Genomic DNA, 144179 nt, shown 5'->3' on the forward strand with positions numbered 1-144179 from the left:
TTTTTCTTATGACTTCTTTTATAAACAACGACATTTCCCAATACATTTCTGAAAGCTGAAAAATTATCAGATTTTTCTCTGAACTGTACTTTTTCACCTATCAATGCGCAAACATCTATTGTCTGATAAACTTTTTTTTCTCTCAAGGTTTGTAACAAATACTACTACCCTCATGTATTAGACAGCTGGAAATTTATTTTTTCCTAATTTGTAACCTTTCTTTACATTCAGTTCATGTTTATTAGCATGAGCAAAGAGTACAGTGGAAGAGTATTAATAAGAGAACAACCAATATTTTGCAATCTTAGGTGGTAAAAGTTGTTTATTACAGGGCTGAAGAAATGAAGCAATCGATTCACTAAGTATTATGACCGTATGTAGGGGTGGTTTATTTATGACATGAATTGAATGGGCACCATATGAGGAGCCTATACCTCCTGGCTTCACTGCCCTCCGCTGCTGACGGTGGTCCTGAGGACCATGCTCAGCACTGCGTAACTCAGCTTTTGCATGGCTGCCCTCCTAGATCTATTATGGTGCTAATGGAGTTTTATTTAGTGTGGAAATGATGCATCATTTTTTATGTGTTTCACAACTCCAAAGCCATTTGGCCAAATGACCGTCATGCACAGCAACAGCTATTACTTCACAGCCTTACAAAACTGGGAGTGCATTGGGTGTGTGCGGGGTGTAACAAACCTGCAATGTGCAGAACACATTTAGGACACACTGCATGAAATGCAACTCCTTGGAAAAGCAGAAATATCAAGACAAGCTTTGGGAAAAGGAGGTTCAAAAATACAAACTCTACTTTTCCTTCCAGAAATATGCATATCCTTTTTCTTTGCAGATGCAGCTACCTTTTTTCCCCTCATACTTTTTCTTTCTGTTTTGTGAACAGCTGGGTTCCTACAGACACATGAGGCAAATCAGACAGGACTGGGTGGGTGCTGTTTTTCCACCTTCACCACACAGTTCTGGAGGGAACCAAATAACAGTTGGTCCTCCATCATCTATGGAGCTCCCCGGTGTGCTCCCCCACCTTCAAAGCCACAGCTGCAGGCAGGGCATGGGGCTGCTCTTCTTGTGGTGTTAGAGCCTCGTGTTCCTCAAGCAGCCCTGGGTCTTGTAGCATTTCTAAAATAGTGGTGTCAGTACATTAAGTGTCTGATCCTACTTCCATTGAGGTCCATGTTGGTCTTTTGCATTCATTTCAATTAACCTCAGATCAGGCCTTAATGTAGCAACATTCCTATGTGGGATCTCTGAGGAGAGATCTGAAAATGAAAAAACGCTAGTTCTACTGTGATCATTTATCATTTTTTTGCATTATTAAGTCTATGAGCAAGCTCTTCACTGAAGGCTCTTAATCTTCCATGTAGGTACAAAATAGCAGTATATATCTATAAACATAGACAACTTGGTAAATTAAAATATCTGCCTTCTCAGGACTCTCTAATTAGCAATCTACTTTGAAAAATACAGTAAAATATTTCCAAACTGTATTAAAATAGATTTCATAAACTTTACTACAAAATGGAAAGCACTGTCACTTAAAAACTTGCCCCAAGAACCTTGTTCTCCCTCTGTCATTTCTTTCCCAAACATAGTACTGCCTACAAGTGTATGTCAGAGCTCATAAGAATACTAGGGAAAACTAAACATCCTCCTAAAACCTACCCCCACAATTCTTAGCACCACCTGCATCTTGATTAAGTTCCTTTCCTGCACTGTTAATTCAGGCACTATCCTGGATAGCTGTCTGCTCTGCTAAAAAATATTAAGAGATATAAAAAGTACAGTATTGCATTGTTGACTGCGTAGCTGTGGAATTATGCTATGCCTATATCCAAAATATGCCTGGTGTACTAAGAAGACACTCCTTGACTTGGGTCTGAAAATTTATACAGAATATTTCAGTATAAGTGTTCATTTGGGAAAAATACCAACTATAGCATTTCAGCAAGGAGTGAACAAAGTCACCAGTGTTCACTATGAAATTAATAAAAATCTTCTGTAGTCACAGGTAAAGGGGACATCTAAACTTTGGCAGAGGATTGAGATGCAAGACTTCGTCACTCTCATAAATAAATACTATCCCCACAGTGAAACAGTTAGTCATGCTGCACCAGCTTAATAAAGTTGCCTGAGAAACAGTATGAATAAAAAGTTGACGCTGCTTCACTGAAATCACTGATGATAACTATGGTGAGTTCACATGAGCCAGAGCAGATTCTCGGTGAGAAGTAGATTTCTGTGTAAAATCTCTTCCCAGGGCCACAGGTAAAAGATACAAATGAAATCGATCTAGCTGGTGCATGAAATGCCTTTTCAGTGTTTGTTTTTAGAGAATAAAGCCAAGATCTTCATAGTGGGACTCCTCCACAGAACACTGTAGGACCTTTCAGATCTAAGAGGGAAGTAGTGGTTTCTTAAAACATGCTCCTGAAACATGAAGACCCTGTATAAGAATTATGAGTTTTCAGCAATTAGTTTTCCCAAATTTCTGAATTTTGAACAAAACTGTCACAGAGCATCTTGCAGCTAAATGGTTATGCTATTCTTCTAGGAGACCAACCCCACATCCAGGAGTGCCTGAGCCAGCTGGATGTTCTGGCTGCACACTGCAGATGAGAAATGGATGCCATGCTGCTGCCCAAACACAGCACCCTGCCCGTTTTTTGTAAGCACTAATCTGGCGTTGTCACTTCATATCAGGAATTTTTTTATGACTGAGAGGCTCAGATGAACAAAAATGTATCCCTTAGACTGCAGTTTGGTGCCTAAATAGCTTCATTAAGGTTAAACACTTGCAACTATCACCATACACTGATACTTCCTTTGGCTTAGGAGACGTACCTTATTGTCTGATGGGTGACTTTATGAATCTCATTTTTAGGTGCCTAATTGTTCCCAGCCTTGTAATATTCATCCTGACATAAGGCAGCACTGCAGGTTGAGTTTGCAATCCCCCTCATATACCTAGTCTAAGCACTTGCAACCTTATTTAAAAAAATAGGTTATTAAAGCCAAAGTACAAATATATCTGGCAACATTTGAAACAGACTGTTGCATGTGAAACTCAGAAACTTACCTGAGAAACGGAAGTCCATGGAGAATTTTTTTTTGGAAATATCAAATAGAAAAATGTAACAAAAAGCTATTTTTAGAATACATTACAGAATACTGGCATGTTATACAAATGTAATTAACCCATTGAAATTGAACTAGTTGTAAGTTATGTTCAAGGCACATTTTTATAAATAATTTTTTTAACGTTCATTCTACATTCACACTAGTTTAACCATGTAAACAAGTCTGTGAAAGCTCAGATTAAGGCCACTTTAAGATCTGTGTGCCAAATACTTCAGAAAAATACCATATTACATGGAAAACTCAATAAAGTAAGATAGATCCATCTGCTGCTCAAACAGTTCGATAGATGCTATGGGGTAAATTATTAACAAGATGAAGCCTAAAAGAGGTTTTCAAAAATTAGTTTAAAAATAAGTAACATGCAATGCATTAACATTTGTGTTTATCATTTGAAAGTGTACATAAATGCTGAAAAAATTCAAGTCACTATTACTAGTGCTGTCCTATTTTTAAAGGGCAAATCTTTGGAAACAGTATTATTTGAAGTTTAAAAACATTCTCCATCTTTTTTTCCCCACACTTAATCTTACAATATGTTAGTACATATTTTCTTCACAAGGAAAATGTATAAAATTAATCTTACAATATAAACACTATAAACAACTCCCTTGAGACATCTTCTGGATACAGAATTTCTGTAAAGACTTAAGTATAACAATTCTAGGATAACTACGTAAAAATATGTACATTCATTCCAGTGTCATAGACCCAAGAAGAAACCCAAGTAAGCTCTACAAAAGTTGCCCATCAGTCTTGTCCAGTTAATATTATGTCCAGCTTTGGTACTCTTGCTGTGTTTCAACATAAGCAATAGAAGTTCTACTTGCTTTTGTGTAGGAAGTTCCCAAACTTTTGCATAAATCCTCTCAGCTTATTTTCATTAGGCTGCAATGGATGGTAAGCAGTTGAGTTGTAGCTGACCATGTGATTACTCCTGCCGTAATTATTCCCTAAGGTCTTGCATTTGATATCTGAGAGATGTGAACTGCTGTTGCGTGCATTTCCTGCAGGTTGGCTAGCATTTTCCATCTTGCAGAATGGCTCAAAGCGGCTATAAACACGCCTTTCACTCAAGCGAGATCTTAGCTCCTCTTGCCGTTTTGAACTTGCCAGCTGTGGTGTCACTGAACTTGATCTTTGAAGAGCAGAAACAGAGGTACTTTCAGGAGTAGTATTTGTGGTGACTTCCTTTACATCCTGATACTGAATCTGTTCTGTATTAAATCTTGGGGTAGATGCATCTCCTGCAGTTTCTATGAACTTACTTTCAAGGGGACACAAGAGAGGACACTTTTTATTGCTTTCATCAGATGGAGGTTTTTGAGGTTTTGGTGACTTCGGAGACTTTGTTGGGCTCCCAGTGACATCTTCTTTACTTCTGTTCAAGCTACCTTGAGAATTTGATGATGTGTTTCTCTTTCTCCTTGGGGAAGAATCTGTCTTATTCTCAGAAATCTTTGGTTTTTGATTCTCTTCTTCAGAAACCAAAGTGTCAGAACTACTACACATTCTGTAAAAGGAAGGACCTTTGTTTTTTGACAAATTTTCCTTCTTGTCTGGTGTGAGATTAAGAAGTGACCGCAATTTCTGGGATCCTTTCTTTAGAAAACTTGGGGAATTCTTACTTTCTTTCTTTGATGTGCAATCCTTACAAGACTCCTCTTTGCTAGCTTCAGCGAGAGCAGCCATAGAGATTGCCTTGCTAGCAGTTGGGCTCTTCAGCTCTCCTTTGAGGCTCTTTTCCTCCTGTGGCAAGTGGTTGGTCATACTGTGCAAACTTTTAGAGCTCTTCAGCGTGTCTTCTGGAAGTTTTGGACTAACTGGCTCTTTAAGTCTATGTCTAGTCAATGTGCTGTAAACATAACTGGATGCATGTTTGTTAGCACCAGGGTCTAATATGGACTTTGAATTAAACATGGGGAAACTTCTCCTCTTAAGCATATTTTCATTTTGAAGGTTCTTTAAATTTTCTGCATGTTTGTCTCCACACAGTGTTGTGTACAAGTAGATAGATGAGTTGCCCGTCGTAGTTGAATTTACACTAGGTTTTGTACTGTCTGCAATATGAATTCTGTGGTTTTTTGGTGCATCTGATTTAAGTGGGATGGTTGTGCTAAGCTCTTCTAAAATATTATCTGTTCCATTTTCCACACTTGGAGCATGATTAGATGTCCCCTTAGGTGTTGCACTTCCCTCTGATCCAATTATAGTTGAATTTGAAGAACTTGCACAGCTGCTTACTTCCTGCTGCTCAGGTAAAGTTGGCTGAAACACCAATGATGATCGTAAGCGAGAATGAGAATACAGTGCATGAGCTTTAATATTTTCAGCTGTGTCATAGCTATCATATCTATCACCCAAGGCCGACCCATTAGACTCTACTGGATAATCTGATTGATCATTCAAATATGACTTAATTCGCCAGTTACGTAGGAATGACTTTGTTGTGTGTTCAAGGGTCGGCATCCTTTGCTGCAGATGGCGGATATGATTATCTGTCCCATTGAAAGACCTCCGTACAATTGAGTTTCTTTCTGCAAGATTTACCTTTGGTCGTGAAAACTGATCAGCAAAACTTTGCTGTGGTGTATTGTAGTTATTTGCGTAACCTCCTCGTAATGAAGAAACAATACTAAGGCTATCAGATGGCATTTTCCAAGTATTTGATGGATTGTTGGCTCTATTAATAGCTCTGTTGAGCAATAGATAAGGTGTCCTTTCTGGCTTCTCCCCAGCATAACTATGTCTCTTCCAGTGCTCATTTTTTTCACTAGGTTGATACTGCTGGATTGGATTTTGCATATTAAAACCTGGATGAAAAGGTTGTTTATTATATGCTTGATTTCTCAAGACATATTTATCTATTTCATTTACTGCGTATCTTCCATGAGTTTTCCAACAAACAGGATCTATCTTGTGAACCTTGTCTTGCCTACCAAAAAGGTTTCTTTGGCTAGAAACTGAAGCTAAGGAAGACACTGAGTGTTGGTATGTATCATTATCCCAGAGTATCCTGCGACTGTTTACCCGCACTAATTCTGGGGCAAATGAACTAGGAACAGAAGAACGGGCATACAGTGTCCTGAACTCTTCATCAAAGGATTCAACCAGCTGTCCTGTGATAACTTGAACCATACTAAGGTTGGTTTTTTCAAATGACCACATAAAGCTGAAAGAAGAACAAATGACCATTAGAAACAGTTCTTTTGAAATAAAGTATCACACTGGTGCTTCCCACAAACCAGGGTTTTGAACAAATACTTTCTAACTAAATAAACTGTAAGCATGATTCATGTAATTTGGATTTGGAAGGTCTAATCTAATACCAGTCGAACTCAGCTGGATACTTCCCACTGCTTTTAGTGGGAGCAGGAGCTAGTCTATAACTACTTAATTACCCTTATAAAAAGTGGATATTGCAAGAAAGTATTCACAAATGTAGAACAGTGAAGTACAAATACCTAACAGAGCAAAATTACCTCTACAAAGACTATGCCAGGATTGACTAGACCCACTGTATATACTCCTGAGTCAGAGGATGTTAAAGCATAGTTATGTTGTGAAAAAAATACATTTGAAATAATATGCAGAACTAGACTTCAACAGTTTTGAATGTACTTCACTCTAAAAACATTTTCAAAAGGAAGCACTGCAGAATTGTTAAAAAGTTTACATTTTCTACCATGCATACCAGATTGGATATGAACATTTCTTTTAATTGCAGTGATGATATTTGGATGAAGGAAATTTTCCTCTTTTCTGTTTTACTTAGAAATGCTGAACATGCTAAAAGCTAAGTAGCTATTGCTACTTTACAGCTACACAATTAGATAAAATACATTAACATGTACATTAAGGATGTCTCAACAAGCCCAATATAATGTCGAAAGCATGCAATTTGTAGACTACAACAAAGAAAAAAATCAATTTTGCAATCTTATTTTCATGAAAAAAATAGTGAAAAAATAAAATCAATTAACTTGTTTTATCTGCATTTTTCTTCTGCGTGTTAGAAAATAGGTGTGTTGTATTCATGTAAATAGCTGATTTCATTTTACTTGTTTTATTAGTTTTGTATTTTTCAGGAAATAGTGCGCTGAGATTAATCAAATCATGCTGCCTATGTTTCTTCTATTAATTTAAACAATTAAGAATAATATGTTTTGTAATATTTGAAAAAACGCTAAACTTTAAATTGAGTTCAGAGAGCAAGAATTGAGAAAGACTCATCTTGCCTCTTATAAATCACCAGATTCTTTTCTAAAGGAAGTTTAATTTCTTCAGGAATTGATGATTCCAGCCCCTGTGGTTCTAGGTGTTAAAGCAGTATTATTTTTCAAAATGAAATGAGAAAAACTATCACATTCTCACAGACTCTAACACTGTGTGTAGATGTTAAAGCAGAATTAGTCTCCCTGAAATCTGTTACACTGATTCATTTATGAACTTGTCACTCGCCTAACTACCATTTCATAATTCAAACTGAATTTGGGGCTGGCTGAGACTGAGAGGAAATAAAAAGCCAGATTTCTGAAAGCTTACAATGGTGGAAATCTAAGAAAATCAGTGGCTGTGGATCTGACACCCAGGCACTATGCTGGCAGAAATGAATTCAGTAGGCTGAAGGAGAGAAGTGTAGTATGAGAAGAAGGAAAATATTTAATTATGTGTAAAATGAAACTGTCCCTGCTTTAACTTAGTTTTTTTGTAGCTCTGCAAAGCTATACATTCTTCCAGCCTATGCTTTGCACACATATACTGGAAATGAAATGGAAAGTAGATTAAAGAAACTTAGCTAAATGTAAAGAGAGACTATGTCAACTTAACTTGAGCCGTTCTGAATTTGACCATGATATACTACAGAGTGCCATAGAATAGGTCTATAATGTTAGCTTTAGAAGATTATTATGAAAATGAACTATCCAAGAATGCTTATGAAATAATTTTGGCAGCTTCTTCTGGAGTGAATGTTAAACAAGAATAAATCAGACAATATAAGACAAATCAGGATTTTTCTCTCTTTTTAGCAAGTGTTCAGCTGTAGCAAAAGCTATATCCTTTATTTCTTATTTGTGAAAAACTAACAGAGAATCTCAAAATTTGGCTCTGTGTTAAGCTAGTTAGTAATAAGTATCTACAATAACTTGTTAAATTATAGAAGAGATAATAAAATTTGCCCATGAAGTTCCCTGGAAGATTTTTCAAAACTAGAAAAAAAAACCAAACCAAACCTGCAATAAGAGAGGTATTAAGATGACAAGTTTTCTATGGACAACTCAGTGACTGATCTTACCTGTAAGAACCATATATGACTTTCTTACAGTCAACAAGAATAAATTTTTGTTCCATTTTTCCGTGGAATTTTGCTCCTGTTTTAGAATAGTAATCTTGTCCTTTTACTGTCCGCACCCTCATGTTCTGAAAAAGACAATTGAAATATTTCAGTTGTTATACTATATTCCATATTTAGCATCCAGGGGTTTAAAAGTCAGAGGTATAGTGGGAGAAGAGTTATATTACTGCATGTTAATAAACCCTGCAGTGAAGTAAACTCTGATCAAACTAGTCCCCTAGGGATCCAAAATGGCAAGTTATTGCTTTGTCTTGAAGACTGATGAGTTTCTCTAGGCCACAGAAAACAAAATTCTGCTTCTCCATAGCCATCACTCCCAGAAATGAGATTCTGGCACAAGAAGTCTTTGACAAGAAGAAGAGGTTTTGTACTGTAAAAAAAATACCTGATGTGCAATATTTAGAAGATTTCCAGGCATCTCCGATAATCAGAGACAACATCTAAAGAGCCAGGATCACTTTTCTTTTAACTGAACAAGGCTGCTATATCTACAAACACAGATACCCCACTCTGAAATGATCCATTGAATGATACCACCTGGCATCAGAATCCCTTTCAGTTTTGCCACTGGTAAGATTTTTCAGTCAGCTTTGCACCATGGGCTCAATCACATTTCTAAAATCAGAGATGCTATCACATCTGCACAGGTAGCACAAACTCTATGCAGCAGTTAAGTTTGAAGTCTATTAAGATGTTTTATGTTTTACTCATGTGAACTCAGTAAATTGCACTTGGGAAATTTTCCATGTTGGATCTCAAAAATGTGGTAAAATTTTCTCCCAGACTGTGGATGAAATTGTTTAATTGTTTCATCTAAGCCAGTGTTTGGTTTTGGTTTTTTTTTTTTTTTTTGGTTGGTTGGTTGGTTGGTTGTTTTTTTTCCTCTGTACTGTAACTTACTTTTTTAAGCTCCTACAAATAAAAAATTCAAAAAAAGTGTTACAACACCTTCTGGACTGTACTACTAATAATTTTCAAAAAGTTCTTACATGGATGTGGAAAGAAAAAAGCAATTATCAGAAATTGTTACAGAAAGGTGTTTATTTATAGAAAAAATAAAATTTATATTCAATGCAAACCAACCTACAGTATCTACTTCATGTGGCTGTGAGATACAAAATGTTTCACGAGACATAAAAATAGCTTGGGATATAGCTGTGAATGATCACAGCATTTACTGTAGTTTCTAGCCTTGCCATATTTGTTCTAGCAACACTAATTTGTGGTAATTTACAAGTACTCCAGTGAGAGTGAAATCCGTAGTTTAGCACTGGCAGTAAGAAAACAGAATCCATATGATTATTACATAGACTGTATATACGGAAATAGTGGAATATGAGACTTGTGAATACAGAATAATGTCTTGCTTCATGGGACTGCTGCAAGGACCGGTTGAAAATCACAGCAGATGTGTGCTCTATAAAGGCCAAGTACAGATGGATTACAGCTGTTCATGAAGCAAAATGGATAAGATTGTATCCAGGGTAAATTCAGCAAAATCTGTGGGAGAATAGAATAGAATAGAATAGAATAGAATAGAATAGAATAGAATAGAATAGAATAGAATAGAATAGAATAGAATAGAATAGAATAGAATAGAATAGAATAGAATAGAATAGAATAGAATAGAATAGAATAGAATAGAATAGAATAGAATAGAATAGAATAGAATAGAATATTTCAGTTGGAAGGGACCTACAATGATCATCTAGTCCAACTGCCTGACCACTTCAGGGCTGACCAAAAGTTAAAGCAAATTATTAAGAACATGGTCCAAATGCCTCTTAAATACTGTCAGGCTTGGGGCTTCAACCACCTCTCTAGGAAGCCTGTTCCAGTGTCTGACCACCTTCTTGGTAAATAAATGCTTCCTAATGTCCAGTCTGAACCTCCCCAGCACATCTTTGAACCATTCCCACTTGCCCTGTCACTGGAGGAGAGATCAGCACCTCCCTCTCCATGTTTCCTCCTCAGGAAGCTGTGGAGATATTTAAACTTACAAAAGTATTTAAGATTACAGTCTATAAAGTTTGTAAAGTATGACTGAATTCGCAATGCAGTTACATAAACCTTTATTTTCTATGGGAGCACTTACACATTTACCTAAAACATATGAAGATCTAATAGATAGAGGTTGTAGGAGTTCTAATGATAGTGTCTGCTACAATCCAATGAACTTTTTATATGAGCTAACAGAAAATTCGGAGAAAATCTCCATGAAATGAAAGCACATTTCCAAATAACACATGATTTCTAAATAAGTATGTATTTCACCATCAGTATCTTAAAACTTTTATCAAAAGAAAATCAAATCAGTGAATGAGGAGTTACACGTAAAAGCTGCCATGTTTGCAAATTATGGTTTAACTCAAGCTATCCAAGTTCTTTACATTTTATTTATTTATTAGGTGAGTTTTTACTAAGCGTATTTGTCAAGCTGTGTTTGAACAAAAATGCAACTCAGTTAAAATGTACAAAGACAGCATTTAGAAGTTACTTTTGTTTGTGACCTAAGTGTCTTGTAAATCTGCTGGAAACATAAAACATAAAGGTTATCTCTTAATTAGATAAATAAAAGAAGTATTATCTAGAAATGCTGTAAAATTCTAAAAGGTAAAAATTTTAAATGAAAATACAGGTGGATGATTAGGTTTATTTTCAGAAACTGCTAAAAAAAGAATCAATAACAACCCAATTTGCATTACTGAATGGGAAGTTAACATAATTTTGCATCTCTACCTGCTAATCACTTTTGACAATCTGGCATTGTGTCTTTCAAATTTTCTGCACTCCAATTAGAAGTTTTCTTATTAATGAAAGTCAATTTTCCTGTTTTTCTAGCGTGGTTTTTGTTGAACTTTGAACAAGCCAATCCCACTGAAGAAAATTATTCTTTCTCCAGGAGCTACTCAAGCTTTAGGTAAAAGTAATTAAATAAAAAGCTTTTATCTAAAAGTAAAATAGTGTGGAAAAAGTAATTCCTGAAAAAATAAAAAAAGAAAATATTGGATTTTACCCATTCTAAGGTTTATCACAATAGTAAACCCTTATTTACTATAAAATAAAATTTTCTGAATTAGTCATGAAATTGGCATTTACTTCAATGACTGTTTTACTCAATTCTATATACAACGTAATTATATTTGTATGTGAGATTTATATTTAACAATATTAAATTATATTTATGTCATTATAATTTGAAAAGATAACTTGAGAGGCAGTTTATGCATTTTCAAATAACCATAACAAGTAATGCTGGCCTAAAGACATGCCAGTTGAACACATCAAATCTTACTGAGATAAGGCCTGATCAGTATTGGACAGGATATCACTTGGCAATCCGGAACACTGGAGGCACAAGCAAGGCTGATGGCTTGCAAATTAACATAGTACATAAAAATAAAAAGCTTTGCCTTAGGTACTCATAAGTTGAAATATAACTTCAAGTAGGCATATCTAAAAAAGGAATAATATTTACATTAAATTGCTGGTTTTTTATAAAAAAATCATAGTCACTGCTTCCTGTTCTACTTTTTCTTTTCCTTCTGTTCAGTATTATTGCGCCTACAGCTTTTCTTTCCTGCTTCCTTAATCCTGCCAACTCCTTCCCTGTCTCGGTAGTCATCCACTCAAAGACGGGAGCACGGCAGCATTAAAAAGGCATGTGCCAGAGATCACGCTCACCTTTCTCACATAACACTTCCTTTTCCTCTGCAGTTCATCTGGCATTCTTCTCCTACTTCAAACCCTCTAATTAGGTGTCAGGGATTCATACTTTGAATAATTGCCCAAATACAGACAATATTTGAGGACATATAATAACAATGCGTTCCACTTAGGATTAGAAGCAGTAAATATAAACATACTGAATTGCAAGCCCCATTTCGTATGAAATGCTGGACTCCACCTTCCTACTTGGTTTCATCCGCAAGCTACATGAGTGCCCTGCTAACAGCACTAACAGTAGCATGTCACTGATCACTGCAGAAGTGCTATGCATCATTGTAGGTAAAGCAATAATTCCTTTATGAATCCTGAGAGGAAAATCATGGGCAAATCGTAAATCACACATTATGAAGGATCTGAGCTAGCCTGACAGGACACACCAAAGTATGTAAGTCTGGCCATAGTGAGTCAAATGGAAAGTCTGCCTGGTCCTGTAACCTGTTTTTGTCAGTGACTGCTGGTGGATGCATATGGAAAAATAATTTAATCAAGGACTTGGTGATTTAAGAGGTTTTTGAAGCCAGACACAGTATCTTCTCCCTCCGCCAAGAGCAGGGTGTCGGACACTCAGGGACAGGCTGCAGTTTAAGGATGGCCATCAGGGCTATCCAGTTAAGTGACACCCAAATGATGAAGAGCAAACAAGGTCTAACCTCTTTTTATGGACAACTGCACCACTACCTTCCCAGAGAAAGACACATAAGCATGATTTAAAATTTTGAAGTATAATTCAACGTTATACATTTATTCTCACCAGTAAAAACTCTCCAATGTGATAGATAAGTACAGTAAATATACTGGTCTCAAACATTTAATTTCAGCACTTTTTATTTGTAGAGTCTGTTTTTATCAGTGTTCAATTACTCACCCTGTACTTGCTGTCAAGAAAATGCACAAAGAAGAAAATGGATGTCTTCCTAATACTTAGCCTAACAGTTTTGAAGGAAAAAAAGTCACATTTCTCATATTGTTCATCATTACCAATATTATTTATTATCTTCTTACTAAGAGATAATAGTTGGTGTACAAATGCTAAGTAGTTTTCAAATTCACTTCTATTCTGACCTCAAATCTGATTCAGTGACCACTGAAGACAAAATCTCAATGACTTCACTGGAGTCTGAAGTCCCTTAGCACAGACGTTTGCTCACAGATACAACATCACGCTATGCATGTCTATTTAATAACCAAATTTGACTCAGACTTGGAAGAGCTGGAAAAGTTTTGATGATTTTGATAATGCTATGAGAAATAATAGGCTGCAATCAGGTCTCAAGAGCAGTTACTACTATGCATTTAAGCATGCATATCTGGGAGTAGATTTCACAAATGGAAAGTAAAATACATTCATTAGTGGTTCTGTTTTCTCATTCCTGCAATTCATTAAAAATACTGAGAGGAGTATTGGGTGATAAACAGTTCCTGCCAGATTGCTTTCAATGTCCTCCTTTAGCAAAAGATTCTTCATTATTTCCAGAGAAGTAAAAATAGGTTTCTGGAGATTATGGAGCCTCTGCCACATGCCTCATCTCATATCAAATAAAACATGAAGAGAGGGCATCAGCTGAGGAGCTTGGTTGACTTCTTAGTCATTAAACAACATTGCCTACACTGGTTTGTTGTTTCTAATCCAAAATTAAGTATCTGCATTGAGCAGAAATCAATGTGGTTCTGGGGATTGTCTCAGTGCTGCGTTTTGCAGTGCAAATCTATTTCATAGTTTGATTCAGCACCTGTCAGTAGCAGGAAAAAAAAAAAAAGTCTCTCTAAAAATTTAGCTATTAGTATCTGAAAAATCACCTGAAAAAAGTCAGAATCTGTAATGACTCTGCATGTTTCTATGCAAAGGAATTGCTGACCGAACAAGTCAAACTAGAGAAAAAGTTAATCAAAAGAAGCTTAGATAGAGATGAGAAAAAAATAGAAACACATTAATTAATGAGGAAAAATGTAGGACAATCATGAAACAGATAAATGAAAGCGGGGAAAGAGAAATGGGAAAGTATAAAAAAGGAATTGTTTATTTGAGTTCCACTGGTAATGTTAAAGTGAACAGTAAGTAAAAACCAGCCCACGAGAAGAAATGCTGTAGAAAAGACTGAAAAAGCTCCTAGTAAACCCCTGATTTCATATTCTTCTATACAGAATCCACTTATCACAGAATATACAGTCACACATTTTTTTCAGTTATATCTTTAAATAAAGCGGGAAACATGTCCTGATATGCAGACTTCAGATGAGAAAAACTGTCTGCACAGACATTTAAGGTAGATTTATGAATAAAACTCCTTTTTTTTTTCCATACAAACTACTGAATTGTAAATCTGAATTCAAAAATACAGTCTTGCTCAACCCTGCATCTCATTTTTTACTGATCCAAAGAAAGAGAAAAAGAGCCAGAGAAGGCATTGAGTGAGAAAAGCTTTACAGAAACTCCTCATCTCATGGCATGAGGAGTGTCTGCCATACTCCTGCAAGACTGAACCAAATCATGCCAGAGAATAACAAGACCAATGCTGCTGGTGCTACATCCTGAGAAAAAGAAACAGATCCATACATCTGTCTCCTCTTCCTGCTTTCACTGAACAGAGGGGGAGGACCAAAAGCCAAGAGCACAAAAAGTTAAAGATGGTTTGGTTTTTGTGAACCTTGAGCCAACGGGAACAAGAGAAAGGGAGAAAACTTCTCTGAAGTACTGACTGTTCTTTCATAGTCACCAGCAGTTTCTCTTCATCCTCAAGAAAGGCACAGGAGAATTACTCTGGGACTAGTAAGCTTCTATTCCCAGAGCAACAGTCACTGGGAGTAGCACTTGGATGAGAAGACCATTAATTTAAACAGCTTTATTACAAGCCAGCACACAAGTCTCTTTGGTGTATATTTTTCATATTCTGATAAACCTTGAGGTATTCTAAGTAAACCTTGCAGAGTAAAGATGTATTTTATCCCTCCTGTTGTTACAAAACAGAAACATAGAATACATAATATCACTAAAGAGGCCAAGTCTGAACCTCTTCAATCTACAGCAATCCATACAAAATACACTCTAATGTATGTACATTCTTTCAACCACAGTATAAATGTTCTATAAAACCATATTAAAAAGACAACTCCAAACCCACCCAAAAGAAATTAAGCTTTCAAAACAGCTGTACACATTGAAGAGAATTAATTTCAAAACACATACTGTGTCATTTTTGGGGGGTATCACTTGAAATGCATGCTATTTTATTTTATTTTGGGAGGATAAAACTCATGCTATAAAAAAACATACCCCATTTTTGGCAATCTCTGTGGCACACTTAACTCAAGTAATCAGCAGATGGTGGTATCTCAGGTTCCAGAGTATGGAAATATTGCCAAATACTGACTTCATAAGAGCAATCAGAACTAGTGTTTATAGACCCACAACTAATTTTTAATGTTTTCTTTCCAAAAGCTCCTATAGCTCCGTGTATTAGGCCACCAGAGGGCAATCCCACACACTCATACACAAGAAACAAGCATGGAAATTGGTGTGGGAATACATATAAGGACCTAAATCAATATTCCAGAGCAAAAACTGGAATAAAACACAGGTTTGATCCAAAATTTTAACAAAAAGCCTTCTTTATCCTCGCAAATACACCACACCTCCTTCTGGGTTTTGGGCAGTGTTTTTAAAATGCATGCTGCTTAAGAACAGCTTTCATAATATTTTTACCAGGAACAAACACAGCCTAACTAGTTACAGAAACAAGGAGTTGCAAATGGAACTGTACGGAAGTTCAGTCAAGGCAGCGCTTGCAGCTTTGCAAACAAACTCTGGCAATGTCCTTGCAACTTCTTCAGTTCTATCTACAGTACAGTAAATCTAGAAGTATTTATGAAGCATTTATGTCAGGTCAGTGCAGCTCAGTTTGTATTCTAATCTCTGTTAAATATGAGGGTGGCACGGGACATCTTGCGAAAAATGTAAACTTTAGTCTTCCTGTTATCTTTCTCTGAAGATAAAATTAAACATGAAATTTCATGTATAAAAGTAAGACTCTCTAAGACATGATGCAGACAGATATGATAATATAGACTTCAATAAAAAAGTAATAAAATAGAATCTTGAGGCTTTTAAAGTATTTTGATAGATAATAACTTTAAAGAAAAAGATTGTAAAATGAAGTATGCAATTTATTAATTTACATAAGCTTTATGACTCTCTCTGCAGGCTACTTTAAGAGAAAGCAAAATGAAACTAAGTTATTCAAGCATGTAGTATTCCTAGACACATAATAACAGAAAATTGTTTTACAAATAATATATGAAAAATTACATAATTCTATCAGATACTCTTGTTTTGACACATGAAAAAGATAATAAACTTTCTAAAGAGAAAAACATTTGTAGAGAAGGTCCAGCTGAGAGCTTACCTATTTATACCTCTTAGCGAATTTGAAAAAGCTGTATTCAATAATAACTTTTTGAATAATAGTCCCTTTTCAGTAGTTTGTGGAGGAATGAGTAGTGAACGTTCATGTACAGGAACACAGAAAGCCTTACCCTGAGCCTCTGAACTTGACAGCCTTGTTTCTCCGTCATTTTCAGAAAGTGACCAAAGTTTGACTCATCAAGCAGGATATACACTGCAATCCCTCTAGCAGATGCCTCCACAATTTCTCTAAAGATATCCACATCTGTAAACATATCCATAACAATGGCAATGACCTGAATAAAACAGAAAAGACACAAATTATTGTATTGTATAAACATATAGATAAAACTCTTCACTGAAGCTTGTACTGGGCAGCTAACACACTAACATTTTTTACACATCAAAAAGTTCTAATATTTTCCATGTTAACCTGGAATGCTTTTCAAGACCACTGGATCTTCTTTGTGAGAAGTCAGATGATTGCTTGTGTGACATTTGTCACAAGTACCAAAGTTTGGCAAAAAGTTGTTTTGTGGGTGTGTGTAGCAATTGGTTATAGGAGGGAAAGGAAATCCAGTGGAAGAGAAGGGAAGGGGAAACAGCAATACGAATACAGTGGAAAAAATTAATCCATCAAAATATATCTGGAGTGTGCATAAAAAAAAATTCAGATAATGTTTTTTGTACAATGGGTTTTCATCTTTCATCATCTTCTCTAAAGCTCAAGAGCTTGAAGGAGTCAATAATCAGACATCGAAGAGCTGGAGGAGTTGAGGATTTCAGGATCCATAGCGATTCAGCACTCTTACTAGGATGAAACTTCCTCAGCTGGTGAGAGCTTGGGTCAAGATTAGTGTTGAACACCAGCTACTGATGCCCTTCAACCTATGGGGATAAAGTACTTCTGACTGGGAAAAGCAGTATCCTGCTTATGGTATTTTTGAGTTGATATACTATTGACATATCATCAGCCATTTGGGAAGAACTAGTACTGAAGTGTTAGAGGAAATAACAGAGGAAGAAGAGGTATCTGCGTAGCTTTTAAAGATCATACTCTTATCCACTAGTCTTCATGAAAAGTTCCAATGAGATGTCTCAGCTGCAAATTCAGATCAAATAAACCCTTTCTCAGGTATCAGAGAAGATTTGATAGTGATCATGCTTTACCATTTTCACCAATCTTTAAACTATCTGTAGCTCAACTTTAATGGTGTAACTGCTGAGTCACAATCACTCATCTTATTCCAGAACTGAAACATTTACCTCACAAAATTTGGTAAATGCTGTCGCACACACCCAGGAAAAAGTTATGTCTCCAGTCAATCACCTAACTTACCTTTTTGAATCCTACCTTCTTAGAACTAAAAGACTCACTTATGCCAACCATACTTAAAACACTAGAAATATTAATGAAAGCTGATCTACAAAAAAAAAAAAAAAAAAAAAAAAAAAAAAAAATCAAATAACCATGTAATTAGGAAAGGTAAAAAGACAGCTCCTGAAGTAGCATAAGTGAAAGGACTTGGTCTTCTCATATTATGTCACCTAGCAATAAAAAGACTCTTCACAAATCCACCAGTCAGAGAGGAACTGAATAGCATGAAATAATTCAATTCTTTCAAAAATCTTAGGAAATATGCCCATGTACTACCTCATTCATTTTATTGACTTTTTGAAAATAAAACCTAAATGTGATTTTTAACAGTACAAATCATATTTATCTAAATTTGAAAGGAAAGATTGAAAACCACAAAATTTTATCTTGACTCTAAGGACCTCATCGCTTTCAGACTGCACCTTCTGCTTGGTCTTGTTTCTCAGATACACAGCATTAACTGAACCTGGCACCCCTATTTATTCATGTGTCTTGTTTCACTCATGTCTGAGCAGAAATCTGCCAAGGCAGATCAAGTGCATTAGGTAAAAAGACCAAAGAAGAAAGTCTGTTCTCAAATAGTTCTGTTTCATTACCTGTGTTCCCCTCCCTCTGATCTCCCTAATTTCTTCTCAACCTTTAATTTTCTTCAGATCTTTTAGAAATAGGTGTTCATTACATTCAAGGATCTATTTAAATAAAAGAGAGAAATCCTGAATGGATTCATTAGCGTACATTGATGTGAAAACATGAAATATTCAAAATCAACAGTATAGCCTTCAAAAATCATTCTAACATTTTCCTATGGTAGATATCTAAGATGCTAATTTGTTTGCAGCATCTGTGGTTGCAAAGATTTATATATCAGAAATATACAGAAAAGAAAAAAATAGAATGAGTAATAAAAACTAAAAACCAACACTGACTAGAATGGCCATATCTATCCTTATGAAGAGGGAAGGAGAAAAATAAATACATAAGCAGGCAGGCCACTAAGATGGTGGCATGAGAGGGATGCACATGCACTACTATGCACATATTTTGTAACTTGGGAATTAACAACGAAACCCTCTTTGTCTTCACTAGTAGAATTGTTCTTAAATCATTTAGATAATTAATTTTGCAGTTAATTCTGCAAAGCATCAAAGTAGTCTTGCATGAAAAATTAGGTTTCACTTCCAGAGTTGGAATAGGGATTACATTTTGAAACCTAAAGTTTGTGCTAGCTGAAAAATCCTCACCACATTTCAGGACATGTATGCGAAGCCACAGTCATAATCTGACAACCAACTGGACATCCATTTTTGCATTCCCTGGAAACCAAAGATGACTCTTGTTGTATGCCCTCATTACCCTGCCCATTCACTCCTAGCAACACTCAATTAATCTAGTCAACACAAACATAATTAGGCTCAGTTGCTGGAGGAAGAAGAGTGCCAAATTTGAACAATGCATATGATACACATTCATAAGTAAAACGTAATTTACAGTGGTAAGGTCATTTCTCTATACTGATTTCTATAAATCAGACTAGTTGTTTGATCATAAACTACAGGTTTTGATGTAGAAAGAGTGGATCCCATAAATGTCATGGAATATTCTGCATTTTAAATGTATTAAACTTCCTTTATTTTTTTTTTGGGGGGGGGGGGCGGGTGGGAACGGGGTATATGCATTTCCCCATACATTTGCCAAGTTTGCAGCAGAAGGGAGTATTGCACTTGGGGAAAGAAAAAGCCAATACGATATTCAGGGTCCAAAGTTTTGATTAAGAGACCAAAACTAGGAAGTTACTGCAAAAAAGTTATTCTATAATGTATATTTAACTTCAATTAATGCTGTAACAACAGCTGCAGGATTAGTTACTTGCTGCATCATTTTGGAAGAAAAGATTTCACTAATATTTTTTTTACATTTGTATTTGTAATTGCAGAGCTAATTTCCACCATGATACTTGTAAGAAGCAGCCACTTGACAGTGAAATCCAGCAAGGAAATAAAACTGATAGAATTCAAATTGCAGAAAATAGGTCAGAAAATTGCCTTTTCAACAAATTGTGTTTCTTTTGGGCATAACAACACTATCTTGTGTCAAAAAAAATGCCCCTGAGGCAGAACACTCCAGTGTCACACAGTAGGCTTCCTTATAAACTGCCATTTTCTTTCCAAAGCATATTTGTTTTCCAAAATGCAGAGGTCTTTTCAAAAACAAGTACCAATGCTTTTATAAGAAATACAAAGGCCATCCAACTACGTAGGGGACACTGGATGGGTACAGGAATTTTCTGCTGAAAGCACCAGAATTCTGGGAGAACATTCCAAACCTTAAGAAACTGGTTATCACTCCGATCAAAAATGACCCTCAGTTGGGATTAATTAAGCATTTTACACTTTCAGGGAGGAGAAAATAGTTGGCAGAGCAGATACTTGCTGTGCACTATATTATGAACAGCAAGAGTGAAATACCACCACTTGATGCGGTATTAGATAGAAGAGAGATAGAAAAGCACATTTCAGTGATCAACTAAAAGTGAAGACAGTGCAGAAAACAGTTTTTGTACTAGTCTTCCTCCTCCCAAATTAAATTCAAATAATCTTAGATTGTCGCTACTAATCTTTTCATCTTATCTGCCAATTCTTTTTTTGAAGTGGCATTTCAACATGCTTTTGAAGTTTAAAATTTGGTTTCAATGGCATCCTTACAGATGAAGAAAATCTGCTGAAGTCAATAAGCACAAAATTACTCCTAATAAAGCCAATAGTTTTATCAATTTAAATGAAGGCACCAGCAGAGCCATATTCTATTATTCTTACTACTATCTTGACGCTATGATTATGGTTTGCAATAGAAAACTAAAGCTTCACACATTACTTTAACATTTTAGAAACATTTAAGTATAGGCAGAAAAGTATAATTTTGTTGAATAGCACTATTTTCATGCAAATATTTTAAAACACGTATTTTTCTGGTAAGCTGATGTGTTTTATTTAATTTGCATAGTATCGAGTAAAGTAACATTTTAAAATTCATTATCTCTAAACTATCAGATGACTTTAATACAAAGTTCTTTTCATTCTTTAAAAGTTTATAATAATCTACAAGTTCAAGAAATGTCTCCTACATAAAATACTAGTGCAAGATTCATGAAAGAGACACACATGTATTTTGAAGGTTAAAATATACAGCTATAGTTGAAATTTCCTGCAAAATTATAGACATTCTTGCAAAACAGGAGCTTAAGTACAGGGTAACATGACACGACACTGGATATTATGAGACTGTAAGTGGAAGCTGATGCTCAGTTCTGTTGATCTATCATGATACAGGGCCAGTTGTTGCTCCTAAGAGTCACTAGTTTGGGCCCATTCACGTGCATTATATTTGCTTAAATGTTTCTCACCTTCAGAAACCAACTCTATTCAAAGGCTTATATAGAAAGAAGTTGCCAATCCCAACAGTACAAATACATATATATCACTAAATATCTCCTGAGCATGTCCAGGGGAGGGACACCAAGATGTTCAGAGCTGGAACACTTGCCCTGCAAAGAGTACGTGAAGGCGCTTGGTTTGTTCAGCCCGGAGCGAAGGTGGCTTCAGGGAATCTTACAGAAGTCCCCAGTGCCTTACAGGGAAGGTCGCAAGGAGACAAAGCCAGATTCTTCACAGTGGTGGCAGGACATGAGACAATGGTCAAACTGAAACAAAAGCAGTTTTGACTGGATATAGGGAAACCCCCTTATTCCCACAAAAACGGCCTAGCAATAGAGCAGGTTGCCCAGATAAGTTGTCCAGTCACCATCCTTGGAGGTTTTCAAGACCTAACTGGATGAAGGAATCTCTGAGCAACCTGGTCAGATTCTATTGCTAGGAGGTTGGACTGGAGATGTCCTGAGGTTCCTTCCAAGTGACCAAGTCTGGAACATAATGATTCTGAGACCTCCATTCCCATCACTGACAAAATTGAAGCAAATTTTGCCATGCTTGGTAGTATTGGTAAACTGCTGTGAGGCTTAAAGAAAACAAACAGAGACTATAAATAAAGAATACTGACAAGTTAAGGAGTTTTTCTGCTTTACTTCTCCCATTTTTGTTAAGAATTTCAGTAAGAAAAATCAATGGATTTTAATCTTCATAGCTCAGATTTAGGACATCAAAATCAACCCTTTTAATGGGTGTGTACTGAAATTAAGACATAGATGTAATGAAAGGTCTTTACTGCTAGTGCTCTGTAAGTCTATTTTGTGAACTACTGAGTTTCATTATCCCAGTATTTTCACTCCTTTCACAAGCAGCAATTATAATTCTTTAAGGGATATCTTGTAGAGTGTGTCATTTAACACCTCCTTTGCCATAAACAGTAAAACAGACAAATCCTCTAATTCAACTGCTACCTTAGGTCAGGCTTTACTAAATAGACACCTACCATTATATCAATAACCTAGTAGTGATTGATGCTAAATACCTACCCTCCACTGCAAGAGTATTGATTTCTTGTAACCTACGTGAGGCTAACTTTGGGCATGCTATGACAAAAATCCATACTGCTGTGCAGTGCTTTTGAACACCACCACGCTTCCTCATCCCAAGACTGAAGAACACATTTCAGATAGAAATGTTAACTCTATTTTTGTTGACCTTTTCCCTGGTACTCCAGCCAAATTTCTTTTCACAGTTCACTATTTTGGAGAGAATCTTCTTGTGGCATGGGCTCAGTGCTATCTGAACCTGTCCCTTCTAAGAGACCAGGCAGGTCATGATGCTTGAAAGAGTGCAGAAGGAAGATATGGTACTTCATACCTTGCTGTTAGCAACAGGAGGCAAGCAGCAAATTGCCTGGGTGGATTTCAGGAACCATAAAAGAAAGGGAGACAAATTTTGTGCTCAGTGCAGACAGCCCTCCCACTAGTAAGCTATATAATATGTCCCATAACTTATTGTGGGTTTTTAAAATTATGATATGCTGTTATTTATGGTTGGGGTCTAGATCCAGTTTATGCTTGCTGCAATTTGTATTAGTAGTATCCTAATAAATCATCAGATATCTTTACTTTCTGGTACTCTTGCTAACACCAGAGTGCTCCTAAGATGATAGTTTATTATTTTCATATTAATTTTCAAAATTGAACACAGTCCTGAAATGCTTTGCACAACACACCCTTCTGTTGCAAAACATACTTTGAAATCATTGTGAGTTGCACCTGAATATCCCTGGTCAGCTTTGGGCTGGCTGGATTGCTAAGGTCTCACATAGTAAATGTAGCAGATCAGAAGTCTTGAAATAAAGTGCCAAAGGGCAGTATAATGGGAGGAGCCCTCCTCTGTAAACAGAACCTAGATACAATAATACAAATAGGAATCAAACATCTGAGTACAATCCATTCTCCTAAAAATTCTGTGGCAATGTAATGGAACAAATAGATGTTTTACACTTACACAACTTCCATGAAGTTCATGTCACTACTTGTAGTATATCACCAAAAGTGGCTCCCTGAGATCATATTTAATTTATTTAATTTGGCTGTGCATTCAGAGAGCAATAGACCATAACCATACAGTACACTTCAAAATGTTCTTCCATTATTGCATGCTTTAAAAGCAATTTAATTAACTACAGGGTGAAGCCTGGCACTTCACTATAACAGGCAGTTACACTATCTTAGAACCAGCTCTCCTAATCCTCCCTGTGCTTCCCTGGATCTAAAATGCTTCCACCATCAATTCAAAGGATACAAAAAGTGTGCACCTCAGAACCGAGCATGTCTTCTGTTCTGATCACTAAGCCTTTGTTTATCATATCACATACCACCTACAAAATGTAAGCATTTTAAAGTGAAAACTAAGTTTAAATGGAACAAAAATTAACTTCAACATGTACATTTGCAGTCTTCAATGACCTCAACAGCTTCTTTCTGTAACAGGATGTTAGATGTGCTCAATATCAATGAAAATTTGTAAGAAAAGAATTGCTGTCCTGAAAACAAAAGGTAAACTAAAATTCTAGAAATGTTCTGCATTACAATACGGAAAAACAATGCAAACTGTTCTCAGAAAATTATGAATGCAGGCAACCACATAAAGCACTATATAAATATTTTAACTGTGTTTAACTGTGTAGCCCACATTGCAAAGACTCATCTGTTCTGTCCACGAAACACATAACGAAGATGTGTGATAGGGGAACTTTCTAGCTATCAATAATGGGAAAAAAATGTTGTGATTTGGGCAGCAAAGAATGATACAGCGGTAAAAACAGGAGCTCTGAAGGATGTGATTTAACTTTGAAATACACTGGGAAGATCCATATTCTAACAACTACCTGATAATTCTGCCTTTTGCTCAATTTAGCAACTTTTGTGCAGCTTACCATGTCTCTAAAAAAGCTGATCAGATGACCAGGATTAGCTCTTCTACAAATGAAACTAAAATCAACACAAAACAAAAGTTCTTTGAAGTGCTGATAAGATTGCTTTCTCTGAAAAGTGAACATACAGTAGCCTTCTGAAGTACTTTTCAGACAGCTATTGCAGGCTGAGCCAGCAAGTCATACATGTACCATCTTGAAATGACACTTTCTATGTTACCTCTTCAAATTCACACAACTGGGAATTTTACAGGTGACTATCTTGTGGAGCATATGGGAGTGAGTTACATTAATTCTCTATGTGTGATCTGTATCTATGGAATTGATAGTTGTTATTCTGGCTGAAGGATTAGTAAAAATTCAGCTTGAGCTGACTGAGCTACATGTAGGAGATACCACCTTGCTGCAGCAAGAAGCAGAGGTGATAATTCCTCCGAAGCTTTACTTCCGCACATGCAGAATTGAGTTTCAGCAAGCCAAGGAGATGAGAGGAGGGAAGGGGGATATTCTGGGGATTCTTAATGGGGACTTTCCAAGAAGCATTTATAAACCTAATCCTTGGAAGAAAGGATCTGCAAAGAAACAGCTGCTGTGGTGCATCACAGACAAGAAAAGATTTACTTAAATCTGGAAAGAACCGTCATGCATGATTAAAGCAACAAGCATTCACAATTTCAATTTTAACACTTCACTTTCTGCTTGCAATGCTCCCATCAGTAATTAAATCACTTTTGGTATTTAACAAGCAAGCTGTGTTCTGTCACTGCAAACAGAAGTGGGCAGAGGTCCTACAGAGAAGCACATAAGGCAGCACACAAAATCCTTGGCATGATGGAGGGAACGTGTTTGGGAGCTTACTCTGCCCTTTCTTCTCTTGCCATTGATGTTCCTGCTCTAGTCTCACTGCCATGTGGGCTGCAGCTGGCTGGGTAGCAGGATTTTAATATTTGTATTTAGCTCTTCAGAATGTTCTTACTCAGTTGTTATTTTGGGAAGCTGCCAAGCTTTTCTTGAGGAAAGCAAACAGAAAGGAAATGCCAGGATTGCTGTCAGCCTACAACTCAGCTATACCAGAATGGAAATTCATGACAAAAATAAAAGGTACTTCTCTAGCCTACGGCTTTCTCTATGATGAATTTCAAAGACTTGCTGCTTCAGAAACATTTTTTTTATTTAAAAGAGTATTAACAGCTTTAATACGTGGGTTCTCACTGGATCCCTTAATATTTAGGGAACGTTCAGGATACTTGAATTAATATTATAATATTATACTTTTTATTTTAAATTTGTCTGTAAGTAGAAGTACTCATTTATTCACATATGCATTACTTAGTGACTGCCCAAAACCAAACTATGCATAACCATGTGATAAGTCATAATTATTTTCTTTTAAAAGTGCCAGTAGTAATTAGAACTAAACTCTTAATAAATTTGACTTTTTGATCTGTTGTGCAGGATTGAAAACCTCATACAACAACCTCAGAGATAAGTCTCAGTTTTGAGACTTCTGTCAAATAACTGGAGTACTAGTAAGAGCAGGGGATGCTCCTGGCTAGCTTCTACCTGGCCAGGGGAAGTAAGAGTTGACTACCGTACAGTTAAGAACTCGAAATTTCCATACTTGAAACCATGAATGGCTGACATAAATGTTCACACACACCTAAGAATATGGGAAAAGGCCATTTCAAACTTGGGGTGAGGGGAATGCAAAGGGACAAAAACATTTTTAAAAGTGCACTAAAATTGTCCATTCCAAATGCTCCTTCTTAAAAATATTCTTCATGCAAATACTTCTGAGGACTCTTTCTGAGGTTTCTTTCAAGAAATCATAAACTAATTTGCTGCTTATCAAAGAGTCAAAGTAAATGTCTGAGATTTCATTAATTTGGATAACAATTCTTGAAAATATTTTGGGTTTTTTTTGCTACCTTTAAGAGTACATTTTGGTGGGGTTTCTCAGACCAGGAATGGAATGAAATTCCACGTCAGTTTGCCTTCCCACCACTATAATCAGTTTCCTCAAGAAGCCTGTATAAACACATTGTTGACACTGAACCCCACTTCCTTAGAGTTTACATACTGAAAAACACTAGACAATGTATAGAAAACCACAATATTAATGAACACTTACAGGCTGTAGACTTTAAACTATAAAAACAAGCAACATTTCTTTAAAGTAGACAACTTTGTTGTCATTTGTTAATTAGACACTTGGAAACAATGAAAGATTCCCTTAGTCAAAGGCAGATTTATAGGAAGAGATGATTCAGACCCACTTTTCTAGACTGGGAAGAATAATTTTGCTTTTAAGTTTTCTTATGCAAGAGCTGTGCACTGTTTGTCATCTTTGAGACCTTAATAGTAAACACATGTTTCTGAAATGAAATTAAATGGGAAGAGCGGAATATCTAATATTAATATTTTATAAATAAACAACATATTTAAAATATCTTAGTTCAATGCTGCTGCTATTATATATACATATCTCAGACAAAAAAAAAATATAACTATATTGTTCAACTGTATAATACTGCCTGAAATCACTTGTTGGTCCTTACAGGAACGAATATGTACTACAGGTATATTGAGTGCATAAGAAAAGAATCAAAAAAGAAAGGTGGGGACTTAAGACAGAGGTAGAAACAGTGCTTCCATAGCAGACCCCAAAAAATAATGGAAGTAGATGAAAATAAGTGTTTCAAAAGCAGGAAACACTTATTTTCTATATTTCTAAGCACATGAAGATTTTGGTGGATCCAAGTCACCACCCAAACCTGATGTGTTTCAGAGTTGCATTTGATTCAGAAAGACAGACTTCCAAATGCCTATATGCAGTATGTTAACCACAGTCCATAAGGATGGCCTATCAAACATTTTATGTGGAAAAATAAAATCATACAGTTGCAGAGGACTTGTAAGTCATGTGCTGGTTGCAGAGGATTTGTAAGTCATGTACTGGTAAGTCCATCAGCTTTATACCAGGGTGATCTTGCAGCAAGTAACAGAACTTCATTAGAAGATTATTAATTTGTAACATAAAAGACATTGCATCCAAGAGAAAACAAATCTATTTTGGATGTCAGTGTGCAATTAAAAAAAAATATTCAATTGGCAGATTTCAAATAAGTGGAAGACTACAGACCAATGAGCACGACCTAATTATACTTAATACTGTGAAACAAGCCATAATTATATCATTAGTTGTTGGAGGTTAGTCCTCTATAGACATCAAAACTTCTTCTTCCAAAAGGTAGATTTCATAATCCTAAGGAATACTGCTAGTGAAAGTGTCTCAGATATAAATATAGAAGAAAAAGAGAAATAAAAATTGGAAGTCCTTGCAGAAGACATTGTTAGATGTCCACGGAACCCCAACTGAGACTAGAACGAAGTCTGGTTAAAAATCTCCCCTAGTTCATGTTATAGTGAAGGTAATACCACGATGGAGAAAGTCCTCAACAGAGGCTCCTGTTAGTCTTTGGAAAGAAGTGGGATAATCTCCTTGTTTTACAAGGTTAAAAAGTAACATTACAGTCCACTGCAATAGAGTAATATTTCTTACAACAACTGCTATTAGCAGACCTGGTAGTTTACACCTAAGACAGTGAAGGAATTCTTTGTTCTGCTGTTGGTCATTTTTAATTAAGCTTTTGAGTATCGGGGAAATAATGCTTATGCCCAATATGCAAAAAAACAGCTTGATGACCAAGTTGGTTGCTCAGCCCGATTTCTGAAAGGAAAACCGACACAGGAGTGAACACAGAAATAAAGGCTAATCGTATATTTAGGGAAGGGCAAGTGGGAAAAACCTCCTATTTTCAAATATTGTTTATCTCATCCTTCTACAAGGTTACAGCTTTTGTATTCAACTTCATACATGTGATTAAGAGTCATCAGTAGACACATGAGATACACACACTTAAGGACTGGTTAATGGCCAGATATTTAAAGCAGTTGTCCTGTGAAAACATTTTGATTGCATCTGAGTATTTCTAGCAGCTTACAGGACTCAATAAAGATTTTCATACTGCTGTCACGGAAATGCAAGCAAAACCACTACAATTTACAGATTATTATGGCTCACTTCTGTTATCTCCTCTCCCTCCTCTCACTGCCTTCCCCTTGTTTCTGACTTCCCCCTTTCCTTTCCTCTCTCCTCCCTCCTTGCCTTCTCCCCCTTCACTCCCTAATTCTTTCCTTCTACCTTCCTGTCCCTCCCTCCCTCTTTCAAAAACTTCAAACTCAGTTAAGTTTGAGATTGGGAAAAAATCTGATTTTGGATACTGAATGTGAGCTTAAAATGGGTTCCTACGCATTTTATGAAAACTTTAAAATATGTCAGTTTTTATTGCACACTTTACGACCATATCATTATGATATTCATGGTAAAGCTTTTGCTTCGTGCTATAGATGCTATTTACTTCACTGTCACTAATTTCAAACCCTATAGATGTACCTAATTCTGTTTAATGAGTTCAATTCAAGCAGTAATATGGTTAGGGTAAACCAGAAAAACACAGCATCCAGGCTGTTTAAAATTACTAGTCACGGGTCAGTGATGGGTCAAGTATGAAGGAAAGCCAACAATCCTCCTGTATAAATAGAAGAGGATGAATAATGAGAAGCTTTCTCAGGGTTTAACTCTGACAAATTCTCTGTTCACTGTTATATATATATATCTTCAAAATTTTTCCAGTTCAGCTACACGATATAGTAAAATGCATTTGTAAGTAAAAATACCATGTCTGGACAAATACATTTATGTATTTGTAACATTTATGCTGATAAAAAAAGCAACAGCAATGATGTCAGATCACTATTCTATAATAAATATTACAGACATAACGTATGTCCATATGGCACATAATTATGTCTGAACACCAGGTGAACAACCCAACCAAAGGATATTAACTGTTTATTTTTTTAAACATGGTTCCACTTGAGCAGCAACCTTCCCTGATACTCAGAAGTGGATTACAACACCTGCTTATAGAGCAGCTACAGTTAATAGTGCAATATGTTGCCAATGACTGTGTGCTAGCAGGCTGTGTTTCTATTTGACCTATTTTAAAGACAGGTTGTGAAACTAATTAATTATTGTCTGCAAATCATGTTGAGATCCTCAGGTGAAATCCATTACCCTGGCATGCTAGATTATTTATTACAGATTAGATGAAAAAGGAAAAAACAATTGTGGACTAGTCTGAAAGCATCAGCAGAATGTCCTAAAGATAAGAAAAAATAATCTAGTTAATAAGTAATTATGTTCAGCTTTTCAGGAAGAAAATAAATTCAAATTTTTATGCATACTACCATATGGAGCAAGATGCCTGAAATAGTAGGGAAGCAATTAATAAAACCCTGCTCAAAACTCCTGCGAAGCAAATTGAAATGAAGCAGATAAGTAATTCTACAATTCTTGTAGACCTCAGTGAATTGGAACTAAAAAAGGTAGTAAACAAAACTTAATTCCTGGATCAAGTGCAGCACTTAAAATAAAATAAAACAAGAGATGAATTACAAGTAAAATTATTACCAGTTGAGTTATAATTTCAGTAGCAATACTGTGCTTTAAAATATTGTATTTAAAAAAAAAATCAATTTTGAAACCCTCTAAAAACTTTTTAAGAGAAACCTGACAGTTCTTGTTCAAAGATGAATCTTCCAAGTCAATGGATAAGAAAGGAAATTAATAGAAACAAGTTTAAAAAATTAAAAGAAACATTTATTTCTTATTTCTTTCTGGCAGGTTTTCGTTAAACTGATCTTTTAGTCTCTATGTGACCTGAAATTTGAATAACCATCTTTGTCACACAACAACAAGCCACAGAGTTTAAGAATGATCTTGGTGACAATATATTTTTTTGTACAGGCAGTTAGCATCAGCTTTAACTGATCTGCATACAGGTCCTCAACAAGGCCACAGGAGAAGTACTAATTCATTATTTGCAATTTGATACTGCAATTATGCAAAATCACAGGCAAGATTATTTGGTCTTTGTGATGAAGTCAGATCAGATAATCATCATGCTCCATCTTTGATATCTACTAGTCTTTCCATTTAAATGTAAAAGTTTATTTTTAATGTTCAAAAGTTTATTCACTGTATTCATAATATTTTCTTAAGTCAGAGTCCTAGGCCACTTCCAGGGTGCATCTGAAGAGACTTAGACACGTGGCCGGGCTGCAGGACAGTTCTGCAATCCAGACACCATCACCTCAGCCACGGGCACGGTCATCCTACATTCATGGTCTGCTCCTCTCATTTTTCTCATCCTTGCAAGGATAATGTGAAGCACTCATTCATTAATAAAATGAACAGTTATTCAAATAAATGAGGTATCAGTATGCAAGTAACTGAAGTCTTTATATTCAATTGAGCTAGTGACCAACATGGCAAGATAACAGGGTTTTATCAACAGGTAGAAAAGAAACACGTTATCACAAGTCTTCCATTGTACAACTTCATGTATGTGAGATCATGCAGGTTCACGCACACACCCCCCACCCCCCCACACTTGAGTAATGATAATCAGAGATCTAATCATGAAATGCGCTGAACACCTAAAAGAAATGCACAGCTGTCGCTAGGACAAGGGGGTTTCTTCCAAAACCTGGCCTTCAGATTGGATGAAGAAAATCAGTCTTGGGCACCTGCTGCAGCTTTTCAGTAGCTTTCTTTGAGAGATTCATTGTCAGCGATGCCCTTGCAGGCACAAAACACTCCCGTGCTGAATAGATGTACACCTCAGGGGCATATATGCTAGCAAACATGAGGGGTAGAGAGGAAAATTCACTTGTTTTGCCATCAAAAACAGAACGTGCCTAATCGTAAAGAACAAAAGGCAGAAACATCACTGACCAAACTACCCATGGTCTTACATTAAGACACATTCTGTTGGAAAATTTGCTCTTGAAAAATGTGCCAAGCATGCTAATAGCTTAATATACTAGATGATTTGAGTTGCTTGAAGTAAGGATGGAGATGAGGACCTGCAATACCTCTGTGGAGGAGAAGTGAACATTTTATTCCAAGAACACTTTGGAAAATAACTGCTTTTTGATGCAAACTATTCCCTTTCAAATAAACATTTGTTCTTATGAAGTACCTCTCTGATCTCAGGAAAGAATTCCCTTGAGTAACCTGCCCACTCCAAATTCATGCCAACAAGGCTCTCTGTCACCAGACTGCTATGCATCCTGTGCATGCCTAGAAACCATGCTTTCTGTAGTACAGTGTGTACACGTGCATGTAGATGATTACACTCACATGTACACACACGGATTGAAAAAGAAACATTCTAGTATTTGCCTCTTTCCTTTAGATAAAAAATTTCAAACGAGCATTGTATTGAAAAAAGCATGGAAGAAACAGCACTTGTTTCAGATGTAGTAACAGGCCAGCTTTTATCTTTTTTTCTTTCTGACTTATAAATGCACATATCTTTTGCTGGTCTTCAGAGTGTTTCCTTGTAATTCTGAACCTGCTCTCAGATGTTGGTGCAGTCCGCACTCACTAGAGAGATGAGGTGTAGCTGTCAGGAAGGAATTTTTCAGGGACTTTGTCATTTTTGGCCAACTGTGACCAGTAGTTGGCAATTAAAAGACACTCCAGTCTCTTATAAATCATAAAAAATACAATATACATCATCCTAATTGACACAGGAACAATTTTTGCAATGAAACAAGGCTCAGGTATGCAAGAGGTAAGACTTCCATGACATTTACGTGGGTGATGGAACAATCGCTGAAATGCAGTCTAAATCAGAAACAGTACTTCAAGTGAACAACAAAAAAAGGTATTTTCTTGTTTCTCACAGCTGCATATAGGAATACTGTGAGAAAAAACTAACAGCAGAACACGGGTAGATAACACGGAAGCAAGCAACTCTCTGCTTTGCATTTGGATATGACTGAAATATTTCTGCTTGTACACTCTAAAGCAAACAAGCAATCTTATGGACAGGAGACAAATACATGAAAGGTTGATGCAAACTCTGAAGTTTTAAGCCATTAGAGGCACCTGAGAAGGTCAATTCCAGCTTAAGCTCTTGAAACTGTGTTCACTACCCCTAGTATGTGAATACCCCAAATGACATATATGTCTTCACAAACCACTCTGAGCTAATATTCACATTTATAGATGAGGATTCTGTGTTCTATGAGAAATTTGTATACAAGTCTTCCAAGTCCTAGATCAATGCTTTTAAGTACAAGACTTTTATATTCAACAAAAATAAAAGGATATAAAGCATAACATTTTTTTTAAAGGATGTAAAAGGTCTATGAATTGATACAAATGCATAGAACTAGAAAAGCATGTGAATCACTCCAAAAAAGCATTTTCTCTAGTTCAAGAAGATATTAGCATAGAAATATATTTGTAATAGACTAATGTTATTTATGACCTTAACTAAAAAAATTGAAACTTACTCAGGTCCGCTACTTCTCTGTCATAAAAGACTCTGAACAATTACCAGAAAAAATAAGCAGCTTTTTGAATTCCTCTTAAATTACTTACAATAACATTTAAGTGCATACAGAAAGCTTTTCATATGCAAAGCGCAAACCACTTCATAAATGCAGGAAAAACATTATTGCATTTATTTTTATCTGGGAAACTGAAAATATATAGGAGGTGTGTGTGAGTGTCACACTGCTGTCCTGTGCAGGGACACCTGAGTCAGCCCATTGCTAATTAGTTTTGTTACTGGAAACAGTCCAGTCACACTAAGGTGATGCTCTGGGAATGTGAAAACGCCTTGCTCCTTATGAATCTCCTCATTTCATTTTGCTGTGCCATGCGATCAGGTCCTGAGAGGCTAATGGCCTGCGCTTACAGAGACACTGAGCATCCCAAAGTCCCTCTGAAAGCAATCCCTGCAGCTACGCAGCAGCCCCAGCCTCACCTCATCCTCCAGTCCTGCATTTCAAATTCTCTGCACCTTCTCTTTTGGCTGGCTGTCATGTTGAGTGATGAGATGCACAAGCAGAAAGTTCAGGCAGGCTTGGTCTGGGCTTGCAAAATGGGTTTCTTCAAGCAAATTCCATCACTTAGAGAAAAGCGATAGTACAAAAAATATCTCATCTCAAGGGCAATTATGAATTAGTTACCCAGAAGTGCTGACTGTGACTAGCACCCAAGTGCTTTAAGGTCAGATTTATTCTTAGTATCAGCTCCTTGAAGATGCAACACTGTCAGGCTTGTGTTGTGCAGGGAGTCAAATTTCATTATCATAATGGTCCCTTCTGGCATCAAAATCTGTGAATCTCTCAGTTTTCACAACCTCTACTGATTTTGCAGTCTGGAAACAGCTTCAAAGCTTAATAGGGAGGGCCCCAAAAACTGGTAACACACAAAGAGCTTTTAAAGGACACAAACATTGATTACAGGTTCATGTTTACCCAGCTCTTTTTCAAAGCAATTTCCAATAAAATCAATTAGAAAATCTTATTTGAAAAGGAAAGCAATGACAGGGCCCATGGAGAGTACATGTGATCACAGTACAAGCAGCAGCATATCAAGAAGTAAACCCAAGTGATTTATACAAAAAATCATATTAATTAAAAAATATCAGTGTCACTAGTAGTCGTGGAGGGGGAGAGCGTGTCCCTGTGAATGAGCTCAAAACTAAAGCCTTGCTGCTGGGATTTTGAGGGGGATGAACCTGGAGCATAGGAAGTCTCTCTGAATGCAGTGGAGGAGACTTATTCCCTTCAAAATCCCAGGCATCGAGCACCCAAAAGCATGCCTGAAAACAACCAAGCAAGCAAAAACTGCAGATGAATGATGCTCTGAAACACTAAGGAATATTTGGCAACTTGAAAATAAATTAAACATTTAATTAGAGATTTTCTTGGGTTTGTGGTTTGAAGCAAACCTAAGAAAGGAAGGAAAAAGAGGGTACAGCTTATTAATATTAAAATCCTTCCCAGACAACCTGCTGACCTTCAAGAGCCAACCATGACTTTTGAAACAAATTAAAATGTCCTAAGTGAAATGCCATTCTCAATTTTCATAATGTATTAATATATCTAAATTTAATAATTACCATAAGAGATTTTTCACATACATCATATTCATAGGTGTTCTGCATTTCAGGCTGTGTGGTGCAGTATTTGCTGTGGCAGCTGCTGACAGCAAGCTTTACAATGAAATTCCAGAGTGTGTGTGCGCATATTTATTTATATAAATACTATGTAACCTGTTTCTACAGATTACTTTAAAATTATTTAACAGTATTTTTTTTCCATTTTTATAGGTAAAGAGATTTCCCTTGTTGGGTTTATATAGTTTATAGTCATCAGATTGACCAAGTAGAATGCTTTATGTTTTACTGTTTCAGGCTAAAATTCCATCCAGAGCCACAGATAAGCAACTTAAAACCAAAACCAGAACAGATCAACACATGTGTTACTTACACTGTAATTGCTATGGACTATATTCATAGCTGTTGAAAAATAGATATACTATGATGTGAAAATATAATTCAGTGTATTTTTACTGTAACTCAGTGGTACTAGATTTAAAGTCAATGGAAGACAGTAATTCAGAAAAAAAAAAAAAAGTACTGGATTATTTTTAATTTGTACATTACAATGCTTCCCATATTTCTTAAATTCTCCTTGCTAAGAAAGAACTTAAAGCCTGGTCAGAGAAATTTCTTGCATAATTTCCAAATTTCCAAACAGGAGAATATTTAGTCTAGTTACCAGTAATGTCTCCACTGTTAGGATAGCAATGTCTCCTCTAAAAGCATTGAAAATAAGTTTTTTGTACTTATGTGCCATATCAGGGATTTTTCTCCTAAACTTTGTGACACACATTCGGACAAGACTGATCAGTCTGCTCAAATTTGGATCTACTGCACAGGGAAACACTATGCTTCAACCTATGTCCATTTTAGCATGCATTATAGTATGGATCCCCATACAAACACAAAAACAAGCAGCTGAACTGAAACGCAGTCAACAATGTTATCGTTAGTTCTTTAAAACAAGACAGAGACGTTTCTGTATTTGGAATTAAAATACCACAACTTTTTGTTTCTCATTCAGCATAGTATTTTCACAACAGATAATGCTATATAACTGTGCTGCTAGAATGTTTCAGTCAATGTACTTTGCTGGAAATCCCCCAAAATATTTAAACACCTAACTTTTTGTGTTCTTAAACTCATTACATTCTGTGGAAAAAAGTCTGTCAAAGATCAACTGCTAATGCCTATTTCAGATACACTACTCAGCTTGGTAACTTCAATGCCTGTACTAAAGTACTATTAGTACACATTTCAGAAATTAGATCTTTTTTTCTAAATACCTGTAGTTTTGTTACACGTAGTCTATTTAAAAATAGACAGCTGGGTTATGACCTTCAGAGTAACATTAAACTGAAATGCTTTCTTTTACTTTGTATCTCAAGAGGGACTACTTTGTATAATTAAATGTAGCAAGTCACCTCCTCAGACAGTATAAGCAATGTCTCTCCATAGAATTCAGCAGATTATGAAATTCTGATCCCTAGTATTTTTAGAAATACCACTAACAAATTTCAAAAGAAGTATGTCTATCTGTGTACACACGATTTTGTATCAGCATAGAGTTGTAACTGTCCATGAAACTATTTCTCAATGCTATGGTTGATTTTTTTTTTTTTTTTAATTTAAGAATATACAGCATTTAAAAAACAAAATCCATAAACTATTTTGGACAGCTCTACCATAATAACTAAATTCCATCTGTCTACTTCTTACTGTTTTTTCGTTCATTTTGCTTGCTTGCATGCCAGAATGCATGAAAAAGTGCACGTGTGCTTTTAATGTACATTTTGCAATCATTTCAAGAGCCTTAGAATACAAATTGAGAAACTTCTCTATGGAATTTTCCTTGCACTGCATATGAGCTCCGTAAGGATGTTCAATGTGGCAGAAGATAATGAAGCCTCTATCCCAAGCACAAACTCTTAAGGTTTGCTATCAGAGGACTCAACCATTTCGGTTGAGGCCAATTATATGAAGTTACATAAAAAAAAAAAAAAAAAAAAAAAAAGTTCTTTGATAGACCTTCTATATTGGCAAAAATTATTCTTGTTCTTTATGCATCGACACGATAAATTAGTCTTGCTCTTGAATTTCTTTTTAAGGTACCAGCCTGTCTTCTGTAACATTCATATGTGCATCCATTCCTTTGGGTTAGACTTCTGCAGGACCTGGGCCTGCACATGCATGCTGGGATCAGTAAAGAAGAACTAACTGAGTGGTGGAATGGCATCTCGGGAAGAGAAAACCTTCACCAGCTTCAGTGACTTTCTTAGGTTTTAGGTATTCAGTTATTCAACACAGTTTTCATTTAGAATAAAAAAATTACAGCAGTCTGCTTGGACACTCATTCTTTTTTTAGTTGCTCACAGTGGACACAATCAACTAAAGATACATGCTCATTTTGTACAAGTAGTGTACTGTGGCACGATTTAAGAGAAAGAGATTAAATATTTAAAATCAAATTACTAATGATACATGGTCATATCCCTAAGCATCAATCCTGCAAATATATATGCATACTAAGTTAATGGAACCTCTTGTGTACACAAATTAAAGTATTTAAATTCTCTCAGGATTAGGTATCTAATTTTGTTTGAAGAAGAAAAAAAAGTGTCTTCTTTGAGAAGGTATTATATTTTTTTCTCTCTGCCCTTTACTAAATAACTAAAAAAAAGTTATTTTCAAGTTTTATTAGTTTGACAAAATGAGATTAAAATCAATTGTGTATACAAGTCATGTTTGTAATTACATAGCCTATTGTAATTTCTGATACACACATGCTCTATCTCTAAACTTCATCCTTGTTGCCAAAAACAATTCACCGCAAAATAAAGACAGTCCTACTCAGAAAATATGCCTCCCCTAATATTTAATCTATCTACATTTGATAATAAATACCAGAAACCTGCCAATAAAATTGAGTAATTTGATTAGCAATTCAAAAGCATTGCTGTATTTCTAACATCATGACAGTGTTTTACCACTTCTTACTGGGAGAGATGGAGGATTGGGAAAAGACTCCAACCCCCTACTGCAGGCACTTGCTTCAGGTGTGCTGACTGGCATCCTCCACGACACCCACATTTCTTTATTGACATTCCCAGATGTCACGCCTGGAACTGCACTCAAGAAAGGTGACAAAAGTTCCTAAAGCAGGCAGTAAACACTCACCTCTGGCTAAGATGCACAATGAAAAGAGAAAGAGGCAGAGGAGAGAGAGCTGTTCAAGGGGAAGAGCTGGAGTGGGGGGCGAAGAAGGAGGGGAAGGAAAGAGGAACTACAACTGAAAATGTACAGGTTTCATATCATACTGTAAGTATGGTCACTTCAGGGGGTGAGTGCAGAAATGCCTGCATACAACAGACACCATGCACAACTGTCATGCCTTACTTCCATCCATTTGATACCAACTCTCATGGGGGTTACTTCTGATGGACACATGACAGCACAGAGCAGAGCTCGACTGAATAGAACATTGGTCCATCCTGCGTTTGTCTTAAGATGTCCCTTTCCACATGATGCTGTAAGAGTTAAGTAATCCAGAGCTGCCAGTGTTTTCACCCTGGGTGCAGGCTCCAGAATGTTACAGTCCCTCAGGAGGTTTAAATAGCATTTAGTTGCTGCACTGGTTTCTAACAGGAAGCCTTCCAGCAACTGAAAGGACTAGAAGAGATCTCTGCTCCTCTGACATTTCTCCTTCCTGACTCCTGAGAACAGCATGTCTTCTCCTTCCTTTTTATTCCTCCAAAAAGCCATTGGAGCCCTGGCTTTGTAAGGCTCTGATGTTTACACAGAAGAGCTTCCTGGGCTCTCAAAAGAGAGACACCGTTTAACTCCTCTGAACTCCAAGTCGAAGTACCAAGCCTTTACTCAGGACAGAAATTCTATAACAGGAGATTACTATCACAGCACTTCAGATCTGGACTGCATTTCCATCATTAAATTTAATTTATGCATAAGAAATCAAATCATCTGACTAATTAGATTTCTTGCACAAGTGGCTTACTGTCATTCAATAAGCCTAGAATTCATAAACAAAATAGATTATGATATTACTACAGTCATATAGTGCATCATAAAATCTATCATAAAATATAGTATTACTGGTGAACATATAGTGCTAAAACATAAAGTGATAGCAATAAATAAACAGAAGAATCAGTCATAATTCTGTTTCATCTCTATGCTTAGTATTCTCACTTCAAAAGTATATTCTTTAAGCAAAAAAATGTATTTTTGTTACATTTTAAAGCAGCTTTCTGCAGACCATAACAGTATTTACTTTTGTAAGAGTTGGATCTGTTGATGGTTGATATTTTTTGGCCCATCCTCAGCAAAGACAGGTTACAGATCTCAATCAGATACTGTGCATTCACATATACCTGCCTACTATTTAAAAGAAACCCACACCCTTGACAGTGACTTTTCAGGCAATTATTGAGTGCCTGTACTAATCCACCATTGGGCAGTGACAAGAAATTATCAGAACAGCAGATAGCTTCAGATATTATTGTGCCCTGTCATACTGGATGGAGACCTGGCTGCTTTGACAAGCGGTATTGCCCTGGCATTTGAGGGAAGTCAGATTTTTTGGCTGACACTGTCACTTCTGTTTGCTGCCTCTGATGTCTCTGATCAGGAGGTACAGTTCACTAGCAGTGAATTCAGCACAGCTTAAAAAGGGCTGTCCCTTGGTGGGTATTTCTTGAGAAAGGTCCCACAGGGAATCAGCAGGCACTAGCTCTTCTTCTGTGCTGTTTTTTTCATCTCATCCTCATTATTATTTCTGGCTTATTGAGCATCAAAACCCTAGCAGGAAAACACTAACTGCAATACCTTCTGTGGATTGATGCCACTCAGATTCATCTGAATTCGAAGGTGATGCCTGGTGCTTTACTTAGTGCTTAAGCCATAAAGGGAGTTTATTGAGCTGAAGTGCACCCTGCTTGGCACAGAGTGCCTGCAGCTCCAGGAAACAGCATGAAAATAAGGCTGAGATGTTATATCTGCTGTTTGAACTGAAGGCACACCCATTTGGCTACCTGAACGCACAATCTTGTGCTACTGTTCGAGCCCGACTGCTAGTGGATGAAGCAGATATCAAAGTTTTCTTTTCATCTCTAAGAGATATGCTGCATAAATTCTCATATTATCCTATCGCCCAGCTTCATCTCTTACAGCAGGATCGCTGGCAGAAGTGAAAAGGCCTGCGGAGATCTGGTGCTGCAGTTAGCAGAAACCCCTGGATAAAAGACACACCACAGAAGTTTTCTAAGACAGCTTCGTGCCCACACACCTCGCTGGGGAGAGCAGGGGTCACCACAGACCCTGTTTTTGAGGAATCTGTTGTTTCCCTCACGTCTTACATCTTCTGGGCAGTCAGTGAAAGCACGTCAGACCAAGACACAGAACTGGTTAAGATAATCTGCTCTTAGCTAAGGTATGAGAACATCCTGTGTATGTCTTGAAGATACACCCTCTTTATCTGAAGATAAGAAAGGACTTTACACTTTTACAAATATTTTTGAAATGCAAGCACTAGAAAGCTACAGTTATATACCAATGCAAACTTTTTTTGAGAACTACTGATGTTCCTCAGAAATTAGTCTTTGTAACTATAACACTAAATGCACAACTATGATTTTTTTATCAACTAAAACCACAGAGACAGTAAGACAAAATCTTGTTATCTGGCCCTTACTTGCTCTGAGTACTGTTTGTTAACGTGTAATACTCTCTGGCTTTTGGTTTATAATTGTATCTCTTGAATTGTGATATGTATTAATTTAATGCTTTTGTGGCTCAGTATTCTCATCTATAAAACTGCATACACTTTGGTCACGCTCTTTAATGGCTAAGAATAAAGGAGAGCATATAAATTCTGAATCTACTGCTTATACTGCGGTAGTGATATGCCTGTACTGGCTGGCTCCACTCAGGAAGACTAAGACACCAGTAAACTGTATGATATACAGACATTCAGTGAAACATAATGATGTTTACAGCTTCAGAAAATAAGCATCCAAGATATGGAAAAAGATGTCAAACAAAAGCAGGGAAAGCGGAGATAGCTAGTTTGGCTGCTTCCAGTTCCGTATTTATAATGCAAAATAACACTATTGTAAATTCAACTGGCTTACTGATCAGTGGACTGTACAATGAAAAATTATTAACTTTGTTGATCAAGCAAGCCACAGCCAGATCTTGTAATTATTTATTTTGAACAGTTCTATTGAGGTCAGTCATTTAATGTCTGTCTGCAGATCCTACTATAACGTAGCAAGCTCAACACCAGTTACATCCCATTTTGGCTATGATGGTCACTGCTTCTTTCCTATGAATGGTAAATTACAGTAGGATTTTAAAGAGTAAAAGCCCTGTGAGGTCTCAGGCATGCTGACAGCATTTTTGAAAATGTGGACCATAACTTTTATTGTACAGAATAGCACCTCTTTATTAAAAAATGTTTATAGACCTACTTTATCAACAGGCTAAAAGGAAAGGTGTGATCGCACTGGTATCAATGGCAAGGTCTGCACTTCTTTTAGAGAGGTAAATACTGAAGTGTACTTTGACTCCTCTATCACCTGTGCTGGAATATCTGCAGTACTCCTCTGGGAAAAGCCACAGCGTTAAGCAAGTTGTTCTGAAATAATTACAAGTGAAGTATATACTTGTACACAGATCTGATATATGAAGAAACTTAATACATGTAACTCGGTGGCATTCAATCCTGCTCCTTCCAAACAGGAGAATGGGAAATTCTGAACTAACAGCTCTCCTTGGATTTTTGCGATTTTTGTTTTGCTCCATGTCAGCAGCTCTCCACTTTTCATGTATTTTCTATCATAGTGCATTACACAAATACTGCTGCAGTATTGCAGGTACCTGTATACCAAGATACGCTCATTTAAAATTCTATCACAGATAGTGATTAAAATATCATAGATATTTTAGTTTCCAAATTCTGATACATAACAAACAAATTTAAAGTTTTAAATCAACCAGAATGTATCCCACACCCCTCAGAGCGTCACTGGCTATGTTGGAAAGCTATTAGGAGATCAAAAGCTATGCTAAAACTGCAAGAGACAAAAAAAGGCCTATGGCAATATGCATGTGAAGTGATTAAGCCTATAGTTCTTCAGGCAAGATTGTTCCCTGACTGAAAAAAATTAGGAAAAGTCATATCTCTTGAGGATAGGAATTCAGAAGAACAAAAACAGCACTTCAATGTTATCAGGTTTTTTTGACAAACAAGAAAAGGAGAGGGACGAAACCCAAATACACTGGACTGGGCACTGAAAGAAGCATCCTGTCTGCACAAAATTATTTTAATCAATGAGTTTGTATTTATAGCATATTTTGACCTATAATTGCTTCAGCATATTGTAGTACAAAGTTATTGCTGAATATGATAAAGAACATTTTAATCTACTGAATGTGCAAAAAGCGTAAATGACTTTTTAATAGCACTTTTGTTTTGACTGACAAAGATTTAAGTCAGTGAGAGAAAAGGTCTTAATGAAAAAGCATGGCTACAAAGTATATGTGTATGCTTACTTCTTACATATATGTGAATGAGACAGACATTAACAAAGAAATACAGCTGCCTGTAAGACCTGGTCTTTAATTTTCCCTATTACTTTTTTGTATCTATCACAGTGGTGTGATATTTTGACAACATGTTAGCACAGCTGTGTCATAAAAATGGCAATACCTATAGATTAGTTAATTACATGTTTTAATATAAAATATGACTATCAAAGATGTTGAAATAGTCTTGCAAACCTTTGACCTGCTAGAAACTTATGAGTAAAAAAAACACTGCAACTGATTGCAAATTATTTTATCAGATTTCTACTCCCTAGGCTAGCCTGAGCTTCTGATTGCTCTTCAGTTTTGGATCCTTCCCACCTAACGGGAGGGCTACCAGGAATAATTTTTGGTTTCATGGTCAGAGCAACTGCATATAAGATATGCATTGCACAGAAGTCCCAGGCTTTCCAGATTATAAAAGTGCTTGCAGAAGTGTCCCATCGATGGCAGTCCTCTTCATCTGCATTACAAATGCACTGCTGTGACTGCTCTGGGACCATCCTTACATAGAGGAGTGGGAGGGCAGGGGAAGAAGGGGACAGGCAAATAAAATAGTGTGAAGACTCCAAAGGGGAATCCAAGCAGATGAAATACCTGAAATAATTACTCATTGTGAGCAGATGACAAAAAAAATGATACCGTGTCACAGAATAATAGCACCAAGCGTGTCACAGAATAATAGCACCAAGATCAAGACACATGTCCTCTTCATAAGCATGGCACATACCCTGTGTGATTAGACCTCAATCTCTCTAATAAATCTATCAAAAACTAAAAATCACATCTCACCTGGAAACCATACTCATGACTGCCATGCTGGTTTTCAACTAACAAGAAGTCATTTAACAGAAGGTGAGTGGAAGCAAATGATGAACGCATCCTTCAGCGTAGCAGCTGAACTAAAAAGCACCTGCTGAAATCCTTGTGGGGTAGAATATTCTGGCGGGGAAAATGTTGCCTATACGACTTCACTGACGTGTTACTCTCAGCTTAAAAAAGATATCCACTGTTTACCAGACACTACACATAATACAGAAAACTTCTGAGTAGAATGACTATTGCATTTATCTATTCTCTCTCCCTCAATTCAGCAGATTTCTCCAGCTTTTATGAACAAAAAAATGCAGCCCCTCTCTCTCATCTGCTTGGACTGCTGCAATTAATGAGCTAAGACAAGCACTGCCACAAGCACGGTTCACTATCATTGTTCCAGTCCGTGTCCAAATTATGTTTAAAATAGTTGGCAAAGAGAACTGCTGAGAGAGCAAAACAAGATTGCTCAACGCACCCAATATTCTACAGGTTTCCTTCATATAGAAACATCACTCTTCATATAGGCATGTAAAGAATTTTGTTTTCTTTCATACTAGACTGCAGGCCATACTAGGTTATTTTTACTCATGGCCAAACAAGATCAATAGTGAATAATCATTTTCTCTGTAATACACAACTTCTCACTCTTGCCTGAAACAAAACAAAATGAAAAAAACCCAAACAACTCTAAACTATAAGAAAGCATCTTCCTTTTTTTTTATGATTATAAAACAAGTCAACTGTTTTTGTTTATTTGACTAGGTCCACTGCTCTAGAAGACAACACAGGCATCAGATTTTGTACATAACTCTCACAAGAATTCAAAGTCCTTTTTGACTTACTAAGGGCTTACAGTGGGTCCAGCAAGACTCAGTAACAAGTTACACTCCTTTGCAGTCCAATCATGAGTAATTCAGTAAAAACAACTGCCTTTTTTGAATTTGCAAAATGATAACACACTAAACATCTAAATTTCTTTCTAAGTATCTAAACAACTAACTTTTTAAAAAAAAGTTTTATAACTATCACTGATTTTATAAACCCAAGCTTAAGACTGCTAGTCTATTTGAACAACATAAAATCAGTATTGCATATTTATCAAATAGCGTACAACTGCATACATTCCATCAGAAATCCCAAAAGTATGTCAGGGAAGTCTTTCAGTGTTTTCTGGCTTGTACTGCAAACCAGCAAACCTTGGGTTGTCTAAACAACATGGTTCTTTAAAAACAGGTTTGAATTCTCTCCAGGAAGAGCTGATCCTTATTTGGATATCAATCTAAAAGACTCAGAGCTATGCATTCTCTCTGAAACTGTGTAGGAATGTCTCAGCGGTGGAGAGAGGAATCCAGTTAATGAAGTAAGAGAGAAACACACTGCCAGAAGGACCCTTTGGTGCTCTGTCCTGTCCTTTCCCTGTTGCCTCACACTGTCAATCACATGTGAGAAGGCAGTATGAGCTGTTTCTTGCACACATGTACAAGCCTCATAACTGATAGTTTTGAAGCAACTCTTATTAAAAGTCATACAGGGAGAAAACACTTCATTGTTGAAATCTCTGTGTTACTTTATATGAAGAGGAGGAAGTTTCATGTTAGCCTGACACAGATGAGTAATCATCTTGATATCATTTCCTAGATGAATAATCTTCTCAGGAAAAACTGCTAAACATTATCAGTTGCAGTTCAGACAGCCCAGCTGGGATGAGTCAGGTTGTAGGAGCACCTCGAGCTTCAGAGAAGCCGGAAACCTGCCAGTGATTAAAGGTAGAAGCTTCCAAAACACATGAGAAGTAAGGCTACTAGCTTGTTTACAAAAGTTGGTCCATCTTTAAAGTCAGACAGATCTTGCACTGCTTTTTCCCCACATGGTTATATCAATATCTCAAAAAGACTCGTGTCTCCCCAGTTGACACTGTCATGCCGAACAGTCTCCTTGTATGAACACAGGTTACATTGACAGAGGAGGGTGGCTGGCAATCTGTATCATTTGGAGATGAGGTCTAGTTACACCAACAGTAAACCCATTTTGTTGACATGTTAGGTTTGACCTAAGCCACCCTGCTAACATCAAACCTATTCCACAGAAGTACTGTAGTATAGACTGCAATGTAATGCCATCCTATGTACAATACAGTTCCCCTACTCTAAGTTCAGAAACATACATCATAAGCATGGATTCATCTCCTTAAAATCATGAGTTAATTTTCTCGGATTTAATAATATTGATCCTTTCCTGTAAGAAAAACTTCGTAAATATGTTGCCTGTACTTACCATGAGGGTGATGTGCATAATTTTTACGTAGATTATGCATTTAAGAAACACGTAAGTGACAAGATTTTCAAGTGATATTTTTTTACTGTCACTGTTTTTAGTCCATTGTAGCATAGCCTTACAAATGATTTTCCAATTTAGTCAGGAAAAATCACTGTCAGCAAGCAAGTTGCTTAATGTTGTTTACAACATGTCTTCTTAAGGTCAAAATTAACATATGTAATGATCATTTTAAGGAGTGACATTGTGATGCATCAAGCATGAAAGAGGTCAAGAGTAAGTCCACTAATAATGTCATCTTCTTATATATCTCCAAATATGCAAAACAATCTGTGTTTCAACTGGCTCAGTCTCTTTCATGAGTTTTGGGGCTACTATATACATATAAACATATATCGAATAGGTTCTTTCATGGAGTGAAGAAGTGAAGAAACATTCTCTGCCTTGCCCTCGTAGGAGCTGGTTTCCTACTGCATCGAGTGTTTAGGTAGCCCAGGGAAATCAGTGCCTGAACTCAGGCATTCGAGTTTGGTGCTTAAAGTTAGGTGGTATGAACACGCTCGCCTCCAACAGTCTGTTTATTTTCCCACAGAAGTTTGCTGAAATTCCCATAGATTTTTCTTAGAGCTGTGTTGGTTTAATGTGATTTGCTGAAGAACTTGTTTATTCTTTACAGGGTTCTGTTTTTCATGTGTAACCTTTTCCTGTTTCCTTTGAATATTCTCAGAAGACTACACATCTCCACTACTACATAACAAAGAACCTTGTTTAATATAACTATATTTTTATAAGTGGCTTAGAAGTAGGTTAGCCTGTTTACAAAGTGTTTGCCTGCTTTAAGCATGTTTTAAATACCTTACTTTATCTTACTTAGAAATCCACTAAACTTTTCCATGCATCTGCAGACAGAAAAGGTCTTTTAGATTTAATTGCTGCTTCCTGAAGCAACCAACCCATATCACTGTATCAAAAGTGTTATGGTTGTTGATGTTGAGGTTGTACTGATCAACTAAACAAACCTTTCAGCTGTCAGATTTGACAGTGACACATACATAACATCCTCTTTATAAAGTGGAAACGCACCAAGCACTTCGGAGAGCCAATATACTATGCACTCAACCTTTTTGCAAAGAAGGGTAAGAATCACACCTAATTTTTCTCCATAGCTGTACTCAAAGGAGGCATACACCTTAAAATGTTGTTTTACAAGGCAGCACCCCTAGCTAAGAGCGCCATCGGAAAGGGACTGGATTGTATGCAGCCAGCCAGCTAGGCACAAGAAGCATGTCAACTAATGGGAAACAGCCCTTCTTCATGGCATTTCAAGACCTTGTAGTAAAACTGAATTAGTCTTGGCAATACAGTTAACTGTGTTTTTGTGGTTTCCCTTAGAGTGGCTACACTGGTAGCTCAGGAGCTGCTGTTGAAAAAGATCACGGAGTATCTTGGGCAAGTCACGGTCAAGCCTCACTACATACAAAAGCAAAAAACACCAAATCTCACCCTGGAAGGGACAAAGAGGTAGAGAAGTAATTAATTCTCCTCTTCCTTGAGCGTACAGTCATTCTAGGCTGTAAACTGCAGGATAAAAGGCCTAGTGATAACTCTATTATGGCAACCAAGTATATGCTTTATCTAAATAGAGAAGAGATAGAGAAGAGACATTGTAGAAAGACATTGCCCTTCCCTTTCTCTCCCTTTTCATTCTGTTTCTATTGCACACATTTACATATACATTTCAGCCACTGAAGTGTTTACAGATGTACTCAAGCTAGAGCCCATCCTACTGATTTAAAGCCCACGGAGTCACACAGAACCCAATTTATTTCACAGGGAAGAAAAGCAAGCATGACATATTTGCTAGGAATACTTCTGAAACCCTGTCACATCTGTTTAAAGAGGTAACATGGCCCAGGGTCAAACAGATCTGCAGGCTAAGACATTTTTTGTTGATTTTTTTAATTGACACTGGAAAGCAACTAATGCCTTGTACATACTGGACCCTGTCACTGAGGTGTAAGCCAGGCGTGCCTTATTGAAACTCAAGATGAAAGTGCCCCTAAGTGGAGACAAGTACATTTGGAGAAGTGTCCACATTTCTTATAAATTAGTCATTAGTCAGAAATGAAGGTAAGATAGGTGCCCAACTAAAATCTGTTTCCCTGCTGCCTAAACCTCCTTTTTTTTTTTTTTTTTTTTTTTTTTTTCCTGAGCTCTCTTTAATACTTTCTGACTAATTTCTTCAAGGACTGTTGGCATGCAAAATCACAAAACCTAAGACTCTCAAGGTACACAAGTTGGATATACATCAAAGTGTTATTTTCTTATAACAGTTGGCTACCATGCCAAATTGATGCATGTTCCCACTGATGCAAGAGAGAAACCTTGGGATATATCCCAAAGTCAGATAGAATTGTATCACGTGAGGTATATTCAAACCAGGTCAAAGAAAAGGTTTGCTGATTATCTACAATTTTTTCATGGACTGGTCAGCATTACAGTAAAATGGTAATTATGCTTCATTAATCCCTCCAATTAATCCCTGATCCCTTGTAAATAAGGTTAATAACATTGGTGCATGCGATACCAAGGGACCGATCTCAGTCTGGGAAGACCTTTCCATTTGAATTGTTAGCAACCAGACTGTTTTATTCTGCCAGAAGAAAAACAAAAGCCTCTAGTAAAACACCAACTAAATTATTATTGCCACACATTTTTTTTTTTCCCAATACTATTTTTCATGTTTACCTTTCTTGCATCTCGTATCATCTTCCGAACAGTTTCCTTTATGGTATAAGGCTGTGCTCGTGGTGGATGAAAAAGCAGATCAATATTTGTGCCACCAGAAATTCCAGGCATCAGGTAGGGCCAACCTAAGTCAAGATTTGGAGCTTCCACATCTGATTCAATAGGCCAGTAGGTTCCCGAGGAAGAGGTGTCATCAATGGCATGGTTAGAGGAATAAATCGTGCTTTGAGGAAGTTTGTGAACATTGTTCAAGATATAATCAATTTCCTCATCCGCTAGGAACTCTGAGCATCTCTCTTTGGAAAGAAATTCTTTGTAGGCTTCTAAACCTCCTTCAATCAGTGCATCAATAGCTACTCGGTACCATTCCTTGTAATGAGGTTCAATATAGTTGTCTGATCTGCATTCATCATGTAAGGATGATAACAAAGATGAAGTTTCCATTCTCACATATATTTTGTATAAAGACTCTTAAACTTCCATTCGTGAGCTGATGAAATGTATCTGTAAGGAGAGAAAAGAAGAAAATCAGAATATTTGTAGAGACCTGTAGACCTATGACATGCACACAGATATTATTCAAAATACTTTTATGGTAATGTTGCTCTAGGTTTTTCTAGCACCTTCCAAGAATTTAAAAATGTTTTGGAAAGGCTCAGGGATTAATATTGCCAAATTAATATTAAAGATCTAGATAAAGAGCTGCTTCTACATCAGGCAAAACTAAACACATAATTATGTGATTTGATTAAGTTCTTATATTAAAAGCTAGAGCAGAACTCATAAGACAATGAAGATCTGAACCAGTAACACCAATACATACCCGATGCATGTTTCAATACACCACCCTAGGTTGTGTTTCAAAACTCTTTATAACAACCGACAGAGTAGTGTTCAGAGAAACACTTCAGAAACCAACTATATTTCCTACTTTTTGATGCATTACTCTTTCTCTGCAATGCATTCCTTTTCTCTGGCTTCTTTGAAACCACAATCATTCAGGCCCTCCTTATCTATCTGTTCTCCCATGCTGATCTAATCCATTTGTTGCTCCCAAGCAGGACCAGCCTACCTCATTTCAGTGAGTTATGAGGAACTCCAGAAAGATTTCTCCTCCCACATCTGGGATCTAACTCTGAATCAGCAATCTGATGTCTAGTTTCCACCCTGCTCATTCCTTCTGCCAAAAGGAGCGGCTGCTTTAATCTTACCTTTTTTTTTTTTTGTTTTTCCAAAACATTAATAATAAGTTGTTTACTGCTGCTGATTTATAGATTCATTCTTACCATCTTTTTATTTCACTTAACAAGAGCTTAGAGGGTTGGTTCCTGCTGTGACAATTTGGGATTTAAGGTAGAGAGTGAAAAATGGCCGACGTTTCTTTCTTCACGTTTGTGCAACCCTACGGGACTCCAGCAACTCCACTGTTCATCTAAAACCTAAACTGCAATGACTTTCTGCACTGGGCAGGTAAATCACAGGAAAAAAAACAAACAAACAAACAAACAAACAAACAAAAAAAAACAAAAACGTGTGGGGGCGGATTTTCATGACAGTAGCATGAGAATGGCCCTGTAAAATAGAACGATGATACATGGTAACACTGTTTCATCTGTCAGGGCTAGGGCAGGAAGCTTAAGAGAAAGAAGTACAAAGGACATTCAACAAAGGCAGAATAGTTACAAAAAACATATACAAAATGCAGCTTGAAAGTTAACACTGGGTTTCCCTACAAGCCTATTTAATAGTACAGCAGTATAACTGCAAGAAATAGTCGTGCAGAGTTCTGATTTCATTTACTAGCATACAAACGTAACACAATTCTCTCTTCACATCAAGACCTTTCAGATATTTTTGCAAACCATGCATTTGCCTTCCACTGTCTCCTGGGAACAGCTTAAATCTTCTTGAAAGGAAACCTAAATTAGCTACATTACCTAAAGGAATGAAAATCAAAATCTCCATACAACACTGATACTCCAAAGTCCAATTAAATGTTCAATTAAACCAAGATTTCTGAGCAACTTGGGAAGTCTGAGGTTAAAAAAAGACCAAGGAAGAAAAATCCAGATCTGAGGCTGGCATCAGCATGTCATGTGAAATAATTCCATTTGAATCCTGTCTCTCAGCCAAGTAGCAGGGTAGATCTTCCCAGATAGGATTGCTTTCGAGCCTGGGGGAAAGGAGTGTTTCTGGCTGCTTCCAGAGTAGCTCTTTGTGGTGAACTGTAAAGCAGCAAGCAAAAGGGATCCGACTGCTCTCCCCTGATCGAGAACTATATGCATTCCTGTGACAGATGTTCAGGGCTTTATTCTACACTGCTCTCACAGGTAGAAATAAAACGTTATAAAATAGGAGTGATACCACGTCACTTTGCCCAGATGCAGATACAGCCTGTGGTGTAAGGCGATGGAGAACGGAGCAGGCGGTACAGACGAGACAGGCCGATTCAATGGTCAAACTCTTAAAATATCGTAAAATTAAAACATTCGCATCAATGTCCCTTGAAAGCAAATCATCTGGAACAGGTTTTCAAGACATTTTAGAGGAAGAATGAAAAACTACCAAGAGTACAAAATGCAGAGTTATTCAGCTGAGTTGTTCTGAAGAGTTTCAACTCTAGTACAGGTGACTTTACTGAGAATCTAATACACCTCTCTTGCAGGGCCCTCCAGGACAAGTAACACTCTAAACAGTGTCGTAAAACAGTCAGTCTTATTGTGACATTTAAGACTAAATCTGATTTTACAATGGCAAATGAAAGATATTTTTTAAATTCTTATGAACTTGAATTGGAGATCCTTCTAACAGGGATTTTGTCACTGATTTCATATATACAGTTGAGAAAGACATAAGTATTTATTTCAAAAGCTTATCTAAATCCCTTTTTTCTTCTTCTCACTTCTTTGAAAATAATATAAGGGAACAGGACTATACTTAATATGTAAAGTTGTGCAATATAAAATATTGAATGTTATGAACGAATAAAAGGCAAAAAATGACTGCATGTGTGTTATGGCTCACATGAGTTTTTTGTTCTGTTGAGTCCTTTTGATTTGCTTTTTGTAATTGTGTATTGTTGTATATTGTTTGTCTTTTCATTGAAAAGACATAATTGTATATTGTTGTATATTGTTTGTCTTTTCATTGAAAAAACATAATTAACTAATTGTGACATCGGTCAAATGCAGTAACTTATGCTCAGAGTTATGCTGAAAGCAGGATATAAATATACCATAATCTTGGAAAGGTGGGACTTCTTGTGCAGTGTCTTCTGAACAGGAGTAGTTATTTTACAGTGAACATCTTTGATGTTGATCTTTGATTTACATGTGTTGTTTATAAAAGAAGTTTAAAGCAGTGCACATTTATTTAAGAAAATAAATGTAAAATCTGTCAGCGTGGAAATAAATCACAGAATAGATGAGACAAATTACAAAATTCTAATTCTGTTTTTTTGGAATTGAGGACTTCAGCGATACATGCGATACATTCATCAAAACACTCAAAAGAAAACTCTCAACTTAAAATGATGACTTCAGATATATTTGACAACAGCTCTAGATGTCTTGACACAGCTATTTTACTCCTTAGAAGTTAAGAGCTATTTTGGAGGAAATGAGCCTATGAAACCAATATAATTTTAGATAGAGAAGCATAGGTTTAGACAAAGTTATAAAATAAACTTTTTGGTGTCTTCTTCAACTGTGCAGAATGATTTCTGCATAATCAACTCGATTCCTCAAATATTATCCTCAGGTCAACAATTCTACTAGGTTATGCAGAACGAGACCCACCTCTGGAGGCTTCCATATCAGACTTCATGCGTATCATCACAAATTTTACTAGCACCAGGAAAGCTGTTATTCATCCTCTGAGAAATAACCTTGGCTATTAATCCCAGCCCAGTGCATCAGCTATCTTCTCGGCTGGGACACAGGGATCAATTACTTAAAACTTTTTTATGACGTGCCATTGATGAGGTTAAAATGAATTTAAATCCCAATGCAGCTGCTAAAACAGAATCTTTTGCTGAAGAACAAAAATTCTGAATCCTGCACTGATGTGATCATCTTGTACTTCTGTTAACAACACGCTCGGACCTTTCCAGTGACATTATCAGAAAGCCAGAAAGAAAAGAGTTTTTTCATTGAAAGAAAAGTAAATGTGCCTTTTTGCAGAAAGATACGGAGAGTATCCCAGCTTCCACAAACGTAGGAGATGACAAATGCCCACTGAAGAAAATGATGCAACATTCTGCCATGGTTCCAGGAGCACAGTCCTCCAGGCTAGAGCTAAAGACAAGCAACTTCCCTGCCTTACTAATATTCTCAGGATTTGAAAAATTTCCTATTCAGCAGCTTTGGAGAGCAGCTCTAACCTCAGGCTCGTACAGCCGGTCCTTGGCAAGCCCCTGGCCATAGTGCTCTCCTCAGGATGTTCTTATTTATCTCTTTCCCAAAGGAAATGTGACTGCTTTGACAGTTTCTGCATAAAGTTTCCACCTTGACACCCCAGTTAAAGGAAATTTAAACCACAGGAACACCTCGTTGCAAGCCCCTTCTCAGGTATGGTTTCTGGGGCATCCACCTGAGCACCTCTGACCCACGGCACTGCTTAAGGGCCCAGCATGACCAGACTTTAACAGAATAAACAGGCATTTTACAACAGCTGCCTTGCACCAACCTTTGTATTAAGAAATTGTATCACGAATAAATAATAATTACCTACATTAAGCAGTGACAGGCAATTATTTCATTATTAATGAAATTACAGTATTTTTCGTGGATGCAAAAGGCATCGAGTTCAAGCAAAAAACAACACCGCAAGTGTTTCTGCTTTTTTTTTAAAAAAAAAAAAAAAAAAAAAAAAAAAAAACAACCAGAAAGTTAACTTTTCAGGCAAAACGGAGGCAACCAGCCCTCCGCCAGCCCCGCCACGTGCTGGGACACGCCTCAGCCTGGAGGACACCCCACGCGTGTCATCCCCCCGGCCTCGGCGGGGCCGCTACGCCCCACGCTCCCGCGGGCCCCCGGCCGCGTCGCGGAAGGGATGGGGGGGGCGAAGGAGGAGGGGGGGGCGCAACGAGGCCCCGCGACGGAGCGCGGCGTGGGAGCCCGTCCCCGCCGGCCGCCGCTCCCGCCCGGCCCTTCTCCCGCCGCCGCCGCTCGGCTCCGGCTCCGGTTCCTCCTGTTCCCCTCAGGTGCCCGCGCCCGGCGCCACCGCCGCCTCCTCCGCCATTTCGCGACCCCCAGCGCCCGCAGCCCCCCCCCCCCACTTCCCCCGCCCCTTCCCCAGCCCGGAGCCGAGCCTGCCCCCCCCCCCCCCCCCCCCCGGGGGCCGATCCTGCCCCCGTCCCCGGCCGTCGCGGGGGGGAGGCAGGCGAGACACACACCCCCCCCCCCCCCCCCCTTACCGCGGCGGGGTCTCTGCTGCGGAGCGGCGGGGCGGTCCGAGCCGGCTGCTGCGATCGCGGCGGCGGCGAGTCAAGGCGGCGCAGGAGGGCTCATCGCAGGTACTTCCCGTCGCTCTCGGGCGCGGTGGGTGTGGAAACCAGTTACAACATGTCAGGACGGTGTCGCACCAAACCCGCCGCCGCGGGAGCGGGGCAAGGGCTTGTCTGAACTGGGGAAGCCCGGCCCTCGCGTGGAGCGAAGGGCAGCGCCTCCCCAGGGGCGCGGCGGGCCCCCCCACCCCCCCACCGCCCCACCGCCCCACCCGCGCCCGCCGGGCGGCCCGCGGTCCCGCGGGGCGGGGGCCGGGCCGAGCCGCGCACATCGGCAGCCGCGCGGGGGGACCCTGGAAGCGGGGCGTGCGGGTGCGTGGGAGAGGAAACTCGGCAAACTTTGGCTTGCAGAAAAAAAAAAAAAAAAAAAAGTAGACCCGTCAGCATCCAGTCACGGTTTCCAGGTTAACTCCCGGGGGGGTGGCAAGTCAGGGCAAGGGAGCGGTACCCGTTCGAGACCTTTAAATCGGGTTGTGCGGATGAGCCCCCTTTCTATAGCTCGCTTGCTTTAAAATGCTCATCTGTTGCTCGTGATGCCTCCGGTGAGGGGAGATGGCCCTGAAGGCAGAGCCCCCCCATTCCGGCCGCGGTGCCGCCGGGCCCTGCTGCAGGGTCACCCTCCGGGCCGGCCCGCAGGCTGGGCACGCCAGCCTGGCCATCCCCCCCCCCCCCCCCCCCCGGGAATCGTTCCAGAGACCTCGCTGAAAGGTGCTTCCAAAAACACGGACCCTCTTTTTAGCAGGATCACGCAACTGCCGAGAGATCAGCACGTCACCCATGTGCGTGGCTCAAGCACACCGAGGCTTAAGCACACCAGGTTTCCTTTGTCGCTTTAAATTAAGGGCAATAGATAGAAAACTTTTTTATAGGCTTTGTCCATATCATACCCTGTGGTGCATAACTGCAGGCAGGTTTTTTATGAGCCATTTAAGACAATGCAGTGTAACCCTGACAATTATGCTTTATCAACAATAATTAATCCAGTCTGGCTTTAAGCACAAACTTTCTTTCTAACCTTTACTGCCCAATAGTAACTGCAGAGTGTAGCCTATTTCTGAATCTAAGCATGGTTCTACCATGACTTTTTGATGACAGTTCTCAGAGGAAAAAAAAATATGCATATTTACATATGTGTATTGCATATATATGTATAAGTAAAAATATGCAATATAGATGTGTGTGTATATATACACATATATACACATACAACATATAAATCAAAATAGACAATATATGTAGATAAATGTATAAGTTTGGTGGCCACCAGGCAGTGAGTTTTTCTGTACAGTCAATTCAGGTAATAGAATGTGCAAGAGAAAATAGTCAGTGTCAATATACTCATGGACTACCCTCTACAGACAGAGTATGATCTGGATCAAATTCTTAGACTCTTCTCACACCTAAAAAAGAATTTCCCTGGTTTTAACAAAAAGGGGGAAAACTGCTGTAAAAACAAACAAACTTTTAAAATGTACTTATTACTTTATAGTTAGTTAGTACATGGCACTTTTTATCCCATGAAAATGTGCAGTCAGGAAGGAGAACATGTTTCTGTGGAAACTTGTCCATAAACAGTTCGGGCCATATAAATTTTTTAAAGGTCAAATCTATTTTCTAAAATTATTTTTGAAAGGGTAGGAAGGTAGATGGGTGATCACAAAATTACTTTTGACCTTGACTGATTTGGTTGGACTTTTATTACATAAAAATTACAAGTCTTTCTCTTAGAGACGTCATTGGTTGAGTACTGGCTTAGCATAAACAAAAAGCTGTAATGAGACCAGTAATAGCTTTCTAAATAAGGAGATCTTCATGAAAAAAAGACCTAAGATTTTGCTACTTTAGTATCTATACAAGAAAAAGGTTTCTTCTGTGCCTTTACCGTGCCTAGTTCAGTGGGAAACTGATCTAATACTGAGATCTTAAGCAACGTGCAAGCACGCATGCAATACAAATGAACAATACGGTATAAAACAGCAACAATAATATCAGCAATAATAAGGCATTATTATTGCTGTTGTCACTAAGGAGAATGATGCGTTCTCTAAATAGCTAGTACATTGTGCCAACTTTAATATTAATGTGGAAACAGAGCGGTGAGAAGAGATGAAGAAAACTTAAGCATATCTTTTTAAATGCTGAGAAAGTCCTTGCATAAGAGATAGAAAAAGGGGATGACAAGTGCTGCTGGAGATTCTTCCACGCAGTTGGGGGCTGCCTGAGTTTATCAATCGAAGCTCTCCAGTAGCTATACCACGCCAGACATTTCACAAAACCTAGCTTGGATACTGTGTTTTGGAAACCAGCTATCCACAGTCAACTGTCAAAATAAGGAATGTTTTTACTCTGCACGTTGTAAACTTACGGGTCTTGCAGCCACAGGAGTCAGTGGAGGCAGACAGTATGGGCAATCTCAGTAAGTGATAAGACAAATTCTTAAACAATAGGTATAAAACTGGATTCTAAAAGGATGAGGTAGGAATATGCCCTTTAACATCCTTACTTCTAGAGTTGTGAGGCTGCAGCAGTTTGAGACAGACTGCAGAAACTGACCAGGCTCTCGTTTGCCTAAACAGCCTTTCCTTTTGCCATTGAAAATGTAACATAGAAGCATCCTATTGATTGGAATTGTTTTACTGGAATCCCACTGATTCATGAAGTCTCAAAGCTATAAAAAAAGTTCTTATTGTAGACAGAGCCTGTTCATGTGAAAAAGGAATCAACTTTGTTTGTTTGATACCACCATCTTGAGAATGTAATCAGAAAGAACACTGATTGTCTTAAATGACCTGGGTACTCAGATGATGGTGCTGATAGATGATCATCTCTGTAACTTCTATCAGTTTCCAGTTGTCAGTTCTGAGCCTTTTTTTTTTTTTTATATTGACAGATCATCTTGCCATGTACAGGTCTAGCTGAATGCAAGCAGAAGATAGAAGATTGTTATCACCTATACAATGACACCAGCCCGTAAGTTTATGATATGAACAGTTATTAAGGATAAATATTTATATTAATTGTACTTATATTCCTACTGCATGCTTACTAAGATTTAATTTAGATTTAATAAAGGGGACATTGATTTCGAAGCAGTGGATGTTTATACAATTCATGACATCTATGAGTTGAGCTTTATTAGATTTTAAACAGATGAAGAAGTAGTACAGTCCTGAAGATTCATACTATTTACAAATCAAAGGCAATCTCGTCTAAAGCATAAGCACAGAGACCTTACATACTAATCCTAAAATTAGAGGAAATGTGCTATTACAGGTATGGATATAAAAAGAGCTGCACTGCATTCATACAAAGCTTGATGGGTGCTGTTACAAAACCCCCACCTTTCATAAAGTAGCAGAGAGAAAAATGACATGGAAAAGTACAAATTAATATGGAAAAGCAGGTGTCCTATTCCAAGTACATGATTTTTCAAATTAAAGAATCATAACCTACTTTATTTGGTATCATATTCTTAAATCAGGGATACATTAATTTGGTCATAGTGACATAATTCAAATACTTGGCAATGTCCAAAAACCAATTAGTTTACCAGTTACCACCACAGCTTCTATCAAGAAATGGCCAGTAGTTGAAATGTAAAGAATTAAAGTCAAGATCATTTATGCAGAGAGTGCTCCTAACCCATATATGGTGGCCTGGCTAAATATGCTATATACCGTATGGTAGATTTTTGTCCTGGTTCAGGTACCATGTCAAAGCGTGCTGCAAACCTACTGAAATGATTTCAGGAAGTTCAATTGTGAAGAGTATCTGAGGGTTTCCTTTAAGGAATTTATGGTAAGTGATTAATAAAATCATGCAAAACATCTTATTTTTGAGACGCAAGTAAATAAATAAAAATCCACCAGTCTTTATTTTCTGCCCCCAATAGATATAACTGAGAGGTAGGGTAAAAGAGCAGGGTGAGAGGGATGATTGAAGGTGAAGAACAGCTTCTGTCTGAGGGAGAACCATGCAGACTGAGACTCTTCAGGTTGGGAATGGAGTTGGTGACTGAATCTTCCTGATGTAGTTCATCACACAGCATGTAGCTCTGCCGTAAAACAGGGCTGAATACAGAGAAGGAAACTCCTCTGAGGTCTGATCTAATATGAAGACACCACCACTGGCTTAGGAGACTCTGAGACAAGTTCCAAACTGATGGAGGATGACAAAGTATTCTTCATCCCTGTGCTTCATTCCTCTCCTTTTCCTCTTTACCGCGTTTCTACATGCACTGATAGTCATTGCAGGGCAGATACAGGGCTACATAGACCTTTCCTCCGACTTCATACAGCTGTTTTCGCAATCCTTCAGAGCATGCTAAAGCTAAAGAGTAAAAAAAAGGATAGGAGTACAGTTTCCTTACTTCAGATTAACTTCCTTCTCTATGGGTCCGAGAGGTAGCTCCCCTTGATCTTTGTACAGGCTCCTAGACCTCTGTGTGTGCCCTTAGACATGGTTCCACCCCCGCCCCTGGGTGCACAGCTAGCACCAGGTAGCCCAATTTCTCTGTTTTCTTCATGGCTTGTCAAGTTTTTTTGTTACACAGGTAGGTATCTTCTTCAAGCTTACTTGAACCTTCATATTTTCTGAAGTATTCTGGGATTTTATGTGTCCTTCTGATTCAGACTCAATCTTAGAAATCTTTTTGCTCAGGTGCTATCCATGTGGTTGTCATAACTTCCAAAATATATACTTCAGTCTGGCTCTTGTCAATATTTTTTCTTTTCTAACTTGCCCTTCTTTAACATCCACCTTTGCCTTACTTTGGAAATAGTACACATTGTACTATTATTACTACTACTATTACTACAGGCAGGCAGTAGTACAAAATTGACCAGAAACTAAGGCAAAAAAATAAATACATCCATTTTTCCAGTTGGTTGGAAACCTCTCTTATATCTTGCTCTCCACCTGATCACTTTCCCAGGAGACTAAACTTTCTGGAGTATGTTCCTTACTGGACTTAGCCTGTCCTCACCTCATCTTCCCAAGGGCTGGTGCACTGTGGGAGTTTGGATGACAAAATCTTAATCATATATTTTGTGATCCAGATTCAGGGCTTAAGGCCTTAGAGATTAGGGATGAATATGCTTGTCACTTGAATCCAGTCATGCTTTGGGGTTATGTAGACATCAATAATGAAAACTTTGTACTAATTTAGTACAAGGTAAACATATGGAGAATTTTTCATACTATACATCTTTAATATTATGGAAACTATTATATACAACTTAACATGGTGTATAAGTAAGAATCAGATTATTAAAAGATAGCCTTAGACCCAGGATACACCAGTTGGACCAAGATTTTGAGTCCATCAAAGTCCAGTTTGCTGTTGATACATTAATAGTGGAAAATATCTCTTTCCACTTCAACTGTTTCTCTTCAGTAAAGGTTCCATGAGTGTTCAGCTTCCCATAGGAAGGGACAATAATTCCCTCACTAAGCGATAAGACGTCTGCTGTTCTTTGATCTTAATGTTTTAATGAAATGCAGATCCAAATCCTGAATTAGGCCATGGCCAGGAACTTGAAACAAGTACACTGGGTTCATATAGACTCTCGCTACATAGCCATAAGGATCTTCTAGTCAAAAGGAGAATTCACAGCAACTAGGTTGCTTCTGACTGAGAAAAAAGGTGAGTCCTGTAAATAAATGCATAGAAAGAGAAAAATGAAATAGAGCTAGAGGGAACAATTTGTTGCTCGATTTGCACATGGTTTATTTTCAAAGCTATAACCACTTTGACAGGCCTGTGTTGACACTTACAAGGACCCGCTTTTGGCCTAGTGTTCACCTCTCTGCTTGGAGGTGATGTTGGCACAAGGATGAAAGGTCTTTTTCTCCTTCCAATCCCAGAAATGCCTGAAGCTAGTTTTCTTCCCAGTGCTGGTTACAGTGGATGCTTGGAGCCTTCAATGTTACCCTAGTGTTTGCTTGGGTGCTGGTGGTCCCAGCTGTGTAAACCCAAGCCCATCTTTCTTGCAACTCTTTTCTAATTCTAAAATTTGTGAAGGATTAAAGGTTTCACAATACCTTTGGGGGGTCTCGGGGCATCAGTAGTAATACTGGCAGAAGTAGAAGGGAAAAATAGACCAGGGAATAGAGCAGACTATATCAAATAAAAAAATCATTTAAAAGTCTCAACAGTATAGAAAGTTACGTTAATGTTCCAAACATAACATAACATCATAAGTCTGAATGCAGCTGCTAGAAATGGCAGGCTTATTCTTTTCTGGGCAGATTCAAGAACTGCCAATGAAGTTATAACCAAGGAAGTTATTATCAATGGTATAAGTGGTAAACAAGTGCTAAAAATATTCCGTCCTCAAAAACAAGGTTTTCTTATCTGTGCACATACCTGTCCAGAAAATACAAATGGCCAATGATTAGGGACTGTTTATTGGCTGAATGATATAAAGCAAATGCTGGAGTTCACACACGAGCTCAGCAAATGCTTTCCCATGAATTTAGTGATTTACAATCAGTGTGAAGTTGTTACTTATATGTACAATTAATTAAACAAACATGATTTACTCTGCATTTATCAAGCTGTCTTCAGAACTAATGTAGAAGTAGTGTTACTGTGACCGTGATAAACTAAGGATATCAATGATAGAGATTTTTAAGTAGAGGTAGTATCTTTCAACAAATTGTGAAAAGTAGAAAAATGTATGGACATTGAGGCTTCTCCAAACCTGAAAATAAACACAACAAACTTCAAATCCAACTGCAAATTGTGAACAATTGCTTTGAGTTGAATTAGAGATGTTTCAAGTACAGAAGAGAAAGAACATACAAATAGTGGAATAGCTATACTAGGTCCATCTAATTCAACATTATGTCTCTGATGGTGAGTGGTTAGAACAAAATATCTGGGCAAGTTTGTAGTCTCCCATATTCAGCAGTCAGCTCTTTCAGAGGCATATGTGAGTTGGGGATGATGGGCGGTGTGCTGAAAACCTGAACAAAACTGAAATCCCAAGTGGAGGAACTAGAGGGTCACTTGTTAAAATGTGTTTTTTAAAACTCCTGCTGTGAGGTTGTGGGAGGAAGGAGATACATTGTGATGGCACTCTGGGCAGTACTCTTCATGACAATGAGACAGCAAGATGCAACAATCAGATGTTGCAGCAAGGGAAATTCTAATTGGGCACCGGAAAAAATTCCTCTCTGTGCAGGTGGTTAAGCACTGGGATGTGCTTCCCGGACAGCCTGTGGGATCCGCCTCCATGGGGATTTTCAAAACATGACTGGATAAGGTCTCGGCCAATCCCTTTTAATTTTTCGGTAAGACTGTCTTGAAGCTGGAGGTTGGATTAAATGACTTCCAGAAACCCTTTCCAGCCTGATTTTTCTGTGATACCGTGATTCTATACTTATTCTCCTTCCTGTAACAGCTGTAATTCTGACAGTTTACTCCATCCCTAGAATGGTAAAGTCCTCGCCAGAGTTTCACTAAAAGGCAATTTTCCTTTATGCTTCTCCGTTGTGTGTTAGATTATAGTCCCCAGTCTCTAACCTGGTGATAATAAAAATTTTCGTTTTACAAGCTTAAGCGTTTTATATTATCAGAACATAAAAGCACTGTAGAAGTTACCTCTAGGAAACAGAGGGGTTTGCCAGTTCATAAGAGAAGCAGCTGGGAAATAGTGAGAAGTAATAGCTTGAGATTATGAAGTAATGTTATTACCTGGTTGTGTCTACTGATATTATCAGCAATGGAATGGCTAATTTCTCCAATACTTAAATTGGCTTTGGAGTTAAAGCAACAAGAGTAATGGAGACTATTCACTCGCAACACTGGAGTCTTCAGTTAGCTATTAATGTACTTAAGGCCTGTCTTGAACTCCTGAAGCCCAGAAATATGTATTATTTTTGAACACAATCTTAGATCTGAAACCATAATTCTGTGATGCTATGTGTATTACTTATGTATGGAGTATACATGATTATCATTTATGAAACTGCAAGCCAAGCAAAACAAATACTGTGAGATTTTACTGGTTATTATTGGATCACCTCATGTCAGAAAGAAATTTTATGTCGAATGTTTACAAACAAACAATCTGAAAAGTTTCTATACTTTATCAATAAATAACATTGATATGTCTGCAAGAGATTGTGTTGTGCATCAAACCTTGAAATAATTCAATACTTTGAGTCCTCTATGATATTTGATGGTTAATCTGAAATAGTCAAGTTCCTGAACAGTATCTTGGACAACACATGCTCATAAATTTGAACATTTGTGGATTCTCTCCAATCCCTTCAGCTATCTAAAAAGAAAAATTGTTAACCTGTGTGATAAAGGCACAGAGGTGGATTTGAGCTGTCATCTTGTGTTTATCAATTATGAGACATCATGTGCTTGCAATTAATTTTGAGCAAACAATTACATTAACGTTTAAGTGGCAATCTTAATCTGACTTGTACTTAATTAGTAAATGAATAAGGGCAGTTCAACTCAGGACAAAAAATACATAGGCTAGGGAAAATGGCTGGGTTATGAACATGGAAAATGGCAGTTGACCTTGCCAAGAATTAAACTTGCTTTAAAATGGAATCATTTATACAGAGTAAAAAAAAAAAAAAAAAAAAAAAAAAAGAGTTTTGAAGCTAGAAAATTAGATATCTAAAATTCAGTCATGCTGAACTATAAATGTATAGCAAGCTAGAATGAGACAGACTATCATAAAAATGTAAGGCATCATAAGAACCTTCTTCAAATGAAGTAAATGTTATCCTTTCATTTTTTATCAAAGCCTAAGCAACTTTTGAATGAAGCAGTCAAAATTAGTTCAATTCTAAAAAGGGACTTTGATGACTAACACAGGACCTCAGGCACCTGTGTTGAAAGTTGCTCATCAAATAAACACTTTTCAACTGTTATTTAAACTGACTCCACAGGGTCTTGCTTTTCTATTTTAAAGCTCCAGGGTGCCTGTCACTCTGTGCTTGTGTATACACGGATCTTGGCCCCTCTGGGCACCTTCACACCTCACTCATAAGTCTGATCAAAATCCAGAAGCTTTGAATTCCTCCTCTTGCATCCCATGTGATGCTCAGATCAAAAGGTTTTTAGGTACTTAGGTCCTCTGTTGTCTCTAGTCCTCTCAGCTATATTTCCATTTTCATTTACTGTGATTTGCAGTGAGATGAAAGAAAATGCTCTGATCTTAATTTCCTTCAATCAGCTTTAGTTCAGGCCCTTAATAAACAGTGCAGATCTCAGTGGACACAAGCAGTGCGCATCAGAGAAGACTGGTGCATAGACTGCAGTGAGTAAGGAAGGTTTCCGGTGACCTCTTCTACATCATGATCCAGCATGCACCACGTCCACACCCACAGGAAGAACAACAAATACAAAGTCAGTTCCAGTTATTATGCATATCCTGGTAGTAGGAAGCAATAAAAGAAAAGTAGAGTTGGAAGACAGGTAAACAACAACACTTTCGATAAATAACGTCCAAACTGGCAGTAACATTAGGCATTTCATTGTGATATTATTCATAGCAGCAATAGTTTGGGTTTTTTTTGTGAAGGACAGTCATAATGAATCATGGTCTGAATTTTGGAAACTACTGCCCATGTCAAAAGTAACACAGAGTGAGTGACAAAAGGATGAGTGAGAAATATCAATACAAGTAATTGCAGATGTGATAAGGACAAAAGTGTTCCTTGAGGGCTATTTTATAGGCAAATGACTTAATAGCCTCCTGTGTAATCTCCCTTATCCTCTTAACTGAGTGTGCACATGCATACTGTTATAACATACCTTAACAATGTAGTTTTCACTGTAAGAATTTTGCTCTTTTTCTTGTTGTCATTCAGTCTATTGATAAAGCCCACTATTCCTGAAAAAACTAAATTTTCATTCTCCTTTCCCCTGTAGGTTTGTCCATTATTGTTGCAAAGCGTTCCACCGTAGCCTAATAAAGTGCAAAAATGCACATAGCACTGAGGCTCTGTACCTTGGCTAGAGGTTTTGATTTGATTTAATTTCAGATTGAGCATTGTAGAAAGCCAGGTACAACAAATGTCAATAATATTTATGCTAAAAAGTGCTTGAATGACTATGTGTTTGAATGCTTACTCCATTGCCAGATAGAAAATAGCATGGTGGAGATCACTGTGTTGTCAACTGACACATAGGAGTCACACTATCCCTAGAAGAAGCCTTGAAAGATTTCTGAAAATGCCTTGCTGTGATGGTGATCTTGGCCTGTGAGACTGGAAATATAAAGATAATGAAGAAGGATATTCATACAGGTTTTAATTACGTAGTGTAAAATTAAAGCTCTAATTCAGTGTTAGAATTCATAACAGCTACTGGAATCTATTTTCTTAGCAAGTACATTCTGGACATGTGTTAACCAGAACACTGAGAAATGCATAGGAACAACTGGCAACTTTATGGCGAGCTGTCACAGTGGAATTGAATAGATTGCTCCAATGAATTACTGGCACCATAGTAAATGGAAATACAGCTGAAAATACCAATAATCTGTATGATGCTTAAAATATTCAGGGTGGAGCTTAAAATACTCAGAACAGCAAATATAACACAAAAATGAGGCTCATAGCACATGTATTGAAAAGGAAAAGAAAAAAAAAAAAGGACAGTGATGGTTTATTTCATAAGAAAAGCTAATTAATTTATTCATAGAACTAAATGAACACATTTGTCCAGAATATGCTGGTGCTCATACTCAGAATATAGTTCTTCAAGTTAACATTAGTTATTAAGAGAAAAAACAACGATTGTAATACAGGAATGACTGTAGTAAATTAAGGTCAATATTTTTGTGTATTTGTTTACACTGGGTAGCTTTGTATTTCAGATATTGTAATTCAATTGTAATGGAATTTCTGTGATATTAAATGACATTTAGTGCTAGTAATTGTATTTAAGTCTGACTGCATATGTACTACAGTCTGCATTCAGTACTCTCAAAGACAGTGAAAACGATATTCCAATCAATACAGATCTTATTTCTTATCCTTCACCATTTTGTCCATACCCTACCAAGTTTTGTCTAAGCCTTGGCAATGCTATATGAAACAGCAGATACAGTTCACTGTTTCTTTTCCTTCAGAAGGAAAGTTGTTTACATTTTATACTGTTTGATTTTGAAGGACTTTTTCCCAGGAAGAATTGGGGATTTAAAAACCAAACAAATAAGCAAACAAAAAACTGGTATGTTTTTGCTCAAAAATTTAAGACTGAAGAGACATGCTTTGTATCTGAAATGAAAATTGCTACACATGCAATGATTATTATTTTCTGTCCAAAATAATTTTACGCTTCTTGGAATGACCTACAAAAAATTTCTTCTCTTGGAGACTCACTTTACCCTTAGGCAGAAAGTTGGACTGTTGTGTACATAAATTCATAAGAGCATTGTATTGAGCAACAAATCTCATTTACAGCTTTTTGATATCAGTTGGATCTTTTTTGAATGAAAGGTGTTATTTTAATAAAACATCAGAAGTGTATTTTCCCATTAATTTAATTGATTCCACCTACTTCTTGCATTATGTGATTTAATGAACTGCTAAACTTCCTGATAAGATTTCAGTAATAATAATGAAAACAATAAATTGTTTTATCATAATGTAAAAATGCTTACAAAGGAATTAGAAATAAGTGCTAAAGATAAAAAGGATGATCAAAATAATTTTAATGCCACTGTGTATGAAAACCAGAACTTTCAAACTTTTAAACTGCTTAACTAGTTTATGCAATAAACTCTTTATGTAATTAAAATAGAGTCGCCTGCAGGGAGAAACCATACCAAAACAGTGATGAGAATTGCAAAGTCATGTGCTTAAAATGTGAGGAATGTAAAAATAAAGGCTTCCTGTGCAAATTTCATTCTGCTCTTTTTATGTATACACATTATCAGACAGCTTTAAATTACATTATTATACATGTATTGTTTTTTCCCCTCTTTGGGAAATCCTGCCTTATTCAATAAAGAGGTTGTTACTCCATATTTCTTCTTCCTTCAATATTTGATATCAGATCTTACTCAACATCCAACAGGCAGATCCTCCATCAAATGTAAAATTATCTAATATCTTCATGGCTGATCGTGCTGTGCTTTCACTATAGCATGTAAGTGCTTCATAAAATTAGCTAATCTATGGTTCCCTACAAAATTAAGTGCCACTATTATCCTAATTTTTTAACTAGAGAAATTGAGACAAAGATGAAAGTCAAAGTTGTCAAAAGCATCCCCTAATTTTGGATGCCCAGCATGAGACATCTCATGCTTCGTTTTCAAAGCACATAATACTTCTATCTCACCTTTTATCTTCAAAGCACAGTTTTAATCAACTTGAAGTTGATCAGCATTAGGAACAGTATTGTAGCTGTGTTTCAGTCTGGAGAGCCCGAGATTGGATGTTTAGCAAATAGATTTATAGCTCTCTATCTGAGAGATGAGGTACACTGAATGTCACGAATACACCTTGTCAGAAGAGGAAAATGGTGCTTCAGTTCTGTTCTAGGCTTCGGAAGGAAGTGTGCTCTGATGGTTTTGGGCACGCATTTATTTGTATGGAGTGGATTAGGGGGATGCGAAGCTAGTGCCACTTGAGCTGAAATGTTCACACGACGCTATACGTATTAGGAAATACAGGCACAGATCCTGTGCTATCAGATAAGTGGTATCTTTATATCAGCATGGTGACACACCTCTAGTAACAAGCCCCAATTTTCAGATGGATGAATTAGCTCACACGCAGTAACTTAATGGCAATAGTTACCTTGTTTTGGAGCCAGCTCACTTCTCTCATTCTGCTAACAGGATAGGCTGCTCACAGAAATACTTGTGCCTGCTTTTCCTAATCATGACAGATGCCACACTATTGCTCTTGTTTTGTCCCAACAGTGTGTCTGTAGTCCTGCCTCCCAGTTTTCCACCAGTCTCAGAACTCATGCCCCTCTCTACCATTACAGGCTATCAGAATTCTGTTGAGTTTATCTTCCCTCAGTGTGCCTTAGTCTGTTTCTGGTCTCAGTTTTCCACTAATGCTCAGTGACTTCTTGCTTCAGTCATATGGAGCAACCAAGTCCAGTCCCTGTGCCCCCTCCACCTTCTTCCTCTTTCATCCCTTCCTGCCCATTCCTTCTGGCTGTAACACCAATTTCTTCCCATTGACATTCTGAAAGAGCCCATTCTACTCATGACTCTTTCCAGTTGACTTTCCAGCTGGCCAGCTGGCATGTGAGTTTGGTTTCATCCTTTAGCTGGAGCCTTCTCAGAGCTACTGCATCATGGTGAAGCACAGGAAGGCATCTTCCTCTACTGGTCAGTGCAAGAACAGAGATGAGAAGGTAAAAAGTGATCAGTGAGAGAGATATCTAAGGTACAAGATCCCAGCCAATCAGTTGACATTTGACAAAGTTGTAAGCAACAGAGATTAGGGGAGATGCTGGTCAGCAGTACCTGTACCCAGAGCTGTTTATGAGACCTCTACGGAAGACTTCAGAATCACACAAGTGTTTGAACAACTGACTCGACCATGGTGTCCCATATTTAAGTCTGTTATTTTCAGGGTTGAAAGTATTAGGAACGAGAACAGAACCTGTGCGTAAGATGGATAACAGAGCTCCCCAGGAAGTCTTCACACAAACCCTGAGATGACGTTTGAAAATTCTCTGTTTTCCATGAATCAAAACCAAGGTCTCTTATTTTCTTAAGAATTACTTGTTAGAGTAATTTTCTTACAACTCTTACTTTTCAGTAGATATGTGTCCCATGTAAGGCTTCTTACCTATGTCCTATATAAGGCTCCATCTTATGCAATAACTTCAGCTCCTTTCTCAAGGTCTCATGCTTTAAGTTTTTCTGCCATATTGTGCAGACTGTCAGGGCAAGATCAGCACATACTTCTGATTGTCCAGGCTGCTCAGGCAGGGAAACAGAGCACATGGGAGGCTTTTGCTCAGGAAAATCATTTCTTTTGGGTTCCATTTCTCTCCCCAGAAACCAATCTTCATTAAATTCACAAAAATTTAATAAGGTGTTACCTGCAGGTTTGTATACAGTTGCCCAATGGACTAATAGTTCTGTAGACATGGAGAGGGAATGAGGATACCAGATGGGATGAGAGACAGCAAAATCACAGACGGACCAGTCCTGAAGTAAAATAGGCTCAATAGATACTTGAGATCTGGATCACTGAAGGAAATAAACAAAAGCTTTTAATAAAATTAGTTTTTCAATTATCATGACTAAGCTACCAACCTTTGAGGAAATAATACCCAAAGTCTAGGATTTCTAGAAGATACTTTTTGGCACCTGTGTTTACAGTAGTAAAGTGTAGTCACACTAAGGAATGGGAAATTTGTTAATGAAAGAGGGAAAAAGCCTAGAAGATGTCTCAATCCTTTTTTTAACTTGAAGCAGTGTATCAGGAAATTCCTGCTAAGGAAATAAGCAGGTAAATGAAGAATATTTTCTGATTAAATTAGTATGGAGCTTAATAACAAAGCCTACGTTACAATGCTTTTGTGGCCTTAATGGAAACCAAAGTAAGTGATCTGTAAGATGTGATTGATAACTACTGTCCCAGCTTGCATCTAGTCTAAACTTAAATTGACACAGACAACCTTAATTAGGTTAGCACCTGAACAGTCTCAATTATTTTGAGATGTGAACACCTTACTGCTGTGAAAGACACTCATACCTTTGCAGCTTTTATGATTTGCCTGGAACCAATCTTCTCTTTGTCAGATTTATTCACAGGAAAGATGTAACTACAAGGAAAAGCGATAGAAACATATTATTGTAACTGAAAACACCGCTAAGGAAAAACTTTTTCTCTCTTTAATGAAGGAATGAATGCAGGCTTGAGTTAAAGTATTTTCAATCAGTTCTAAGCTTCTTTATTTTGTCTCAAGAGTTTCCGTATAAAACCTCATGTCTTCTTACTATGGTGCTTTAAAAAATATGTGGTTTATAACCTTCAGGTGTTACCAGGTTTGCTTTCCTTTATTTTCCTTACGTTTATTTTTCTTAGAATTCTGTACTTTCCTGCACTAGTAAGCATATTAAATCTGTGACTGCTATTCTTACATCTTACCATTCCATATATTTTATACATCTTTAAACGTCTTTTAGATGGACAAACATGCATTTTGTTGTATCTTTCTGTGTCATTTTTATTTCACTTACATTAATTTTCCATTAAATTTATTGATACTTAGCATGGCTATCTTTGAAATACAATTTCCTACAATTTCTCATTCTTTCTATCATTGAAACACAACATTATGTTACATAACATAATCCTCATTTTATTTGTTCCTTCTCCAAAACACCATTGACTGAATGGTGCTGTTGGCAGCTCTCCAGAACAGGAACTATTTTGAACCATATCACCTCAGGAAAAACAGTGGAAGGGACTTTGTTGCCTGCTTTCAAGGACTGGTCTTTTCTGAACCTATCACTATGTCCTTTTTTTTGGAGCACAGCTTGGTTTTCCTTACGCAAAAAGCTGTCACTATTGCATGATGTTTGGGAAAGATTAAACCAAGCTCTTCTTTACCTCTTTCCACATCTCAATTTAAGATCCATGCTCCTAAATTGAGCTAATAATAGAGTAGCTCTAATGTGTCCTAAAGTTAACTGCTGGGTTTTTTTTGACCTAATGTAGGCCATGCAATGTTGGTTCCTGTCCCCAGCTCCCTGTGCTCCTGCATGTAGGTATGTACATAAGGAAGCTAGGAGTGGTACTTTTTCCACAAATATCCTGTGGTATCCTTCCTTTTGTATGTTTCTAAATAATGCGTTGCTAAGCCTGTGTGATGATATGCAATCAGCCTTTAGTGCACTCCTCTGTAGAGTCTTAAGGGATGGCTTTTATCCTTGCTATCATTCAGCATGAAGGTAAACCCACTCTTAGGACTGATGAGAAACAGTGATATTATTAGCATGCTAATGCTCATATCTGAATTGTTGCACAATAGGGAGGTGGGTTTTTTTTCTCTGACATTGCTAAGGATTTGGCCAAGATCGGTCCCAGCTCTAGTTCAGTGTTCAGTGCAGGAATGATTAATAGAAGGAAATGGCATACTATATACTACAGAGTTATTTCTTGTTTAAAATACCTGAAGAATTTTGTGTATTTAGTGACTGCTTCCTATTGAGTCTTTTGCAACCATCATACCTACCTTGATGCTTTGCCAGGGTCAGAAACACTAATTGTGTCCAGGAAGTTGATAGATATGATATGCTGGAGTTCATTTCTGGAATATCAGGCTGTTGGAACTTAACATTGGTCTGTTCTTAATCATTTTGCCCAGGAATGTTAATTTGTGAACAAAGCAGAACTTGGAAAAATATTTAGAACCACTAGAGCTTCCTCTGTGCTGTGGATTGTTCTCAGTCCTGGAGATCTGGGCTGATCATTGTAATCCAAGCCTCTTGACAGGGATTTAGTAAAATGGTGGGGATTTAATTTCTATGTAACTGATTCTGTCTCTGTGTCAGGTACTTTAAATTCCTACACTTGGGTCCGGTCTCTGAGATATACTGTGTCACAGGTTTGTGTAATTAAAATAAACCTGTACAGATCTATAGATGTATAATTCCACTGCATTCTTAATGTGGAGGCAGAAAGCTTATTTTACCTCCAGCTGCTGAACTCAGGATTGTAGAAACATTTTGTGTTGCTAACATGTTGTGTTGTTCAGTATTGGTATTCCAGCTTTCTGCCTGGCTGCTTCAAATAACATAAATAATTAGAACTGATGATCTCCATCAATGAATAACCAACTCTGAGTCTGTATGTACATGTCAGCAGGTAACAGGTACTATATTCAGTCACTGAGGCTTTGCCCATTATCTGTATAGCCTTTTTACTACTGTCAAATGAACACTTTAGGAATTCAGGAGTTTTGTAAGATGGTTGAAATTCTCAGCGCACATAAAAAGGGGAGTGACATTTTATCCCACTTCAGACAGATACTTTGATCTACATCAGAACTGGTAAAAGCTAAAATAGGGCTGCTATTGAAAGGAACTTCAAATATCATAGAAATGTTTTACATTTATTCAAAGATCTGTTTTTGATAATTTTCCAGTGTTGAAATGCTGATTAGTTGTTATTTTGAAAATATAAATTTTGAGATCGATTACTATGCCCTTTTTGTTTTCTCAATTCTTACAAGGTCACAAGGAAATAAAGACAACGTTACCTGCCCAAGCAAGATGAACATTCTTATTAACTTCAAGTGAAGTCAACATGAATAAGGGCTGTTCTTAAGAGTAGGGATTTGTGAAACTTTGCTCTAATTGACTATGATGGCATAATAATGAACAGACACTAATATTTGACAAATAGATCAAATACTGTATAGAATTTAAAGTAGATATTCGCCATATGTTATTGTCTGTCTTGCTATAGCTGGCATGAAGCTAAAATTAAAAACATTAATCTGACCAAATCAGTGCAATATGTCCGGTCCTGTGTCCATTTATCCTCTGCAGTGTGATTGTGTACCCCTGTATGACCCAGGACAAGTCTGTCTTGTTCAGAGATGTGGTAATGCATGTCTGGTATTAAGAATGGTGAAATCACAGCCTCACTTGTTCCCTGGCTTGTGATCTCTTGTGTAAATACTGAGTAGGCTTAAATTCTCCTTTTGCCCAATATTACAAACTAAGAAACAAAGCTTAATTTAAGCTGGAAGAATCATCTCCAAAGTATCAGTGCGTGTAAGCTCAAGGATATTAATCAAAGCTTAAAGTATTTGAAGGACAAATTGTGCAAAAGCTGTTAGATGTTTTTAGGAGTTTAGAACCGGTTTTATAAGTGGCGATAAAAGTGATAAAAAGTGCAGTTTGCTGACACTCTGATATGATCTCAGAAGTCATACTGTTTTAGATATAACAGATGAGTGAGATTTTGTATATCTACAAAGGCCAATAGGTGGCCTATCCAATGACAGTGTGAGGCAAAAAGACATTGTGTTTCAGTTTCAGATTGACAGTAACTTACATGGCTTTCACTGATCGTATTACACTGAAATAGTGTTTGGGTGTTGCTAATCCATTAAGAAGTAAGTTTATTCTGCAAATGAAATTTATATGAAATAAAGAAGAGGGAAAGAATACTCCTGGTAGACAGTGTTTCACAGTTTACACTGCTGTTTCATAGAATTATGTAAAAATGGCACAGTCAACTATTGCCATAGCTTTTCTCTCAGAAAACAACTAACTACTATTTCCCTTGGGCTCTGAAATGACCATTCATGCTTTCTAAGTTTTGTGCTTTCAGTAGTGTGAAATAAGCTTGAAGAAAAATCTCTATTAAATTTTTTTTAGACAAAGAATGTAATGCACCACACACCCATAATTTTTATTATTAAAGGTCAAGGAGGAGGATCTGTGCTTGTCCAAGTCACAGAGATACATGGCTGCATGTAATAAGATTCCTGTAAACCATGATGGCAAAAGACTTGCCTATGTAAATGGAATATGATTATTCAGAATTGTGTAACTTAATCCACTTATCGATTTAAGGCAATAACTGATTTTGAATACTAGCTGAGCTCTATTGAGAGCTAACAGTCTGGGCATGTCAGATCAATTCCGTTGCAGTTAGCGAACCATATAATATAAAATATTGGTTTGGTTTTTTTCCCAATAAGTAGGGATTTGCATTTTCAGTCTAGCACCTATGAAATGGCCTAACTTATTTTTCCATGAAGCTTAACTGCTGTTTATGAGGCTGCAGTCTCAGGAGTGCCTGTTGATGTTGCACTGAGAACATCACTGGTTACTTCACCAAGCTCATGGGCATGTTAGTTCCTGAATCATTTTTACTTCCTCTAAAGGTAGACCTGAACTGCACTCTCTGAAGGCTGGGTGCGATCTCAAAAGACATATCTAAGCTAGCTTAAAATGGATTAGATGGATATTGGCACTCAGGTGGCAGCAGTGTAGTGCAGCGGTATGAAGCACTGTGTATTAGTTGACTTCTAAACTACTTTTTCGGCTCTGGATTTTACAGCCTTGCTCAGGTGTGTTGGCACCATTTGCAGTGACAGCAAAACCAACAGTGTAAATATATCCCTAACCTGAAATTCTCCCCTGCACCCACTAATGTCAGGTAGACTTTGGGTAAAAATTCAAATACAAAAAATAGGGGCTTTAGCTCAGGTAAAATTGGAAAAAATAAATAAATATTCCTAGAGAGAAAAACTGTGTTTTCATCTACTTAGCATGTGTATAACACTAATAAAAGACCCTCTCAGGAGCTGGTACAAAATGGAGATTGGTGGTGGTAGTTAAAAGCATCTGTCACTAATTGCAATGAAAAAATATTAGAAAGAAAGCAAATGTTTTAGGTCATGGGCCTTTAACACTGAAAAATGAAGAAATTCAGATAAGTTCTACACATTACCTTTTAGTGAGCAGATAATTTCAGTTAAAAGTTTCCATCAGCCAATGAAACACTAACAATTTCACAGTTGTTAGCAAGGGCTTCCAGGACATATTACACTTTTTACAATACATTGTATAAGTTATTGTGCTCAGTAGAAGAAATTTGACTTAAAGCAAATAGACACCTTAGAGTATTTTAAAGCAGCTGTATAGTCAAATACAGACAGTAATAAAGATTTAATCCTTTCATTGATGCTTTGCAGACCTTACTGCCTCCAGAAACAGGGAATTCTGCTTTGTCTTACAATGTACAAAAATTTTGAAGGGAAGTTAAATACACTAATAGATTTAAGATGAAAATTACTATGTTGAAATTATCTGTTGACTTAGTTATAATGTCATCTGTTTTGATACTTTTTCAAACAGTACATTGTCAAATACCTACATTTATAACAATTGCAATGGGTTTGAAAAGGAAGGAGACATGAGATTCTGGTATGTTGTTAAAATAGAACCTGGGTTAAATAGAAATTGCCTATACCAAGTGAATGTATGTTATCTGTCAATTTCTCTTATATTTTAAATCCTCTGTATATACAGTTTCTCCCCTGCCAATTATATTACACAGTCCTGCTTAATATACCTATAAATGTCATAACAGTTAAAAGCCACAAAAAGATTCTTTCTTCAGAAAAGTTAAACTGCAAATAAAATTGAAAATTGCAGAACTGTATGGTAGTTAAAAAAATGAAACTAGACCTGGACTCTGTCATACCAATATGTCTTATTGAACTTTTGATTTATAAACAAAGGTACGCAGAAAGTAAAGATTACTGAATTCCAAAAGTAGGTGACCTCCACTGAAATCATGGATCTCATTATATTAGCACATAAACAAGAATATTTTAGCAGCAGGTAAAAATGAACATTGTTTCATAGAAACATAGAATGGTTGGAGTTGGAAGGGACCTTAAAGATCTAGTTCCAACCCCCCTGCCATGGGCAGGGACACCTTCCACCAGACCAGGTTGCTCAAAGCCCCGTCCAACCTGGCCTTGAACCCTTCCAGGGAGGGGGCAGCCACAGCTTCTCTGGGAAACCTGCGCCAGTGCCTCACCACCCTCACAGGGAAGAATTTCTGCCTTATAGCTAATCTAAATCTACCCTCTTTACATTTAAAACCATTACCCTTCATCCTACCACTACACTCCCTGAGAAAGAGTCCCTCCTCATTTTTCCTGTAACCCCCTTTAAGTACTGGAAAGCCACCGTAAGGTCTCCCTGGACACTTCTCTTCTCCAGGATGAACAACCCCAACTCTCTCAGCCTGTCCTCAGAAGGGAGGTGCTCCAGCCCCCTGAGCATCTTTGTGACCTCCTCTGGACTCGCTAGAGCAGGTCCATGTCCTTCTTATGCTGGGGACCCCAGAGCTGAACACAGCACTGCGGGGGGGGGGGTCTCATGAGTAGAGGGGGAGAGTCCCCTCCCTCAGCCTATATCTCTTGCTGCAGCCCAGGGTACAGTTGGCTTTCTGGGCTGCGAGCGCACATTGCTGGGTTATTTTGAGGTTTTGCTATGGACAATGTCATTTTATTCACTAGACTTTTCTGCAGCTTTTAATCCACATGCTATTCGAGATACTAACCCAGCAACATGATACTACTTGAGCAAGATGATGCAATATTAGACAAATCTTCTGACAGATCACAGAGCAGCAATGGGTAATAGTCAGACAAAGCACTACTTAAAGAAACCTATAAACTTCCCTCCTCAAGCATTTACATGAAACCTGTTGGACATGCAGGATGACAGTGCAGGCTGCAGTGCCAATGGTTTTCAGATGTATTTGTCATTTTTAGTGGTGTAACCACTACCACTAAAAAGATACCACAAAGTCTTCAAGAAATTATTTCCTCAGAGGAGCAGCTGCCTGAATCTTAAATTTTCCAGACTAATTTTTGGACTTATAATAAGGAAATTTTTATGGATGTTATGATAGAAACACTCCTTTCCTACCTTCTAGTACCAAGCTCTTCACCGTGGTCAGCCATTAGATCAATTTTGCTGTTTCTGCAACAGACGTCTCATGGTTCTGCATCTCTTACTTGCTTGGAGATAAGGTTATCTGCCACATATTTCTTCTTAATCTCCAAATAGATATTCTGGACATACTCAAAACTTCCAAAAAGCAGTGAGGCTGTCCATGGGAGACGATATCTGATACAGATTAAATAAGATCCCTTTTGCTCCTGCAGTTGTACCTCTTAATGTCTACTGCTGCAGTCCTTACTCTGGCCTGTTCAACAAAATTTATCCATCATCACTTCTAAGCATGCCAAGCTGCTTGTCAAAATCTGGGATGTGGTGACAGGAGGGAGAACAAGTATGTGATGTTATCTCCTTTGCCACTGGTGTTGGGGTAACAGAGTCAATGTGCATAATGAAGGGAAGCGGCAAACTTGACAGTGCCTGTAATCAGTGTGATAGGCACCCCACTAATTGCTGGAAAAGCCCTACAGTTGAGCAGACATAGCAACAGTACGTAACACTGGCACCTTTAATGTTGTAAGTGCATGAAAAACATACACCAGACTGATGACATTTAAAGCCATCTCTGTGGCAAAAAGTCCAGAAAGAAACCAGAGGTCTGTAAGTCTGGAAAGGACTAGCCATCTACCCTCACCTTCTCTGTGCAGAGGAGGACCGCAGCCCTCAGGAGCATCTTCCCACAAGGCATTCCTGATGTAACCCTTTTCCCAGCACTGCTTTTTGTCCTTTCCCCCTTCCCCAGCACAGGCAAGCAGTGCTGCCAGCCATCCTAACCAGGCTGTGGCAAAGGCTTCAGCAAATGCTTAGCAAACATTCAGGGCTCCAGCAAGTGTTCAGCAAACATCCAGGGTTCAGTCAACAGGCAGGAGTTGCTGTACTGAAAGCGGGAGAGACCACCCTTGTGTTCTCCCCACTGTGCTTCACAGTAAGCGTTCTCCTCTTCCTCCTCCGCTACAGAGCTGACCCACTAATGGTCCAAGGGTCAGAGTCATCCAGCAGGACAATTTTATTTGGTAGTGAGTCAGCAGACAGTGACATTGAGGATACTGTTGTATTTCTATAGCTAGGAGAGAAGTGCAAACCCAGGTTAAGTGTGGCAGGATTTATTAGATGAATTAAACACTGTATTTATTGATCAGACCCATGAAATATGAGTGGCCCTGAGAAGCTGACCATCTCTATTTATACTTTAGTCTCCTTATGCTGGGAAGCAGAAAACAGATATTCTAAATGAGGCAGGAATCTTTTGGGCGGGATATTACCTCTTCATACAATCACATTCTGTATTAGACTGCATGGATACAGTAGATCAGGATAAACTTCTCCAGTGCAAGATCACCCTGCTGCAAACAATACATGCATTAACAGTAAAAATGAAGAACTCAGAGCTATAACCATCTGATGAAAAATATTCCTAGGTTTAAAGTGTGTAGGTGCTTGGTTATGATTATCACTCCCTCTTTTAACTATTACATCTACATGTATGTTTGTCTCTGCCTAGAAGACTGTGTACACCCACATGAACGTGTGTTTGTATTAGTGTTCACCACACTCATTTATATAAACTTTCAAATCCCTTCTCAGATTTTACTGCACATCCACACAGCCAGAATGATGGGTTCCTGCTCAAGGCATCTTTTTCTAGTAGTTGACTTTCCCCACACTCAAGCTATGAAACCGTTTGTTATGTTACATCGCAAATATGATCTCAAAGCTCACTGTTGTAATTTCTTTCCTATTGGTGTTCTGCCACCAGTTGGCCCTCAGAGCAAGATGGGTTTGACCACCAAACCAAATGAAGCAAAAAGAAAACCCTTACCCAAACATTAATATCTGCAGCCTTGAGTATACATGAAAGCAGTGCCTCCCAAACACCGCTCCCTGACCTTATCACTGTATTTCTTTCACCACCCAAAGATCTCACATGATGACACTTTCATGTGCTGTGTCACACTGGGTGCCATCAGTGCACTTCTATTTTTTAATGGTAGCTAGGTTCTTAGTAATTGGCATAGCACTAGACTGGAAATAAAGTGGAAAGCATACACATAGAAGTCTAAACCTGTGGCTATTTACATATCAAGCTTCAGGATGGTGCATAGCCTTACTAATAATCGATGTGATATCTCATGGTACTAAATTCAATGTGTATATAAATTGCTGCTCAGATGAAGGTTGTATCTGATTTAGACTGAAAGTTAATTTGGTGTAGATTTTATATGCCTTTATATTTGTGAAATGGAGTGCATATTTAGGAGACTATCAGGTAGAGTAAGTGATCTGTGCGTGAAAAAAAGGTGTGGGTAAGTTTTGTACACACCAGGGTGTGTTTTTTAATTTTATAAGTGTCTGCGTAGAATTTTGCATATCTCATCACCTCACCCCTGCTTTTATCTTCCTTCTCTTGTTCTTTTTGTTCTTCCCAATCCTTTCATTTTCCTGCTGCTTTTATCTGCCTTGCTTCCTTCCTTCTATCCTGCTAGAACATCTTTTCTGCTTTCATCTGTCAGACCTTTTTCTCTCTCACTCTACAGTCTTCCCCAAACATGTAACTCCAAGATAACTCTCTTCTTTATAATCCACAGTAATAATCTCACATCCTTACTTATTTTGGTCTTTAATCCTACATTTTAACATGCTACAATAAGGCTGTAGGTTCCTTGGGACAAGGAAAACAGCTTATCTGTTAATGAAGGACTGCACACAATTCACTACAAATACTTTGGAAAAACTACATTACAGTGTAAATTGATCTTGCACAAATTTTTTTTGTTTTAATCTAGTTCTTATCTGTTCTGTTGCATAACATATACCCTGAACTCAGGTAATTATTATTAAAAGCAACTGTTACTGAAGAAACTACTCAGACGTTAGCTGGTGAGGAAAACGCCTCTTTTAATATCTGGCAAAAATACTGTATTTCTGTTAAAAATAATTATGAGCTTGCTTCTTCCCAAAATCATCTCCTAATGGCATCGTTCATAGAGAAAAAATGAGTGTGCCTATCATGAGAAGAGTGTATCAGTCTCACCTGTGGGAGGTAATCAGAGACAGTTTATCCAGACTTTTGGGGTTAGACTGTGACTTGTATGGCAAGAGTGACACAAAACAAATGGTTGGAAAACTATAATCTTTTCTTCATGATGATTTGGCAGCCTCTGGACTCTAATAATCTTCAAAATGTAATAATAAGTGAACATACAGAGTTACTTTTGACTTTTTTAATCCTTTTTAATATGCTCAGGTACTTGACAAGTAAATCAGTTGGCATATTTTAGTAACATTTCAGATAGGTTATTCCTATCAAGTTGTATATTAGTCAGCAATTACTTCAATTAATTTTCTGACTAGTTCTGAAATCTAGGATAATTTTTCTGAGCATGTGTGCCATACTGTCTTAGATGTTTTATATCCATCTCAGCTTCATAAATGGAGGAGAGTAGGAAGTTATAGAACTCTTCCAGTAGTTTAAATCCCTAGCTATATGACAGAATATACAAAATGATTTATACATGAAGATATTGCAAGTTGTGATCAATAATAACTCTCTCTCCTCCAAGAAAAGAAAATAAAATCCTGACATTTGCTGTAGACCTACTTGAAAGACTTCAACTGAATTTTGAACATATTTTTTTCAAAAAAGCAACGTTATCTGTCTGAATGTCGCTATTTCAATGTTTTACTCAGAACATGAAAATATTTTCAGATCTCAGCAGCTGAAATATGACTTCTTTCACCTCTCCTTCCCTTCCAACTTGGGGCTTTAATCTTTCATCAGAAGGAAATTCTTGAAACAAATTTTCGACAAAAATGCTTTTTCCAATTTTTGCCTAGGTTTTTTTAACTTTTTTTTTTTTTTTTTTTTTTTTTAATTTCTGCTCATCTGTAGTGAACAGAAACAAAGAAAAGGAAGAATGTCAGAAAAATCATGTTACTGTACAGGCAGGTGGACATAGTTGTGGATATAATTGCTGTCAGCTCAGTCTGATCTTGAAGTTTCTTTCCTGAACAGACATCTCTGGTATCTCTGAGATCAGATTCAGCTGGTAAGTGGAGTTTCCTTATCTCCTGTGTCAATGTGAAAATAAACCCAAATTCTCATACTTTCTAATACATGATCTCTCTGACAGATGATGTGTCCTTTTCTGGGAAAGACTGCAGTGGCACTAAATCTATATATGCTTTGAGACTACAAAGGGGTCCTTTTCAGGCAGTAGCCATACGGTGGTTTTGCATATTTTGCCCAACCTCTCTTACTCACATGGGAGCAGATTGCACTATAGGTTAGCCACCTCTCAATCCCCAGGTTTGAATGTGGAATTCATATCTTCTTTCTCACTTCTGGCCTCAAGTAGGAAGTCTCCAGAGACCACAGAAATCCTTAAAATGGCTGAAGTGTTCTCATCATCCAAGGAAAGCCCTAGGCAATTGGTGTATTTGAGGTAGGAATGCAAATGCAGGAGAAACCAAGCATGAGGAAAAAATGTTCCAACTTGCCATGTGTTACAATGTAGGATGCCACATAACTTTGGGCGGGCTCTAATACTTTAATGAGAACTCATCTTTCGTTTGTGCCGTATATTCATTTAAGACAATTCAATGTAAATACTGGTGTTTTCTTAGCATATGTATGAAGAACATTAACTTATCTCTATTTCAGAGAAATAAAAATGATCAGGAAGAATCTGCATGACGCAAACAGATCAGTTTGCCACCAGCCATCAACTGCTGCTGAAAGAACAGACTCCTGCTAAAAATAAGAACTGAAAAATGGTCCGGTAGCTCTGACTCCCGTTGGGCATTCATCTGACATTATCTGATTCATACACTCCTACACTGCCCCTTCAAACAGCCATTTGTAGCAGACTGAGCTTTATATAGGGCAGATTACACCTGTCACTTGCACAGTATCCTTAGGGATAAGAAATCACCTAAAGATAGTGGAATATAAGGACAGTCAGAGTTATTACTTTCTTTCCCCTTACCACATTTTTACCTTATTTGTGAAGCCCCATATGGACCTGGTTCATACATGGTATGAAAACACATGTGTAGCTGACTTTCCTAGACATTTACCAGCAGCAGTAACCTTTTCTTTTTTTTGTGTGACAAATGTCTGGTTTTGATGTAGTGATATGAGCTACCCACTCTTAGTGGCGATTGTAGCTTTTAAAAAGAAACACCTTTTGTCCAGAAAACAAGCAATTGGAAAATCACACACATAACTCTGTATTAGCAAATGGGTTATCAGAGGGTCAGGTTGTTCAGTTCTGCTCTCACTTGCAGTCTCAGAATGAGCAATAAAATTTGTTGATGTCTAAAATTGGTGTGAAGTAGCACAGATTAGTGCCAAAGAATGTGCAAGTGGAAAGAAATTACTAGGTCATCTTGTCACCTTCCAGCAGTGTAGGACTGCTCCTTACAAGTGGTTTCATCAGTTAAACCAGCATGACTGACTTTAAACATGCCAAGCATTGTAATTTTTCTGCTCCTTTGTATTATTTTTCCATATTTACTTTTGTCTGTATTCTGGCAGAATGTCTAAATTTCCCTTTCCACCATTTTTTCCCCATTTTTCTAGGAAAAGTTGAATATGTTTCTCCATTTTACTTTTGGATTTGAATGCATTTCATCTGTGGACAGTGAGGCTGATGCCATCTTCCTGACATGCACTTGGCCTACATCTCCCAAGTGGCACACGCAGACTGAAACTGCAGCACAGCACTGTGTGGAGACTCATTTTCACACAGTAACTCTGTAAGGCTAAGGTACAGCTTTTCTTTGCCTTCAGTGCTGCCAGGAAGTCAATAGGGAGGTAGGGAAGCAAGAACTTAGGAGGCCTAGTCTCTTGGGACATCTAACATCATACTGATAAATATGTTCTCTCTTTATAACTTGAGTATTTTCAGGCTCTTATGTCCTTTACTCTTTCTCTAACTTGTTCTGTCTCAGTAAAAATAAGTACCCTGCCATTTCTCTGAACTGTTTCTCACTAAGGAATCTCTTTTTCAAGAGGAGATTAAGTTCAGGTGGGCATAACATTACTGTTGTCACCTCTGTCACAAACACAATTATTAGACTTCACGCATCCAGGCATCATTCTTTGACACTTCCAGTCTCCAGGAAGCTCAGCTGATGCTAACAGGACTACTGACATGACCAATACATGTATACTTGTGCAGGCTTCAACTGATTGATATGTACAAATTTTACATGTCATCTGCAGTTTAGCTGACTGTTTACACAGAATGAAATGTTGGTAGTGCTTCAAGGGCCTGTAGATAAAGTTCCCATGTAAGTATGGTTCACTCTGGAGTGTTTACATTTCTCTTGGAAAAAAGCACTACTTTTTAGAAATCTAAGGAACCGCTGGTAAGCTGCTGCTTTGAACAAAGTTACAGCAGGTATCTAAATAGCAAAGGGGAAATTATTTTTTTCTTTCTTTTTGCCCCTGTTTCATCATTCACCTTTGTTTTATCTCGCCAGACTCATTTCCCAAGGGGATTTCCCATTCTAGCAGTGTCTCTGGTGATGGTTGCATGGCATGACGTGTATGACACCAGGAAAGAGATTTTCTTTTGATACACACCTCATGGCTTTGATGAAGACTTCTAATGGAATATGCATATAGCTATTATTAATACTTAATAAAAAACACCTTGACATTCAGCTCTCCAAAAATTTGTATGAACAGACACAAATACTTTAGATCCCAATGCATCCAAGGCCAAAATCTGGTTCAAGTAATTCAAAAACATAAGACCTTATGACTTTGTGTTTGCTGATCAAAATAATGACTTACAGTAGTTTGCAATGGCTCCTGAAAATTCCTCCGCACAGTCTTATGTCCATGGATACCTTGCCAACCCCTCCAAGATTACTTCACTGAACACAGATAAAAAGCTGTAAGTTGCCAATGCTCCTTCTGACCTTTAGCTGGCATGGAAATCTTCCCAAGAACAGTGAAAATGAAACTTCCTTGCTGCTCTTACTAACAGGGTTTTTGTATCTACAAATGTGTATCCTGTTCCCCACTATATAAGTCTTGTCTCCCACAGGTTAAAATTACACTGTTCCCCTCCACCTGTATTCTGATACACGGCAAGCAGCATCAGGTACTTCAAAAAACATCTGTAAAGATACACGGCCACATAGTTTAGGCATAGGTTTGGCCATTTAATACTATTGTATTTTGGTGGTTTGAATTATAGATACCAAAAAAATCTATCCTTTATTAATTAACCAACACTTATATAGGATTGGTTTTATCTCTAATTGTAGAATATTTGGTCGCCAGGAGGAAAACATTAAGCAATACAATTGCATCTGGTTTTATTGCCAAATGCAAAGTTCAGTGTGTGCAATTAGGCTACCAGGAGTCCTGACACATTCCAAAGTTCCCATCAGCACTGTTGTGTCCAGGAGATGCTGGCAGGAAGGCAGGCAGATGTAGAGCACCAGGTTGTCACACCACAGAGGAACCCAGAAGGGTGTTAATTATCACAAATGTCTTTATATCAGCACCCCATCACTCCCTGGATAAACACAGTGCTCTGAGTTTGAAAGAGCCACAGATAAGAGGGATGACAAGGAATAGGAACAATACTGAGGCTAGAAACTTAAAGCAAGCATAAATAATTTGACAACCAGAGCCAATAAAGGTGTTAGATGTGAGGCAGGCCTTTCTTGGAATAAAAGATAAGAATGTGCTTATATGTCACACAGTTTTATTCAAAGATCCTTTGTTATTTTTCTTCTTACTGCTCAGGAGAAAATTCTACATTAGAGCATCCTGTGCTTGTCATCAGTCAGGGTGGGAAGCAGTTAAAAATCCATGGTGGTTTATCTTTCAGATGCAGCATTTGGACCTCTGGATCCAAGATCTGTCTGCAGAGAAGAGGTATGCTATGGCACTCTGCCAGTCATCACTATCAGGGGAAGTATGGAGCCTTGTTATCGTGGGTTTCCTCTTTGAACTTTGGCTACTGGCTGTCTATCTGCATCTTCTGGGATATAGAGACTGTGGATTGCATTTCTTCCAGTGCTTCCTCAACAGCTTCAGAGAGTCCCAGTATAGGGTGGCAGCGGTGGTATGTTTGCCTTTAGGTACCACAGAGAATGTGCCATGTCCTTGCTTTGAGATTCAGAGAATCCCTTTGATGGAAAGCTTTGTTCACATTTAGATGAATTTGTCATTATACTTGTTCACATATAAGGAAAGGAGTTAAATTTGGACATATTTCAAGCTGCTGTCTTATTGCAAGTGGAAAAGGAGCAAATTGACTTATTTATTAATTTATTTCCAGGGATTGAAGTGACATTGGAATTTTTGGGAAGAAGACAGAAAAAGAAGAATGAATTGTTGTGCAAACATCATTCTGAGGTGAATCACTTGAAATAATAACAATTTTAAGACTCAGTCTTTTCATTTTTAGATTCCCCAAGTTTACAGTCCCCCATAACTAATTAAAGGAATTTGGAATCAGGTTAGTTTTAAAACTATCCTTAGCCAGAAAATATATATATATATTTTGATTTAGCTGACTGAACAGCAGCAAAGACAGATAAATGTTAGCACCAGAGTCAGCTCAGGACAAGAGATAAATGTTTAAGCAGTGGAGGATGCAGTGGCCTGATACAAGAAATACATAGGAGCAACAAGTGAAAAGACAGAAGCCCTAGATTAAAAGCAGCCTTGTATTTCAGTCAGTACTATTGTCAATTTATCCCTCTTTATACCAGTATTAACAGCTTCTGGAACACCCACAAAAAAAAAAAAGACGATGAGGTAATCACTTGAAGATGTTTATTTTTTCATGTAAGCTGTTGTCTCTTAGCTTACATATAAATGTATTTGGAACCAACAGCTTATTGTCAGTCCTTTCCAGAATTGCGTAGGATTACACTGTGATCTGATTAGGTTGAAAGTCACACAGTTATGCTAAGCAGACATGTGAGAAGATACCTGATGAATTTTAGATATAAGTAGTGAGCCACTCTTTTCATCATGGCTTGTAGCAGAGGGTTTCATTGTGTCACAAAAAACCTGGAAGTACATGGTTTGTGAATCGGCTGTGTCTGAGTCACCATCTAGCAGATTTGAACCAGTAGAGTTCACCTTCGCTTATGCATGGCATCATGGGCTGCATCGTTGAAGAAGACTGCAACGGTGGGTTTTTGGAACTAGAAGTCTGAGCAATATGAAATTAGTACCAACAGAAATGCATAAATTTAAGCCCTTTTCTGCCAGCTACAGACTTCTGGAGGGATCCTCTCTGATAATAGACCTCAGTGTTAGTTAGAAGCAGCTTTGGAGTGCATGACAGCGAAGCTCATTTCTGTCAGAAAAATTCCATGTTATCCTTGAAGCCTTAGTTCAGACTATCCATGAGGATCTTGCCATCCCTTTTTACGTGTTGTACGTGTTGTTTCAATTAAAAAAAAAGACAACAAAGTTATTAGAAATGGTATGTCCTCACAAACAATGTCAAGATAGTTGAGCATTTACAGAAATGTATATTACCAATACTTCACCCACAATTACATGGAGCAATCCTTAAGTGTGTTTTGTAACTGGATATTACTGAACACTGCCAACACAGTCAGTAAGCTTGTTTTTTATTGTGGTTTCAACAAAGAGTGTTGTTTTTCCTAAAGCAGACACCCAACGGCTGTACCAAGTGACATGAGAAGGGTACCCCTAAAATGTCATTAATGGAATGATTTATTATGATTGTTTATTTGGAACATTAGGTTAATGTTAATTATGCATTTTTCTAGTACTAACTACTGGAAAACATTAATTTTCTTGAAGAATATTTATAGCTACTGATTCATATTTTTAAGCTTATATTCTCACTTCAGTTAGTCTGAAAGTGTGAAAACCCATTCAAGAATACTATATAAAACATGGATATTACATGCTATGTGCGAGTTGACTTTTAGGGTTACTGCCAGTACAAAATGTTCACATAAGGTATAAATAGTCACAGTCAGTGTCATAGGATCACAGGATAATTCAGGTGTGAAGGGACCTCAAGAGGTCAGGCCTCCTGCTCAAACCAGGGTCAGCTGTGGGGTCAGAACAGCTTGCTCATGGCTTTACCCAGATGGGTCTGAAAACCTCCAAGGAAGGAGACTGCACAACCTCTCTCTGGGCAACCTGCTCTACTGCCAGGCTTTCCTTATGGTGACCAAGCTTCTCCTTATATCCACTCCAAAACTCCCGTTTCAGCTTTCAATTTGCTCTCATCTTCCTGTGATACACAACTGTGAAGATCCAGACTCCTCAATAACCTCCCAGTAGGTCTCCGCTGGAGCTGTGTCTTTTTTTTGGGGGGGAGGGCATAACACTGAATGCCATGTTGCTGCTGTGGTCCCATAAGTGCTAAACAAAGGGGAATAAACCTTTCCCTGATCCCAGATGCTTCTGTTAACACCGCCCTGGGTGCTGTTGGCCATCCCTGCTGCCGGGGCCACTGCTGGCTCAAGCCCAGCTCACTGTCCACCAGGACCTCCCAGGCCTCCTCAGCAGAGCTGCCCTGAGGCAGCCATGCCCCAACCTGGATCAATAACAGGGATTATATGCCTTTGTCTGTCCTTGTTGAATTTCATAATTTGTCCTCAATGTATAAGTTAAAGGATTCAGCCTCTGCGGTACCATAACAAGCTGTACATATGACTGTGAATCAGACAAAGACACCTGAACCAGGAGACCAGGACACATTCCCCTTTCTGCTTTTGGCCTTTTATCTCCCTTGGGCAAATCATGTCTCTCTCTGCTTTGATTTGTCATCTGCAGAGGCATTTATTGGCATATTTATTTCCCTTTGCAGAGTATTACTGGCCAGGTTTATCAACAATATTTGGTTTCTTTCTCTTGAAATCAAGAGGAGGACAGTCAGGGATTGAACTCAGGTTTTCACCTGCAGAGTAATTTATGAACAGCTATTGAAAAAATGGATCAACTCAGGATAGAAATATAAATATATAAAGGGCAGTGAATCAAATGAAAAAAAAAAAGTTGTTTTAAATCTATTTGTCAAAATGTATAAATTAGAACAATAACACAAGCTTAATTGTAATCTGAAGCATTCCAGCAGATCTCTAGGTGTAGTGCTTACAGGCTAACTCTAGAGTGGCTAAAAAAGGATTCTGTCTGATTTATAATTAATTTTGTCTTTGCCATTTTTTATGTTTAACATTTCAGATTTTAGCTCATTTCTCCATCCTCTGCTGTAAATGGTCAGTTATCTGTTGATATTCTTCCTTTGATAGTATTCTTCCTTTAATAGAGTGCTTAATAGGCACTCCGTGATGTTGTAAAGTTTGTCCTGAGATTTACTGATTGCAAGAGTAACATCTCAAAGGCAGTGTTTCCTGATAAGCTGAACATGTCAGAAACAAGGAAATGTCCTCCTTGGATTGTTCCTAAGTAAAGTTTGTACATAGTTTTTTCAACTACTGTGGGATATCTGCACTCTGCAAAAAAACAGGACAAACTTTTAAACTGTGTTTCCGTCTCTGATTCATGCTGTAAACCCCATGCAGCAGGGCGTGACTACTTGTTATGAACATGTTTGTACAGATCCTCACTGAATACCTTTAAAACACAACACTCACTTCTGGCAGAGGAATGAATTTGCTCAGTAAGTAAAAATGATCCTCAGCGATCACAGTTTTCATTCTAAGTTTTTTGTTTTAAGAGGTCCAGCATTTGCAGGCATTCACAGACAATACTTTGGAGGTGTCCGTTGAAGACCAGGTGTTTATTTTATGAGAAATACACCACAAAATATTGATTCCTTTTGCCATTTAATCTGTGAGACTGTCAATAGTAAGAAGCTGCTACCCTCTAGAAATTGTTTGAAAGGTTATCTGAAGAGACATTGTTCTTATACCTGATCTCTTCACATGCAGTCTGTTATTCCTCCTACAAAACAGACCACACCCTCAGTAGCTCTTCTAGAACATTTATCTGTAGACTTAGAAGACACAATGTGTCTTCTCTATGTGATGTCCCCTTTTGATGTCAGTGGGATCTCATGCCAAGGCCACATTCCCTCCTGAAAGCTGTATCAGCCCTAGGGTCTAAGAAAGAGGAGGAGTCGACTGGAGCAGAGAGGCCCAGCTAACCTCCCAGGTCTTCCCTGTGGAGAATAAAAGGCATTTAGATGCAAGCAGTTCCAACTCTATCTTATTCACAAACACCATAACTTATTTCATATATATAAATATTTAAAGAAAAAAGGACTTGGAATCCTCCCACAAAATTCCTCTGGAGGAGATGTACACAGCAGTAGGTTTGTAAATGTCATTAGCATGATAATTCCGATTTGGGAAAAAAAAAAAAAAAAAAGTGCATTCAAACTCAGTGAAAACATACAGCAGACATAAACCCTGGAAGAGAAGAGCTCTTAAAGGAAATATTGCTTGGCTGTATTTTTCTCTCCCACACCAAGATGTGCTGTACTGACATTTTATAAATGTTGTAGGTGTGGTCAGCTGTAAATCATGACTCTTCTGGGGAGTTCACTCCTCTACACCTTCAGCTGTACTATGCCTCAAGGGCATCTGTCTCACACCGTACTCATGCGTAACTCAATACTTAGGTAAAGAATCTTCAAATTCATGTTACAACATGGAAGAAATATTTCTGTAACATCTGTACTTTTCCAACTGATTTTTCTCATACCTGATAATCATCTTTATACTTAAGGGCTCTTGAAAAGAATTGTCTTGTCTGTGAATAAAACTAGAGCCTATAGGGTTTTGGCATTTCTCAGGAAAATGACATTTACATTTTTGACAGTGTCAAGCATTAAAAAAACTGTTTTGTGCAGTATTACAGTTAAAGAAAGCAAGTTTAAAGGAAAAAAACCCCACAATCAACGCCAACAAAACACCCCCATTCCCTCTATTCATTATGATAGTTTGCAAGCATGAAGAAGATAAAAGACAGCAAATTACAAAAATAAAAGCTGACAAGTTACGCATTTTGGTGTTTCAGTTGACAGAGGTATTTGGGTACCTAATCTCTAATGATATCTGTATGATACTATAGCTTTTAGGTCTGACCCAGCAAAACATCTAGTCATTATTGAAGTGTAAGTGTATGAATAACACAGCTGAAGTTGGTTTCATTCTTTTTAATGTGCCTTGATTGTAAAAGATTAGTGTGCTCTTCTGATTAGGTTTTGTTTTTTGACTACACTAACATATTTTGCATCATTCGGTGCTGAACTTATTTTTAGGAATATAGATTTGAAGGTTGGCTCTATCGCACTGGTACACATATAAAGTCTCATAAATTCATCCAGTAATGAAATGAGCTTAGTTTTAGGAATATAGATTTGAAGGTTGACTCTATCACATTGGTACACATGTAAAGTCTCAGAAATTCATCCAGTAATGAAAATGTAATAGGCCACAGTGGCTATTCACCCAGAAACGATGAAGAATAAAACTAAATTAAATAGTTGTGTTGAAGATATAGCCCTATCTTTGGTGCTTTGTTGTTGTTGCTTTGTTTTTTGTTTTTTTTTTTTTTTTTTTTAAAAAAACCCATTATTTTAAAAGCTGGTTAACCCTTTTCCATCTATTAATAACATTTTCTACATTTCAAATCAAAACCACAAACCAAATGGAGCATTACTGTTATATAAAGCTTTTTGTTGTTGTCATACTATGCATATTGTTGTGTTTTAACTATTGCTTACAATTCTTTTTCAACAACAAAGAATGGGACAGTTTTACAGGCAAAACAATGTGGCAGTTAGAAGATCCATGATAAACCTCTTGTTTATACTGATTAAATCAAACCAAACCTATTCCTTCTTCCATTGAATAAAGACTGAAAGATTTTAGTGTCATCAAGTCAAAAAGATCCAACTAATTTGGGAGTTAACGTCCAATATTTAGGATTTTTTTAAAATACACAGTAAAACTAATTCTCAAATTATTAGAAAAATATGAGATTCTGTGATAATGGTATGATTTTAATGTACACTTACCAGTAATAGAATGGGATATTTATAATTTCTGTAACTTTTGGTTAAGGTCAGTTTGTATTGCATCAACTTCAAGCACATGACTGGTTTTTATTATTCTTCTGATCCTTTTTGTTTCAAGAAACAAACAAAAAAGGAGTGAGAGCTGCTTACCATACAGTCTTGTGCTGTTCCATAGCGAGGCTGAGGGCTTGGAAGTTGTGTAGGTTTCTGCAGAATTCTCCTGCATTAGCTGGAGGTTCTTGTTCACTCCTTACTCATTTTCTTTTTGGTTTATATACCACGAAAGTCTGAAAAGCTACACTAGCAGGCTAGTAAATCCTATAAGCAAGCTAAGTGTAACCCTGCAGTTCTGTGACCATAAAAAAAAAAAAAAAAAAAAAAAAAAAAAAAGGGGAGACAAAACTTGAAAAACTAACCTCTCAAAGTCATGTTTTCTCCACCTTGCTTTCTGTTTCCAGTAAAGTATGGAAAAAAAGTGAGGGACATGCCACCTCCCAGGATTTGCCTTAATATGATGAGAAAGAAAAATTACTTCAAAGTAAACTACAGAATATAAAATTTGAAAGTGCTCAGGACTTTCCAAAATGTTGCTTAAAAGGACCAGGATACTGACTTTGCAATATTTATTATATGCAATTCTTCACATCTGTCTGATTGAATTTGAGAAAAAAAAGAGTTCTTGTGATGAGGCCATGAGGAAAAGTCAGCTGTGCTTATTCTCCCTTAGAGTTATGCTTTTGCAGATGAGGGAATCTGTTTTCTCAAATTTATGCAGTACTTAGCTCAGTATTATAATTATAATGGAGATTTTTTAGTACTGTTATGACAGAAAGAGTAAATAATAGAGTCCAGGAAAAACTGGTTTTCCCTTTGTAGGTCCGTATTTTTAAAAATTAATTAAACTTTTGTGCTAACAAAATAGGAATCAATGTTTTGCATTTAATGTTGAAAATTATATTGACATCTTAGTTTGCACAAGAATGAGACTTCACCTTAGATCAGAACAATTTTATTCAGCCAGAGTTGTAATACCCTGAATGTTCAACAGAGGTTAATACTCTGTCATTATTTTCAAGTTATATATAGACTAGTCCTAATGTGGTGGGCACAACACCTAACGTAAATCACATTGGCTCTTACTAGGACCCTGATAACTTCAGATTTCATGAACTATTCATAAAGAAACCAAGAATGGACCTCTTTTAGACTTCTAAAATTTGTCTAAGTCAATCACCATAAATTGTCTTTTCTATAGTTAATGGAAGAAAAGTTACACTCCCCAAGGGCCGTGCAGCTTCTCCTAATGTAAGTGTTTAGGACAGGTGAAATGGACTGTTCTGTAGGATCTCCCACTGACCAAAAGGAGAGCCAAGGATGGCTGTCTTTCACGTAGATGAGTAACTCTTAAATGTATTGTATTGTATAGCATTGTATTACAAGAAAAGGTAAACAATTATTTCTGAGTTTTCCCGTGCAGACTACTCATGCCAGTTTTCTCAGAAGACATTTGTACAGTAGCCAACCATATTGTCATTGTTAAGAAATCCTGTTGGATCAGATGGGCAGATGTTTTTGTGTATTTTTTTTTGACAAGAATACATGGCATCTTTTCTTTTTTCTCTGCACTTTGTGGTACCATCTAAGAATCTCAGTCTAGGTGTATAAAATTAATGTCATCCTGGAAATCCATGACAAGGCATCTGAGGACTTGTTCCAGAAGTAGCTCAGCTGCATGGCTGGTGCAGACCCAGCACAGTTTGAGACAGAGGGCAGAGGGAGAAGAGAGAGAGTATTGCTCTGCCCATCTGCTAGAACTATCTGATATGGGGAACTTCACATTATATAGGTGTGGGAGGTTATATTATCATGCAGCCCTCTATTTTCACCATCAACCTCTTTTCAGCTTCAGCTTTAATTTGCATTAAGAATGAATATTCTGAATCATTGCTTCCCAGTAAAGTCTCCAGGAGCATTTCTCTTGATTACAGATGGTTTTACTGGGTTCTGGTTTGAATCTTTTGCACTGGCAGGAGAATGATTTAATAAATTGCCAATAGGAGAATTAAGTATTTCAGCAATGGTGGGACTGCTTTCTTTTGTTTTGTTTTCTGGAGAAATCTAAGCAAACACAAAATATAGCTTTTATTTCTTGCATTTCTGTTTAAGCATTTACCACTTGGAGCAAAAAGCTAAAATATAACACAACAAAATAAACTGGTATTACATTATAATGCTTCCTCTATAATAAAGACTGTTCCATTGCTCCTTCAACCTTTAATAAGGGAAAAAAACTCATATCTTTCTGTTTGCTTTTCACTAGAAACATCAGTCTCTCTTTGATAAAGAGTTACAGGCAGATCACCATACAATTCGCCTGAGACATCATGCTGCAGCTGTCATCCCTCAAAGAGATGAGTGTGACAGAGGATGAAGGTGAAATAATGCTGATTCTTATGCTGCAGCTCTGGTATCTAAAATGTAAGAAAGAAATGGTAAAAAGGACAATACATTTTATTGAAGTTTTGGGTTATTTTTTATCATTCACTACAAAGTAGTAAACAACAGGATAAAAAACCTGTTCTTGCTTTGCAGATAATCCATCCAAATAGCTGTGGTTATTAGATGATAATAACAGTGAGTGACCGTCAGTCACTCCCCATATAAATAGAAATTTTCCTTATTTTTCATAAAAATTGAAAAGAGCAAAAGCCATATTATAAAAGGATACCTGTTTACATGTCTAAAATACCTTCCTCAAAACCCAAGTTCTGTACATCCTGGAAGCGTTACACTGGAGACTGATAAGAGAAAGATAGTGTTGGACATAAGTAATCATTTCATTCAGGGGAAAAGCACTGTTTCTAAAAAGAGATGATGTACTCTTCAGATCCTGGTGGAGCTGGAACAGTAAATAACAAGGAGATCTCCATGGCACAGTGCCTTTTCTGGAAGAAGCCAAATAAAAATTTATGTAATAAGATGAACTTCTGTGTTGTTCTTTACCTAAAGTCATTCGCACTGGAAAAATAAATCTGATCTCTTTCAGTGACCTTCCTCTGTTACAGGTTGTAATCAGCCTGGAGGATCATCTGGACAAGAGTGTTGTTTTCCTATCTGACCACAGTGTGTTGGGTATATACATGTGGCTCAAGCACAGGTCTACTGAAAGAAAAAGGACTTTAACTTTCCCTCCTTTTAGCCAGCATCAGCCAGAGGTGCACGCCGCAGTGACACAGCCCAGCAGTGGGCACACGATTGCAAAGCCCACCTGCCTGCATCCTTTCTCAGCGACAGACCCAGCAGATCTGTCTGGGCAGATCTTTCTCGATCTTTCTCACAGTCTATTCTGATTAATATTTCTAAAGACACATTTTGGGGTGTAGTGTGGACTAAAGGGCTTCTTTCCAAAGCATAGGAAGATGTGTATTTCTTTTCTTCAGAAGTCCTACCTCACTTGGTTCATATCAGTCAAATTTATGCTAGAGGTCTCAGCTGAAGCAAATCATGGCATTAGCTGCCACAGGAACGGATTATAATTTACTCCAAGGAAATCTGAAAGCTCTGCAGAAACCACAGCTTCTTATTGCTGTGCAGTGACCCAGCTCCTACTGTGGATGAAAGAAAATAAGCTGTGTTATAATTTGCTGTAAAGTGGCTACTTATACAACACTGGACTCAATGCAATAACCTAAAATGTCTGTTTGCCTATATAGCCTTCCTCTTCAGCTTCTCCAGCTCACTCCTTTACATGGGTTTCTTCCTGCAGCCATTGCATTTGATGGTGACACTGGAGTTCAAGAAAGCTTAAACTCTGATGGAGTGAAGGCAGAGTACTTTGAGTAAAGGGTTTCTCCCTGTTGAGTCTGCCGCTGCCAGAGATAAGCTTGCCCTCCAATCTAAAGGAGCGTTCAAAACTAGACCACTTCCACAGAGTTGCTCCCAGAAGCATGCCGTGGGATATACTGAACTGTGGATTATTTCCTCTTGAGGAAAAGATGAAAGCAAGCAAGTTCCTCTGTAATGAAGGATTTACTGTTTGTACTTCTTTAAAATACAAAATAGTCTTACACACAAAAGAACATTATTAAGGTCACAGAGTCAAGTACTCAAAAGATAGGAAATGGCAGAATTAAGATTGCCCGGGAAACCTTAATTCAGCCCTCTTTTGCTGAATATACTATGACACTGTAATTACATAGGACTCCTGCTTCATTAAGCACAAAGAATAGACACTCTTCCAACAGTGAGCAGTTGTATATTATATTTGTCTCTCACTGTTCACTGTATACCCCATGGCCTTATTTGCCACACATTATTCAAACACCACTATAAGGTAGAATTATTAATTTCTTCTAGGGTGTCAGACTGCTTCACAAACGTTAGTTCATTCAGTCTCACAAAACTCAAATTAACTGATTTTTTTTCAGTAAGAAAACCAGTACAGAAGTTGTTTAAGGTCAAAGGTTTCCAGTAGTTTGGGGTGTCAGCCTGGGTCATCTAAACCAGGAGCTTTCAAAGTACTTCAAACTACATGTTCAGGAACAATGTCTGTTGACTGGAACTGGAACTGGAACTTTATATGTAATAAAGGTTTGTCTCTAAATACAAAGATTTTGCGCATACACATAAATATAATGTACCTAACTCTTGGCATTATAATAACATCTATCTGGTCTATTATGTTCTGAAATATACTTTGGGCTCATTTTTTCTGAGTCAGTACTCATCATGTACATTTGTCATTGGAGACTGCAGACTGGACTCACTGATGCCAGAGATGCCTTCAAAATGCCTTGTAGGCTGTCCATAATGCAATATCCAGAAAGAGTGGATTTAGCACAGAGATTTCTCATAAGATACTACCTTTAGATACTGAGCTTAATTGTGGATATCTATTTATTTTTAGAAATTAAGGTCCAAATATAAAAAGATATTTTTTAATTGCTAGCCATCTTGACAATAGAGTATGTTCCTCGAGTTGTCATGAGGAGATAATTCTGTTAGTTACATTTTTATTAAATACAGGGTATGCAAAGGAGACTATGGAATGAGCTTCCCTACTAGAAATCATTTTAACCCTTTAAAATTCCTTGAAAATCATGCTGTTTTTTTTCGTCTTGGTGAATACTTTCACCATTACATTATTTATTATCCAAATGAAGTGAGTTTAGCCTTTCCTGAACCTCTATTTAAATTAAAATTTTATTAAATACAAGTACAGCAATTGAGTTGTTCCTATGGAAAAATATATTTTTATGCTCTCTGTATTTTACAAAAATTGTACCCCCAACTACACTGACAGAGCATAAGCTGCTTTATTCCATGAAATCACCTATTCGATCTATGAAGTTCTGCTCTAAATTTTAGAATGCGAAGAGTTGCCTGGCAGTTATAAAACCCACTCTAATATGTATTCGGCTGTTCCCCTGGTAAACATATTCTAGGAGGTTTTAGCTCTGCTTTTTCCATAATATATTCCATCCATATCGGTGCCCGGTTCAGAAAATTTTAAGAAAACAGAAGAGGAGAGTGCAAAGCCACCTTTACACAATCGCACAAGTCACAGTATCCTGCCATAAAAATACATTTGCCTTTCAGAGACACAGCGAAAGGGCTTTAGATGCTTGCTGAGCAATACAACAGTCTAACCATAGTTGTGACAGGCCTACTGTCAAAAACAAAGGTATTTTGCAACAAAAAGCTCTGAAGTACTCATGCTAATAACAAAGAAGTTTTATATGTGGATCAGAAACTAATCTGAGAGCCAGACCATTAAGAAAGGACCCTAACATGACTTCATTATGTGTTAAAACTGTTTTAGGATTTTTTGTGATGAGTGATCTATTGAAATAACTGTGTGGAAATATTTCCTAGATGAAGTTGCTTCTTTAACAAGAAAAGAAAATGTAACTACACTCCTCAGAGTCACATGAGAACATAAAAGTAAAGCTTAATTCTTTCCTGTTTGAATATCAGTGATATTAATTGAAAAGACTGTTAAGTGAAATATAGAGACGTAATTTTAATTCCTTCTTGATTTTAATGGAAATTGGATGAGGCACTTAATTAATAAACCTACCAGTGATGCGTAAACTAGTATAGAGCTTTATTTGCTGCATATCAGTGAAAACTTTCTCTTGTTTTTTATTTTTTTTTTTTTCTCAGTTCTGAACACATGAATTTAAATACATCCATTAAGATGTATGTGGCTAGATTCAAAACTCCCTCATACCATAATCTTCTTGACTATGACTTAGCTTTATGAAATACTTTTCTAATACTTTTTAATTTTATCAGTTACTATATCTTTTTCATAACTTCCAGATTTCATTTTGTTCATTTTAGATGTATTGTACCACTCAGAGTTCATTTCCTGAAACTTTTCTAGGCAATCCATGTAACCATGCTTTGTCTGATATAACCTTCACAAAACTACCCTTTGTTTGGTGTATACTTTCTGATTTATGCTCCTTCAACAGCCAGTTTTTAAAGTGGAAAATATGTTTGTTGTTACTTCTACAACTCTGCTCTGTGCCAGGACCGGGCATTGTAAATCCACGTCAATGACAACTGTTGTGCACTTGGAGAGGACTCTGCATACTTAGAAGCTGCATAACAGTGGCCAACAAGTAATACATACGATGAAACCATTGTATTTTCATTTCCACTAGCAGGACCCCCAGTGTCACTTCTGTGCTGAGGTGTTCAACTCATGAGCAGGCACCTAAATAATATTTATTTGCTGTGAAGTCTTTCTGTCTGGAATTTTACTCTTGTACTGGGATGCAAGAGAATGGCCCTAATTCTTTATGATCCTGGTGATCCTCAAATAGCAACATCTTCACATTTGCTATTATTTCTGTTCATCGGATAAGAAAGCTAGAGCAGTGTAAGAAGATCCTAGCAGTGCAGTTACAGGTCTGCTAAAGGCAAGCATTTATCTATTCTTTAAATCTGATGATTTAAATCTGCACCTAAGAATGAGGCTATAGCTTTCTTAACTTTGCAGGGATTTTGTTAGTGTCAACTGGGAGAGATGAATTATCCAAACTGGAAGTGTGAATTACTCCTCTAGCATCACCAGCACTTGGATTCACTCAGTATCAGAAAACTGTGAACATCACTTAAAGACACTTGGTCCCTGTTCTCTTGAGGTAGCTACAAATTCAATACCACTTCAGTGATGTGGACATATGAGGAGGGAGAGACAGAGAAGTTGGAAAGAGAAGAGGTAGTTGTCCTGGGTTGAGTGAATGGTGGAGTCTTTTGGTGACAGGGGAGGGGGCTATTGGGGTGGCCCCCTGTGAGAAGCTTCTTGAAGCTCCCCCAGCTCCACGTCCGCTCCACTTCTGTTTTGGAAATTGAGCCAATCGGCTGTGCCTCTGCGATAACGTATTTAAGAAGGGACGTGGTGACGTGCAGGGGGACTTGTGAGGAGGAGTTGCTGCAGCTGCATGAACACCAAGGTCAGTGGAGGAACGGAGGAAGAAAGGAGGGGGGAGGTGTGCTGGAACAGAGACCCCCCTGTATCCTGTGGGGAGACGGCAGGGCGGCCCCCCCTGCCACCCATGAAGATCTACGATGGAGCAGACATTGATTTATGGCCTGTGGCTTCTGCTTGCCTGATCAAGGTTCTGTGCCCGAAGAAGGCCGGGGTCTCATGGGAAAAGGTAGCCCTGCTGCTGTAATTCAGTGCTGGGAGGATTGCAGCTCGGGAAGGGCTGCAGCCGTGGGAGGGAATCCAGTCGGAGGAAGTTAGTGACCCATGACGGAGCAGTGTGGGGAACGCTGCGGCCCATGGGAGGAACTCATGTCGGAGAAAGTTTGTGGAGGACTGTCTGAGAGGGGGACCACGATGGAGCAGGAGGAACAAGTTTCGGACACTCCCCTCACCGAAGATGAAGGAAGTGGCAGTGCTGACTTCACCCCCCATTCCCTGCCCCTGCGCCACTGGGGGAGGAGGTAGAGATATTGGAAGCAGAGCTGAGCCCGGGAAGAAGGGAGGGGTGGGGGGAAGGTGTTCTCAAGATGTGGCAATGCTTCTCACTGTCTTACTCTGTTATGTGTTGTTAGTGTCTGTAATAAATGTGTGTTGTTTTTTTTTCTTCCCCTAACGAGTCTGCCTTTTGCTCGTGATCATAAAGGGGAATTTTTCCCCATCCCAGTCCTAACTCGAACCCCAAGCCTGGCTCTCTGTCCCTTCTCATTGCCGGAGGGGAAGGGAGAGAGAGCTGCTGCATTGCGGTTGGCTGCCAACCAGGCCTAAACCACGACAGTAGTCAATGAAAAATAATGAATTAAGAGATGATTGCAGAATAAATACTTTACCCTGCAGCTTCAGAGTATAATATTGCAGTTTGGTAGGACTGTCCAGTGGTGTATTCTCCTGGGCTATGTCAAATATGTTTACTCAAAAAAAATATTTAATTCTCCTTCTACTGTATTTAACAAAAGCAAGGAAATGAAATGTCAGTCAAGGACCTTGCTAGAGAAGTCCGAAAGGAAAATTGAAAGGGAGTTTTGCACCTCTGAGATTTATTTCAAAGCATATATTCATGCTTGAGAAATATTTTTTTTCCTCATAGTACTTGCTTTTATCTCTAGATAAAACTATCTTTAATATAAAATTGAATATTTCATTGCTTAGTACAAGGGTGGCTCATTCTTATATTCTGTCTTTATTGCATGCTTATTTTGAAATAATTGACCATTTTACATAATTTCTTTAAAAGGTGCTGGATATTGTCTTCTTCTGAGTGTTCAAGTTTTGTTCCTTTTTTCCCCATATTATTTGAAATCTCTCTAATCCAATTCTTTAAAAGGTATTTTTGAATACTTTTCCAGTGTTTATTTTTCTGACTTCTATATCTTCCAGTTATGTTTTGGGCTCTCCAGCTATATTGCTGTAAATAGTCTTATTTTTACTGTGGATAATGCATTTTGTCAAAATATACTTTCAAATAAATCCTGCACTATACAATGCATGACTTACTTTGTTAGAATAGATACCAGATTACAGTACAAATCAGACAACTTGTCCTCACAAACTGGTACTCAGAGGAGCTTATATTATTTTAATTTAAAGATTTAAAAGTCCAGTTCCCTTCTCTAAGGCTTTAGACTGAGTTGGATTTATAGATTTATAATATAAGAACAGAACAAAAAAACCCATCAGGCCTTGACACTTGACACATTACAGCCTTCAGAAAAAATAGCTATAAAGAAGACAACAGCACCATCTAAGAAGAGGTCCACACAGCTGTCAGCTCTAAAATGTGCTGTGGAAAATCCACTTGATTTTAGTAATTTCTAAGGCAGGATTTTTCAGCAAAACTGAGAATATCTGCATATACTTGATTATACTTTGAAGAATATGACAAGGATCTCTTAAAAAAAAAAAAAAGGAAAGCAAAAAAAGGCACAATAAATTTTGCAATGCCCTTGAACTTCCTCCTAGTCTGTTGACTTACACAGGTTTAAATACACAAACCTAAGTTCATTAATGATTGTTTCTGAAGCTCCATCTCCTTAAAACAGGCAGCCAAAATGGAATTTAAAAGTGTTTATGAAGTTCATCAGGAGAATTTGATCTACTTGCATTGTTAGTTAGTGTGAATAAATTCCCCAGCTTTTGATTTGTGGTAGGTGTGGTGGAATTCTGGGAGAGACAGTCATTTTCAAAACAGACACAACTTTGAAAGACTGTGTGGTTCATAAGGACAAGCAGAGTACCATATCTACAAAAATCAGTATAAAAGAAACAACTGCCACATTTCACCTCTGCAGGGTTTCAAATTCAATTTGTAACATCTTCAGCAGAACTAGTATGGCAGAGGGAGATGGCTGTGATTTTTCTCAGCATCTACCAGTGCTGATGGTAATGCAGAAATCCTTTTGGATTCTTAGTCGGGCAAAAATTGCACAGAACCCTTAGATCGTGGAAATCTTGCTCAAAAGTGACTTCTAGATGACATCTAGTCCAACCTCTTGCTCAGAGTGGGACTGTCACTAACACTACATTCATTCACCTATATTTTTGTCTGAGTTTTGAAAACCTCCAATGATGGGATAACCTGTTTCAGTGTTGCTTTTTTTTTCCCGGTGTTTTTTTTTGTTTGCATGTCCTGATTTCCAACTCGAACGTCTCCAGATTCAATGTCTTCTTTCACCTTCTTGTGATATTGATTGTACTTCCAAGAAGACTGGCTCTGTCATAATTTTAACTACCTTTTGAGTAATTGCTACCTGTTATGAGAACTTCCTCAGTCTTCACAAGCTCAGCTGCCTCAGATTCTTCAGTTAGGCAAGGTTTTGTAAAGTAACAAAGAATGTGGAAAAAGGCCATTAATTTTAAACCAGATACAGTAGCTGATGAAAAGCCAAGTCTGAAGCATCTGAGAAAACCATTAACTGAATTACTATAAATATACAGTAATATAAAAAAAAATCATAACTAATACTATAGTGTCTAAAGCATTCTATTAGCTCCAGATACCTGTTGCTTTAAGCACTATAAAAACTCAAGGTATAAGAATGTGGTCATTTACAAATTAAAATTTTACAGAAATTACAGGAGAAGATGTCCAGTCCTTTATTGTTCAGGCCTACAGAGACAATATATTTCAGAGATAAAATGCTCAGAAAAGTTATGAAGCAAAGGGGTTAAACTCCTTTAATCCTTTATTAATTTTGTTGATTCCTCTCCTTTGGTCCCTTTTCAATATAGCATGCTATATCAACAGTCCATAGCAGGCACTGTATGACTATAGGTTAAGGTGTTATTCTGATAAAAAGCACATGTTAAAATCATCTTCCTATTTTTTTATTCCGTTTCAACTGAAATATTTTCAGGGAATTAGATGAAGTAGGAAAGGTGGCTTGCCCTGATAAAGATAATTCTATGTGCATTTTATACATGTAAAGTTATACAGCTATAACTGAAAAGTGGCTTCTGTGACTAAGCTACCCTTTCAAAGTAATTTTACATTTGAGAAGTAGATGCCCCAGATTTTTTGTCTTTTAACTAAAGTGAGATAGGGTTTTGTGCAGTAAATAAGTAAAACTTATCTTCAAAGCCGACAGCTGGTTAAATGCAAAGTTTTTAAATGCTAAGAACACCTAAAATGTAATGAAAGTCTCTGTTACTGGAAGAAATGCTAAAACCTCACACATACCTTAAAATGTGATAAGTAAACATCAAGGATAAAAATAGATGGTTAAAAGACAATTTTTTCCCCTTTAGGATTGTTGAAAAAAGCAAGGAAGAAACTATTATCCATTCCCATAAACCTATTGTTAGCCGGTTCAAACACTACTGTCCTTCCTGAATATTTTATTTTTTTTCTAAAAGAGTAGAGCTGAGATTTATTTCTAGTAAGCATAGCTAAAAAAAAAACAGAAGGACCTGAATATCAGGACAAGCAATCATTCTGTATTATGGCTGGAAGAAAAAATACAAGCTCTTCAGAGTTACACTGGCAACCCTCACAATTCAGTGAGAGAGATGGTATAATAAATGGGCAGATAGCAGTATGGCAGAGTAAGAAGAGAGAAATAAATGACTGGAGTGAGAATGGGGATAGGGCTAACTGCAGAGTCGAATGAAAGTCTTATTACCTCTGTCAAGAAGACTTAAAGTTCAGACTTGAAGAGTAAGTCAACTTTATCAATAAGAAGTGCTGTAAGAACAAGGTGAAGTGGTAGTCTACTAGGCAGGTGGATAGCATATTTAAACATAAATGCTCTCAAACATATCTCGGAAAATTTGTCTAAAGAAGGGGAAATTGTGTGAGAACTATTTTCTGGGAATGTAAAGATAATGGATCATATGTGCTCTTTATGTTTTGTGTTATGCATAAATTTATTTTGTATTGCATATCAGGTATTATGGCGACTGACACAGAGTGCACCAGTTACCATAAAATTTGGAGAAGAAGACATGTCTTGAATAAATTGTGCATTAAGCATGCTGGTTTTTGGTCTCGTCACAAAGTCTTTTGTCTCCTCCAGCAGCATCAATACTGGACAAAGAAGGGAAACTGGTAAATACACACTGATTGACAGCTTTTACACTTTTCAACTTTGACTAGTGAAATTTCCAGGATGACTGAGTACGCACAGCAGGCTTGCTGATTTTCTCTCAGATAACCTAGCAAATTCTTTGCAGTGGGCTGGGAAAAGAGGCTGTGAGCAGCTGCATGCTCTGTTCTCAACAGAAGATGCTGCAAAAAGAGACAAGAAGGTGAATAATGGAACTGTTGTTTCACAACCTGCCACACTTGGTTATTTTTGTTATAAATCTGTGTCATAGGTAAATCAGGATGTGGCATTTTGGGGTAATACAAAAGAACTGACTCAGCTGTCAGCAAACTTTTCTCTTTCTGACCAAAGGTTTCTTCATCAAGGAAATTAATTGGATTGCTATAAGCTGGACCTTGGGAGTGAACTAATATGTATGCTCTGTAAAATGATCATTTGACTTGGCCCCTGAGCAAACAAGAAAGCAAACCAATTTGGCAGTATAGCTGTATTCAAGAGCGACAAAAGCTCGCTTACTTTTTGTTAAAACTGATTTTTCCATCAACAGATGACCCATCACTATCTCTAGTAGTGAAAAAATGTTTATATTTATTGAACATATGATATAAAAACTATATTTCTTTGATATGCAACATTATAAACATAAATTTCATGTCATGAGGACTGCGGCAGTGAGAGCAGCAGCTATCCTTCTTAGGACATGGTAACAAAATACATGTCTAACATATATAATATATGTAATAAATTTCAAAGTGTTCTCTTTGCATGGCCTAGCAGACAGGGCACTGGTGTGGAAACCATTGGATGCAGGTCCTGTTCCTACCTTCATCAATAATCAGCTGTTGGAGACATATCTCAAATTCTGTGGTTAAAGATGATATATTTTCATAACAGAAGTCCTATTGCCATAGGAAGATGACAAATTTTAGAATTTCATCCAGTTTATGCAACAAGTCTGTAACTTTTAGTTGAAATGGAGAATACTTTTCTTCTGAAAATAAATAGAAAGATTGTATTTTCTAACTTCATATTTAAAAAAAAAAAGGCAAAAAAAATAATTACAACATTTCTGTTAAGAAATGTTTCTGGTTTACATCAACATTAAGACCTCATTCATTCCATTATTCACTTTCTGTGTTTCACCATGCAGAGAGAGGAAAATAGATTACTTGCAGTTTTTTGAATGAAGGCCTATGCTAATGTGATTGGATGTGCTTCAGAAATAACTTTTAATCTTTGATGAAATTTATTCCAGACAGAATTTCAACAAAATATATTCGTCAGCACTTTTCTAATTTGTTGAATTTGTAGCCTCAGAAGTTGCAATGCTCTTCCCAATTAAAAATCATATTTTATATTTATTTTCATAGCTACAGGATTATGCATAGGCAATTCCATATCTCTCAGTTTTTTTCTTTCCTGAAACATCCAGTGGCAGAATGGATCATGTGCTAAGCAAGAGCCTGAAGATAGAAGTTATGTCCTGTGCATATTTCTTTGAGTAAATTGTAAAATGTACTAGCAAAGGTTGAGGTCTGGTGACACAACATGTAGTATGTTGTTGTTTGCAGAAAATCAGATCAAACTGACCAAAATACATGCAGCCCTGATTAAGATTTGGGAAGAGTCACAGTGTGGTAATGCAAGTAAAGCATATGCTTGGCTGAAGGACAGACCAAGACAGGCTTCAATGACCCTAATTTAAACAGTTGATACTTGACAGGTTGTTGAAGCCTAGATCATAATCAGCAGCACCAAACTGAAAGAAACTATAATTTTTTTCTTGAGGGTCATCTCTGGGTCCCAAATTCTCAGGTAGATTACTCAGATGACTATTAATAAACTGATTGGAGTTTTCTCAAAGCATCAGCAACATCCTTCCTAAATGCACTTTCAGACCTGGTGACACAATCCTGAATCTTATTGCTCCACAGACATTGTAGTCAACATTATATTAACAAAATATTTGTGGTAAAAGCTATTACCTCCATTATCATGACAACCTTTCCGCCACCACCTTTAAATCTGAAAACTCTAAATAACATGAAACAGGGAATTTCACAATGCATTGTTCAGGTAGGTGAGATCTATTCAGGGAGGAGTCCACACTGTGCTAATTTGTGGCTAACTTTAACATAACTCACAAGTATCTCGGTTTAATAAAATGTGTTTCTTCTTCCTTGCCTCATTTAAGAGCACAGCAACTCATCACAACTATATAAGAAAACACAACAACATAGGACACAACAGACAATTGAAATTAGACCCATAGAAGCTAATTACCTGTATTTAAGGTGGCTGACAAGTATAGCAGAAGAGAAGTAATGAGCTAGGTAGTGTAGCAGGATGAAAACATCCAAATTTTATAAATTGGCCCCATTATTGTCATACTGCAGAGCTCCAGAAAAATATTTTTATAAGCTAATAGTGATCAGGATATTAAACGAATACACAAAATAAAAACTTGTATTTCCATGATGAAAAGAAAGTTTGAAGTGCGAGACGTAATTACTGGAACATAGTGGAAAAGGCCTTTCCAAAGAGTAATTACATTTGCAAATGAATGACATGATACTGTTTAATTGTTGAGGCCATAAAGGCAAAATGGCAATTTATATCTAGTTGCTCTTTTGTTTTCTGAGTTGTTTTTTTCATATGACTTGAAAGTAGTAAACACTCCTGGATTCAAACTAGTCTTGGTGTTTCATTCCCACCTGTGTGCAAAATGACAGTATGATCATATTGATTCAAGTGGGGAAAAAGTAGTGAGAAAACATCATTTTACTTAAATGGCTTTCTTAGTTTCATCTTAACAGAAGAGAAAAGAATAAGGGAGTGAACAGAGCTTGTACCCAGTTCCTTCCAGAACAGGTCATCTCCCCAGGAAGACTACACCCCACTTTCTTCTCACATGTCATACAAGGCTCAACTTGGCTAGCTAGCGTACCTTCCCCAGGAACTCCAGGTCCTCCTCCAGGAGCTCTGTTGGTCCTCCTCTGCCTTCATGCTACAGTGTTAGTGTACTTTTATTTCTGTCCAAGCTGTGCTCAGGTCATGCTGACTGGGAGTAGGACACAGGAGATCTACATGTGGAGTCCTTCACACAGGGGAGAGACCTGGGGCCAGACTTAGAATCATGTAATCACAGAACGCTTTGGGTTGAAAGGGACCTTTAAAGATCATCTAGTTCAACTTCCCCTGCAATGAGTATGGACATCTTCAACTAGATCAGGTTGCTCAGACCCCCATCCAACCTGGCCTTGAATGTTTCCAGGGATGGGGCATGTACCACTGCTCTGGGAAACCTATCCCAGTGTTTCACCACCCTCATCGTAAAAAAATTTATTCCTTATACCTAGTTTAAATCTGCCCTCTTTTAGTTTAAACCTTTTACCCTTTGTCTTATCGCAACAGGCCCTGCTAAAAAGTTTGTTCCCATCTTTTTTATAAGTCTCCTTTAAGCACTGGAAGGCCACAATAAAGTCTCCCTGTAACCTTCACTTCTCCAGGTTGAACAACCCCAACTCTCAACCTTTCTTCACAGGAGAGGTGTTCCATCCCTCTGATCATTTTTGTAGCCCTTCTGTGGACCCACTCCAACAGGTCCATGTCTTTCCTGTGCTGAGGGCCTCAGAGCTGGACACAGTACTCCTGGTGGGATCTCACCAGAATGGAGTAGGGGGGGGTATCACCTCCCTTAACCTGCTGGCCACACTTCTTTTGTTACAGCTCAGAATATGGTTGGGTCTGGATGAACTGGATGTTCACCCAGTGAGGGGCAACTCTGTCAGGAAGGACCATCACGGTTAATCAACATCAAGAGGGGAAAGGCAACATGTCCTGATTGTAGCAAAGTGCCTTTCTGCAACCATGGATCAGTTCTACCTCCAGGTCCTTGAAGAAGGTGAGAGTTACCCAGGTGTCTGTTTACCTTTGCTAGAGGGAAGTCTGGAGAACTCTGGACTGGACACCTTTTTTTTATTATAAACCTTGATAATTCTGCTGTCCCACTGCCATCCTCTCTCCCTCTCTCCCCATCTCTAGGTATGATTCCCCCATTGCAGTTAGATAACGCACATCAGTCTCAAATCTCTGTTCACCTCACATCAATGTGCAGAGGAGCTGCGGCTGGGATGTGTTCCCTCACTATTGTCTCCTGGCTGTGGGCTGGAGACAGCCAGAGAGCCAGCCCAACGCTTCCATCCCAGAGGCAAAGAGGTGTCAGCCCCACATAAGCCACACCGAAACCACCCCAAACTGAGCATACGTAGGCTTTTAATAAGCTTGTTGGTACTGCAATCAAGGCATCTGGCAAACGCCCAGCAATCAAAGCTTTCCAGGCCAGACTCAGACATCTAGTAAGGCTAGCACTGGAGTGGTAGAAAACACATATGCCTACCTCACTCCGGCAAATTTGCAGACTTAGCTTAAACTGTCAGGAGAGGTGGACATGAGCTAAAATATCTATGTTTTTTTGTGCTGTTATTGACAGAAGCTTTGCACAGAGAGTCAAACACAGAGCTGTGGATTCCAGCAGATGGGAATGCACCATGGGCTTAGACACTGCCCAGCTCCTCTGCACATATCTCCCCACACACCAAGGTATCTGTGATGCAGGCTTTCGTGGTCATGCTGTGCGAGCCAGGCAGAGTGAAAATAACAGAATTTCTGCCGAGTATCGATAAAACCTGACAAATGTTGACATCAGTAATTGAACTGTTTGCAAACTGAGAAGAAAGAGGAGAAAGTCATGACAGGATAAAATGTGATCAAAATAACAACTTGCTGCTGAGCAGCTAAAACGCAGGCAATGACTCCTGGGAAGTGAGAGAAAAGCTGAAAATACAGCAATTAAGACCTTTATTTAGCAGTTAACAGGCAAGTACATGCAATGCCATGTGCCCTTGCACAATCAAGTTCTAACAAGTTAAGAGATGTCCTTCAAAAAGGTGCTGTTGTACAGTACTCATTGTGATGCACGATAGGAACACATTGGTTGTTCCTGTTTTTGAACAAAGGCCGATGGAACTGAATCTGTGTAATGGGATGTGACATGAGAGAAGATACCACTGAGCTGAAGGAATTTTTTTATAGTGACATCTAAAAAGCAGTCTTTTGCAAGCACAGCATTGCTTTTTATTGTTTGGGTTTTTAAATTTAGTCACTGATATGACTGCAGATGTTCACGAAAGAGTGAATCACAGAAGTTACACAAATGTTTAGTTTCTTATGATTATTCACTTCACACTTGTCAGAACAGAGGGAGGGCTGAGTGCCTACAATGCTTTCCAGCAGCTGTATTGCTGTTGCAGTGCCCATTCTTTCAGAGGAGCAATTTGGCCCCTCCCATTGTCTCTGTCACTTTTCTTGTTTTAAGATCCCAAGGACAAGCAGAACTTACAGGTTGCTGGTCCTGTCCTCTTTCGACAGAGTAGGAAGACACAATTGAAAGAATCTTAGCTAATTTCAGCACATGAAACTTTCTGGCTTTGCTAATCTCTTTCTATGACACAGGGAATGGAGAAACATTAGGGCCCTAGATTAAGTACTGGATGAGTTAAAAACTCCTTAATGTCAAAAGCAAACAAACAAAATGTAGTGACTATAAATGAAAGCAAGAAAAACAACAAAACTGTATAACAGCTGTTGATGTGGTTAGGAAAAACTATTATTCTATGAGAAACAATTAAATGAAACAATTAAGCAGGAGGTTGGCATAAGGCAGCTAGGTAAAACCTAGGAGTATGGGAAAGGAAACAGGTTAAGCAGGTTTTGCTGCTGTCTCAATATCCCTGAGGTACCTATGGATAATACTAGGCTGGAGTTTCATTGGAGTTACATCAGAGATGCCAAAAACTGACGTTGTACTTAAGGGAACCCTCTCCCTCAAAAAAACTTCTGTTACTGATAATTGCAAAGACAGGAAAGACTTTAATAAATGTTTTCTTACTCAGATTACATAAATGAGCAACTGCTGAAGAGAATTAAGTGGGAAAGATGATCTGAAGTTCTCCTCCCGCATCTGGGAAAAAATCATAACTAGCTAATGTCTATTCACTTACTCATTTGGTGCAAGATTTTCATCACTGCTACAATGATTGTTACTTCCTATTTTTCAGAGGGCAATGTAACCATACATAGGTCAAAGCTATTCTCTCAGAGTGTAATTCGGCTTAACTAACTTTGTTTAATATGTATGCATTTGTGAAATAAATGCAACAATTCATGTGCTCATTTTAAAAGAGAAAAGGCCAATCAAGAACTTTTTAATAAATATAGGTAGATATCTAATCAGAGGAATAGAAGAAACAGGATAGTTTCAAAGTAATATTTACATACTGAAGCCATAAAGAGATTGAAAATATTCACTATATACAGGGGAAAATATGCTTTCTGATTAACTCTACAAAGTGTTAAATAATCCAAGCATCCACCTCCATTCCTCATTATGTGAGAGCAATTTCCTGATTTATTTTATATTTACAAACCCTCTTTGTCTCCAACATCATGTAGGATAAAGTATGTAATGTTTTTATGGGATCTTCTACTCCATTCCAAGTCAACATTTTCCTAACTATTTTAAATATTTCTGTTATAATTGTACAGGCCTCATTCAGTGTTTAATTCATATGAACTAGAGAGTTTCTTTACATTTACTTCCCATAGCCATTTAAAAAAACAGAGCTGTAAACACAAAATAGGGAAAATATGCAAAATATGGAATGAGGTAAAATGAAAACAAAATATGCATGTTCTAACTATAGTCCAAGTCCTGTAATTTGCCTACAGATTTCCTGCTGTAAAATTAGTTGTTTATATCATTTTATTAGGGTTCCAATCATGAACAGAAGGCACATCAAGCAAAACTGTTGATCACAAAGTCTTTACAATACCATGGAAGGCAATCCCTGCTACAGGTGTAGATTACTGATGGTTTTGCTTCACACAGTCATTAATGGTGGACACGCAGGTTCTGGAAAGGCTTAGCAAGGCAGGACTTGGAACAGAGTTCCCAGGAAAGCTCCCTGTGTGAACTGGCAGGCATTTCAGCTCTTTCCTTTATGTAACTTTCACTTTCCTGGTGTTTGGTACCCTGCTTTTATGTTAACTAACTGGTTTTCACTTTTTGAACTGCCTGGGTGAAAACAGCCAGGTGGCCACTCAGTCTGAATGTAACCAACATTCAAGAGCCAGATGGAGAAAGAAAATATAACTGCTATGTCCCTTTCCTGAAAATAGCATCTCTACCCTTCACTGCTCCTCCAGGTTAGAAGTGTTCACATAATGTGATGCTACCCTTTAAATTACATTTTGAAATTAAGATCTTATGAAACAGAATAAGGAGGATGATGTCATTCTAAGTTAAAATAGAAATGACACATCAGAGTCCATATATATAACCTTTAGCTACAACCCTTCGATTCTCTGTAATTCATCTCCAGGTTGCTTCAGACTGTATTGCTAGCTATATAGGGCCCCCTTAAAAACATCTTGCTCCTCCCATAACCCATTTTGCCTTTAAACATGCATGCATTTTGAACTTAACAGCTTCCCTTTACAGTAAAAGTTGTAGGCAGAGACAAATAAAACCTCTTTCTGATACGTTTTTTTTTAGAATCTCCTTGCTCCCTAATAGGATGGGGAAAAAATTCTGCTTCAGGGACACAAGGGCTCTATTAACAACTCAACCACAACTTCCTCCATAATTTTGGTGTTCTAGTTGTGCTGTACACCAATTTGCCCATGCTTACAGTTGAGGTAATAGTTGCTACAAGACAATGTTCTAAAGATAATAAATTAATGCTTATAAAGCACCAAAATTTCCTGGAAGGTTTATTGTAGCAAGCACTTGAGATATGCCAAGTTTCTTGTGACACTGTAATTGGTTTTACAATGTATTTTAGAATTAATTATTTTCTTTCTAAGTAATAATGAATTCTAAGATAATGTTTTCTGTGATTTGAATTCCTAGCATGAAACTTTTTAGATTTTTCAAGTTTCAAATGTCATCTTAAAAAAAACTCCAAACAAGCAAGCAAACAAAAAAAGGACTACTTCAGTAAAATATTTAAAATATTTCTTTGACCTTTTCAGAATGAACAGACTAATTTTAATTCACACTCCTCACATATTATTATACTTCAACTTGTAGCTCAAGGTAAACTTCTGAGACCATTAGCCCAAGGTTGCTTGTACTTAAAAAAAAGAGAAAATCATGAAAAGATAGAATTGCATGGGCCCTCAACATGTTACCTGACTCATACCTTTGTTCTGAGACTAAGAACTAGTCTAGCTGCCTAGACTATTCCTGACAAGTACTTGTCTAATCTTTTCTTAAAACTTTCCATTTTGTTTCGCTTACTTTTCAAAACTGTCAGAAATTATCTTCCTACATTTGAAAAACTTATTTAAATAATTTAATTCGATAATTTAAAAGCATGGCCTAAAGGTTTAGAGGGGTGTGTGGGGAAAATACAAGCAAATAAAATATATTACAAAGTTGATAAGAAAGTTGATAGTATCATAGAACTGAAAGTCAGCCCATTTAAAAACTGGATCATCAAAAATCCTAGAAACTGCAGCATATAATAACAAAATCCTGTTACATAAACTTTTAACAAAGACAGGAAAAGAAATATAATTTACATATTATTCTGAAAATATTATAGAATTTTAAAAACTGTTGGAATCTTAATTTATGTTTTAGGTCATCACTTAAATGCGGAGAAAGTGTTATTAGACATGAGGTTTTATAATAAAGTTATCTTTTTCTATAAGTTCATTATTTTAGAAAGAAAACTTTAATTCAAGTTCATAATTGGAAGATAAGGATGTGATTTAAATAAAGAAGGCTCTTTCCTTCTTGTATTAACTTTCCGTTCCATTTTTACAAACCAAGAAATTACATTATGGTAGACCCCAGGAAGAGCTGAAATATTGGTATGATTTTCCTGAAAATGTGGATGAAATTACATTGTTTGCTAAACATTTGTGCCGAAACTCTAAGTGAGAGATAATTCACACCCCCCAGAAATTATACAGCTTGCTGTCAGCGACTGTTAATCTGTGATGAAGCTTGCCAGTAGCGGTGGAATGTGCAAGCTGTAATGTCTCTCCCAGCATCAAGTATGTAGGAGGTGTTTAAGAAAGAACCAGCTCTAGCAATGTTGGCACAGGGTGCTTTGTTCTGTCTACTTTTCCTTAATGATACTCTTCAAATTACTTGGAAGTTCATCCCACACATGATTAACCAGCAAGTTCAAGACAATTAGATGAAGAGTAGGCTGTATTACAGTGCCTTACCCAAAACTGTATTTCCAAATTATGACACTTTCCTCCTGAGCAGGACCTTGACCTTCAAGACATATCTACACTGTCCTCAACATACTGTAAACTTATGCCATGCATATTAATACGTGAAAGGCATGTTGCTCGCCTACTAGTCTCTCATGCCACTCAAGGTGTGTCTTGCTAGTTCTAGCTTGCAGAAGCAAAGAGTTTTCATTGATATGCTACAGGGTGTTCAACCAGTTCTCACTATATCTGCAAATAAACAAACATGAGTACAGACATAGATACATACTTTATCCAAGTGGAAGCCATCATCCTCAGAAGTGACAGTCACAACTTCTCTGTATGCTTTGTTTTTAGAATATATATGTGTCTCATTTTATATAGTATAGGAATATCAACTTTCATTTCACAATCAAAATGTGACATAGCACCCTTTCAAACCTTTACAGCGATAGAAAACCTGGACACTGAGAATTAGTAACTGCTCAGTGAAAATTCCAACTCATTAATACCTCAGGAAAGTTATGATTAACTCTCTATTCTCTTTCATATTCTGACCAACACATTAACATTGTAGAGAAGTACAGCAATGCAAGACCAAATTTGAAGTGAACCATGGTCCTAAATTTTCTTTCTAAATCAATCAACAGAGTTGGATTAAGTTCCAAAAAGGTTCACAATGCTTGTGCTCTCTAGGAATGCTGAGAGGGAAAACGTCATTTGCTGTGGATTTCTATAGTTCCACTATGATATAGAGTGGAAGACCAGAGAGGATCACTACCATGTGATAAGTTTTCATGTGTAATGTGAGGCAGTGATCTTCCATGGATCATCTTCTGCTCTAGGTCCAACACCTATAAACAAAAATAAGGTTTCAGAATCAATATCCAAAATTATGCAGATATATTCCTTTATATAAAACTCCTCCAATTCCCATCTACTGTCCATTGAGAGAGTCCCATTCCCTTTATAGTTCCTCAAATTCTTTCTTATTTTGATTCACTACCTTCTCACGAGAGCTCTGACTTAACAACAACTTGACACCCATTTAATCCAGTACTGATCTCTGTTTTTTTTCCAATGGTATCATAATTATAGCTTTCCCATTTTGCACAAAGGCATGCGTTTAGGTCTTTAGACCTTCTGTGAAAAGAAATTTTCCCATCAACCAATGAGTTTTAAGTGTACACAGTTATCAGAGGTAATGGAGGATTGGGAAAAACTAGACAAAACAAAAATACAGATAATAGCAAGCAGATGAATTACCCTGTGGGAGTACATTTAGTACATTCTCTTCTCAAAGCTTAAAAAGTCCTGTTTATCCAGTTTTCACTCAAGAGAGGGGTACTTTTACATAGCAACAAGCAAAGTTTGACGTGTTAATATCAAGCCTTCTTTATTATGCATTTTATGGACAGTTCTGTATGTGATATATGCATGGGAGAGGAAGGAATTGGGGGATGTCTGGTTAATACACAATTTAGATAATCCACTCAGAAGTATCAAGCCACCTGAAACCTCTGGTCCCTGTATCTCTTCCTTTAGTACTGGTCTTGTTATTTCTGATAAAACAGGCATATACCTGTGTCCAGTATAAAACTAATACACACCCCTTGATTTCAGGGTAACTATTTTCTTCTTTGCTTGCAGATACCTCTCCCAGGAGGGATTCCTGGGAGCCAACAGTGCTACCATCCTCTTTGACCATGAGACACATGCTCCTATGGTGTTTCAGATATCTTCCCACCTGATGCACATGGTTGTAGGGGTTACATTTGGATAATGTTTTGGACAGAACATGGTGCTCTAGCTCTTCACAGAGAACTCAGATTTTAAATTATTCATTATTTTCAACCTGCTTCTGACTCCAGTAGTTTTGGCTCTCAGTGTTGGCCTTGTGTGAAAGAGAAAACTTCAGTCGAGACTGGGCGATTTTCTTTCTCAACACATTCTAACTCCTTGCCCAAGTGTTAACTCTGGATTTCCACAACATATCCATGATCTTTGGCCTGTATCCCAGTCATGATTTAGTTTGTTATCACAGACTCCATTAACCTCAAAAACTTGTAAGACAGGATCTGCTGCCTTAGCGTAGAGATGAACTGCTTTACGGGTATGTTTTTTTGGGTCTCATCTTTTTCAGAAAAATCCCTGTATTTTACACAGAATGTTGTACTCCCTGAACATTCCTGATTTCCAGTTTCATTGTTAACTCAGGTATGGATGACTGACTATACCTTATTAAGGGCAAGGCCACCAGTTGCCAGAAATAAGACCATCTTCTGACTAGCTAGCACTCATCATTTACAGTTATGGCATGGATTGTTATTTAAGTGTCCACCAGCCCTACAGGTTTCCAGAGAGTGTCAATGATATTTTTAACTGATTTTTAGCTGCCTTTAATTACATTAATGTCCTTTGTTTAGTCAATGTCCAGAGCCAAGAGCGTTAGATAGATCTGAACATGAACTCAAGTGCTGGTGGGCGATTGTCCATGCTGCTCAATCGCTAGTGTATTCCCTGCCGCATGCACAAACCAGCTGTGCTTGAGGAAGAGCGCTCAGCTGTAAGGACAGGAGCCATGATTTGCCATTTGCTCACAGGACCAGAGAACAGCTTCTTGCATATTATATTTAACAACGCATATGTAGCTGAAGAGTCTGACAGTGATCTGCTTCCTTCAGCCATTAAGTTTAACTGATCACTATCACAAACCACTGAAGAAGACATCTAGTTCCAACCTATGTGGTCTGTAGCATCTCAGTTCCCAACATCCACAGCCTGTTCCATTAAAAGTGTTTAATTTATTGTTTGTCCACAAAATGGTGCCATTGCTAGGGAAGCAGAGGGAGACAGGAGCTCATAAGGAGGTTGAGAACCAACACAGGGGCTACCAGGGAAGACCCTGTGGCCAGGACTGAGCCCTGTCTCTGATTTTGTTGCAGTTTGCACTTGCAGTTGGGGAAATTCAGTCTCTTCTTTCCCCCATGCTTTTCCTGGCTCCCAAGTGATGTGTTCTCTTTAGTACTTAATAAAAAATAGGTCACACACTAGTTATCACAGTTTAATAGTCAAACAATACTAAGACATTACACCTGATAATGGTATATTGAATAAAAGATACTGTCCTTGAGACTGGTTATACAGAGACAGAGAACTAGCAGTGTTCACACTCAGGTTGCTGGTAAAAATATTCACTAATTTTTAGCCAAGAAATGGTTCTTGGAATACCCTGCAGAAACATAAGAGTTTTCCCTTAAAATTACATTTTAAACATACAAAGTACCTAATCAATACATACCCTATCAGCTTCAAATTGTTTTAGCATGTTCATCAAAACGTCATGCGGTGTAATTAATTTTTTTATGGAAGTCTAAGTAAACTAAACCAGTACTATTGCAGTAACATTCAGTTGTTTGACAGGATATGCTTTCAATAGATAGGTCTTCAGTATTAAGTGATTCATGTTAACTATATTATCATCTTCTAGCTTGCTATTAATAAAGCTTCAGGTCAGCTTTTATGTGATTTTACTCACAATAATTAATTTTAAGGCCTGTCATTCTCTGGTGACATAATTCAGTCTTTCAAATACTGTAGAGCATTTTTTTTCTTTGCTTTTTATGCTCCTTTGATCAATATCTAAAGATTTAGTTTGATATAAAAAGTAGTCAATAAAATCCTTTGCTCCCATACTACAATGTCTCCTACAGAAGATTGACACAAAATAAAAGCTACATCCTCTAAATAACTACTCAATAAATATTTATTTTATGTGTATGATTATCAAAACCTTGACATGCAAACCCAATACAATAATTGTGATAAAATTATACCATTTTGCTATCAAGCCAGCCGTGAGCAATATCAGTGTAGATTTGCTAATGAGACATCTGTTTATTTTTCTCTTCCTCTTAACAGTGTATAAGAGTTTAATTGCAAATCAGACTTCATTTCCACAGAGGTTACTTTTTTCATCAGAAGTTATGTGAACAAGAAGTGAACAATTATCCATTTTTCTGGTTTAGGTAGGGCTTCATTTCACAGTTTCTGATTAAAAGAAATGCTGCAGAAATATAAGTTGTGCTGTGTATTTTGAAAGTGTGTACACAGCAGAAGCCTGAACATGAACTGCTCAAATATCAGGAAATCACCTAGTAAGAGTGCAAAGGCAAATTAAATTTGATGTTTGGTTTTGTTATTTCTGTCCATTGTTTTCAATATTTCCATGAGGCCAGAACTACATGAAGTCATTTCAGAGAACTATGCTCCGAAATTTATGGTGAATTCAAGCTGCCTGGTATTTTTGTGTCATTTGTGTAGCTAGACTGCTGCTCTCAAGGATGCTAGATTCATCTGTTTCTGAAGGTGGGAGCAGAGTATTTGATAATAGAAACACCATAATGCTTTACTCATCTGACAGAATCAGAGGACTTAGTTCTTTTCTCTCGCAAAGTCCCAGCACACTAAAGGGAGCAGGAGTTATGTCACTAACTTCATCAAAGCTAGAAATGTATCCTAAGCTGCAAGAACACCATCAGAGTGAGATCACAGTTCAAGACTTTATGTTTAGTTACTTTTTTTTTCAGAGGCCAAGATAATTAAATTAATTTTAGAAAGATTTTGTAATTTTATTATTTCAACAGAAAAGGGATTGTTTAAATTGAATATGCAATATTTTCTATTTATATTTACTCTTGTTTGGTTGCTTAACAGCTCATTGGTTTCCATTTATCCTAACATACTTTGCAGAGCTTCAAACATGCTTTTCTGATGCTATTGCAAAAACATAGTTGTAAAATCCGTACAATGATTTCAGATCGTTTTACATTTGGGGCTTGCTTCTAAGTGCTCAGTGGCCTGAATTTTGCAAAGGACTCAGGACTGTAAGGTAGGACACTGTGGCATCTGAAAGAGGACTCGTTGACCAGGTAGTTCCTGAATGTTTTCAAAATTGTGTTACGGAATAGGTTGTGTAATTGTAGCCTGCACAGCAGCCTGGTGTTAAAAATTCAGGTTTTTATTGATCTAGTTTTATTGACTAGTAAAACAGAAACTAACTCAAATGATAACTAAACAACACTACATGCAAAGAACAGCAAGATGTCTAAATATGATTAGCTGAACATAGTCACATACATGAATGGACTAGCACGATCCACCTGTCTTTTACAAGTTAAACTAATAAAGCTGCACAAATAGATTATATTAATTTGGCTTACAACATTCCATGTCATTATTAAAGCTGCAAGTCAACAAGTTTTCCATGTAGAAATGTGTGCCAAATATAACATAATTCATACAACTAAACTGTTTTTATGTAGGAAGTTTCAGAGAGTGGTTATTTTCCATTTCCATAGAAACTGTTCTGTCGTTTAACAAGTGCCTTTCTCAACTCCTGGGGATCCTTCAGGAACACACAGTTAATGAGAGAGAGCTTCACAGGGGCTTTTACCACATTTTGTGATTTTCCTTGTTCATTTTGCACCTCACAAGGCAGAATTCCATAGGTAATTTTAAAAATCAATGGGTTCAGAGTGTTTTAGGAAAAAAATACCTGCTTTTTAAAATGCCAAAGAGGAGGAACTAGAGATGAAAGAAAAAAATAGGTACAGCCTACTGATGCAGTCTATTATTCTATTGACAGCTACTTCACATAGGAAATTCAATTTGAATTAGGTTAAATTAATTTTGAGGTTCATTACTGCTTCAACACAAAAAATAATAATTTAACTCTAAGGTTTTCAACCATAAGAATGTTTTTTTGCATGTATTCCTCAGTTAATATCATACCTTTGTATTCTTTTCAGTCACTTTACATTTTTTATGCAGCTTTTTCTGAATGGAGTATGAAGAAATAAGCCTATGCCAGGATTTATAGAACAAAGTAGAAACTTAAACATGGTTCTAAAATTGTTTGTAAATCATATGAAGGATGGCTAAAGTTAAGTGTTGCATATATACCCTATGAAATCACTTCCTAGTTTGAAAATGCTTAAATCTACAATTGTTATTAATTTGTTTTGAGAAGATAACAGGACTGGAGGGAAGAGGGGCACTGGAAGAATATTTACATGTGGGTGGGCAAAGAGAGAGCTGAGAGAGGTAGAGGATGTTTTGAGAAATTTTGAGTGAGGAGTAGGAGAACTAGCAGGGCAGATGACTCTCTTAAAAGCAGGATGGCGAAGGAGACCTGCGTGAGATGTTGAGCAAGAGGCAGGAGTCAGAAGAGTCCAGGCATCTCCAGAAGTCTGTGTGGGAGAGAAGAGTCCGGTTAGTTTCATAGAAAGATTTCTGTATCAGACTGCAGATGTGTTTGGGGGGAGAGGCAAAGGGGATGCTCTTTCTTCCCTCCTAACTCATCAGCTTCCTCTAGGGTGTAAAAACAGCACTCCCCCTTCCTGTTCTCATAGCAGTTCCCACCAGGAACAAACTCAAACCATCTTCTTGGGCATTTGGGACCTCTTGGAGAGGGCAGGGCTGTTTCCTTTGGGAGAAAAGCAGCAGGATACTGCCACTCTGAGTGGATTAGGGTTAGTGGTGCAGTGGGGCCAGAGGAGCTGGGCTGAAGGGAGAGCTGTGCAGGGAGACAGCAGGACATCTTCTCAGGCAGGGCTGCAGCAGACGCCCTTCCCTGCACCCCAAGCCACTGCTGCCCTCACCTCACCTCAGGTGCACACCAAGCTTGTTCTCCAGCAAAAATAGCTGGAATGCAAATCTCCTGCCTATAGACTGATTCCCTGGTTTCTAAATTCTTTCTGTGTTGATAGCCCTTCCTCACAGATCCTGGGTCCCTGTAGAGAGAAGTGGCAGGGCTTCAGCAGCAAGCCCTGTCCCCTGCAACCAGCTGCTCATCCCACAGCAACTTCTGTGACTGGAAAGTGGAAAATGGAGGCTTGGATACTTGTGGACAAAGGAGATAAATATTCTCATTTCTGGATGATGGTTTTAAATATTAAGCCACTTACACATTACTATGGAAGAAGGTAACTCTTCCTCATATATTTGGAAAAAAAAAAAGGCAGGGGGGGGAATTTTAGATTTTTATGGAAGAGAAGATACTTTTATCACTATAAATCCAGAGTACAGAAGGTACCTTCTATCAGCAGGTGACTGGTCAATAGATGCCCCAGACAAACTATCCTTGAAATTTCCTGTCTTGGCTAATTCCAGTCTCCTCCACACACCAGCTTCTGAACTCTGATACTGTGATAGATGGGAGGCACACAGGGATGTTTTTGGTCCTGCTACAGCAACCATATAAATAAGTCTCTTTGGGTAACTTATTCTGAGACAAAGTGGAAATTAGTATAATTTAATCTTTACATTGGGACATATCTTAAAAGTTTTTAGAAAAAGTGATTCCTGTAGATTAGGAATTTCAGTTGCATCTATTGCAGATGAAGACTCTGAGCAGGTTCAGAAGCAAGCAAGACACCATTTTATCTACATAGTTTCATCACCTATAAAAATAAAATTTTATTAAGGAAATACAGTGTGCTGGTCGCAGGAACACTTAGGTACTGAGAAATCAACTTTATGCTGTGAACTTCATCCAGTGGAAGCTGCTACCAATGTAGGCAGCATATAGCCAAAAAAAAAAAAAAAAAAAAATAACAGTAGGTGCCTAGCTTGGCAAAAGCCCCTGCATGAATTCCAAGTTACTCCCATCTCACAGTCACAAATGCTTCCAAGCAAGCTAAGGCCAATGTCCAGCAGACAGCTATTGTTGAGTTACATTAAATGGGAACACTTTTGATTTGAAGAGGTAGTCTAGCAGAAGGGGCTCCACTTAACCATGACTCAGAGCTACTGCTGCTCATAGCTCCCCCTTTTCTTTGTGTTCCTCCTCTTTCTTAAAAAACATGGGCAGGACAACAGTGCTTTGCTCATTATCCCTTTTTGCAGCAAGACCTGTTTGTACTAGGAAAGGTAAAATGACCTCTATTAATTCATGACTCAAATGAGTGGTTACTTCATCTGAGTTTTGAAATGACTGGCATTAGGAAAGCCTTTGCATCTCTCAAGGGGCTCTGTTATGTAAGCAGAGAAGGCCTAAGGTAGATCCTGCAAAAGCTTTCCACCTGCCTTGCTTAGGGTATGAGTTGACAGCTTATCACCTGGAATAAGTAAATCTTCATCTTTATTACGGTATGGACACAAATTATGTTTCTGACAACTGCGACATGACCTAGAGTATATACTTTTAGTTTTTCCAAAACAAACTTCCTATCTTTCTAGCCATACAGGATGTAAGTCTTGAATTTGAAAAACAAAGTTTTAATATAGGCAGATCATGCTTGATTGAACATAAACGTGTTTGGGTTTACCTGCAATATCCACACAATTTAGTTCTTTCAAGCCTGCTCTCATCTGAACCATTACAGTATGTAAATCAAGTTATACTGGCATGCCGTACCAGCAAGAGATTGTGAGTGCATAATTCTGCTCATGAGAGTGCTGAAAGTTAGAGAACTGAACTGTAACCATTAAAATTCATCACAAATTCATAATTATCATTGTGCCATATACCATATACACCTCTAGAGAGTTTATTAAAATGAAGGAAATGTGCAGGTAGGTTTAAGAATAAATGCTACTAAAATATATCCTACTAAATATAGTACAAGGGGTAATTTCTCTCCACTGGATATGGTGTAGTTCTTTGTAACCATGTGAGAGGAAAAGAAAGCCATCCAAACAACTTGCTTCAGGCATTTCTTTCTTCTGCATCCATTGTGAAATATTTTCAGCTCTCGGCAGATAGTCTGACATTTGCATACAAAGCCAAAGAAAGTAGTTATAATTTTATACATTAAAATAAGAAATAAAGAGATGGGAGTTATTAAAAAAAATATGGAAATTTAACATACTAGTTTTGGTCTATAATATGTGATGGACTGATGTTACAAGAAAATAGATGCAGTTCACTCTGAAAATCATTTAAATGGTCCACCTGAGGATTCGAAAAGATAACAAAGAAGTCAAATAATTAAACCATTTCAAACAGTGCTTAAACATTATTTCACACCATTGTGAAGTCTAGGGAGTGAAATATGAATTTTGTTGTTAACTAGGTAGAGTCCTTCAGGACATGCTGTGACTATTTCTCAAAGTACTACAATAGACACAACCTCATCCTGAAACATCAAAAGATATCATCCTCAGCTTTCAGCTGGGAGAAACATCTGAGCAAATGATGACTAAAGATCCCAGTAGAACTGAAAAAAAAAAAAAAAAAAAAACAAAGTAGAACATCGTTTTGTAACTCCCAGGTACAAAAATGCAGAATAGAAATAATCAGGTAGTGATTGCATTCCTGAGGTCAAGTGGAGGACGGTCAAATACTCAATAAATACCAAAATCACGTAAGCTGATTTTAGAACTATTAATAACTGAGGACATAACAGAACTTTCATTATTTTCTGCCAGTTTGTGATGGTTCACACGCAATTTAAAGATTCAATACAGTGCTGATGGTCTATTTCAATAAAATAAATCAAAAGGGTAACAGTAATGTCTGAAGATGTGAGAAAGCTTGAAGAGTTATTTAAAAAGATAAAACTCATTGGCTAATGGTGACAAGAAAATTGTGATAAAGATCCAGAAAATCACAAACAGGAGAGATTTAGAGGAAGTGAGCAGGGATGGATAGTTCACTATTTGTCACAATATCTTGGGGACAACTAATGAGATGGTGAGCTAGCAGATTTATAGCCCAAAAGAATGACTTTTTTCCTGCATAATGTATAACAAAACATAGAACTCATTGACAGGACAGATTATAATGAAATTCAAGCAAGGAAATACATGGAAGACAAGTCTTTTGCTAAGCATTAAAACCCTTGCTATTTCTAACATCAAATATCCTTGAGTAACCAGAAGATGGAAGGAATTTCTAGGAAAAAAGATCCCTTTACCCACACATAGTACTTCAACACTTTCTCTAACCATGCACCTCCTACCAATGGATCAAAGACCACTAGGAAATAACAAAAACCCTCTTGTTTGTGAGGAACAACAGGACTAAACTAAATGATTTATGAGACAATAAATAATAATAAGAAAAAGAGAAAATTAGAGGTTTAAAATAGTAAAATCAGAGATGTATCTACTCTGCACATATCCCTTCACAAAGACATTAAAACAGCCAATATTATGCACAAGCCTGGAGGCAAAACAGTAAAGGACATCCAGGAGACCCAAAGGCGTGTGCAAATTACTAAAATAACAGGGCCAGGACACCAGCTCAGCACTGTTCCTATCATCTGTACCGTTTCATTCCTAGCAAGCTTCCAGGCATGGCAAGACTAGTTTTAGGGCTGTAGAGACTGTCAGACAATGTCCAGGTAAGGTCTGAGGAGCAGCACAAACCAGGGATTATTTCCAGTATGAAATCTGGACAGAGCTGGGCTGTTTGGATCAGGGAAAGGAGTTTAGCTATGTCAAGCTGTACTACCCCACTTGCCCTCAGGGCCACATATGAGGCCTTATTTTCTTGTGTGTTTATATGTGATCACAGGGATTCCTGTTAAGCTTTATGGTAGGGTGGATGGGCTTTTTGCTCTTCACCAACTCAGAAGAGGCTGGTCAAGGAATTCCCAAGAGTACAAAATCACTAAGGATATAATATGAAAAGCTGAAAAGAATATAGCCAGGAACTCAGTATAATGTTATAATGGGGCTGAAAAAGAGGTTGGACTATAGCATGCTCCCTTGTAGCTGTGTGCAAGTGTCTTCTTGTCACCACAGAAAACAGAACTAGAAGATAGAAAGGCTCATCAAAATTGTTTGAGGCTGAGTGAAAATAAAACCCACACCACTGTTATTGGGGCAGGAACAAAGAGAATGGGCATGAATAGAAAAAGCATGTTTCCATGGCTGACAGTAACTAGCAAGTGGGTTAATCTGTCTCCAAAAATAACGTTGTTGTGTTTTTGTTTTTATTTTTTTTTTCCTATCTTAGTCTGCACTGGGTCCTGCAGGTATCCTAAACATCCCCCCTAGGATAGGAAGTAAAAGACATGGGCTGCTACCACACTTTCTCCCCTCCTCTTTAAAACCATGCAAAGATATAATTCTTTGCACAGAGCATGTGACTATTTACCTCATCATTGTCTTTATGCTGGATGAATATCTATCAGTTGCCTCAACTCCAGCCATAATTTCTATAAGTATTTCTTTAATTCAATGTGCAGACAAGATGATGGCTCTTTTAGAGAATATATACATTCCTATATGTATGAAAAAAGATTAATATAAACAGTAACTTCTGTGTCAACATTGTATCCCTATTTAAAATTCACAGCAACAAGCAAGGGAGATACAAGCCTCTCTTTGAGCTTCCACCTACAAATTGATGACTCTATACAGATCAACAGAAGAAAATCCTGTTTATTATGAATATATAATAGTGGTGTAGCAACTTTGACACAGATCTTGGTGTAAAGAACAAAATATTTCTATGCAGCCTGACAACCACCCAGGCTTGTCTTTGCATTTTTTATCTTTATAGCTTGGGCCAAAACCATGCACTTGACAATCAGGCCACTGCAAAGAGGGTCTACTGGGCCTATCGGCTCTGTTTTTAACTTAATTTATTTTTGAAGAGGAAAAGTAATAGTATCTCCCAAGCATATTCCATTTCCAACATCAGGATAAGGTCAGTAAGTCTGTTATGTCAATTCATGACATGATTTCTCCTTCCTAGTTCAGATGGAAAAATTGTTTAACTGCTGTCAACTTTTAGTCAACACTACTCACCAACAGAAATGGGTTGATGTGAAGCACCCAGAGCTGTTGCACAGTATACATGCCAGGGTTGTCTCTGCATCCCCACGCTCAGTTAAGAGCAGGGTTCTGTTGTCATCAGAATGGCTATAGCTGAATAAAGCAGAATTAAAGCTGAGGTTGTGGGAAAACAAGGGACAGCATCAGAGCTACACATATGGTCAGCAGTCCATTTCCAGCAGAGACGCGAACAATGAGAAAAATACCATTTACATATGTAACTGAGAGGATTTTTAAACTAAGATATCTATTGTCCTCCTTGTGAGTATGATGGTAGAAATGGACAGTAACAAGTTAAATGGTTAACCCGGTCACAACCTTGCAATATTGTTAGAGAGAGTTATCTGAACTTAGGAAGAACTCTTTTGACCTACTCATTCAACTGTCTTAGTTCCAAGATCTGTATAAAGGGGGAAAGAAAGTTGCATTTTCACTGATGTGTACCTGAAGTGGATGAATATTGATGCATTTTTATTGAATGTATTAGGGATGTTAGAGACACACAGAGAGTCAGGTTGTGCACCCAAAGCTGGAGGAGCTCTTTCCCATAGGCTCACTAATTTCATTAGATTTTCTCTCTGAAAATGGACCTACCAACCTGAGAAATAACTGCCTCAACTAGCTCAAATTGCATCATTTTGACGGCTTTGGACAGAGAAAAAAAGGAAAAGGAAGCTACTTTTCATTATGTTTAATGTTCATTTCTACCAGTAGGTGTGGGAGAAACCATTCTCTGAGTACTTTTTAATCTATGGTGACACAAGTGCCAAATAACAAGCATAGAAACCTGCTGATGAAAGAAGTCAGCAGAGTCCCATTTTATTGAAAGAGAGGAGGGGTTAATTACAGACCTCATGGTAACTAAGCTGCCAAGAACTAATAAGTATAATATTCAAATTCAAATGGTGCATTATTTCCTGATTCTTACATGTTCAGATATTTAGAATAAAGTCAAGATGGACAATATTTTCCTTTTTACTTTAAAAAATGTTTTCCCACACTTCATGTTAAAGTCTGTTTTATCTGTAAATACAGGGGAGAACATAGGACAGTAAAAAAGATAATTCAGTCCTGTCAGAATTAAAACTAATAAAATAGATCTAAAGACAAAAGCAAGTTTAAAGCAGATATGATGCATCAAGAGAAACCAGTGCAGCTCCAATGAGTACTATCAATTTTTCATTAGTGTGCAGCAGCAAGCCCAGCTTTGGTTCAGATGGAAAATGTTGGTCCCAGTTACCAGGTGTTGTCCCAGATATCTAAGGCCCAGGTTAGGTGTCTGTTCCGCATCGGCAGGATTTAGGTGTCGTCCTTCCTTCATTGGTTTGGAGAAATGCCACTTTATTGCCCCTGCGGTTGCAGGCACCTACGTTCCTCTTGAATGATGTGCTCAGGTCCCTCGGCACTGCTAGTGAGTACGTTCAGGCGTGCTTCCCTGTTGGCTGCAGTTTGCCCCAGGTAAAGGCTTACTCTGCCCAAGCCTATTTGGCATTCAGGTGAGGCACCCCTCTGCCCAAGTCCCTTTGAGACCTCAGTCCAGCCTTTGAACATCTTTGATGCTAATTATAAAGCCACATGAAATTTAGTCTATATTTCAGTAGACTAAGTCCATATATGAGTAGACTAAGACTAAGTCTTGTCACTGAAACCCCTTGAGATTTTCTGTACACAGCCTGTTTAGTGAGCGTGGGATTCATTTCAACTCATTACAGCCATATAAAAGTTAAACTGCCAATCTAAGCTTCATCACTTCAAAGACACCTCCAGAAGATGATTCATTTCACATACCGTGAACACCTCTCAGATGCTCTTTTCTCCCTGTTGATGACAGAAGGAGATGAGGTGCCTCACTTAGGGTATGATCAAGTAAAAAAGGAAGAATTTAATGGTAGGGCTATTTGATCTTACACGTTGGTTTCTTGTAATTCATTATGTTTCTTGTATAAAATAGGTTCTGCACGGGAAGTGTTGGTTGTCTTGTTACCAGTCGTCATTAATATACTTGGTCAAGTAATATGCTGTCATAAACTCAGTACTAAGAAAAGCACCTTCACATGTGGAAACTTAAACCTGTAGTGTCTTACTGTGCTGGTTTCAAATATTACAGCTGGCTAGAAGCAGACTATTTTAAAGCACAATTTTTAAAAAGAGCAGAGGAAAGCAGCAGGCCAAACCACATGAGAGGGTATAGTGAGTGGGAAGGATATAGCTTTATGTTGATGATAATTTTATTCTTTCATGCTCAAGTTACTTCTATTATCCTTTCTGCAGCTAAAATTCCATTGTGTTTATGCTAGTTAATAAAAAAAATACAAGTCAGTTATTTTCCCCATAGGCAAAGGATTTTTTGTGAAGGCACTTAATCTACATGCTAAAATTTAAATGCATTGAGTTACCTGTTGTTTCCCCTTGAATATCTAAGCACGCACACAAATTAGCTCAGAACCTTTTCTATTAGTTAATGGTCACATGAAGTAATTAAAAATTAGTTATCAGAGCTTCATTTTGCCAGTAATTTATTCTGTAATTCTTAATAATGGAAGAATTTTTTTAGTACATTAAATTTATTAAATAAATATTGCATATATCGTATAATGGAAGTTTGAGCTCAGTTCAGATTTGCAGAGGTATTTAAATTCTATTTTTGCTACCATTTCTTCTATCCTTATGGTGTTCTTCAGAGTAAAGTTTTAATATACTATTATGGACAAACAAAAAAAAGGAAGATTCAAAATATGCAGATAGAAAGAAGGAGCATTATTCCCACTGATTTTTAATAAGTTTGATACCTAACTGCTATTTATGTCTTTAAATTATTTCCTGAAGTGATGTAAATCAAAGAGAAAACAGAATGTTTAAACCCTAGTGACTATAAGCAAACTTTGTTCATGTAAGTGAGGATTTTAAACCTGCATGCTATTTTGGTACTTACAAGACCTGCTTATGCATCATATCCAAGCATTTAACACTAGGTATGCCCTTCTGTCCTCATGAAAGAAAAAAAGCATGGGTTAGCTATATTTGGATTTCCTGCCCCAAATCCAAAGTGCATGGGAAAACTCATGCAGAGTTTTTGGTTATCCATTTCTTCACAGCTAGTACCTAACACCAGTGAGGGCTGTGCTCTACTGCCTTGTAAAACAACTGTTCTGGACCTCCTCTGCTGAGTGAGGGCTGGGTGTTGAACATGACCGTGAACCAGCAGTAGAGATTAACAGACAGCTGAGGCCAGTTTCTGTGGCAAGTTTGACACCAGACTGAATCCAGGAGAAATAAAACCAGTGCTGACAGCCACATCTTACCCAACGCTTTGGCAAGGTCAGCGAGCTGCTGCTTTTTTCTAACAACTGGAGCAGAGACTTCACTGCTTTCTTACAAAATCAGAAACATTGCTGTAGTCCAGTTTGACCTCACCTGTACATGAAGCTCTCTGGTTAGATTTATGGTGTCAGATGTGGGATTTGGGGTTGCATGGATGTAATGTACTGCTGAGGAGAGCTCAAGGACATCAGGACTGCAGACAAACAAAATGCAAATTCAGGTGCCATTGTTTGGGAAATATGAGAGCAAAAGGTTCATACCTTGTTATTTTTTTGTTACTCATATCTCCTTCAATCTAGCTGACATATGACTTGAGGTACCTATTCTTTCTCCAGATGTCAGTCCATGCCGATGTATCATGAGAGTTTAGGGGGTTATGATTTAAGTGCATTTACTATCAGAGGTCCACTTCTGTCCTGATAAATCTGGACAAATAACACCTGAACTCCCAAAGATCTTCTGAGACGGCTCAAATAATATGGGAGATATCATTTATTTTTGTAGTACTTTGTGAGGGAGGTTTTCAAAAACAGAGTAACTTCAGACCCCAACAGCCTAGATTTTATCCTGAAATAAAGTAATTGAGAGAGCTTCCATTTGCCTCAGCAGTCAGAAAGGGTACTGGTTATTATCAGTCCATAGTCAATATGCCCATGGTCTCCCTCATAGTCTTTTGTGTGGTGCCACATTTCAGACAGAAGAGTTTATGATGCTAGGAGCTGGCAGAGGCAAAAGATTTTTTTGAAGAATTATGTTTATACTAATACATTGATTATTTTCATTCTTTAGGATTCATTGTAGAGTTTGTCATCCAAATAGAAGTTGATGGGTCTGAACTAACAGTGTCTCTTGTTTCCTGTACCTTATATTTTACTAACCAGTAAAACCTAATAAAACCTAACTGGTGTTAGTCTACTGGTAAATTTGCATGTAAAGTCAACCCTCTCTGTGGTCAAGACATCTGAAATGGCATGAGAAAAGGAAGGACACAAGGGTGTGATGAAGAAGAATAGGTTTCTACAGCTTTCAGCTCCCATGGTAACAAAGGGATTGGTACAGAAAGTTCACAGTTAGGTTTCAGGAGAGAAGATGGAACATCATACAACATTCCAAAGAAAGTTTGAAATATCAGAAATGCATTATCAAAAGAAACGTGATAAGGGTTAATCAACAGATCATTTTCCTTTCAGATGTTCTTGATCTGATTTGAGACATTTCTAACAGAAAGTGATATATTTTATTCTGTATAACCACATTTACCTTGCAACACTTTTAGACCCATCCATGACCAAGTGGGCATTCGGACCCCACCTCTCCTTTAGATCTGAGTCACTGTTGAGTTTCCCCCTGTGATACGTAAGAAAATCTTTTTTTCTTTATTAGATGTCTTGCAGGTACTGCTTTCTCACTAGCTATTCAGCATGAACTAGTTTCTTGTTTTATGTGATTCACTTCATGAAAATTATTTATTTCCTATTAAATCCATTCTACTGAAAAACTTAAGTCAATCATCATACCATTAATTTTATTCAAAGCCTGTGGTTTTGATTACACAGTGTTTAATCAAATAAAGAATGATATTTCATAAGTAGCATTATTTGAAATTAATCTGATGAGCAACTGGAGGAGCCAGAGAACAAAGCAATAAACAGGAAAAGGCCTTGTGGCAAGCAATGCAAGAAAGTAAAGACTATGATGGAAACTGAGGCAGCAGTGGAAGCAGCCCAAAAATTTAAAGATGTGTGTTATTCTTGAGTATATGCATGCTAGTCATACAAAAGAATTATCACCTGACGTCTTAAATTTCCCTGTGTTCTGATAAATAAGGATGGAGTTGAAGAAGAATGGGTATTTGAAGGAACAGCAGAGAAGAGATGAAGTTTCAGGGACAGCTGAGCCCTTGCATATACTTAATGAAAAACAATGCCTGGAACACAGATATGTGTTCGAGAACATTTATGAGGAATGCCGAGGACTGTGGTGGATGGTGGAGTAAACAAAGAGAGCTGTTGACTGTCAGATTAGATAAAAGGATTAATCCGTGTTATTTCTGCTTTGGCACAATTACAATGAGTCACAGAAAGCCACCAACTTCAGCAACAATCAAGACAGTAGTAGTGTTTCTAATGTCAAAAATAAGCATTCTGAAACACAAAAATCCTTGTGCTAGCCAATTGTTCTACCATACAGAAGGGTATGGGTAGAGAGGGAAACATACTGCATGAATAAGCATGAAACTGCCCCTTAAGCATCCTCTTATTTTATTTTATATGTATTTTACACTACTATGTGTATATCCCAAATACACTTGAGGCACTTTCATTTCCTGGCTGAACTTCATTCATTTCCTTTAAATTTGTTGTATACTTGAAACAACATTAAAAGTTCTGTGTTCCTTATCAAAATTGACTAGGCATCACAAAGTAGCCTGTCAAAATATTTCTCATCGAGGCATCTCAATCTCATAAGTATTTTGTAAGAATACTACAATTACCTTCTAAGCATCATTCAATTCAAGAAACCAAATCCACCAAGATAAGCCTGTTAACACAAGACAGATATCTTGTGTCAAAACCAAGTAATTTCTTTCCATTAGCTATCCACTAAACTTCCCATTTACATCTATCAAGAGGTCAGATTCTTGGTTTTTTAGTTCCAAACAACTAACGGCAAAAAAAGAGAAGATAATAGAGAAAGTCAGAGGGTAGCATAGGTTTCATGTCAGAAGAAAAGGTGCTTTTCTGGAATGTCTGCATGTAAAAAGTGAATTTGAAGAGGGAGATTAAGTTTTGCACAACAGTATGGCCTCTGAAACCAATTTGAGTCAACAGAATTCAACAGGAGCTTCAAAGGTTGATTTCAATGATGACCCACTGTCCTGTGAAATAATATAGTCACCTGGCTAGTTTTGCAGGAGCTATTAGCGGAATTCTTCTTTAAAAAAAAAAAAAAAAAAAAGACTTTTCAGCCAAAATTTATTTACTGGTTACTGACTCACTGACTGATGACAGAGAAGTGAAACACACATCAAACTCATCAACAGACAATCTGGCTTCCTTATGAAATAGGGACATAAATACCAGAGAAATAATAAAAAAGTCAGAGAAGTTTCCTACTTTCTATTACAATGAAAGGAAGGAAGCAAATGTTGTTTCTGAATAAAATTGTGTTGGTTCTGGTATTCAAGAAATAAGAGTTTTCCACATGCACTGTTGAACTCCACTGCCTAAAATCCTTGAAGGATGTCTAAGTTAGCCAGGTAAAAGTATTGGTAGTATGTAGCCTTTTTACACAAACATTAATATTTTAACTTGAAATGAAACTGCAGATACTTAAATCAATTTAAAAGTTCACTTAACAGCCCATTTTCTGGTTATGAGCATAAAGCTTTTATAAATTTCTTACACTGGACCCTTTTGCATGATACATTAGGTTTGAATGTGACCTTATTATTGTTAACTGCCATCCTTTATCTACTTAGAACATCACCATGAATTTTGTCTGAACTTCCCCTTTCCCTCTTTGTATGAGCTTCTTACCATCTCCAATATATCCTTAGATGATTTCTTTGTTTATGTAAACCCATGGATTTCTTAGTCCTAAACTGTCTCCTCTGCTATGAGGTATTCTGTCAGTGTTTTTAAAATAACACCCCTATCACTATTTGAAAAAATGTTGATAATGCTTAATATTGGCAAATTTCCACCTGACCACTGCATTCCCAGGGTTATTCTGTGCAGTTTTCAAGTCAAAGCAAGTCTCAATTTCAGGAATATGCAGCAGGGGAACAAAATATCAAACTAAGGTGGTCTCAAAGGCACAGCTGCAATGCCAGCTTGACTTCCCCAAAAGACGCAAGTTATTTGTGCTTCCATTGTTGTTGTGTTCAAAGCCTCATAATTCTAAAAAAGGTTGTTACAATTAAGTTTGGAGATATTAAGTTTGGTTGATATATGAGGGTTTTTATCTGTTAACATTAAAACTTTGTGCTTAATATGGTTCAGACTGGCTTCTGGGGGGAATTTTGCCCAGCTGAGAATTAGAATTCCATTTCTTTAGCCCGAGTTTACTAATGATTTCCTCTATTTCCAGTTTTCAAAGTTCTTCTGCAACAGTCCCTGACTAATACTAATTAGGGTGCTCCCTTTAAACTCTCATCTGCTCCACCAAGTGTTTTAAAGAGTTCCAAGCACACCATCCAAATTTTGTGTGCTGCTTCTGCCATCTCCTGTATATCTGTTTAATCTCTGACAAGTTTACAAAAAGCAGGAGAGGAGGAATAATTTATTATTTATCAGCAAAACCAGTTTGAGAATAGCAACAATACAATCTACTGATTCTTCCTCCAGGAAAGCAAACAAACAAACAAAACAAAACAAAACATCAAACACAAAACTCCTGCTCATCATAAACTAATTGTATAGATTAGATAGATGAAGAAAAAGCTTTTCATCTTATGCCATGATATTTTTACAAGTGGGAAATATTTAACAAAAAATGGAAGATGGGAAACATTTGAGGAATATCCTGGTTTGGGAGATCAGCATTTAATTTACTTGGTGCATGGAATTATGGTAGAGAGATTTCCTACAATTAAATGAACAATGACAAATTTGCTGTTTGAAATGAGTGTTTACAGTTACTACAGAGACCTTTCTAGAATTTAGTTGTGATTTGGTTTATGAGACCTTTTCAGTTCTGTTAAATGAGCTAAATACAGACTAAGGACTAACCTAAAGCCCACTGAATTTATTTTAAGTTATTTATCTATTCAGACAAGAAATCTAACCTCTCTTTTGTGAGCAGGTTTCAGGTTACTTACAAATGAGCTTTATTTTTCTCATTTATGAGAGTTCTCCTGAGCTTATGAGGACAGAAAATTCTTCACTCCCAGAGAAGACAATCTTCCCTCCCATTAATCAGCTTCTCTCTGAACCAGGGGAAAGCTTGTGTACATGCTCCTTCTGAGAACCCCAGAAAGAAGAAGAGATCGAATTAAAAGGAAAGATAGAAGGAGGAATTTGCAGATGCAGGGAAGATCAAGTGGACAAGTGTGAAACCACAGTCCCCTCTTCTGCTCTTGCTTCCTGAGGACAGGCCATGTTGACTGTTGCTAGACCGCAGACTGTCCTGCTGTTCAGAGAAAAACAGGGAATAACACTAAGTATCTAAACAGTAATAAAAAAAAAAAAAAATGGTCAGTTGAAGATGCGATTATTTTTAGATAATAAAAAAAGACAGTCTCAAATGGTTCAGAAGGGCTATATGATTATTGATGTGGTACATGATCCAAGGATACCAGAGGAAGTAAAATTTTCATATGAGTCCCAAAATCTAATGGAAGTTCATCTTTTAAAAAACAGCTTTTTCAAAAAATCTATATACAGAACTGTGACTCACCACCACCTAAGTTCTTTAAGAGAAGAAGTTTAAAGAAAAAAGCAAATAAACAAACCCAAGCCTGGTGTCTTGCTCTCTCTTCCCCCACGCCTCTGCCTTTCTTCCCCTCTTCCTAGGAAAGATTCAGAAGAGTTTAAAATGATGAAGTATCATAGCCCTAATAAAACTTTAAAGAAGCCAACAGAAAAAGATGCTTTGAATGTCTCCATAGTCCCCTTAAGTTCTTAATTCCTAGACACATTAAAAACTCTCCGTACAGACGCTAATTGAAAATGAAGTGTGGAAGAAGTGAAATGTAGCCCTCTAAGTCAGTGGGAGTCTTATCATCAACACTGACAGCAGCAGAATTTCATATAGGATATTTACTGTTGCCATCCTGGTAAATAGCTCAGCACCTTTTTTAACATTCAGCTGGAAACTTCCTAACGGTGTAGTACAAACAAATCTCACAGCCTGATCCTTGCTGTGTCATAAAGTCACAGTGAATGTGAGCAAATTTATATAGACAGGTGATGATAGTTACACATTTGCAAGATTGCTTGGACTTCTACAAATGGAAAGTATTAAGTGACTCATATGAGCATTATTACACAGTGCCTTGCATATAGGTGACCCCTAAATTCTCTGCAGACTTCAGTTCTATGAGAATTTAAAATTGTGTTTTGTGCTTTTCATTTTTTACAGCCGTCATCCTTGAGACTATGGAAGAGTCCCTTTCAAGCCTGAAACACAGTGGAGATAATTTTGTACTTCTTTTTCTTCTTGCTTATATCAACTTACTGTAATTCTTATTCAAATAATACTAAAATAAAATGAACAACCTAACTTGAATTGTCAGTTTGAATGTTTGCAGCTTTCAGAAAAGCAAAAAGATACAAACTACTACATTTCAAGAGCACAAGAAAATTGTGACAAAACATTTTGATCAGAAAGCAGATACTGTGAGGTATTAAAATTAGACACCTGTTTATTAAATAGAAAATATGCTATCTGAATGAAAATTCGTTGTTTTCCTTTTCTCTACAGCTATACATTAACGTGCTTAACATCTTCCCCCTCAAAACAAGACTGAGAAGGAGCAGTTATGGTACCAGAACCAGTGTTCAATGGAAGCACAGAAATACTGGAGATTTTAAGCATCACAAGGGTATAATTCATATATATATTTGTGCCATTTAAAATGCACAAAAACATTTTAAACAGCTTTTGTGGAACACAGGAACACAGACAATATTTTCACGGTTTTGATTAAGATCATTCTTATTGTTATTGCTGTAACCTGTACTTTGTATTCATGAAGCTGAAGTTCTGTCAATACTTCCCTTTTAGCACAGCTAGTGATCTTTTTCTAGAGTGACTCCAGAAGGGCATTCTTCCAACAGGAATCTACTCTGTATTTGATGTACAAAACCAAAGAGCAAGCCAGGCACAAGGGAATGCTCCGTCTTTATCTGTTCTGCAGACTGTGTTTTTCCCCTCTTTCTCTCTCTCTCTCTTCCTATTCTGTTTCTCCATTTAATTTCTTCATGCGCCTCTCCAGACACCTACTAAATCTTAATTGAATAGAAGATTAACTATACCATCTAGTTTCTCACCTCTTGGCAACAACAGAGACATCCTTGCCCATCTAAAGCTAGTAACAAAAAGGCATCAGTTCATTTCAGAATGAGTCATGATTCAATATATTAATTCAATCTCTTAAAATGGCAGTGTATTTGTCCAAGTGTTTTATGCTTTTGTTTTTCCATTTCAGTTATGATAAATATTTTCAGTTTTTGTAGCATTATCTTCTTTAATAAGATTTGTTAAAATATATCTAAATCTAAGTTATATCTTCTTCAAAACAGAACCTAACTGATCTCAGTTTCTCAGTTGCCTTGAAAGCAGATATTGCTTATATACTTAAAGGTATTTTATTTTCTGTCAAAATAGACCCCAGCATTTTAAGAAAAACAAAAAAACAGATGGGTTGATCTATTTTTATTTATTAAATGATAAGCCTAACAGATTTAAGAAACAAAGGAACCTGAACTGTGTGTGTATGAAGGACACTAAATTGTATTTTGTCATGCTTAGTACTGTTTGAACAAACAACTCTGTAGCGTTCACACAGGGTGCATTCATTCTGTCTATTTGGACCAGTATTTCTCTACAGAATAAAAAAGAAATCCTGTATAAAATAAAACAAAAGAAAACTGTATTTTCACTTACATTAAAGTTCTTCCTGTGCAGGCTTGAAATGTATTTACTATATAGAATAAAGCACTCTATTGCAGCAGCTTCAGTAAATGAGGGTAAAATAAATAAACATCAATTTACTGAAAGGCAATGTACAAATAAAAATAACATTTGTTAATGGACATTATATTAATGTACCTTCATATATATAATCCATGGTCATATGTTACCCATTTATTTGTTGCTCTAAGGTAACAACTATTATAAACTAGAATGTAGGCCTGGGTAAATTAATATTTAGCAAATTGTTTACTTTATAGTAAGATCCAGAGCATGCTTCAGGGTACAATGGTGGTATTCTGAAAGGGACCATCACTAAGATGCACAAGGAGTGGAAAAGGAGACTCCAGAACATTGCCTTTGAAAGATCTGGGTTTGTGGTAAACTGCTACAACAGATCACCAAGAAGAGACAACTCTACAAGCAATTTTCGTGTTGTATAATTACATAGGCTCAGCTTGTCCCATAGTATTTCTATTTCATAATACAATATAAAATCAGATGCTCCTTGAAATCTACATTGATTTGGGAATTTATACAAAGTAGTCTATCTTCAATTCAATTTTCTTAATTTTATGGGACAACAGAAATGTGAATACAGACATCACCTTCCAGCAAGTCTCTACAAGACTGGGTAAAAACAATGAAGGGAAGCAAATTTAGATACTACCCCACTCCCTTACTGACAAACATTAAAAAAAAATACATCTCTGATTGAGGGCTGCATTAAAATCAACACATAGGTAAGAAAAATGAAGAGCAGTTTAGTTAAATAAAACAGAACCACAGGAAGCAAGGAATTTTAGAATAGTGCTAGTCAGCAAAGCTAATGATATGCAAATGACATGCAAATGACCACCTTTCTAACTACATATGAAGGAGTTTTAAAAGCTTTTCTCATTTTTAAAACCTAGCATTGTTTTGGAACTTCCAGAATTCTGCACATCCCATGGAAGTCCACCATCTACCCAAAGCCTTCATCCATACCATTCCCTTCAAACAGAAAAACTTATTGGGAAAAATGAGGGCCTGTAAGTTTCTCTATGCACTTGCTGCAGAAAACATTAAAAGGTAGCAATGACAATTTTTAAATCTGACAATTAACCTATTAGTTCATAATGTACTATAGTTACCCATAATTAGATTTATTCATAAAGCCTATACTTTCTGACTAACTTGCTTTTTCTGTCTCTATAACACATTTTCATATTGGTCTTGAGACCACATCTACAGCATATTATTTATTTGGCAAATATGATGAGTGCTAGAGCAGAAGAGACAGATTGTGCAAAATATAGAAACTCTGAATTCTTTCTACCTGAATATCATATGTAAGTTTTATCAAGCCTATATAAAGGAATTTCAGGCTCATTGGCTGCAGTATTGCAGAAGGAACTACTTATTGATTCCTGCAGGAATAAACAGACAAGTTTCCAGGTGCTGTTAGTGGAGAACTGGCCACTTAGAGATAAAAAAGCAGCAAGAGCTACAGATGTGTCTTATCCCTGAAGCCACAGAAGGTAAAGAAGAAGGAAAAGGAGAATCCATCTTTTAAAGGCTTACCTCTAAAGCAGTTCAGAAGGAGTTAAGTCACCTAACTTTGTTTCTCTTACCTGCATTTTTTTCCTCCGAGAGATTAGAGCTGTCAAGAGATAATGCAGCAGATGGACCATCTTTCTAAAGCACAGCAGAAAAGCTCGTAGTGATTATAGCAAGCAAAAGGACATCGCTGAAAACCATCTGCAACACAAGCACCCACTTTACTAGTCAACAAATGGCATGATTGTGCCTGCTGGGTCGCAGTATTTCCCTGCTGCTCCTTCTGCTGTGATTGACCATGAGTGCTGTTCTAATTCAGGAAGTTGTCAAGGGATACAAACTGTTATTTATACACACGTCTGTGCTGCCGGAACAAAGCAGGCACCAAGGAGAAGTGAGTCGAGGCACTGCAACTCCATTTCAAAACCTTTTTAAATGTCACCCAAGAAAGACTGATGTTGGAAACCAGCTGCACGTGTGTGCACATAACCTCCTTTCTGTTTCAGTCATGTGCCTGAGGTGAGTTTGGAAAATGAGATGTGAAAACTGTGAGTTTGATAAAGAAACAGCCACACTTGTTTTTGGCAAAACACAAGGTGCTCTGTTGGTTTCTTTGCAGAAAATTAAGCATAGATGTATTTATTCCCCATGACTTCCCACTTGAAAACAACTTTGAAACAAGGAAGGTAACTTTACTTTGTGCTGGTTCCTACCCTCGTTAAAAACAAAGCTTGAGAGTTGAGCACTGTCTCTCCTCTGGCTTCCTCACTTGTGTTTTGTGTACAAATAGGTGGTCTCATATCCCAAGTTGCCTCTTACAGGAAACCATAACATGGACCTGTGGGCATAGGAAGGGACCAGTCGTAGTTTTATATTCCTTTGTGGAGGAACAGCTGCTCCCACTGCCCCTGCCTTAAAGCCCTTTCTTCATTAATATACATATATATGTATATATGTGTGTGTGTACATATGTATATATATGTGTGTGTATATATACATATAAATGTACGTATATATATACATATGCTATTCTGTTCTATTCTATTCTGAGGGACAGACCTCCATACAGATAGTCCCAGGGGACGCACAGAATGCAGGGAAAGAAGGGTTGAAAGTGAAAGGTGTGTTGGCTTCAGGTATGGATCTCCCAGCCCCAGTACTAGGAGTGCTTGGGGAGTCTGGAGCCAGCACAGGAACCAGAGAGGCCCTAGGGACTAGTGGAGAGCACCAGAAGGAGCACCATGCCTGGAACAGAGGGCATATGAGAGCAGGAAGGCAACAATTCTCCATCCAACCACAGGAGCAATGCAGTACAAGGCTGAGCATTGGGCCAATACAGACAAAGATGAAAGCTCTTCCAGAGAACAGTGTATGGGGATGAGGGGCTGCAGACATGATGGGTTTGGCCGCAGTACTTTGGCAAAGGCCAAGGTACACAGCAATGTGATAGGAAAGAGCAACACCAGCAAAGAGGGACAGGCCCAAAATCTACCTCAGGGGCGCTGTTGGGCTCCGTGCCTGTTCTCATGTGAACGAGGTGCACAGAAACCTTAACAATACACATATGTTCACATCCCATTTTATCCTTTTCTTCAGGTCCTTTCCATCTGCCATGTAAAGCTGTGAGATCTGTGTTTGACAAGGAATTTCTCTTTGCAAAACCTCTGCAGAGCTTGTTCACCCAAGGTCTGCTGCATTAACCATGAGCAAGGTCCATGCAGCTTTCATCTCCCCTCAAAGTTCAGCAGATATACTCAAAGACTTTGGAGGTGTGGCACGGGTCTGAAGCCGTTTCTCTGAAGGGATTGCTACTGATCAGTACCCATATTGCTATCAAGCCCCCCAAAAAGGAGTTGTGCTTTAACCAGCACTTCCAACCAAAACATTATTATAATTTCAAGTATGTTTGCTTGCTTATTCCCTTTTACTGCTGTAAAAAGAGGGGGGGAGAAAGTCCAGATGAGTTGGGTTCCACTAACTGCATTATGGAGTTTTCACTGTATTTATGAGATAAATATAGTACTATTCTTCATACTACTGTCAAAGCTTAAGCTCCTTGTAATCTCAATTCTTCCATTCACTCTATAATATATTTTGAAAGGAATGTTATCCATCATGTTAGAGAAATGCAAAATGGTGATGCATGTCGGAAAAAAGCCAACTATACCTTGTCAAATGAACTGAAAATAAACAAGAAGAAGCTTTACTAATTCATAATTTAGTTCAAATCATCAGAGACTGTGATTTTTTTTTTCCAACAGCAGCTAGGAAAATATTTCATCGAGGTACTTATTTTGCAGTGGCATAAGCCAAAGCCAATATCAATGACTATCATGGTTTCAATACTCTCTCTCCAAAAGTTTAAAACAAAGTTGCTCAAGATATCTTGTGGCCACATCTCACAGAGTACAAATGGTTACCTGAGTTCAGTTCACATATTCTCCTGCCAACTTATTCACTTATCTGATCCACAGTATTGATAATAGACTTCAGTCAAACAAAAGCAAAGTCCATTACTGTTTTCCTAGGCATTACTTGCCTTCCATCTGTACCAAGCAGAAGCAGGACTAATATTATACCCAAAATATTTAAAATATATATATTTTTTATATATAAATATATCCAGGAGATACTATCTAAGAAATAGTATCTACCTATATAAAACCTCAGGCCTGGGGAGCTCAGGTGAGTTTTCACTGCTGCACAGGAGGTGTGAACCTGAGCATAACGCCTGGGCTAATCATGTGAATTCTTTGTATTGATGTTCTGTTTTTTTCCATCACAGTCTTCTCTCACCGTATAAAATACAGTCCACACCACACACTCCTAAAGCTCAGAAGTCTCTCACTTACCAACTTCTCTTTGAACCCTGACATGAATGTTTGAACATTTATTTGTAGCTGCTTTTAAAATGCCTTTGCTTAGATCCTGTTTCGTGAACAACAAAACTCACTCACAAATCTGTTCTTGGGATCACAGTCAGTTGGTAGCATTTGATAATGTGGAATCACTCACAGAGCTAGTTTCCCTTGTTACATGGGTTTGTACAATACTGTCATACTTAGGTTTCTGCTAGTAGCTGATATTACATGTGATGTACAGTGATTAAAAGCTTTTAAGATGCATATTCTCTAATGATATTTATTTAGTTTAGCATATTTAAGTTAGCTTCTAACCTACTGTTCTTGAACAATCTCACATTTTTTTTCTCACTCTTTTCATATATTCACATAATGGAAATTAATTAACTGAGTAGTAATACTAGTGTTTTTCTCAAAAATTACATGATATTTCCAAGGCAATTTGTTATAAGTAATTACACCCTGGAGTTTTCTTGTTCATCATTAGGATAATTTACTTGGATTTTTCACAAGTCTTTAACTGTGTAGTATGGATCAGTGCTCCTTCATAGTATTTGAAGGACTCATTAATTCTTATTTTATTAGTATTTTCTTATCCTTCTATTGACACTTGTTGTTTGAACAGATGAACTAGTTTAATGGCCACTTAACAGGTTCAAAACATTAAGCCATTATTTTTAAGTACTCTTCTCCTTTTCTAATAGTTTAAATCATTACATATAGGATAACAAAGCCCATTTATTTAGAAGGTAGAAGGCCATGGAGACAGAAAGAGCAATGGAGAGTGAGTAACAGTAATGAGAACAATTTAAGCCAAAGGACAATGCTGGTACAAGAATAGATTACCTATGAATAAGATTAAACTAAATATTAAGAAGTGACTAATCTCTTACTTGCTGTTTATTGTAATCCTCACTGGACCCCTTAGATTCTGCAGATGGTTGTTAGTTTGTACCCACAAGAAATCTGGGATCTGACAGCACCAGCTTTTACACCCAGATTTTTTTTTTAATTATTTCTTATCTCTCAACATTTAACAAGCTTAACAGTAAAACACAGAATTTTTTTACTTGAGGTAACTTTTTTTTTACAGCAGCAATTGTAAGGAAAAATATTAAAATTAAGAAATGTAAGATACAGTTTTATCCCACAGGAATCCTTCCCAGCTGCTTTGGTACCTCTCTCCTAGAAACCCTTTGGTGACTCCAAGTATACCCTGGAGATACAGGACACCTGGAGACATTCTGCTTCCCCAGCAGCTCCCCATTTCTGCTTATGCCTTACTTGCTTTCCTTTAGGGTTGGATTTTGGACACCAATAGCAGATTTTTTGGCTGGAAGCAGGTTATACAGATGCTTAAGTGTGGTTTCTCAAAACTGACTAGCAAGCAAATATGTAAATTCTATGAATACCATTAGATAGTTCTTCCTGGAATGGGGAATCTCAGATACTTTTCCATATACTTCTGATTAACTCTACCTGCCAGTTATCCCCACCCAATATGAACTATTCACTTATCCCACAGCCATACTTGACATAAGTAATACACTCATAATAGATTTTACTGAGATATATAATCTATACATGTTCAATTAATTTTATAATCTCTGTTCCAAGACAAGTTTTCTATAAAGTGTCTCATCCTATGTTCCTGTCCAGTAATCAATAGCTAAAATTAAACTGTGTAGTGCCATTAGGCATGTAAAAAGAAAAAACAATCAGTGCTTTGCATATTTTGTATTCAAGAGAGCTAAGCCTTCTGTTCAGCATCTGTTAAATCCATCATCTGCACCACTATGCTTGTTCATATAATAATTGTAGATTCACAATTAGTCTGAGTCACTCAAGACATTCTGTTGGTGAAAGAGTAATTGTCTGTATTCCAGCAGAGCTAACAAAGTTAGCATAGAGTTCAAGAATGCAGCTTCAAAGTCCATGTACAACTATTTTTACAGTTTAAGATTTCTACAACATGGAAAAAAGAAAAACACATTCATTATTAAGGATCACAATTATGCTAAGAAATAAGCATTAGTTCTGTGAGACTATACTATTCTCATAGACTGTGTTTAAAAAAAAAATGAACCTATTGAGATTGGTGATGTTGGTTCACACATCTGAAGTTTTTTAAACAAGGTTCTTGCTCACATCTGAACAATGCCTAATGCAGCACACGGAGTATCCATTCCCCCTATATCTGCAATTCTTTGTAAATTGAACTAATGCTTTTTTACATAAAATTTAACTTTCATTTTAGGTCACTTCTGTATTTAAAAATAAATTGTGAATACCTTTGAAAGCCAGAAACTGATACTTCAGTTGTAATTTTAAGATTCTTTGAAAGCAATGAAAAAAAGAGAAACACAGAAAATGAGTTTAAAGGAAAAAAAAGAAAAAAATAATTTAAAATGGAAGATGTTTTGTAGACCTGGATTATAATTAATTTGTAGTTCTAAAACACCTATTGAGCTAAGCTTCTGGACTGCTGTAGTCAAGAATAATGGTCCTTGAAAAAGAAAACATATGGACAAGAAAATCTGGTAAAACAAAATGATGTTAGCAAAATAATGGGAAAAAATATTCAAGACTCTTATACTTTACAGGAAACTGTGAATCTATGTAATCCGTGCTTATATAAGTGAAATAAACATAGATTTATATTATTTTAAGTTCCCACATAAACAAAATTAACTGAATGCTTCCATGATATTACATAGTAATTTCAAAATGGCTAAAATTGCATTCTTTGGAAAACATACTATTTGCTACAATAACGACTATTGCCTCATGTGAGGGTCATGCAGGCAGGAATGGATGCAATAGAGCTGTTCTCCTGAATAAAAAGGCAATTTTGCCATAGATTTGCAGCTTGTTTTCTTGCTTCTGATAAATTTTAACCTCTTGCTTTCTTTGTATTTGAAGACAATAACTATGCTTTTATGCTTCTGCTCCCTATGGACATTTTGACTTTTCAGATATGACTGTCACAAAATTAATGATCCAGTCAACTTACTCTTCTAGGAGGTTAATCATCAGGACCACCTGTTTGTGTGTCATGCGCTTGTCTTTTCTCAGGGTGGTGGTCATCTTTAGGCTTTCTAGAGATTCACCAAAAGTATTTTCCACCAGTACTTTCCAGGTGGTTACATTATATAGTGAGGTCTAGAAAACACTTGGCGACTCTGACACTTCCACTGCCCATTTCCAATGACCTCAATCCTGACTGTCAACCTCAGCCACTGTCACATATAGCCAGGAACACTTTGCTGTCCTATCAAACCACAACTTTTTCTCATAGAAGAGATTCAAAAGAGGCTAGTATCTTGGCCACTTTCTTCACCCTCACTTTATTGCCACCTACTGTCCTTCCTTCCTTGTTCACTCATATGCCTATTTAACCTTTTCTCATACAGGACTTTTTGATTTTATAACACTAGTTTCCAAGTACTGCTTTTTAAGACTAAATCTTTTCCATTCAAACTACAGCCTGAATGATAGTTTGTGTTGTTTGCCTGCCTTCCTCTCCTGCTGTATATATACAGTTTTTGCATTTGTTTTGACCTGAAAAACCACATATCTTTGTGAAGCTACATATTTCATGCCTTGTCTTCCCTCCTTTCCTCAGTGAAAGTCTTAGCAAGGTATAACTGTTTTCTAGTTAACCAGCACTTTCTATTCCCCAGGCTTTCCATGGAGCATAATGGCTATCTGCCATTATTTTTAACATTTTGCCTTGAATCACTACAAATCAGAATATTATAGGGAAACAGAAGTTTCCTTCTATTCCCCTATTGTAAAGGCTAATGGAAGAATATTACTTCTAAAAGTTGTTGGGGTTTGGGTTTTTTTTGTTTCTTTTTACATCAAAAAGCATGAAGTTGCTGAAGTCTGAGGTAGCACATGCAATAAGTTTTTTGGACTTTTTGAAGTCATTCAGTATTAAATATCCTTTCTGATCAATGCATGTTCTGTGAGGAAGTATGTTGTGTCTTACTGAAGAAGAATTAAATTTAACAATGGCATTGTTCATTTATGTACTACATAAGAGTAAGCATTAATTTTCTTCTTTTTAGTACAAAAAGTTGACTCAGTCACTAAAATCTAAGATTATTTGTGGACTATCAGGACCACTTGTATGCAAGACACAGGAAATTTATTCTAATGTTTTAAAGAAATAGCCTGTCTGCGTTTGTCCACTAGCAGCTCAGGGTGAAATAATCGGGGAACATCAGCAAAAGTTGAAGCACAAACAAGCTTAAGCAGCCACTCAGGGAAGACACTCTGAACTCTAGTTTTGGTATTAAAATGGATTAGTATGTTTACACTCCCTCTTATTCATTTCACCTCTGAACTTAATTGACCACAAAAGTGATACTGTAAAACACACACTAGGAAATATCTACTTCCAGTATTTTTAATTAAAGAAAAGTGATAGGAGTCAGTGAAACTATTGGATGGAGATTCAGGTATTTCACATGGTTGCTAATACAGCAAAAACAGCATCGAGACTTGACTCAGTGTCTGCGCCCTGCAGCTGAGTTCATGTGAATCTCACCTGATTAAGGAATATGGAAGTACAAGCTAAGGATGTAACATCTCTGCTTACAATCGAGGAGCTTTTTTCATAATTCAGTTAACTTGATGATACCTGAGGTCATCATGTTTGTGGCATGTCACATGATCTTTATGGAAAGGGTGGGATGACAGCTGAGGCTCTGCCATCAAAATTGTTTCATTAACATCAACGATATGAATCATTATATGACAGCTTGCAAACTGATTGCATACAAACAGCTAATTGCTTTCATTTGAACAGAAGTCCATGACAGGCTCCCAGCTAACATAAAACTGTTGGTAGTTGCTTATGAGATGATTGCTATGACTATGAGAATTGATACAGACACTGATTCTGTTTGTTATAATGTTTAATAAAATCCTATTTCATTTAGCACTGATATTCTCCACCTAGAACATAAATCAGACACCAGATGCTTCAGAGGTAAAGATGATAATGAGGCAGATGTGACAGAACCACTTCTGTTGTGTCTCTTTGAATGCATATTCCGTTCAACCCATCCACCCACTTCACTCCAAGGATTATCTATCATCAGCAGGTAAAAGCAGGACAAAAGAAATAAAACAAATCCTCTGAAAAGTTTGTGAAGTCACAGTGTACCTGAGAAAATCTGGCTGCATTCTTTTAGAATCATTACCCCCAGGAAATCTTTATTTCAGTAATTTCCTATGGTAATGCAGTGAGAATTAATGAGTCAGTAAAAGCTCCTAGTTCTTAGTGCATTTCTCAGAAAGCTCATGTGTCTTGTAGTAAAAATATCACTAATTTTCAGCTCACAACCATAGATGAGCATGAACACAACCATCGCTCTGCGTACATTTTGGTAGAGACAGAAATTTTAAAACTCATTGATGCTTTTAAAAGTACAAATGTCTGTCAACTTAAAAGGACAGAACAATAAAAAAATCTGAATATAGAAACGGAATAGAATCCTTTCATCCTTTATGAAGGTCTTTATTTTAATTCTGAAAATCCTTTTTAAAAAGATTAATTAATCAGCTATGACTGTTCAGTTTTCAGCTGAAAGGACTTTGCAAACCTGCTTCTGCATCCCCTTTCCATTTCCATTTCTTCTTAGACTGGATTTCTTTTCACAGGCATTACTATGAGGTGAAGAGACAGGGTGTGAGTGGTTCTATCCACTTGCTGTATTTCAGGTCATGAGTGATTTGAAGAAACTGAAGAAAGGTATGATGCAAATAATACTGTGTGTGGAGAAAGACACGTCTTTCTACATTTCATATCTCTGTACTGCATTGCTTCCAGCTGCTCTCAAATTCAGAAGTGTTTTCTGTAGGCTGTAATTGTCAAGGTCAGCTTCTACCGTGTTTTGGAGAGAGAAACAAGAGAATGTTATTCTTTGTCTTCAAAAAAATCTTTCAAATTATGTCAGGTGGATTTTAGCTTTTGATTTAATGTTCTTGTAAGGTCACCTTTAAGGTAGTTTTGAGCAAGGCAGTATGTTCACTGAGCAATGCTGAGAGGAATAAAAGATGTGAAAATTCTACAGAAAGGTTTTTTTCCACACTGCAAAACCAATAAAATCCATGATATTTCATGTTAATTGACACAGTTTAGGCTCCTTACTTTGTATCTAAATAATTAAATGCTCAGCGTGGGTTTTCAACTACTTATTATAATATATTGTGGTACCAAATGGTTTTTTGCTTGGTTTTGCTCTTTGTTTGCTTGTTTGTTTAATCTGACCCATTGAAGTTGCAATTTCATGGTGGGGACTTGGCAGTGAACCAGTTGCTTCTCAATCTGAGCTACAGGATCTGTAACTCATGAAGTTGTGCTTTTCTTACAAAGTCGGTCTGTCCCTGCCAGCTGAGTTTCAAACCACTCTGTTATGTTAAATTGTTAAGTTAAATCATGCAAAACTAAAGATAACATCAGATACAGAGATAGAAATAAAAATGATGCAGTACAATTTTTGTGATCAGTGAGATGGATGTGGAGCTTCAGCAGGAGTGTCCAGTATATACTGGCTGCAGTATATACATTACAATGTAGTATGTAGCCTGCTTGCCCAAATTTAAAGTCAGTGCCAGTTAATAGTTCTTTAAATGATATGGCCATAAGTCCATGCAAAAGATATTAACATGAAATTCACCCAATGTGTCTGTATGGTCATAAAACCTGATTTCTCTGAGACAAATGAGAGAAAGAAGATGCCATACCACTGCTGTGGTTTGGAATATTCTGTCTGGAAGCCTACTGGTTCGCACTTATTTTTTCCAATTCTAGTTAAGTTCTGGGAAATTATTTGGGGTTGTTTTTGGTTTTGTTT

General features: G+C 37.5%; 1 protein-coding gene and 1 long non-coding RNA gene across 2 annotated transcripts; one reads left to right on the forward strand and one right to left on the reverse strand.

The window, feature by feature from the left end:
* Window positions 1-304: 304 nt before the first annotated feature.
* FAM83B (family with sequence similarity 83 member B) lies at window positions 305-53405 on the reverse strand. The gene is made up of 5 exons (XM_042803611.1): window positions 53269-53405; window positions 47853-48356; window positions 16769-16933; window positions 8450-8574; window positions 305-6325 (listed from the first exon to the last, which is right to left on the reverse strand). The coding sequence occupies exons 2-5, from the start codon at window positions 48294-48296 to the stop codon at window positions 3976-3978; spliced, it is 3084 nt and encodes a 1027-aa protein (XP_042659545.1). The 5' UTR covers window positions 48297-48356; window positions 53269-53405; the 3' UTR covers window positions 305-3975.
* LOC122154533 lies at window positions 53293-78820 on the forward strand. Its single transcript, XR_006166523.1, has 3 exons — window positions 53293-53367; window positions 56249-56328; window positions 78706-78820. It is a non-coding gene; the product is annotated as an uncharacterized LOC122154533 (long non-coding RNA).
* The last annotated feature ends 65359 nt before the right edge of the window (window positions 78821-144179 follow it).

The sequence above is a fragment of the Tyto alba genome, unplaced genomic scaffold (assembly GCF_018691265.1).
Source record: "Tyto alba isolate M040663 unplaced genomic scaffold, T.alba_DEE_v4.0 Super-Scaffold_40, whole genome shotgun sequence".
In the NCBI taxonomy this organism is placed as follows: domain Eukaryota; kingdom Metazoa; phylum Chordata; class Aves; order Strigiformes; family Tytonidae; genus Tyto; species Tyto alba.

What these genes read in the sequence shown, in the direction of transcription:
- FAM83B (XM_042803611.1), bottom strand. Translation starts at nt 48,296, where the DNA reads ATGGAAACTTCATCTTTGTTATCATCCTTACATGATGAATGCAGATCA. An exon ending in TGATACGAGATGCAAGAAAG is followed by an intron (nt 16,934 to 47,852) that starts GTAAACATGAAA and finishes TGTTTTATTCAG; the next exon opens with GTCATTGCCATTGTTATGGA. An exon ending in GTCATATATGGTTCTTACAG is followed by an intron (nt 6,326 to 8,449) that starts GTAAGATCAGTC and finishes TTCTTCTTTCAG; the next exon opens with CTTTATGTGGTCATTTGAAA.